We start from the raw sequence: 144,179 nt of genomic DNA, 5'->3' as shown, positions 1-144,179 counted from the left end.
ACAAGGTGGGAATCACTGCAGTATGCCTTGTGTCTGCTCCGCTTATGCAGAGTGGACAGAGCCCGCTTGCCTCTAAGGGCGGTCAGATGTAAATGGACCACCTGTGTTTACACCCAACTGCCATCTAATGCACCAGATGGATAGGGAACAGATTCTCATCCATCTCTTTTTAGCAGACAGAATAAGATGTTAGACATGTCCACTGACGCCCACTGCTCCATAGAAGAGACTGAATCCAGTGTAGATCACATCCAGGTGACTGGTAGATCAGTCCAGCAACCTGTAGATCACGGCCAGGTGACTGGTAGATCAGTCTGGGCTTGCTGACCCACCACTCCAGAGCATCAGAGTGCAATGCAGAGGGAACTACTTGTAAAGTTGAAGCAATAGCCGCATAAGTTGATGTCTCCTCTGTAGTGCTGGCTCCTTTCCCATGCAGAGAAAAAAAAAAAAAAAAAAAAGATAGAATACCCCCTAGGTGGGACTTCAAATTGGCAACACCAAGATGTAAAATGGGTATTTATTGAAAAGTAAAAAGGGGGGGGATGGACACCCCCACACACAAAATGATGGTTGCTAAAACAGACAATTGACAAAAAAACAAAATGCATATTGTCTTGTAGTAGAATATAGGTACATATGTCCGGTAATTGCTCTCCGATGTCCGAGAAAACTTTGGTACCCAACACGTTTCAGGTTCAAAGCCTATTCATCGGGGGCATTTATATAGGAGAATTTGAATTCGATACAAGGTGAATGGTGCAGCACTCAGGTACACAAATATTCAGGCAAGAATAAAGTTATCACTTTCAGTGGATGGCATGTTTGGAGGTCTGGTTCAGCCTTCATGTTAGTCTGTCATGACCCATGGATGATGCCATGTCACTTCCCCCCCCTAAGCAAGGGATGTACAGCTAGGAGCAGGAACTTAAAGGCTCATAAAGAAGTCTCAGTAAGGGCCGAGTCAGGCCTTTCCACAGTACTTCAATAGATGGAAATGGGAGGTGTACTGAGAAGTGTCTCACGCTCCTTATGCAGAGTGTAAATTATCCTATATAAATACCCCTGATGACAGGGCTTTGAACTTGAAACATTGGGTACTGAAAAGTTCTCAGACACTGGAGAGCCATTACCAGACATATGTACCTATATTCTACTGCAATATGCATCTTATTTGTCAATTGTCTGTGTTTTAGCAATCATTTGTGATTAATGATTTTTTTTACCCTTTATTTTTCAATAAATACCAATTATACATACTCCTTAGTGTTGCCAATTTAAAGTCCCACCAGGGGGAATTCTATTTTTTTCTATGCATCTAGGGATGTGGCAAACTCACCATTTGTTCTGTTATGGTAAAAACCATTTCGCCTGTCCAATGTGGAGTGATACTAACTGCACTCCACCTCTTATCCCAGCTAGAGGTCTCCAGAGTGGTGGCAGCCAGAAAAGATCTTCGGGTCAGTGTGAAGGAATACACTGGGCATAATAAAGGGCTGCTTTCACAATGTGCTGTGGTTTACCCACACCACGGGTGCTGTGCACCAGCAGCTTTCCTGCATATTTAGCCGTATACTTCTATTATATCCTGAGATTTTGGTGCACTTTCTGAAAGCAGCTCATGCACAAGTGCAGCAGGCACTACTGCTCCTCTCAAAAAAGTGATCCCAGTGTGTCTGACATGTGGTGAGGAGATATGTTGCCTCCTCATCACCCAATTTAAACCCATGATGGAAAAAAAAAAAAAAGCCTACATGCATGGATTAAGCCTCAGGACCAACAAGAGGGCAAATCCTTTTTGCAGGCAAAACAGATCCTTTAATTTTTTTTTTCCCCAAAAGGTTATTAGTAAATAGCATAGGTATACAAACTGACAAGCTGAAAAAAAAAAAAATACATGTGACATAACTTGGGGCTTAAATCCAAAGTGGAGTGAAAGGCAGACAGTGTGAGTAAATACAATAGGTAATGGCACCTCTCCTTCATGTAAAAATCATTTTTTGCTAGAAAATTACTCAGAACCCCCAAACATGTTTTTTTTAGCAGACACCCTAGGGAATAAAATGGTGGTCATTGCAACTTTTTATCTCGCATGGTATTTGCGCAATAATTTTTCAAACTCCTTTTTTTGGAAAAAAAAAGTTAACCCAATTTTTTTGTATAATGTGAAAGCTGTTACGCCAAGTAAACAGATACCCAACATGTCATGCTTTAAAATTGCGCACTCGTGGAATAGTGCCAAACTTCAGTGCTTAAATCTGCATAAACGAAGCTTTACATTTTTTTTTTTTTTTTTACAGGTTTCCAGTTTCAAGTTAGAGGAGGTCTACTGCTAGAATTGTTGCACACGCTCTAACGCACGTGGCGATGCCTCACATGTGTAGTTTGAACGGTGCTTACATATGTGGGCGGGACTTACATGCGTGTTCGCTTCTGAGCGCGAGCTACTGGGGACAGGGGAGTTTAAAAATAGCTGCATTTTACTGCCGACTCTATGGGCAGCTTTGTGTGAAAGGGCTCTAAAGCTTACTGCTTGATTTCACAGGTTAAAAAACTAAACTGAATCGCAGTAACTGGATACCTCCCAAGTGCCTGCACCCCAATATACTAGCGTTCTACACATCAGAGCACCACAATATTCAAGGATTTTGGGTTGCTCTACAATCAAGATACTTACCAGTGCAACACAACAGCTCAACCAGTGCAGTCTTGTCACATGTTCTAAAAGTAAGCTCCTCCCAAAACATTTTATTTGCATGACACATTAAAAGAAAGTTAAAGCCCTTGGTTACTATTTGCATCCCTCAAGGGCTCCAGCATAATGGGCACAAAAAAAAAAAAAAAAAAAAATCCTCTCCTTAGCCTACCTGCAGCAACTATACTGCATGGACAAAGTACAGGTTCATTTTAAGGGTTAAGCTACAGATTTTTTTAAATCCAAGCAGTTAGTTTACACTACAGTTGGCCCTCTGAAGAGCAATCTGCTAAGGATCAATTTAAAGAGGTTTGACAGGCAGCGAGTGTTAACTCGTCACAGCCCATTTTGACCCACTCAAAACTGCACGCAGATGAATCACCACCCCCAAGTGAATGGGCATTCAGCAGGAATGTGAAGGGGGAGAGGGAATAGTTTTTGCCACAGTATGTGTGCTTCCCAGTCTTGCAACTTAAAACCAACTCCAGGATTCTTGTGTCTTTAAAGTGTTACTAAACCCATGACAGTAAAATCAGTCCTAGATTGTAAGCTCTAACAAGCAGGGCCCTGATTCTTCCCGTATTTTAACTGTACTGTTTGCCCTCATGTTATATAGCACCAACATTTTGTGCAGCGCTTTTCAAATCCTGTACAATATGCGGTAAATGCATGTTATACTTCCTGTGGAACCTAAGGTGTCAATCCACTGCATTGTGTAAAAATGCTGTTTGATCCTTTCTCTTCCCCTTCTTCCAGTTCCCAATATATTTCCTGATAATACAGAGGGTAGGGACAAGCTGCACTTGCTCAGTTTGGTGTGTACTGCTAGTTTTTTTCTTGGGAGGGTGGCATGTGATCAGCACAGGGACAAGCAGCACTGTCCCAACAGAAGGTCAGGGATCCTGCAGCCCGCTAGGACAGTCAGAGCAGAATGAAATCTTCTACAAACTGTAACCAGACACTGATAGAAGACAAAAGATTGCTACTGTGTTTCCCTGAAAATAAGTATAGGTCTTATATTAATTTTGGTGACACAGTAGGGCTTGTTTTCAGGGTAGGTCTTACCATGTAAGGTGCTGTCTTCTCTCTCCCTGCCAGGAATCCCCAGTGCGAACCAAGTTAAAATGCTTGTAAAATGCTATAATCCACTCTATTACAGTAAAATAAAATGTACAATGCGTGTTTCTGTAATATAATTGTGCCAAATACCTGTTATATCGCCGCTCTGCACTGTGACCCGCCGGAGCCCTCTTCCTCGCAATTATATTACAGAAACTCACATGACAATGCGAGTTTCTGTACATTATATACTACTGTAAGAGTGGATTATAGGATTTATAAGGATTTTATAAACTAGGGCTTATACTGCAGCCCTCCTGGAAAAAACGCTAGGTCTTATTTTTGAGCAAACACGGTATATAGTGATGAGAAAAGGCTTTTTAGCTGTTTAGAGTTACAAAAATAATTGCATTTCCATGTACTGTGGGAGACCAGCTCTAGTGAATAATGGGTCCTTGTTTTAAGGACATTTCAAATGTTTTTGTATACCTAAAGTATACAGTAATGTGTAAACATGATAGAGCCTTTATCCCACCCGGGAACAAAATCAAGTCAGGCTGAGCATTGCTCAGTCACTCACAGGAAGCACTGGGTTTAATCAATGAATACAGTGCTTCCGCTGATTGGCTGAGGCGATGAGGATCGTAAAGTCATTGGCTTACTTTAGCCAATCAGAGGAAGCCCTGTATTCACTGATGAAACAGCTTTCCCAGTGGGCACATCAGTTAGTGAAGCACATAGTGAGTTTTATCCAGCTTAGTCAAAATCATGTAAAGTCACATAACCCATTAAGTTTAAAATAGAAATGAAAGGCAAATGGAGCGCTACTCTTACAAACACCCAAGCCATTGCTCTGCCCGATAGGGAGCTAGGCCTGACACCAACTGTAAATTACTACGCCCCTTTCCACCAGCCATTGGGCATGCCGCAACTCCCTGTCCCCCACCATCCGCAGGCATTAGGCCACTCAACACCAACCATGGGGCACTGGTTTAACCCCCACCATCCCCAGGCATTAGGCCACTCACCACCAACCATGGGGCACTGGTTCTCCCATTCCCCCCCCCCACAATCCGCAGGCATTAGACCACTCACCACCAACCATGGGGCACTGGTACCCCCCCCCATCCGCAGGCATTAGGTCACTCGCCACCAACCATGGGGCACCGGTTCCCCCCACCATCCACAGGCATTAGGCCACTCACCACCAACCATGGGGCACTGGTTCTCCCATTTCCCCCCCCTAACCATCCGCAGGCATTAGACCACGCACCACCAACCATGGGGCACTGGTACCCCCCATCCGCAGGCATTAGGTCACTCGCCACCAACCATGGGGCACTGGTTCCCCCCACCATCCACAGGCATTAGGCCACTCACCACAAACCATGGGGCACTGGTTCTCCCATTCCCCCCCCCCCAACCATCCGCAGGCATTAGGCCACCAACCATGGGGCACTAGTTTCCCCCCCACCATCCACAGGCATTAGGCCACCAACCATGGGGCACTAGTTTCCCCCCCACCATCCGCAGGCATTAGGCCACCAACCATGGGGCACTAGTTTCCCCCCCACCATCCGCAGGCATTAGGCCACTAACCATGGGGCACTAGTTTCCCCCCCACCATCCACAGGCATTAGGCCACTAGTTTCCCCCACCAGCTGCAGGTTTTAGGCCACTCACCACCAGCAGACATTGTTACACCCTGGTGCCCCAAACTGTAGCCCAAGGACCACACATAGCACTTTAGTATGGTTTGGGCCCCTCATTCCTTCCATCAGGTCTGCAGTTTCTCACAGTCCTCAATCATTGCACATTATGTGTGGCCCTTGGGTGATGTCAGGGGCCACATTGAGGCCCATCTATAGATCATACCTGGACAACTACTGCCTTCCACCCCTGGCTTTCTCCACGGCAGCCCCACCTAAACCCTGAAGTACAGCGATGTGGCCCTTTGTTTGGAGAGTTGGAGGACCTTGTATTGACATCAAGTACAATACACCAACAAGTAGTGTCTGTAGGTGATAACGGCCGGAGATGGAGATAAGGGAGGTGAACGGCGGTCCTCAGACCGGCTCCAGCACGCCGCCATCTTATAAGAGTAGATAGTACAAGTCCGGGGACAAGGAGCGGATACGGGAATGGCGGGGTCCCTCCCCGGGGAGACACTCAGCTCTCCTCCCCCGGCTAGAAATACCGGGCCCCGGGTACTCACCGAAAGAGTTGAGGTTCTGAATAGAGGACATGCGATTTTATTACGAGCACGGAGTGCAGAGGAAATGTCTGGCGGCGGCCGCTGATGGAGCGGAGAGAGAGCTGTGTCCGGCGGGCTGGACGGAACTGCTGTCCGGGGAAGTTAGAAGCGCACGAGAGAACTTAGCCGGGTCACCTGAGGCGGCAATGCCAAAGCAACGGGACTCCTTCACCAACGTCTCACTAGGCCTGCCTCAGCCTGCTCGCTTACAGAGTAGAATAAGATGGCCGAGTTGCGGCTTTTTAGCTTCTTGTTCAGCCGTCGGTCACGTGACCCCTCCCCCCCTCCGCGCACGGCTCTCTGGGAGTTGTAGGAGGTATCGGTCTCACGCACCTGTAGTAGAATAGGCGAGTAGAAGAGCTGGATAGACTACACTTCCCGTCATGCACAGCGACCCATGAGGGCTTGAAGAGGGCGTGGCGCACGTTACTGGGAGAGGAATCGTAGCTGTAGCGCAGTTTTGTTTTTGTTGCTGGGATTGTTTGGAGGGGGTGTAGTTGGGTGGTGTGGGCGCCATTTTATTTTAGTCTAGTGGGTGGTGAAGAGACCTGCAACAGTATGAATACGGGACATGGTGTTTCATCACATCGCCTATAGCTATATTAATGTTAGGAATGGGAGGAGCTTTTTTTTATATAATGCCGAAAGGGCTGCTGGGTACAGTTAGGAAGGACTGTATGGTAAAGCTGAAGTTTTGGGATATAGCACCGAATACATTGGTTCCCTATGACTGTGCATGCCATGTCCTTCATGTCTCCATATACCACCCAGTGGGCCCATTTGTAGTGCTGCAGGGATTAACCGGAGCGTCTCGGAGCCGGAAGGACTTGGAGTGTTCGCTTCCCTCCACCATTCACACCCATCATACTGTTATTGTCCACAAGGCAATGTGTTCTGTAAATGGAGGACTAGACCCTGTCATTTGTCTGCTCCTCCTCCATTCATAGAACATGTTGCATTGTGAAGCAATATTATTACAAAATCTATGAATGGTGAAGGGGTGGACAGGTGAGCTGTGCAAGTCCTTCAAATCTTAACCACAGTAGCATCAGAAAATCACCACGCTGGGTGGTGTCCAGCAGCATGAAGGCCTGTTTCACAGAGGCTTTACCTTGTATAAGAGCAGTGTGAACAGCAAGCTTTGTTGAAGAGGAGTGGAAAAGTGGAACTTCCGCTCATCTGTCGGAGGGGGCGGGATCGGTTACCTGCATAGGAGGGTTTACGACCCCTTTAACATATACAATCACTACTCACTCATATATTTATTCCAAGCATTGCCAGTTAAGATCCCACCTCAATACTTTAAGCAAATACACTCCATCTTCATCAAATTCATTTGGGCAAAATCAAAACCTAGACTGCGTAGAAACTAACACTACCCAAACATTACGGAGGTCTGGCCTTCCCAGACCTAAAAAATTACAACAGGGCAGTACACTTGGGCAGAATAATAGACTGGATCCGGCATGGCAAAAATAAACTATGGATACACCTGGAACAGACACAGTCCAAAGCCTCACTGAAGGGAGCGGTTTGGTGCTTCAATCAATTGCCTTTAGCATTGAAATCACACCCTGTAATTGGCACATCTCTTCAGGTGGGAGCCTCCATGATACTTGCAAATTCCCTATCCATTAGTAGCTCCCCTCTATACCCGATATTGAGTAATCCAGCTTTCCCCCCTGGTGTGGAACAAACAGGGTTTGAAATACTCAAGTCAACTGGCAGGGATCGAGCCTCACATTTCTTAATAGATAATAACTGGCCCTCCATACAGTCCCTCACGCTAGACAACGGCCAATTCCAACTATCATTTTGGACAGCAATACAATTGCACCACTTTCTACACTCAATCCCCAACCCGGAACAGTTTAACCGTGATCTGAGGACCTTTGAAAACTACTGTAACGATGAGGGGATTTTATCTCAGGTACTATCTAAAACCTATGCCCTGCTTAATTCTCCTCCGGAACAACCGGACCTGACATTCATATGTAAATGGGAAACTGACCTACAACACACATTTACTAGTGCCCAAAAACAAACGATTATCAAATTCTCATTAAAATCATCTATCTACACCAAAATACAGGAGCTTAACTACAAGATCCTGACTAGGTGGTACTACACCCCTAGCAGGCTTCACAAATATTTCCAGGCCACATCAGACAAATGCTGGAGGTGTCAGACAGATAAAGGGACACTCCTCCACATCTTCTGGTCTTGCCCTCTGCTACAGCACTTTTGGATGACAGTCCGAATGATTACGCAAAAGTTCACGGATTACACAATAAGTGATGATCCAGCCTTCATCCTGCTACATGCTACTACAATCCCGACACGAATATATAAAAAGTCGATAGTGGGGCACTTATTGAACACAGCTAAAGCGTGCATCCCACTTTTATGGAAGAAAAGCTTGCCACCGACTATAGGGTTGTGGTTGCGCAGAGTGGAGGAGATCAGAAGATTGGAGGATTTGGTCCAAACGGCACAAAACAGACAAGATCAACATTCCCAGACATGGATGCTGTGGAATATGTTCATACTCTCCGATAAAGGAATTGCCTTGCTTGCCACCTAGAGCAGAGTATCACAACAGGAGACGATACACCTGGGCCTACCATCCTATCCCCCCCTCTTCCACTTAACCCTCCCCATCCCCCTCCTAAAATCCCTTTCTCTTTCTTCCTTTTTTCTCATTTCTTCTTCTATTCTCTACGGAACCTATTTATTCCCACCCTCTTAATCCTGGGATTTTTCCTTGAGGTATTTAATATCAGAAGTATTAAAGCACATCCGGGCTTAGGCTCGTAACGCAAAAAGAGTGTGCTGTTATGTACCATTTATAAAACTTGGTTATCTTTGCTGGAAGTCAACTATTGATACTGAACATTCAAATACAAATAATGATGCTACTGTCGTTACCAGAATATACATTCGCCTATATACATCAAATACTATGATGGGAACTGTATCATATTTTCTTGTTTGATTCTTTGTTCTCTTACTCTTTCTTTGAAATAAAAATTTTTATATTTGAAAAAAAAAATCACTACTCACAAGGATCTTAAATGAAAGCACATATCCAGAGCAGGTTATGGTGGTATGAGACGCAGGTCAGAAACGCGTGACATCAGAGAGCACCTCCTCCCTCGTACGCATTACGTTCACAGAACTTCGTCAGCGGGGTGGAGCCTATGTGCATCACCCATCTTCATAAAAGCATGTCGGTCGTCATAGAAACCATGACGCGCTCAGGAGCCGCGGCTAAAACCACTCCCATGACATGGAAAAAAGACTGTCAAGAAGCACACCTGCAATTTAAATCAAAATCTATGTTTAACCCTTAAGGAGATAGTACCTTAGCCTCAAAAATCCAGAAAGATTCTCTTTGGCTGAGGCGACGGATATAATCACTTCCCTGCCAATGTCTGTCAACCTTCTCTATGCCCCAAAACTTAAGGTCCCTAGGATCCCTATCATGACATACTCTAAAATGTTTAGAAACACTATGGAATCTAAGCCCCTTTTTGATGTTATTCACGTGTTCCCCAATCCGCACACTAAGGGACCTAGAGTTCCTGCCAATATACTGGAGTCCACATTTGCACTCCAGTTTTATGCGTTGCACTTTGTTTTGTACTATGCTTATTTGGATTATGTGATGATCTTTTGTGCATAGCTGCATTCGTTTTTAGTGTTTAGGAATTATTTGCGCTGATTTATCTGATTACTTTATACTTTCTGGTATGTGATTGTGCCTAGGCACTCCTGTGCATACAATCTCATAGCTGTATACAGCATTTTTAGTGAAAGTTCTACATTCTTTTTCCTTTCAGCCAGCAGGCTGAATGGAAGAAAAAAAAACCCTCTCAGATTCATGCATTTACAACAATATGGATGCAGGGATTTCTACTGATGCACTATTGTATTCTGATTGAGGAGACTCCCCCTTCAAAATACACTGTTCAGTGCAGCAGCCATTGGCTGCAAGTGCTGATCAAATGCTGGATTCCAGCAGGATCGTTTGACAGAAGCTGGTTGTTAGACCGGCTTCTGTTGAACAGAGAGGAGTACACAAGTACTAAAAACTGGCCAGTTCCTGCCGTGTGTACCAGATTTTAGGCATTGCTGCCTCTGACACACGATCAGATTTATCACGTACAAAACATCGTACTTTTGTCTGAAGGCGTGTGCCTGGATTTTGTCTTGCATACAAACGGCAAGGAATTGTCGGCCAACAAACACGAACATAGTGACGTACTACATGGTTTTTCAGCTCTTTAGCGCCACCCTTTAGGCTCCTTCTGCTAATTTCCTGTTAGTAGAAGTTTGGTAAAGAAGTGGGAAACTAATGCGCAAACCACAGGGGACCAAATAAATAATCTGAAACCTCACACAGTAGCTGCCAACATAAGGGTGTTCTCACACCAGATAAAAAGCAAATTGGCTAAAAGGTATACGTGGCGCTTACTAAGAATAACCATAAAAATTTATGTAATGAGAGAAACATCTTTGGAGATTCCAAAAGGATAGGTCCAGAGGGATATTGCGTCCTAAAATTAATCTCTCATTAGATTGTATAGCCAGAGCTTAGCAGAACCCATGCTATAATAATAAATGAATAGACAACACAATCCAGAACAATAAATTAATGGCTTGGTAGGCCCTTAATGAAATACTGACTAAAGTCCTGAAAGATGAATGAAATCATAAATCATGATGAGATGAACAGTCAAAATAGATAATAATAAATTCCACAAAATAAAAATTCACAAAAAATAGGTTAAAAATTCCTAAATAAAAAATGTAGCAAATAAATTAAAAAATTAGTCTCCAAGGTGAATCATCTAGACAAATCATAAGACGATGTGCACAAATCACGAGGGTGCAAAATAAAGGAGCATGCAAAGGATGTGCAAAATATGCAATCAGTACAAATGATGCTAAAAGAAATATGGGCAACAAATAAAATGTAATAATTAGCTGACTGTGCAAACAAAAAATGTGCAAAAATGCAAAAAAATGTGCAAACCTTGTTTAAAAAATCAATAATTAATTACCAATGAAGTGTAATTATAGTCCAAGATAGTCCAAAACAAAGTGCTTAATGCTTAAATAGTGAAATCATCAAATACAGAAAAAAGAAATTAAAAGTGCAAAAAAAGTTCCCATACACAATGCAGTCTGATTGTGACAATCTCCATTCAATGTGAATTAGCAGTTCATCTAAAAGATTCCAGTAACACCATATAGCCAATCTCCACTGTGTGTGGAAAGTGGTTTCCCCAGCCTCTCACCTCATAACAGAGCAAAGTAAGCCCTGCTGACAAGTTCACACTAGCCGATCCGCTCCACAGCCCCCTCAGTGGCACCGCTCCTAAGGATCTCCAGTAACTCCACCAGATCCGCTCCCAGGGCGCCCCAGAGTCTCACCCAGATATCATTAGACCAATAAAGAGAAGGGAAGGGGGGCGCCATAGTGCTGTATTTAAAAACAAGTTAATTTGTCGATAGTAATACACTTACATTTAAAGGTGAAAAAAACGAGCGTTTCAATGGTAGTGGTTCCCGATCCTGGCCGTGATCGGAAACAGAACGTCACCCGACTCTCTTCTCTGACGTGTTGTGTCACTGATCACGTGACTTTCTTAAGGGTTCATACCCTTTGAGAAAGTCACGTGATCAGTGACGAAATGCGCCAGGGAAGAGAGTCGGGTGACGTTCTGTTTCCGATCGCAGCCGGGATCGGGAACCACTACCATTGAAACGCTCGTTTTTTCCACTTTTAACTGTAAGTGTATTACTATCAATAAATTAACTTGTTTTTAAATACTGCACTATGGAGTCCCCCCTTCCCTTCTCTTTATTGGTCTAATGATATCTGTCTGAGACTCTGGGGCGCCCTGGGAGCGGATCAGGTGGAGTTACTGGAGATCCTTAGGAGCGGTGCCACTGAGGGGGCTGTGGAGCGGATCGGCTAGTGTGAACTTGTCAGCAGGGCTTACTTTGCTCTGTTATGAGGTGAGAGGCTGGGGAAACCACTTTCCACACACACTGGAGATTGGCTGAACGGTGTTACTGGAATCTTTTGATGAACTGCTAATTCATATTGAATGGAGATTGTCACAATCAGATTGCACTGTGTATGGGAACTTTTTTTGCACTTTTAATTTCTTTTTTCTGTATTTGAAGATTTCAATATTTAAGCATTTGGTGCTTTGTTTTGGACTATCTTGGACTATTATTACACTTCATTGGTATTTAATTATTGATTTTTTAAACAAGGTTTGCACATTTTTTTGCATTTTTGCACATTTTTTGTTTGCACAGTCAGCTAATTATTACATTTTATTTTTCTTTTTGCCCATATTTCTTTCAGCATCATTTGCACAGATTGCATATTTTGCACATCCTTTGCATGCACCTTTATTTTGCACCCTCGTGATTTGTGCACATCGTCTTGTGATTTGTCTAGATGATTCACCTTGGAGACTAATTTTTTAATTTATTTGCTGCATTATTTATTTAGGAATTTTTAATCTATATTTTGTGAATTTTTATTTTTTGAAATTTATTATTATCTATTTTGACTGTTCATCTCATCATGATTTATGATTTCGTTCATCTTGCAGGATTTTAGTCAGTATTTCATTAAGGGCCTACCAAGCCATTCATTTATTGTTCCGGATTGTGTTGTCTATTTATTTATTGTTATAGCATTGGTTCTGCTAAGCTCTGGCTATACAATCTAATGAGAGATTAATTTTAGGACGCAATATCTCTCTGGACCTATCCTTTTGGAATCTCCAAAGATGTTTGTCTCATTACAATAATTTTTATGGTTATTCTTAGTAAGCGCCACGTATACCTTTTTTGCCAAGTAGAAATTTGGTGAGTGTTGATTTGCGCTTTTCATTTCACGCTTTTCATTTCTCGCTTTTCAGTTCGTTTCTGAACAGCCGTTCGTCAACCAGCCATGTTGCGAAATCGGAGGAGATAACGTGTTATTTATTATTGGCCTTGGAGTTATTCCTTTGACCCAAGTCCAGTCCAGGAACAGGAGGAGGAGGATTTCTTGGACCAAAAATTGGTTGCTTTATTAATCGTGAGCAATTATGTCATATGCCTTTGCTGCGGGAGCTCCAGGAGAATAATCCAGATGATTTTCGGAATTATCTCCGGACGACGGACCCCTGCTTTCACCAACTCTTGGCACTGTTGACCCCCTATATTAAAAAGCAGGACATATGCATGAGGCTTTTATTTTTTTGGTTGAATAATAATGATTTGATTTGGTATAGTTTCTATATTTTTGGATGCATAGAATGCACTTTTTGGTTAAGTTCTATTGGCAGATAGCATGTCTAATTTTGTTTGTTTTCTTTTTTAATGCACAATAAAAAAAAATGGGTAGAATAATACTTGGCTATGTGTTTTACTTCAAATGACAGTTTGGGAGTAGGCAGTTACATTTCAAAAATACAATGTAAAATTAACAAGGGACACCAATATAGTTGTATCTTTGATCTTAAAAACTACGGGATAATGGTATTGTGGTAAGTCGCACCAAAAAAAAACAAAAAAAAAAAACAACAAGCATTATAATATTATTCTTGATATCACTAGAAAAAAAAAAGCTAGAAAATTTGTTTGCAATAACTCCATCAGTATCACCAGCAAAACAGCTTCATTATTATCCCAATAAAGAAGAAGAGAGTTGTGCGCTGCATTTAAGATTTCATAACTTGCCACGTCACGAATGTTAATTCTCCATTACAAACGCTAGTTTACAAGACCGACCGCTTCCAGCTTGTCCTTGTTTCCGAGCATGCATGTTTGTACTTTGGACTTTTGTCCGACAGACTTGTGTAGACACGATAGGAAAATCCGACAATAGACCATTGTCTGCGGAAAATTTTAAAGCCTGCTATCCAACATTTGTCCGTGGAAAATCCAACATCAATTGTCCGATGGAGCATACAAATGGTCGGATTTTCCGCCAACAGCCTGTCATCACACATTTCCCATCGGAAAATCCAATCGTGTGTACGAGGCTTAAGGCTGGCCATAGAAGGAGCAAACTTCTTTCCTGCAATCCGAAATAAATTTGATTGATTCTCCCATCAACACAGTCAGTGTTGATAGGGAAAACCTTCCCGTCGAACCATTGTGTTCTCTCGGGGAGGGAGGGTGGCGGGGGAAGCCGCCAGTGATTTATTGCTAGTGGCTACAACATCCACTAGTGATAATTACATGTAAAATCCAGTGGGCTGGTTGTACCCAAGTTGATAGATTGATCAACTTGGGTACATTCAGCCTGCCCATGTATGGTTCGAATCTCAGCAAGAACTGTCCAAAATTTGAACTGTCTATGGCCAGCTTAAAATTTGGTGCAGTCACTGCAGTGCTTCTCACTCTTCTCTTTGTTGGAGGCTCTGATATGAAAAAAATAAACCCTGGCTGCAAGTGCACACAGTGCAGAACAAGGCTTGGTATGTCTGTAACCGGGTAAAGATCAGCCGCAGAGAGAGCACAGACAATACTGCTGATTAGTTCTTTATACTCTGCCTGCTTTTTTGGACACAAATTCCAGAGTTCAGTTCCTCTTTAAAGCAACTGTTTAAAGCGGAACTAAATTTGCCATCTCTCCAGTCTTGCAGAGCCCCAAAGCTCCTTGCTGGCTGTGGACATCCTTGGCCAGTCTGTGTCCGGGTACCAATATCTAGCTGTTTGAATTCGTGGGGCCAAGATGACATCACTCCCGTGCATGCGTGGGGTTCATTCATGTCGGGATTGCCAAAATTGTACACTGAGCTGTGTGTACAGGGTGGAAAGGAAGCTAAGAATGCAGAAGAGACTTAGGCTTCATTCACTTTAACACCCCATTCACACTTGTGTGACTTGTCATGCGACTTTGGACCTCAAACTCGCATGACAAGTCATACTCCATGTTTTAACCACTTCGGCCCCTTCCTGACCAGAGCACTTTTTACAATTTTGAACTGCGTTGCTTTAACTGCTAATTGCGCGGTCATGCAATGCTGTACCCAAACGAAATTTGCGTCCTTTTTTCCCACAAATAGAGCTTTCTTTTGATAGTATTTGATCACCTCTGCGGTTTTTATTTTTTGCGCTATAAAAAAAAAAAATGATATTTTCTACTTTTTGTTATAAAAAAATCCAATAAACTCAATTTTAGTCATACATTTAAGCCAAAATGTATTCAGCCACATGTCTTTGGTAAAAAAAATGTCAATAAGTGTATATTTATTGGTTTGCGCAAAAGTTATAGCGTCCACAAACTAGGGTACATTTTCTGGAATTTACACAGCTTTTAGTTTATGACTGCCTATCTCATTTCTTGAGGTGCTAAAATGGCAGAGCAGTACAACCCCCCCCCCCCAAAATGACCCCATTTTGGAAAGTAGACACCCCAAGAAAATTGCTGAGAGGCATGTTGAGCCATTGAATCTTTAATTTTTTGTCCCAAGTGATTGAATAATGACAAAAAAAAAAATTACAAAAAGTTGTCACTAAATGATATATTGCTCACACATGCCATGGTTACATGTGGAATTGCACCCCAAAATACATTTTGCTGCTTCTCCTGAGTACGGGGATACGAGTAGATGGGACTTTTTGGGAGCCTAGCCGCGTACGGGGCCCCGAAAACCAAGCACCGCCTTCAGGATTTCTAAGGGAGTAAATTTTTGATTTCACTCTTCACTACCTATCACAGTTTTGAAGGCCATAAAATGCAAAGATGGCACAAACCCCCCCAAATGACCCCATTTTGGAAAGTAGACACCCCAAGCTATTTACTGAGAAGCATGTTGAATCCATGGAATATTTTATATTTTGTCACAAGTTGCAGGAAAATGACAAACCTTTTATTTATTTTTTTAAATTTTTTTGCCCAAAGTTGTCACTAAATGATATATTGCTCAAACAGGCCATGGGCATATGTGGAATTACACCCCAAAATACATTCTGCTGCTTCTCCTGAGTACGGGGATACCACTTGTGTGGGACTTTTTGGGAGCCCAGCCGCGTACGGGGCCCCGAAAACCATGCACCGCCTTCAGGATTTCTAAGGGTGTAAATTTTTTATTTCACTCCTCACTACCTATCACGGTTTTGAAGGCCATAAAATGCCCAGATGGCACAACCCCCCCCCCCAAATGACCCCATTTTGGAAAGTAGACACCCCAAGCTATTTGCTGAGAGGCATGGTGAGTATTTTGCAGCTCTCATTTGTTTTTGAAAATGAAGAAAGAAAATAAAAATGTATTTTTTTTTATTTTTTCAATTTTCAAAACTTTGTGACAAAAAGCGAGGTCTGCAAAATACTCTCCATACATCTTTTAGCAAATAGCTTGGGGTGTCTACTTTCCAAAATGGGGTCATTTGGGGGGGGGGGGGGGGGGGGTTATGCCATCTGGTGATTCCATGGCCTCCGAAACTGTGATAGGCAGTGAGGAGTGAAATCAAAAATTTACACCCTTAGAAACCCTGAAGGCGGTTCTTGGTTTTCGGGGTCCCATACGCGGCTAGGCTCCCAAAAAGTCCCACACATGTGGTATCCCCGTACTCAGGAGAAGCAACAGAATGTATTTTGGGGTGTAATTTCACATATGCCCATGGCATGTTTGAGCAATATATCATTTAGTGACAACTTTGTGCAAAAAAAAAAAATGTGTCTTTTTCCTGCAACTTGTGTCACAATATAAAATATTCCATGGACTCGACATGCCTCTCAGCAAATAGCTTGGGGTGTCTACTTTCCAAAATGGGGTCATTTGGGGGGGTTTGAACTGTTCTGGCATTTTATGCATAACATTTAGAAGCTTATGTCACACATCACCCACTCTTCTAACCACTTGACGACAAAGCCCTTTCTGACACTTTTTGTTTACATGAAAAAATAATTTTTCTCGAATCGTCTTCCAGGGCAGCATCCGAGAGATAGGCTCCTCCTCCCTGAAACAGGAAACACTTAACTCCACCATTATAAATTTCACAGTCTTACCTGCGTGCCTCAGTTCTTTGTGTTTCCTCCGAACCCACAGGAGCTGCAAAAGAAGCGTTTGTTATTTTACTTCTGTCTCTGTGCTAGTTGCAGGAGATCCCCTGCCAGCATCCCATCCAGCCCAGCGGGCCTTGGGAGGGCGAGCAGGAGCAGCAAATTTGAGCAGAATTGCTCTGCCTGAGATTTCACCCCTACACAGGGGTCTGCAATCATCCCCCCCAAGCTGCAATAATTCACTGACATTTCCCCCATGCCGCTGATCAAGGGACCTGCCGCAGTTTTTCATCTGGAAACTCCATCTGGAAACTCTGAAAACATACTTCCAGATATCAAGGGTGTACAGAGGTGTGGATGCATGACTGCCTTACCCCCTGACCACAGCCGCCGCCGCGCCGGACGGGTAGGTGTCTCACTGCTTTCATTTTGTTCCTCTTACTCCGGTGATGTTCGCGCCCACCCGATTACCATTATTTTCACCGTGATCGGCGTCCTCCGCACACCGCAGAATAAGCCTCTCCTCGTGGAGGCTCTGCCGGGTGTACCAAGATGGCGCCGGTTCCGGTTTAGCAGCCATTTTCCTAGAGCCTGCTTCCAGGAGATACAGAGCGGAACACCTGCGATTTCATCACTTCCGGGGGCAGGAATTTAAAAAAAAAAAAAAATAATAATATTAAATATATATATATTTTTTTTTTTTTAATTTATATATAAATATACATGTACACTGCAGCAGAGTCCCCCTCCCTATTGGACACCCAGAAAGGAGGACATCAACTGCAGCGGCATGTGCAGGTATATCCACCAACCTGCAGAGGGTCAGCTGGGGGCGGGGCCGGAGCTTAAGCAGGAAGCAGTTAAAAAGGCCCCTCTAAGCAGAGGATCCTGGTGGCTGACCATGTCTGACGCTTCCCAACCCTGCCCTGCAGATCCTGCAAGCCAGGACAGCTCCAAGGTAAGCCAGAATACTCCAGAGTCACCTCTGTCTTAACCCTACTGCAAAACTGCCTACTTTCAGGCAGTTTTTAACCGCCTACCTCACAGGGACCTTTTTTATGCTTGATTTCAGACAAAGACCCCTGAGTAAAGGAAAGTGAAAAGCAACAAAACATGTGCTTCATGCAGCCACCGGTTTTCTCCCAAATGGAAAAAAACCCTATGTCAAAAAATGCATAGACAAAATGGTGGCCAAAGAATCGCAAGGGTATCTGAAAGATCTGCTCAGCTCTTTCAAGAAAGAAATACAGAGCACCATGGCGCCACTACGCTCAGCTATTGAAAAGTTGGAAGAGCCATCTAGTGCCAGTCAGACCAGTACCCCGTCTACCAGCGGGACATACGTTCCTGCGGGTAACAGGGAACAGACAGAACAAGAAGAAGATTCGGATGAATATGAACAACCCGAATCGAAGGATGGACTTTGCTCAGACTCTGATGAGGAAGATGCAGTTTCAGAGGGCAACTTATTTCTCTCAGAGGATACGGATAGCCTTCTAAAAGCCATAGCGGACACGCTAGGTATTAAAAAACAAAAAGCCGCAGAGCTCACAATACATGATAAGATGTATAAAGGGCTACAACCCAGAAAACCTAGAACATTCCCTGTACACCAAACTCTCAAAGATATCGTCAAAAAAGAGTGGGAAGACCCAGAGAAAAAACTCTTCATACCAGCCACAGTCAAACGCAGATACCCGTTTGCAGAGACAGACACCAAAACCTGGGCTAAATGCCCCAAAGTGGATGCCTCTCTGGCAAAAGTCACAAATAAATCTGACTTATTTTTGATGACGCGGGTACCTTAAGCGACCCCATGGACAAGAAAATAGAAGCTCTTTTAAAGAGGGCCTGGGAAGCAGGGGCTGCGAACCTGAATCCGGAAATAGCTTCCACCTGCACAGCCCGGACTTTATAATCTGGTTAACCCAGCTTCAAGAACTACTGGAGAGTGACACACCTAGGGAAGAATTAATAAAAAACATCCCTACACTAACCAGAGCGGTAGCTTTTCTAGCAGATGCCTCAGCCGAAACCATCAGGATATCTTCAAGGGCCACAGCACTACTCAACTCAGCCCGAAGAGCCTGTGGCTGAAGTCTTGGGGAGGTGATATCTCTTCCAAGAACAGACTATGCGGGATTCCATTTACTGGAGACCTACTTTTTGGGCCTGAACTAGAAAAGGTCCTAGACAGAACCGCAGCAAAGAGCAATTGTTTTCCCCAAACCAAAAAGATCAACAAGCCGGGAACAAAAAAGTGCTGGGGACATCAAAACAAAAAAGGCAAGGGTGAATTCATCCTCAAGCCTCCTACCCCAAGGAACAAAAAACAATGACTGTCACCAGGTTGGGGGCAGACTCGCAGCCTTTTCCCACCAATAAATGGAAGCAACAAAAAACAAATTCATCATACGCACCATAACGGATGGCTATATGTAAGCACTGACGCCAGTGCGAAACGTCAGCTCGTTTTTGTCTGCTGTGATTTTTTGAATTTTGATGTGTATTCTTCAATAAACAAGGCTATTCTTTGAGTGCGGCTGTCCAGAATCCATTCATGTCTATTGTGATCAGCATTAAGCCAGCACCTGTGACCACCAATACCGAGATTGTTCTTCTTTTGACCTATTTAAAGTTCCTAGAGCGGTGTTCATTTTTTCCATGACTGTGGCATACCTAAACAGGCAAAGTGGAACAAAGTCCTGAAGCTTGATGAGGCTGACGGAGACAATCCTGCTATGGGCAGAATCAAACATAAAGTCAATATCAGGTATCCATCTGAAAAGAAGACCATAAAACAGACAGAGTGGTCACTGAACCAAACAACTTTCACACAAATCACTCAAAAGTGGGGAGTACCCGAGGTAGATCTATTCGCCTCCAAAGCAAACGCAAAATCGCCAACATTCTTCTCTCTGGACCCCACAGATGGCAACAGCGGAGTAGATGCCTTCAACCAAAGCTGGGGATGGCAACTGTGCTATGCATTCCCTCCAACTGCCATAATACCAAGGGTGATTCAAAAAATAAAGGCAGAGAGAGCAACTGTGATACTAATAGCACCGCACTGGCCCCAAAGGGCATGGTTCAGCCACTTGAAAAACCTCGGCATCCAACCTCAGCTGACACTGATGGACCGGCCAGATCTCTTATCACAGGGCCCAGTCAACCACCCGAACCACAAAATCCTTAAGCTTTCGGCTTGGTTACTGAAAGGGTAAGACTTCAGAACAAAGGACTGTCAGACAAGGTGATCAATACCATCCAGGACAGCAGGAAGCCCGTGACTAGGGCAATCTATGAGAAAGTGAGGAAAAAGTTTGTCTCCTGGAACAGAAACAAACCGATTTCCAACAGAGGAATAATCCCAACAATTCTGGATTTCTTACAAGCTGGAGCAGACAAAAATATCTCCCCAGGCACGCTGAAGGTACAAGTTGCAGCACTCTCCTCATTCATGGACACCAGACTAGCAGAGGACCCGCTGATAAAGCGATTCCTAATGTCACTTAAAAGAGCTAGACCAGTCAAAATGAATAGAACTCCAACTTGAGACATGGCCACAGTACTGAGAGGATTTCTTTCCCCTCCATTTGAACCGATGGAAGATAGCTCAGACAAAAACCTCACCTTAAAGACTGCACTTCTTGTGGCCCTAGTATCAGCCAGAAGAGTGAGCGAAATCCAAGCTCTGTCTATAATGGAACCATACTGCCTAATGCATTTAGACAAAATAGTTCTCTCTCCAGACCCGGCCTTTCTACCCAAGGTCTCTTCAACGTTCCATAGAACCCAAAATATCATCATACCTTCGCTCCCAAAAACTATGAATAGCAAAAAAAGAGACACAACAAACTCGATGTAAGAAACACACTCATAACATACTTCGAAAGAACAAAGAATTGGCGAAGAACGACCTCCCTTTTTGTCCTTAATGCAGGAGTCAACAAAGGGAAACAAGCTTCCAGGAATACCATCAGCAGATGGATAAGAATGGTCATACAGACAACCTATGAGGCACAAAACCTCACTGTGCCAGGCGGGATCAGAGCACACACAACCAGAGCCTGGGCAACCTCGGTCGCAGAGAAAGCAGGGGCAACTCCGGAACAGATATGCAGGGCAGCGACATGGTCGATATTCAGCACCTTCGCAAGGCACTACCATATAGACCAGCTGTCTGACCAAGACCAGGCATTTGGTCGCAAGGTGCTCCAGTCTCTATCCCCATCCTAGTAAATATTGCTTGATACATTCTCTCGGATGCTGCCCTGGAAGATGATTCGAGAAAATAGAGTTAGGAACCTGGTAACTCTTTTTCTAAGAAGTCTTCCAGGGCAGCACTAGTTCCCACCCTTGAAACGACAAATACCAGGTACAACGGGGGAGCTTTTAAACTTACTGAGATTTCCTTCAGTGCTTTAATACAACTGAGGCACGCAGGTAAGACTGTGAAATTTATAATGGTGGGCTAATGTGTTTCCTGTTTCAGGGAGGAGGAGCCTATCTCTCGCATGCTGCCCTTTTTTTTGCAAGAAATTTACTTTGAACCCCCAAACATATATTTTTTTTTAAAGCAAAGGCCCTACAGATTAAAATGGTGGGTGTTTCATCTTTTTATTTTTTTCACAGAGTATTTGCGCAGCGATTTTTCAAACGCATTTTTTTGGGAAAAAACACACTTTTTTTAATTTTAATGCACTAAAACACATTATATTGCCCAAATATTTGATGTAATAAAAAAGATGATCTTAGGCCGAGTACATGGATACCAAACACGACATGCTTTAAAATTGCGCACAAACGTGCAGTGGCGACAAACTACATACATTTTTAAAAGCCTTTACAGGTTACCACTTTAGATTTACAGAGGAGGTCTGACCTTCGTGATTGATACCTCACATGCATGGTGCAATTGCTGTTTATATTTGATGCCAGACCGCCGCTTACGTTCGCCCTTGCGCGAGAGCAGAAGGGGGCAGGGGTGCTTTTTTTTTTTTTTTGCTTTTTTTTTTTTTTTTTTTTGCTTTTTTATGTTATTTTTAAACTGTTCCTTTCATTTTTTTTTTTTTATCATTTTTATTGTTATGTTAGGGAATGTAAATATCCCCTATGATAGCAATAGGTAGTGACGGGTACTCTTTTTTGAAAAAATTGGGGTCTATTAGACCCTAGATCTCTCCTCTACCCTCAAAGCATCTGACCACACCAAGATCGGTGTGATAAAATGCTTTCCCAATTTCCCAATGGCACTGTTTACATCCGGCGAAATCTAAGTCATGAAATGCTCATAGCTTCCGGTTTCTTACGCCATAGAGATGATTGGAGCCATTCTGGTCTCTGATCAGCTCTATGGTCAGCTGGCGGAATCACCGGCTGCATTCTCAGGTTCCCTGTTGGGACAGGAGAGCCAGAGAAAAACATGGAAGACGGTGGGGGGGGGGGGGACATTCCCTCCCACTGCTTGTAAAAGTAGTCTAGAGGCTAATTAGCCACTAGGATTGCTTTTACATGAAAGCCGACCACTGGCTGAAAAGAATGATACCAAGATGATACCTAAACCTGCAGGCATTTCTCTGGTATATTTACTCAAAGTCCAGCAACATACCAGTACGTTGCTGGTCCTTGTTGGGCATATATTGTAATCTTTTTTTTTTTTCATGCAGGCTGAACGAAAAAAAGAGATTGATCGGAGGGTATGCCCACCATTAGAATACCTCCCTTCATCCACCCACTTCTAATGATGGGCATACATGCACCATTTATATATGCCGAAGTTAGAAGCAAATCGCACCTCCGCCCCTGCTGCCCCCATGCTTCGACATATATGCTCTTTTTTTTAACTGTGGTGGTGAAATCACCTCCTACAGCGCCGGAGTCACGGCTTTATGTATCGTGGGAGCAAACGCTGTTGCTGTCAAGATAAATAAATCCGCGCTGCAACTGAATGGCATACCTGCTAAGCAAATGATGGTTAACAATAAAACAAAGTAAACATTACAGTATAACAGTAAGACATACCATACCTGCAAAGCAAATACAAAAAAATAAAACATTTTTTAACTCAACCTGTGCCTAAAATATATATATGCCGAAGCATGGGGGCATCCACCCGCAAAAGGTAGGAGCAAATCGCTCCTCCACCCCTGCTGCCCCATGCTTCAGCATATATGCTCTTCTTTTTAACTGTTGTGGTGAAATCACCTCCGACAGCGCTGGAGTCACGGCTTTATGTATCGTGGGAGCAAACGCTGTTGCTGAATAAATCCGCACTGCAGCTGAATGGCGTACCTGAAAACAAAAAAATGGTTAACAATAAAACACAGTAAACTGTAAAGTATAAAAAATTGCATACCTGAAAAGCAAACATGATAAAACATAATAACAAAAAAATTGCAGAATAGAATACAGTAAAAAAGAGCATAACAATAGAGAGAGAATAGAGAGAGAGAGAACGATAAAACGACAACTATTTTTGGTTGTTTATTTTATATTTTTTTGTGTTTTTTTTTTTTAAACTTTTTTTGTAACTGTAACTTTTGTAACTGTAACCGGTTCCAGGTTCGGGTCTCTCAAAATGCGATGGCATCTTGGGAGACCCTGTGAAAGTGTGTCTAGTCTGTGCAATGCTGTACCCTACGCTAATACTCAACTAGTGTATGGTAGCGTTCAAAACATTCATCAATACAAAGACCAGGATTGTCAGGACAGGAGGGACAATAATAGCGGGTGTCACTCCTATATCCGCGCTTGCTGCAGACACGACATCTTCTTTGGGGGGTTCGTTGGGTAGGGGTACTCGGGAGGACATAAGGAAAATGCCTCTCATGCAGCCGACTTCCTGCATTTGGTTGGGGAAGGCGAGGTGGAGCACCGTCTGGAAACAGAAGGGCTCTGACGATCTCTTTCTGGAATTTAAGGAAGGATCCAGTCCGTCCTGAAGCTCTGTATAGCACATGAGCGTTCAGCAAAGCCGATTGAAATAAATAAACAGACACTTTCTTGTATCAGCATCTGGCCTTACGGGCAACTAGGTACAACGCCAACAACTGGTCATTGAGGTCCACCCCTCCCATATTTTGGTTATATTCGTGGACACAGAGGGGTTTCTCCACAACACCAGTCGCCATAGTAATTTGGACCATCGTATCTGCATGAAGGGAGGTAAGAACAAAAACATTCTTATTATCCCTCCACTTCATAGCGAGCAAGTTATTACACTTCAAGCAGGCTCTCTCCCCCAGCCTAAGACGGGAATCTACAAGCCGCTGGGGAAAGCCCCGGCGATTAGATTGCACGGTGCCACATGCTCCAAGCTGATGATCAAACAAGTGAGTAAAAAGTGGCACGCTTGTGTAATAATTGTCCACGTGCAAGTGGTACCCCTTTCCGAATAAGGGTGACACCAAGTCCCACACAATCTTGCCAGTGCTTCCTATGTAGTCAGGGCAGTTTGTCGGCTCTACGTGACTATCTTTGCCCTCGTAAAGCATAAAACTACACGTATAGCCTGTGGCCCTGTCACAGAGCTTATACATCTTGGCCCCGTATCTGGCACGCTTGCTGGGAAGGTACTGTTTGAATGACAAGACCAGAAAACTTAATCAGGGACTCATCAATGCAGACAACTTGATGGGGAGTAAACAAGTCTGCAAAATGTTGGTTGAAGTGGTTTACGAGGGGCCGAATTTTGTAGAGCTGATTGTATCCAGGGTCTCCACGAGGAGGACAGAGTTCATTGTTGTTGAAATGCATGAACCACAAGATCTGCTCGTATCATGCCCTGGTCATGAAGGCAGAGAACAAGGGCATATGGTGAATTGGGTCAGTGAACCAATATGACCGCAACTCACTCTTTTTAGTTATGTCCATGTTGAGGGAAAGGCCCAGAAAGAGCTTAAATTCGGAAACCGTAATTGGTCCCCAATCTCTGGCAAGGGAGGACTGGGGAATAGTGGCAATGTGTTGACCAGCGTACAAATTGCTTTGGACCACAATAGATCTATAGAGATCTTCGGTGAAAAACAGCGAATAAAAATCAAGTGACTAAAATCAACTGTTTCCACCTGAATGCCGGGTTGGCCAGTAAATGGGGGAAGTACGGGTGCTGCAGAAGTGGTGGGTTTCCAATTAGGATTGACGAATGCAGCAGGAAGGGCACTATGGGCACGACGGGCCTGTGTTTGTCTTTTTCTTGGTGGCCGCGGGACACTACTTGTGCTTGCCACCTCACCAGCTTGAACTGCACTTATGGGACTTGCCACATCAGCACGTGATACTGCAGTGCTGGTTTAACTATGACCAGGGTGTACTAGGCCACTGGTGCTTGCCAGTTCACCAGAAGGGATAGTGGCGCTAGTACTGCTCTGCTCCATACGAGGGACCTGCGGTTCTTGCACCTCAACAACAGCAGAAGAAGTTCGGGGTCTGGTACACCTGACCTTGGCAGGGACCACAACTCCGTCGTCAGAGCTATCTGTCATGGAGCCGCTGTCGTCTACAGGATTGTATTCTGAGCCTGAATCTGATAGATGAGCGACTTCCTCTTCACTATCTGTCATGCTCAGAAACTCTGCGAACGCTGCAGTTATGTGTGTTTAGTGTTTTGTAAGTGACAGTGATCGATTGATCCTGCACTTGGGTGGGCTGGGCTGGGCCGAGCGGAGGGGCAAAACGCAGGTGCTAGCAGGTATCTGGGCTGATCCCGCTAACACTGCATTTTTGGGAACCCTAAACTGCTGGGGACGCTAGTATAGATCTGATCAGATCAGATATCGATCCTTTCAGATACTATACCACTAAGGGAGGTATATGCTGCATGCATGGGTGTTAGCGGTACTGGCACTAACCTGACGCTGCCTGGGGCGACGCAGACTGTATCTGACCCTAAAACCTAACTTGTATCACCCGCCGGGTGATCAGGGGGTTAAACCTTTATTAGGTAATAAACGGTGGGTGCCCTGACATTATAAAAAAACAAACGAACTAACCAGCGTCCCCTGTAACAGTTATACGGTGATCACTGGTGAAAGGGTTAACTAGGGGGCAATCAGGGGATTAAAACCTTTATTAGGTAGTATATGGGGGTACCTGATGCTATAAAAAGCTGACGGCGAACCTAAATACTTACTTGCCTAACTAGCGTCACCTGTGACACTAATACAGCGATCACAAAAACGATCGCTTAGTGACACTGGCGACGGGGGGGGTGATCAAGGGGTTAAACCTTTATTAGAGGGGTTAGGGGGGTACCCTAGACCTAAAGGGGCCTACCACTAACTGCCCTACTACTTATAACAGTCACAAATGACACCAATAATCAGTAAAAGAAAAAAAAAAACTGCTATTGGTGTCACTGTGACAGGAGGTGCAGGGGGGGTGATCGGGGGGTGATTGGGGGGTGAAAAGTGTGCCTGCGTGTTCTACTGTACGTGCAGTGTTGGTCCAAACTTACTTGATGTCTTCTCTCCTTGGCGCCGGAACGAAAAGACCGACACGAGGAGAGATTACATCACTTCCTCTGCCGCTGTTTACATTACAGCAGCAGAGGAAGATTCTCATTCACCGGGAGCGATCACGAGGGGGTGGCCATGAATCAGTCGCCTACCCCTCAGCATGGGTCGCTCCTGGAACAAAGCCGACCGCCTCGGGCACCGGGGGGGGCGCGATGCGCCCCCCGCCCGTGGGAGGCAAGTCACGTACCCATACGTGACTTTGCCTGCCCGTGCCATTCTGCCGCAGTATATCTGCGTGAGGCGGTCGACAAGTGGTTAAAATAATAACCATTCATATATGTGCGACTTAAAGTGGTTGTAAAAGCTGAAGGCTTTTTATCTTAAAGCATTCTATGCATTAAGATAAAAATGCCTTCTGTGTGCAGCAGCCTCCCTAACACTTACCTGAGGTCCCTCTGTCCAGCAATGTCCACGAGTGTCTCAGCCGTCTGAGATTCTCCCTCCTGCTTGGCTGAGACACAGCAGAGGTGCCATTGGCTGCCCCAGCTGTCAATCAAAGTCAGCTAGCCAATCATGGGACAGAGGGGGTGGGGCCGGGTCACGGCTCCGTGTCTAACACGGGGAGCTGAGATTCGACTCAGGTGCCCCCACTTCAAAGTAGTTCATGCACTACTTTGGTGCGACTTTCATGCAACTTGAGGGCCATAGACTTCAATGTTAACCGTCAAAAGTTTAATGAAAGTTGTACCTGAATGTTTACATGCAACAGTGGTTTAGACTTTGGAGAGGGACAACAAGTCACATGCAGGTCACACCCATCCAAAGTTTCATCATAGTTGCACAAGTGTGAATGAAGCCTGAGTTTGACTGGAAAAAAACCCCTTTACTAGCACTTTTAATGATGATGGTAAAAAGGACAAATAGAGAGGGTGAATGTTCCTAAAAATGCAGAGGTAGCAATAAAAACCTGACAGTTGTCCCAATCCCTCTCCACTTTATCCTAAATCAAAATAAAGTTTTGTCTTTAGTTAAATTCTAAAGCCCTGGATGTGGCTTGCATTGCTTTTTGGATTGTAAACCCATATTTTTTTTTAAATAACAAACATGTTATACTTACCTGCTCTGTGTAATGTTTTTGCACAGAGCAGCCCCGATTTTCCTCTTCTTGGGTCCCCCCGCTGGTGCTTCTGGCTCCTCTCCCCCTGCCAAGGGCCTACCATAGCAACCCACTTGCTATAGGGGCACTCGTGTAGGCTTGCTCCCTAGCCACGCTTTGTGTGTCCATTGAAAAACAAATGACATGCAGCCCCATGCCATGACACTCCCACCACCATGCTTGACTGTAGGCAAAACACACTTGTCTTTGTACTCCTCACCTGGTTGCCATCACACATGCTTGACATCATCTGAACCAAATAGTTTATCTTGGTCTCATCAGACCATAGGATATGGTTTTAGTAATCCATGTCCTTAGTCTGCTTGTCTTCAGCAAACTGTTCGCAGGCTTTCTTGTGCATCATCTTTTAGAAGAGGCTTCCTTCTGGGATGACAGCCATGCAGTCCAATTTGATGCAGTGTGCAGCGTATGGTCTGAGCACTGACAGGCTGAACCCCCCACCCCTTCAACCTCTGCAGCAATGCTGGCAGCACTCATATATCTGTTCACTTTACCATTGTACAGTATTTGACCTAGCACCACATTAATATTTTATACACTCATATGTCTATTTCCCAAAAACAACCTCTGGATATGACGCTGAGCATGTGCACTCAACTTCTTTGGTTGTCCATGGTGAGGCCTGTTCTGAGTGGAACCTGTCCTGCTAAACCGCTGTATGGTCTTGGCCACCATGCTGTAGCTCAGTTGCAGGGTCTTGGCAATCTTCTTATAACCTAGGCCATCTTTATATAGAGCAACAATTCTTTTTGTTCAGATCCTTAGAGAGTTCTTTGCTATGAGGTGCCATGTTGAACTTCCAGTGACTAGTATGAGAGAGTGAGAGCGATAACACCCAATTTAAAACACCTGCTCCCCATTTACACCTGAGACCTTGTAACACTAACGAGTCACATGATACCAGGGAGGGAAAATGCCTAATTGGGCCCAATTTGGACATTTTCACTTAGCCCCGGTTCACACAGGGGTGACTTGTCAGGCGACTTAGCCGCCTGACAAGTCGCGTCTTGTTCTGTACAATGCAACGCAAGTCGCTCCGACTTAGAAAAAGGTTCCTGTACTATTTTTGGGGCGACTTCAGGCGACTTGCATTGACTTCTATACAGAAGTCATTTTGCAAGTCGCCGCTGAAGTCATGTGCAGATCGCCTCGGTGAGTCGACCTGCAAGTCGTGTTGCCCCTGTGTGAACCGGCAGTTAGGGTTGTACTCTGGGTTGTACTAGTGTTTAGACATTAATGGCTGTGTGTTGAGTTATTTTGAGGGGACAGCAAATTTACACTGTTATACAAGCTGTACATTTACTACTTTACATTGTATCAAAGTGTCATTTCTTCAGTGTTGTCACATGAAAATATATAATAAAATATTTACAAAAATGTGAAGGGTGTACTCACTTTTGTGAGATACTGTATGTGCAACTTAAAGTAGTTCATGCACTACTTTGGTCCAAACTTTCATGCAACTTGGAGGACCATAGACTTCAATGTTAACCCTCAAAGTCATACCTGAATGTTTTACATGCAGCAGTGGTGAAATAGTGGGTCAGACTTTGCAGAGGGACAAGTCACATCCAAGTCACACCCAAGTCACACCCATCCAAAATTTCATCAAAGTTGCACTCCAAAGTCCTGTGACTTTGGAGTTGTACAAATGTGAATGAAGACTTATTTTGTATGAAAAAGAAAAAAACCTAACATAAACAAGGTGGATGGAGGAATCCTCCCTGCTGGAACATTGTATTCTGACACTACACCAGAATACATTGGTCAACAGCTGGTTGGCTGCAGCCGCTGATCTATGGAAAGTTTTCCAAAATGTCCCTTCAACAGGAGTTGATTAAACAACCAACTTCTGTCAAGCGAGGGAGCCTGCACACAGATTGAAATTCGGCTAGTCCTTTGCTTAACTGGCTTAGTTTCCATCAGTGTGTGGCGGCCAGTGTTTTACAAGGCTTAGGGCTGTCTCTATGCCTCCATTACTGGGCTAACCATCAGCACAATGACATAATCTGAAGTAGGTATTTTCTTTGTTTGCAGTGGGGGAGGGATAGAAAGATGATTATGCAATGCTGCAGAACCAGGCATTAGCTAAAACCCGTTGATTTGACCTGCCGGGCAAAGTACAGGTAGGCTTTAAAGAGCAATTACATGAAAACTACTCATGCTCTCTGTAAAGCAGTTAAAGGAGTTGTAAAACCTCACGATTTCTCACCTGCATCTATTCTATACATTAAGGTGAAAAACCCTCTGTGCTGCAGATGCCCCCCACACCCTCCCTTTTTCTTACCTGAACCCAATCGTTCCAGCGACGGGGACCAGCCCAGCAGCTCGGGTTCTCATTGGATAGATTGATAGCAGCGGGAGCCATTGGCCATACTTCATGGCCATACTTCATACTTCATGGGATTTCAGAGCCCATAAGCACACTTTTTTTCAATAAATCTCCTGAAATACAAGGAGTTAAATGAATTGAACCAACAAACACAAATATCTTTGAAAAATATTAGGCCTTGTCCCTTTATTGGGGTTAAAAGCTCACACATATTTTTTTAATAAACTTCCTTCAAACTTATTTAAATAACCATAAACAAACCAATAATATTTGAAACAAACACCAAAGTTCAGTCACCAAGACTCAAACTGAACATAACAGTCCATTAAAGTCCTGAATCACACTGTCCACCCACATTAGTGGAGACCATACCCCCAACAAAGGATAGCCACCACTAGGGGCAGGTTGGGCGAGACAACTGATCTTAATTGAAGATCTAACTGCTGAAAATCACCTCAGGAGACAGACATTATATACAGTATCTCACAAAAGTGAGTACACCCCTCACATTTTTGCAAATATTTTATTATATCTTTTCATGTGACAGCACAACACTGAAGAAATGACACTTTGCTACAATGTAAAGTAGTGAGTGTACAGCTTGTATAACAGTGTAAATTTGCTGTCCCCTCAAAATAACTCAACACACAGCCATTAATGTCCACCAATATTTTCCAGCACTGCCTTAACCTTCTTGGGCATGGAGTTTACCAGAGTTTCACAGGTTGCCACTGGAGTCCTCTTCCACTCCTCCATGATGACATCATGGAGCTGGTGGATGTTAGACACCTTGCGCTCCTCCACCTTGCCCCACAGATGCTCAATAGGGTTTAGGTCTGGAGACATGCTTGGCCAGTCCATCACCTTTACCCTCAGCTTCTTTAGCAAGGCAGTGGTCGTCTTGGAGGTATGTTTGGGGTCGTTATCATGTTGGAATATTGCCCTGCTGCCCAGTCTCCGAAGGGAGGGGATCATGCTCTACTTCAGTATGTCACAGTACATGTTGGCATTCACAGTTCCCTCAATGAGCTCCGCAGTGCTGGCAGCACTCATGCAGCCCCAGACCATGGCACTCCCACTACTATGCTTGACTGTAGGCAAGACACACTTGTCTTTGTACTCCTCACCTGGTTGCCACCACACATACTTGACACCATCTGAACTAAATACGTTTATCTTGGTCTCATCAGACCACAGGATATGGTTCCAGTAATCCATGTCCTTAGTCTGCTTGTCTTCAGCAAACTGTTTGTGGGCTTTCTTGTGCATCATCTTTAGAAGAGGCTTCCTTCTGGGACAACAGCCATGCAGACCAATTTGATGCAGTGTGCGGTGTATGGTCTGAGCACTGACAGGCTGACCCCCCCACCCCTTCAACCTCTACAGCAATGCTGGCAACACTCATACATTCCCTTTATCTTATATTATTATTAGGGCTGTGAAAATTAAAGATTTATTCGTTAATTATTAATCGTTAATTTTTTTGATCAATCAAAATTTTTTTTATCGGTAGGCTGCCTGCCCTGGGGCCACTTTAGGCCAAGCTGTGGCTGCAGCACAGCGCTCCACTCCCTCCTCCTCCTCCACTATATGTCATACACAGTCTGCGGGCATCTCCCGCTGTGTGTCTCCGAGCGGAGTGTGAAAACTTTGGCCGCTCTGTGAGAAATGTCCCGCCCTCCTCCTAGATCAGCTTGTGTGATAGACGCAGTGTTCTGTCTATCGCACAAGCTGATCTAGGAGGAGGACGGGACTTTTCTCACAGCGCGGCCAAAGTTTGCACACTCAGCTCCGAGACACACAGCGGGAGATGCCGGCAGACTGTGTAATCCAGGCTCAGGCACTGATTACAGTGAGGCTGCGATTATGGGCACCATGAGAATGCATTATGGGCACGGTGAGACTGCATTATGGGCATGGTGAGGCTGCGATTATAGACACGGCGAGGCTGTGATTATGGGCACGGTGAGACAGCATTATGGGCACGGTGAGACAGCATTATGGGCACAGTGAGGCTGCGATTATAGGCACGGCGAGACTGTGATTATGGGCACGGTGAGACAGCATTATGGGCACAGTGAGACTGCGATTATGGGCACGGTGAGGCTGCGATTATGGGCACGGTGAGGCTGCGATTATGGGCACGGTGAGGCTGCATTATGGGAACTGTGAGGCTGCGATTATGGGCATGGTAAGTCTGAGATTATGGGCATGGTAAGACTGCATTATGGGAACGGTAAGGCTGAGATTATGGGCACGGTGAGGCTGAGTTTATGAAGTGTGACGTCCTAGCCATGCCCCGCTATGTCCGGCTTCGGCTGTTGCCATAACAACGGTGCTAAATCAGCTAAAAGTAGTTGGATCTGTATGTGCGTTATAATTAATCGAAATTAGTCGATTAATCGATTTAAAAAAAAAATGATTAATCGAACACGAAAATTTTAATCAGTAACAGCCCTAATTATTATTATTATACAGGTTTTATATAGCGCCAACAGTTTGCGCAGCACTTTACAACATGAGGGCAGACATTACAGTTGCATTACAATTTGGTACAAGAGGAATCAGAGGGCCTGCTCGTTAGGGCTTTCAATCTAAAATTGATACAAAAGGTAGCTGTGGGGGGGTGATACAATTGATACAATGGGTAGCTGTGGGGGGATAAGCTGATGGAGGAAGTAAAACACTGTTAGTTAGAAGCAGGATAGGCTTCTTTGAAGAGAAGGGTTTTCAGGGATCACCTAAAGATGGATAGATTAGGGGACAGTTGGACAGGTTGGGGTAGGGAGTTCCAAAGGATGGGAGAAGCTCTGGAGAAATCCTGGAGGCGAGCATGGGAGGAGGTGACAAGGGAGCTAGAGAGCAGGAGGTCTTGGGATGACCGAAGAGAGCGGCTTGGTTGGTATTTTGGCACTAGGTTAGTGATGTAGCTGGGGGCAGAGTTATGGATGGCTTTGTAAAGTATTGTTAGTACTTTGAATTTTATTCGTTGGGTGAGTGGAAGCCAGTGGAGGGATTGGCAGAGAAGGGTGGAGGACACTGAATGGTTGGTAAGGTGGATGAGTCTTGCAGCGACATTCATTATGGACTGAAGGGGGGATAGTCTATGTAAAGGTAATCCAATGCGGAGGGAATTGCAGTAGTCGAGACGAGAGATGACCAGGGAGTGAATTAGAAGCTTGGTGGTGTCATTAGATAAAAAGGGACGTATTCTGGAAATGTTGTGGAGGCTATGGCGGCATAATTTGGACAGGGATTGTATGTGGGCCTGAAAGAATAGTTCAGAGTCTAAGTTTACCCCTAGCACCCTGGCATGTGGGGACGGACTGATAGATGTGCCATTGATCTTGACAGAGAAGTCAGGGGAGAGGGCACGTGGGGGAGGAAATATTAAGAGCTCGGTTTTAAATATATTAAGTTTGAGGAAGTGGTTTGACATCCAGGCTGATATGTCTGTTAGTAGATCAGTGATGCGTGAGGAGATTGATGGGGTGAGCTGAGGGGCAGAAAGATAGATTTGTGTGTCATCAGCATATAAATGGTAGTGAAAGCCATGGGAGGACGTGTAGATCGAGAATAGCAGAGGTCCAAGGACAGAACCTTGGGGGACCCCAACGGTAAGAGGAGTTGGAGAAGAGGAAATGGAGTTGTAAGTGACACTGAAGGTGCGATGAGATAGGTAAGATTTGAACCAATGGAGAGTGCAGCCATGGAGACCAAGCAAATTGATTCTTGAATGGAGGATAGTGGAGGAGATTAACGAGAATGTATTGTGCACAGTGGGAGAACACTGTATAATTATATCCCCAACCACTGCTTACCTTTGCCTGGTCTGGTGTATTAACCACTTCTGGACCAGCTGCCACAGTTGTACTGCGGCAGGTTGGCTCCCCTGGGTGAACCGCCGTAACTCTACGTCGGCCCTTTAAGACGCTGTAGGAGGCGAGCACGCGCGCTTGCATCGTGTTCCCGGAGCCGATGCGAGTGCCCGGCGAGCGCAATGACCGCCGGGCACCCGCGATCGCTCGTGACAGAGCGAGAACCGGGATCTGTGTGTGTAAACACACAAATCCTGGTTCTCTCAGGGGAGAGGAGAGAGATCGTGTGTTCATACTAAGTACTTCCCTGCCAGTGACATTTATACATTAATCAGTGCATTTTTATAGCACCGATTGCTGTATAATTGTCAGTGGTCTCAAAAATGTGTCAAAAGTGTCCGATTTTTCCACCGAAATATCGCAAGTCCCGCTAAAAATCGCAGATCACTGCCATTACTAGTAAAAAAATAAAAACTTAAAATAATGCCATAAATCTATCCCCTATTTTGTAGACCCTTTAACTTTTGCGCAAACCAATCAATATACGCTTATTGCGATTTTTTTTACCAAAAATATGTAGAAAAATACATATCGGCCTAAACTTGTTTTTTTAAAATTTGGGATATTTATTATAGCAAAAAGTAAAAAATATTGTGTTTTTTTTTTTCAAAATTGTCACTCTTCTTTTGTTTATAGCGCAAAAAATAAGAACCGCAGAGGTGATCAAATACCACCAAAAGAAAGCTCTATTTGTGGAAAAAAAAAGAAGTCAATTTTCTTTAGGTACAGCGTCGCACGACCGCGCAATTGTCAGTTAAACCGACGTAGTGCCGTATCGCAAAAAATAGCCTGGTCATTGAGCAGCCAAATCTTCCGGGGCTGAAGTGGTTAAAGAGAAAAGTGGAGCTGAAATCACCAGCAAGGATCATTACTACCAGAAGCGCTACTAGACCCGTTGGGGTCTTCATTTGGGGTGAGAGGCTGGGGCCCACTTTTGGTGGATTGCAGATGGTGGAAGCAAATGTGACTACACAATTTAAGGATTGATGTTTGTTTCTGCACTGGACTCTTTTCACATCTACTATCAATTTAATTAATATATTTTGGACTACACAAGCACTTTCTTTGAATCTAAGATTAAATAAATATATTTAATTTGCACATGCATATTTTGCACATCTTATGAATTTTTGATTATTTATTCACTGTTTGGATATATTATGGACTTCATTGAATATTGATTTTTTTGTTCACTTTAACACTGTATTTGAGTTAGAGCCACAATAATATTATTTTATACACTCATATGTCTATTTCCCAAAGACAACCCCTGGATATGATGCTGAGCACATGCACTCAACTTCCTTGGTTGTCCATGGCAAGGCCTGTTCTGAGTGGAACCTGTCCTGTTAAACCACTGTATGGACTTGGCCACCGTGCTGCAGCTCAGTTTCAGGTCCTTGGCAATCTTCTTATAGCATAGGCCATCTTTATGTAGAGCAAAAATTCTTTTTTTCAGATCCTCAGAGAGTTCTTTGCCATAAGGTGCCAAGTTGAACTTCCAGTGACCAGTAGGGATGAGCTTCGAGTTCGAGTCGAACTCATGTTCGACTCGAACATTGGCTGTTCGCAAGTTCGCCGAACAGCGAACAATTTGGGGTGTTCGCGGCAAATTCGAATGCCGCGGAACACCCTTTAAAGTCTATGGGAGAAATCAAAAGTGCTAATTTTAAAGGCTAATATGCAAGTTATTGTCATAAAAAGTGTTTGGGGACCTGGGTCCTGCCCCAGGGGACATGGATCAATGCAAAAAAAAGTTTTAAAAACGGCCGTTTTTTCAGGAGCAGTGATTTTAATAATGCTTAAAGTCAAACAATAAAAGTGTAATATCCCTTTAAATTTCGTACCTGGGGGGTGTCTATAGTATGCCTGTAAAGGGGCGCATGTTTCCTGTGTTTAGAATAGTCTGACAGCAAAATGACATTTTGAAGGAAAAAACTCATTTAAAACTACCCGCGGCTATTGCATTGCCGACAATACACATAGAAGTTCATTGATAAAAACGGCATGGGAATTCCCCAAAGGGGAACCCCGAACCAAAATTAAAAAAAAAAAAATGACGTGGGAGTCCCCCTAAATTCCATACCAGGCCCTTCAGGTCTGATATGGATATTAAGGGGAACCCCGGCCAAAATTAAAAAAAAAAAATGACGTGGGGTTCCCCCTAAATTCCATACCAGACCCTTCAGGTCTGGTATGGATTTTAAGGGGAACCCCGCGCCAAAAAAAAAATGGCGTGGGGTCCCCCCAAAAATCCATACCAGACCCTTATCTGAGCACGCAACCTGGCAAGCCGCAGGAAAAGAGGGGGGGACGAGAGTGCGGCCCCCCCTCCCTCCTGAACCGTACCAGGCCACATGCCCTCAACATTGGGAGGGTGCTTTGGGGTAGCCCCCCAAAACATCTTGTCCCCATGTTGATGAGGACAAGGGCCTCATCCCCACAACCCTGGCCGGTGGTTGTGGGGGTCTGCGGGCGGGGGGCTTATCGGAATCTGGAAGCCCCCTTTAACAAGGGGACCCCCAGATCCCGGCCCCCCCCCTGTGTGAAATGGTAAGGGGGTTCTTACCCCTACCATTTCACTAAAAAACTGTCAAAAATGTTAAAAATGACAAGAGACAGTTTTTGACAATTCCTTTATTTAAATGCTTCTTCTTTCTTCTATCTTCCTTCATCTTCTGGTTCTTCTGGTTCTTCTGGCTCTTCTGGTTCTTCCTCCGGCGTTCTCGTCCAGCATCTCCTCCGCGGCATCTTCTATCTTCTTCTCCTCGGGCCGCTCCGCACCCATGGCATTGGGGGGAGGCTCCCGCTCTTCTCTTCTTCTTTTCTTCTCTTCTTCTCTTCTTCATTTTCTTCTCCGGGCCGCTCCGCAATCCATGCTGGCATGGAGGGAGGCTCCCGCTGTGTGACGGCGCTCCTCGTCTGACAGTTCTTAAATAACGGGGGGCGGGGCCACCCGGTGACCCCGCCCCCCTCTGACGCACGGTGACTTGACGGGACTTCCCTGTGACGTCACGGGGAATGCCACAGGGAAGTCCCGTCATGTCCCGTGCGTCAGAAGATAGAAGACGCCGCGGAGGAGATGCTGGACGAGAACGCCGGAGGAAGAACCAGAAGAGCCAGAAGAACCAGAAGATGAAGGAAGATAGAAGAAAGAAGAAGCATTTAAATAAAGGAATTGTCAAAAACTGTCTCTTGTCATTTTTAACATTTTTGACACTTTTTTCGTGAAATGGTAGGGGTACTTATGTACCCCCTTACCATTTCACACAGGGGGGGGGCCGGGATCTGGGGGTCACCTTGTTAAAGGGGGCTTCCAGATTCCGATAAGCCCCCCGCCCGCAGACCCCCACAACCACCGGCCAGGGTTGTGGGGATGAGGCCCTTGTCCTCATCAACATGGGGACAAGGTGTTTTGGGGGGCTACCCCAAAGCACCCTCCCAATGTTGAGGGCATGTGGCCTGGTACGGTTCAGGAGGGAGGGGGGGCCGCACTCTCGTCCCCCCCTCTTTTCCTTCTGCCTGCCAGGTTGCGTGCTCGGATAAGGGTCTGGTATGGATTTTTGGGGGGACCCCACGCCGTTTTTTTTTTTTTTTTGGTGCGGGGTTCCCCTTAAAATCCATACCAGACCTGAAGGGTCTGATATGGAATTTAGGGGGAACCCCACGTCATTTTTTTTTTTTAAATTTTGGCCGGGGTTCCCCTTAATATCCATACCAGACCTGAAGGGCCTGGTATGGAATTTAGGGGGACTCCCACGTCATTTTTTTTTTTTAATTTTGGTTCGGGGTTCCCCTTTGGGGAATTCCCATGCCGTTTTTTATCAATGAACTTCTATGTGTACTGTCGGCAATGCAATAGCCGCGGGTAGTTTTAAATGAGTTTTTTCCTTCAAAATGTCATTTTGCTGTCAGACTGTTCTAAACACAGGAAACATGCGCCCCTTTACAGGCATACTATAGACACCCCCCCAGGTACGAAATTTAAAGGGATATTACACTTTTATTGTTTGACTTTAAGCATTATTAAAATCACTGCTCCTGAAAAAACGGCCGTTTTTAAAACTTTTTTTTGCATTGATCCATGTCCCCTGGGGCAGGACCCGGGTCCCCAAACACTTTTTATGACAAAAACTTGCATATTAGCCTTTAAAATTAGCACTTTTGATTATTCATGTTCGTGTCCCATAGACTTTAACGGTGTTCGCGTGTTCGAACGAACTTTTTTCCTGTTCGCATGTTCTGGTGCGAACCGAACAGGGGGGTGTTCGGCTCATCCCTAGTGACCAGTATGAGAGTGAGAGCGATAACACCAAATTTAACACACCTGCTCCCCATTCACACCTGAGACCTTGTAACACTAATGAGTCACATGACATCAGGGAGGGAAAATGGCTAATTGGGCCCAATTTAGACATTTTCACTTAGGGGTGAGCAGGTTAACTTGGGTTATTTTCAGCGGCCCTGTTGGGAGTAAATGCTACATGAGGCTGTTGGTTTGTTATTGATCAGTTATCAGGAACGTCAATAAGGGGGTACAGCTGGTCCTCCTGTATAGAGCCTGGGCCCCATCAGTTCATCAGTGGGGCCAGAGAGGCAGGGGGAATCCAATCATGAACTGTGTGTTGAGTTATTTTGAGGGGACAGCAAATTTACACTGTTATACAAGCTGTGCACTCACTACTTTACATTGTAGCAAAGTGTAATTTCTTCAGTGTTGTCACATGAAAAGATATAATAAAATATTAACAAAATGCGAGGGGTGTACTCACTTTTGTGAGATACTGTAGGTAGATGAAAGTCCCAATTGATTCCTGTCTATCCCTCCGAAACTCCCTAAACAATCCTAGCTCAATGTGCAACAAGCTGATCTGCTTGGCCACAGCTGCTAGCTGAGAGTCTGCCAGGATACAGCAAAGGGGAACCTGAAATAGATTAAAAGGAGAGCCAAAAAGTGCCCAGTAACAAAAGACCGTGGTAACAGCTAAACAAGCTTTGCTAGGGCTCACAATCTCATGGGGCCATTTCATTATGTCTGTGGCCCTCTGAGTACGGTTTTGGTTCGCTCTGAGTATGGTTTTGGTTTGCTTACACGAGTCCCTTGCTCCTGAACTTTTGCTTAGTTCTCCATCACTCGCATCAGTGCATGGTACATTTGAGTCTGAGTCTGAGCTACCTGAGCCATCAGTTCCATTGGCCCTAGTTCTGCAACTGGTTTATGGGCGTCAGGGGAAGTCGATCCCTTTGGTTCAAGCACTTTGTGTGAAACGCATCTGCTGAACAGTGTGTCATGTTTTTAATCTCTTGATTCTACAATAAACAACAACATTTTTTCATTACTGGATGTGCCGCTTTCTCTCTTCATTTGTATGGCCTGCCATCTCCCTACCAATCATACCAGTCTCTCCATTCCCTTTCCCTCTCCCCCCCCGTATCCTTTTAGTTTGCCCTCCTCGGACTGTATTCATGATTTTTTAACCTCTGTCTATGTTGTTGTACCTAAGATACGATGTTTATTTCTTTTCTAAAATTTTCTCAATAAAAACGAATTGAAACTAAAAGTAGTAGAAAGTTAAAGCCCAGATCGGGGAAATTTTTAAAAACTTGTTTTGTCTAGGGGAGAGAAGAAACAAATTTGCTTACTTGTACCTCCATTCCCCCTGGCAGATGGTGTTTCCTCATGCTCCAGTGGTGGACTGTCATTCACCATGTAAAATGCAGAGCTTTAGACCCTTCCTTGATCTTAAAGATGTCAGGACCAAGGCCTGGGGGAGAAGAAGCTGCGTGGACCAGTCTAGCTGTGGGGATATGAGGAGGATCAGGTACATATACAGTATCTTTTTTTATTGTTCCCTAGGCCAAAAATGTGATTGGTAGTCAGGAGGACATCCCAAAAATGGGATAAGTAGTCAGAAAATTAAACACATAATTTATGTTCCTTGGAAGCCCAAAGATGCTCCTTGGAGTTTGAGCCCCTCTATGTGTCCAGACTGTGAAAAAGTTATACACACATGCTATCCCCATACTCAAAACTGTGATAGGTAGTAAGAAAATAAAGGGAGGGAATTATGCTCTTTGAAAGCCTGAAGGTGGTTATTGGTTTTTGGCCCCTGTACGCGGCTAGGCTCCCAAAAAGTCTCACACACATGGTATTTCCATAGCAGAATGTGTTTTGGGGTGTAATTCCACATATACCCATGTGTGAGAACATAGGTGTGCGCAGCCTGTTGCATTAGGATGTGCACCCCAAAGCTCAAACACACCCGCCTTTATTTGCAACCTCAATTGCACAGGGCAGTGAATGGATGGGAAGTGCTTTGTGCTGAGCTGCTTCCTGTTCATTCACAAGCAGGAGCATAGTAAACAGTTTGCTATACTTCAGTTATGAATGAACACATGAGCGAGTGTGTTCACAGTGTTTATTTAGAAAAAGAAGGAGCTGGTAAATTACATATTTACTAGCCCCTTCCCCCACTTTCCATCCTGAAACATCCCCCCGCAGAAACCGGGGGAGAGGAGGGAAGCCAGCAGCACTACGGGATGGGGGGCCAACACAGGGGGAAATCCAGGCAGCAGGGGAAATCTGCATGTAGTGATTAGGGTGTGCCCAGGCACCCCCTGCGCACGCCTATGTGTGAGAAATATCTCAATAAAGTGACAGCTTTGTGTAGAGAAAAAAAAAACATTTTTTGTCATGTTCTAAAAACATTTGGCAAAAAAATCTTCCATGTACTCAACATGCTTCTCAGCAAACACATTTGCAGTGTCTACTTTCCAAAAAAATGGGTAATTTTGGGGGGATGTTTGTACTATCCTGGCGTTTCAGGGCCTCCCAAACTGTGATAGGTAGTCAGGAAATGAAGTGAGGGAACTATGCCCTTTGAAAGCCTGAAGGTGGTCATTGGTTTTCAGCCCCTGTATGTGGCTAGGCTCCCAAAATGTCTCACACATGTGGCATCCCAATACTCAGGAGGAGTAGCAGAATGTGTTTTGGGATGTAATTGTAAGTTTGTCTATGCTGTGTGCGAGAAATAACTTGTTAAATTCGCAGATTTGTAGAACATTTTATTTTTTATTCAATTTCTTTAATTAACAAAAATTGTGAACATTTAAGATTTTTTTTAATACTTGGCTCCTATTGATTTCAGTGGGGTTCTGATTTGGCACCTGAAATTGCTTGCCAAACCCTACTCGAACCATACCGTGGTACATTTAGCTCATTACCAAACACATACAATGCATGACTTCCCACAATCCAGGGCTTTGCCAAGAAGAGTGAGGAAAAAGTTAAGTATCAGCCCCGGTTCACACTTATGTGCTGCGAATTCTGTGCAAATTTAAAATGGTACATGGTTTGAATTTGCATTGCAATTTCCTGGCACACCGCACGTCAGCACATAATGGTTAACACCTCTTTTGGACCCCCACATGACCACATGTTTCAAGCTGAATAAAAGACAGCCCCTCCCCCAACTAAGATGTCCTTTTTTGGTCATGCTCCAGGCCACATGTTGATTGCAGTTGGTAAGTAAGTAATTTGTTTGCTCCCCCTGCTGAACTTACCCCTCCATCTTCGGCCTCTCATGGAGTTGACATTGTACAGGTGTGGTATTATAAGAGCTCTGCAATATCATCATTGCCTCTCTCTTGGGGGCTTTTTATATGCAGCGCACTGCACTGCTCTCCTGGCTTTATTGTCAGTCTGAGAGCGGCTGTGAATGGTGTCACAGAGTGCGGGGAGATGGGCAGCACAGGATGGAAACCGCCAGTTGCCATACAATGGTGTAAATGATCTTGGAGGTCTGCAGTTGGGAGGGCTTCTCTCCCTCTCTCTCTGCAGTCCTTCCAGGTAAAGGACTTACCTCAGATTCTGACTGAGTCTCCTGTCTGCCTCTGGATGTGCTGTCCTGGCTCCCCTGCTATGCTGTGTACTTCTGTGGGTTTGATAGTCTGACTGGTTTTTGACTCTGACTCTGTCTGCCTTTGGAAGTGCTGCCTGAGCTCACCTGTGGCTGCTTCCAAAGTGAGTGGATGAAAGCAGATGGCTCTTAAGGAGACAGTGTACCTGTTTTTTGGTGAGAGGTAATATGCTTTTTTTTCCATATATTTTGTGCAAATATGAGTTTGCCACACCTGTTAGTGGTACAGAAGATTAGCAAAGGTAGGAGGGGGCAACATGGGACATGGTTTTTAAAAGAGTGCTTTTAAGAGGAAATAATGCAAATTAAGGTGTTTTGCATTATTTTAGGAGCAGAAACCCTGAATGCAAAGGCTCCAAAAAAAAGAAGACCCGCCAACGATCATCCTGACCTGGACAATGACACCTAACAGGTTGTCACGTTCATTAAGTATCTGGTCAATACGCTCTAAAAGAGTTGTTTCCACTTACCCTGTGCAGGAACAAGATCCAGGAAATTGGCACATGCGTTTATGCCAGCATGATAGAAAATGCCTCACAAAGCTCAGGGTGCATTTTGGGCATGCAGTCTGCAGTGGCAGAGAAATGAAATTGCACAGATTGCCTCACAAGGATGTGGTTTGTGCAAAATTCTAAGCCCTATTAAAGCGGCTATAGCCTAAAGTATGCTGCAAATATCCACGCCACAAGCAACACCCATAATGATAGAGCGTAAATTGCTCGTTGATGGAGGGTGGTCTTTTTCAACAGTGATAGAGCATAAAGCGCGCGTTGATGAAGGATGGTCTTTTCCCATAATGATAGAGTGTAAAGCCTTCGTTGATAAAGGATGGTCTTTACCCATAATGATAGCGCGTAAAGCGCTCGTTGATGGAGGATGGTCTTTTCCCACAGTGATAGAGTGTAAATCGCTCTTTGATGGAGGATGGACTTATCCCATAGTGATAGAGCATAAAGCGCTCATTGATGGCAGATGGTCTTTCCCCACAATGATAGAGCATAAAGCGTTCGTTGATGAAGGATGGTCTTTTCCCATAAGTATAGAGCAAAAATCGCTTGTTGATGAAGGATGACAGAGACCTCGTCAGAAGACCAATTTACAGTAACAGGTTCTCCAAGATTTATCCATATAAGATGGCTGATGTATGTTTAGGCACTGCACTTTCAGGGGTGGATGCTGCCTTCTAGTGTCTGGTGCAGCAAGTGTCTTTGCCTTTTTATAACTCGGTTGCTTTCAGAGATCCTATGGATGAGAAAGTGGACTCGTTCACACCAGATGCAGTCCAGTGCTTTTTTATTCTGCATCGAGAACGCATGGACAGTGTTTAACTTTGATTCCAATTACTTAGTTCACACCAGTACAGCGCATTCTAGTGCAGTCAACAAAAATAGAATGTTGCACTGTTTCTGTATGGAACACATCTGGAAAGTGGCAAAACACATTGAGAATGCAGAAACACATCAGGAACACAGAAATTGTGGTGATATGGCCATCAGGCTTGCGCAGAATCTATACAGTGACAGATTATGCCTGCCAACCAGTAACTGAGTTAACTTTGGTAAATAAACTTTAGAAATGGCATTACATTCAACACTGGAAACTGCAAGATTTGGCACAGTTTCTGGAAAGAGTGGAACCTAGCAACTGACTTTTGGTTGATGCTTTTGATAGACCTAGTACAAGGGCTGGCACACTGCTATGAGAGCATTGTGATTACGCCACTGGAGGGCAGGCAGAACTTCTACACAAGCCTTCTACATTACTATAATGGGAGGTTATTGTTTGGCCAAACAGTGAACAATGCAAATAAGCGATTGACAGGAGGAAAAGTCTGCACTGTGGCCACAGACCAGTAAGAGGAAGCCGCCATACTTCACTCAAGCCCACTGAACTTCAGGAGGCCAAACCTTATAGGACAGGCTGCAGATTTAATAGATCACAGTGGAGGTGTCTAAGAGTTACTTTTGACACGAAATCAAGTCCAGAGCAAGCTGCTAAGATGGCTTTTTTTTTTTTTTTTTTGAAGGTGCGCCCAACCAGTCTCTTCCAGTTGGGGCCAGGGGGCCTCGGTGAGGTTGATGATTGTAGCCTCCTTCTGGAGGGTTTGGACGATAATCATCAAAGACCAGTGGGTCCAGAAGACAGGTGGGAGTACAATGGAGAATTCCAAAGCTGACCACTGAATCCATTTAATTTATGTCCAACAATCTCAGAAGAGAAAATGTTTGCAAGATTTTTATACTGCTACAAAGCCATCATGCCAGTGATGTTGAAAACATAGAATCATCTGGGGGCCTTTCTCCCCAGTTTTTCTAGTACCCAAGGCAGGAGCCTTCTGGCCTGTTTCAGTTTGAAGGAATCAAATGTGTTCATATACACCAAGAGGTTCAAGATGGAGTCCATGCAGACAGTCAGAGACAATTCAGCAGGAGGACCAGTTGGTATCAATCGACTGGCCGACTCATACTTCCATGTACCGATCAATGCTGAGCACCAGAGGCGTGTGAGATTTGCGGTGGCCAGATGTCACTTCCAGTTCAAGTGTCTGCCTTTTACAGAATTGGCACAGCCCCAGGAATCTTTTTGAAGAACTTATTGGCAGTGGTGGTACCTTGTGCTAGGTGGCATATGAGGACGTTTTCAATTTTCCTTCTTTAGCCTTCGAGCTTGGCTGTCTATGAATCAGAAAATCTTTGTGCCTATACAAATTCAACAAGAACTTGAATTTTGGACATCGCCACTGTGCTTCTTTCAGAGGCATGCCTCTTAGCCCAGGAGATAGGATGATTCTGAAGCCAGATGCCAGTCTCCGGGGCTGGGGAGTCCACAATCTGAAGAAACAAGTGCAAGGCCATTGGAGAGTGGTGAAGTGCAGACTCCCCAAGTATCTTGAATGGAAAGAAGCCTTATTCTAGCATCACAAGCCTTTCAGGATCTTCAAGGGGGCCTGAGTAAGGTTGACAACAAGACAGTAGTAGCCTAAATTGCCTGACAAGGGGACACCAAAAGTATTTTCTTGTTACATCTTGCAAAGAAACTTTTTTCATGGGACAGAGAATCACTTATGATTACGCGTACACTTGGATGGTTTTTCCGACGGGATTCCGCTCAAGCTTGTCTTGCATACACAGTCACACCAGATTCCGACCTCCAAGAACGCGGTGAGGTACAACACATATGACGGGACTAGAAAAGGGAAGTTCAATACCAAGTGCACCATCCTTTGGGCTCCTTCTGCTAATCTCATGTTTTATCTTGTGTTAGTAGACTCGTGCTTTTCCGATCATTGCTGCTCTTCAGTTTGTGCTTGTGGGTTTGTATCTGTTCTTCAGTGCATGTAGTCAGTTTGCATTTGTTTGTCAGTGCGTGCTATTTATAGTACCGTATTTGATTATCAGTGCGTTCTTGTCCGCTCGTTTCTGATTTTCAGCTCGTTCTTTCAGGCCTTGCTGTTTTACAGTGCTTTCTGTTTAGTTCGTTCTGACCAGCCAAACGTTTTGAAGCCATGTTGCGGGTATGTCTGTTAAGGAAATGATTAAGAGCTCCAATCGAGCCCAAGGTTATCTGCTGCTGTCTCTAATTGGAAAGTGTGGCTATGCATGCATATAAAAGTAAACACTCTGAGACACGCTCAGCACCGTTACTTTTTACACTTCTAATTTATTCAAGGCGGTGCTAATGTTTTATACACAAAAATACGTAATTGCTAAGTTAGTCTAATAGGTACATCTCATTGGTTAAGATAGAAAAGAAGATGGAGAATCTTCATAACGAGGTTTGGCTGTCCTTGGTTTTATCTTCAGTTCCGCGTTCTTCTGATGTGTGGGATGTAGGGGGTACCTGCCATTTTGAGAAAATATAGGAACAGAGCAAACCTGTATACTTATATAATGAGTAAGGAGAAAAATATGTATACACATAAGAAAATAGACATTTTCAGATTATTATTATTATCTACATCACATTCCTTCACAATCCCCCCTAAAATGACTATTTTCTCTTTTCTGTCCCTAATACTAAAGGTCCTACTTTGGCCTGGCCCTTCTCCTCAGCAACTCTTTTAGGCTGTATATAGAATTGGGCAGCAACTGTTCACTTCCCTCCTCGATACAGCTGGAGAGGTGCAGTCAGGCGCTATCTATCCCTATAACCCTATAGGATTGTGAGATTATGGACAGGGAGTGACTGTAGAGGAGTGAAGGGTTTGTCATCTTCCATCATAAGGGGGTCCTCTTCTTCTTGGTGGAGAAATGTAGGTGTGCTATTGTTTACAGCCTTGCTCATTAACTTTTTACGAAAGGTAGAATACAGCATACAATCAGGGCTAAAAGAACCAGGATTATTAATACCGTTACCCGTATCTGGGCGAGCACCTTCTGCCACCCACTCATCCAGCTAAAGTATTGATCCCATGGGTCTGTGATACCTGAGTTCTTCAACTCCAATGACAGATCTTCTAATTTTTTTATAGCTAGAGTAACCTTACCATTTGGGCCAGTATTATCAGGAATGTATGTACAACAGGTTCCCGTTTTTTTCCTATGATTTTACAAAACACCTCCTTTCCCAGCTATCACCATGTCTAAGGCCATCCGGTCCTGGAATGTCATGTAGGAAGTGGGGGATAACTGGTCAGCAATTCCCTGGAGGGCATCTTTAGTGTAATTTACAAATCCCTGTTGGTTATAATATGTGTAGTGTCAGGTCACCTAGAGGCTGGGTGACAGATGCACACCGTTGGGATCAGGAGTGCACCGCAAGGTAGTGGACACTACGGCTGACTGCTGTGGATTGAACCCTGGGAGGTTCAGGAAGCAGGTCTACTGGATCACTGACACAGATCCCACTGGGAGTTAGAGCATAGATTCCCCAGGGCGCGGAGTCTAAGAGCCAGCGGGTGTTCACCAGAGCCTTTAATGATAAGGATGGACTGCGCTGCAGTCTGGCTCCAGGTCGCGGCCCCCAGGGTCTCACAGCTCACGCTCACGGTAGACTACAGGAGAAGAGGAAGGAGGCAGCAGGTTGGAACAACAAGGAAAGTAAGGGGCCACAAGCAGACAAGGACAACAGAGCACACACTAAAGTCGGTAACAGGAATCAGATTTAGGAAACACAGCAAGTACACATAGAGGCTAACACACAATGGTTGATCAGCACTGCTGGCTTGCAGTGCACAGGTTAATATAGGGTTCCCTGATAGGGCCTGGGGTGGGGCCATGCTTAGAGGAGAGGTTACAAAAGCAGTCAGGTGAGGGTCAGCTGGTCTCTAGAGATGAACACATGGAGACAGGTATGCTGTTCGACAAACTCTATTGCATAACCATGACATGTAGTTAATCCAATCTACATTCTTGTTGACAGTTGTTATGGGGATCAAATACTCAAAACCAGCTTTTACCTGGTCCCTGGCTTTAAACTCATCAGGGACCCCCCTTGGAACCCCTATGGCATCTATGTACACATGAGGGTCAAAGCTTCCGGAGAGAGCTGCTCGCTTCCTCCTCTGACTGTGTGCTGGGTCAGTGTATGTATCAGGGGTATCTTCGGTTAGGATATGGGGGGGGGGGCATAATGACCTTTGCAAGGGCACATTCACTGGTCCAGATTCCCTCTAGATCAAACAGAAAAAGGATATGCAGCACCCGAAAACACGCTCTCCTGCAGTGATAAGCGTGCATTCAGGTGTTCTTCCTGGCCAACTTGACTGAGGTGGCTGTAGTCAGCAAAACTTGGAATTGACCATCATATCTTGGCTCAAGGATCTCCAGACAGTAGTTGGTGTATTCCTGTATCTAATTCAGTATCTGGAATGGAAGAAAACACCTGGACATGCATTCAGGTTAATTCTCGTGATAATGTGGTTACATAATTAGTCAACACATCAGACTGCAACTGTAACTGTTGTGGAAAGTAACAACCAAGTCTGGGAGCTGAACCAAACAAAATTTCATAAGGGGATAGGGCATGTTTCCCCTGGGGGTGTGTCTGACACTGAACAGGGCAATGGGCTAACTGTCTGGCCAACTCATGTTAGTCTCTTGGGCCATCTTTAACATCCTGTTTTTTTTTTTTTTAGTGTCCCATTCATCCTTTCTACCTTCCCGCTACTTTGAGGGTGGTATGGGGTGTGTAGTGCCAACTGAACCCCCAGTGCTGCCCAAATCTCTTTTGTAAGGGTTGCTGTTAAGGCTGGTCCCTGATCTCTCAATATCACCTCTGGGACCCCAAATCTACATACTATCTCACTCAGTAGTTTCTTAGCTGTGGTCCTGGCAGTCATGACCACTTCCACTAGGGCGTATTCGAATCTGCCACTTCTTGGCACTTGAGAATGATCAATTTGCATCCTCTGGAATGTGGTATAGGGCTTTTGCCAGGTGCTTCTTCTGTGTTTTTTCTGTGCGTCCTGGGTTACATTTGGTGCAGATAATGCATTATCTGCAGAAGTTGTCGGTCAGTGGAGTAACTCTTGGTGCAACACTTGTTGATAAGAGAGTTCATAAAAGTCTTTGTCAAGTGGGCAGCTCCATGTGCCCATTGCACCACGGTTGAGTACATACTCCTGGGTAGACAAGGCTTCTTGTTGCACTTGAATAGTCCATTTCTGAGAGTTGCTCCTCTCCGTTTCCAGCTTTCCTTCTTATCCGGACTTGCTGTTTCCTGTAGTTTTTTAGATAAACTCTGTCCACTAAGAGAGTCTGTAAGGTAAGCAAAGGATGGTCTTCTTCTACCACCCTGCTGTCCACTTCCCGTGGACCACCAGCTGTCTGTTTGGCAGCTGAATTGGCTAGATGATTGCCTCGAGCTTCCTTTGAGTTCAGTTTGTCGTGTGCTTTTACTCATAATAGTCACTTGGGTTGTGAGAAGCAAGGCATCAATCAAGTTTTCACAGGTGTTCCTGCAGCCGTCAGGAATCCTCTGTCCTAGATAACACCATAATGATGGGCAATGCTGAAAGCATATCTTGAGTCCATATGAATGTTGGCTCTTTTTCCCTCTGCCCATTTACATGCTGTAGTAAGTGCTTACAGCTCTGCCTCCTGTGCAGACATCACCGGTGGTAAGGCTTCAGCTTGTAGAACAGTGTTTTCAGTGGTGACCGCGTGTCCTGTGTGGTCATGGGGTGACAAGTCAAGACTCTACTCCTCCTCCTCCTTTCCCCCCTCGAGAAGTGGAAGAAGGGTGGTAGGGTTCAGTGTTTGACAACTTAATAGAGTAATACTGTCCAGTAGGAGGGAACACAGGAGTCTCAAGTGTCTGATAGTGGACAAATGTTTCGGCTGGATCTTGGTTGAATATGGCAACAACGTCATGGGGAGCAAGCAGAACGAGGCAATGTCCGAGGACCAAGTTCAAAGTTTTGTCAAGCAAGGTTTGTGCAGCAAAGCCAGCTCGCAGACACAATAGGCCTCCTCTTGCTACCGCATCCAGCCGACAGGAATAATATCCTATGGGGCGTAGGCTGATGCCGTGTGATTGGGTGAGTACACTTGCAGCATGTCCCAGACGTTTGGATACAAAGAGCTTGAGCGTTTTGTCGTAGGCTGGGAGCCCTAGCGCCGGAGGTGGCGCACTTAAGGGCCTCAAACGTTAGATATTTCTTCAGGAGACATCTGGAAGGGGTCTGATTGCAGAGCATCAGTAGGAAGGCTTCTGGAGTCCATGCTCCGCACTAGGAAATTAGTCCAAGGAAGGCATGAAGGGATTTCTGGCCTTGTGGCAGTGGGATATCAGAGATTACTTGCACCCTGTCTTCAGTGGGGTGTCTTGTCCCATGAGACAAACAGTGTCCAAGAAAAATGACAGGTGTTGAGCACCACTGCAATTTGGGCTTTGAGGCTTTGCACCCCTGGTTGGCAAGATAGCACAACAGGCTTTTTGAGGTGACTTCAACAGGGGGTAAGTCAGCTGCACAAAGGAGAAGGTCATCAACATGTTGGAAGAGAATCACTTCCTGGTGTTCCTCTTGTCATGTGTCAAGGATGATAGCCATAGCTTTTGCAAACTGGCTTGGAAAGTTCTGTGCCCCTTGCGGCACAACTGTTTAGGTATGTTGCCATTTCTTTCCGTGGATGAATGCAAAAAGGTACCAGCAGGAGGGGTGAGGGTGGACACTGAAGAAAGCGTTTGTAAGGTCCACCACTGTGAGGTATTTTGCAGTCAAAGGCATCCACCGCAGGTACCTGGTTCTCCTTTAGGTTCTCCTTTTAGGGGTTCTCTTCTTGGGGTTATTGTGGTTTCCGGGGCAATGATGCGCCCTCTTTTAGCTTGACTGAAACTGGTGGCACCTTTAAGTGACCGTTGTCTTCCGGTCCTGTGGACCGGAAGGCACGCAGGGATTCTGTCAAGTACTTCCTGCAGTATTGAACTTGAAGTTTTTTCTTCATGAAGTGTCATCGGGAGAGGCAAAAAAACACAAAGCAGATGAGTCTTCTAAAGATAGGGGAGTATGTAACTTCATCCCCCCTTCAGGCATGTCCTGATTGAGGCCTGTAGTCTGGACAACACATCAGCTCCTAGTAGATTCAAGGGACATGTAGAGGACACCATAAATCTGGCAAGCAAATCAGGAAATGTCCCCACTTGGAGTGGCTCAGTAAGTGGACTGGAGCGGGGCACCCCATCCATTCCCACGCAGGAAACGTGTGTGTCTCTTTTCATAGTGGGAGAAACTCAGATCATCAAAGGCCTGTACGAGACTAGCATGATACTTCTTCACAGACTCCCCTTTATCTTGGGTAATATCTTGGATTGTGGTGGTCTGATCCGTCACCTTATCCTTTGCCCAGTCGTGGAGTTGTGCACAGAACTCCACTTCTGAGGTGTAGGAAGTGGCACTTGTCAGGCTGGCATCATTGAAGGCCGTCTGCATGACCAGCCAAAAGACATGTCCTGCTTTGATTTGGCATAGGTTGATCAAGTCTCTCCAGGCAGCTGAGTAAGTTTCTTGTATCTGCACTATCCTGTGGTAGAAGGGAATTGGCTGCTTCTCTGGGTCAGGCAGACTTGTCACTAAGGCCTCTGCTTGTGATGGAGTAAAAGCGACATACATCACTGGTGCCCCTTCTGGTAACCGAGACTGTTGTTGGGGTGGGGGCTAGCAAGGGGCACTACTCCTTAAGGTTGCCAGCATCTGTTTGAGATCCTCTCTGAACTGTGAGTCCGGAGCCGGATTGGGGGTTAAATCAGTGGGTGGCCTTGCTGCCTGTTGGGCTTCCCACTCAGATGCTTCTTCATCATTAACATATCCGGCCTGGGAATGTGATGCTTCCGTATTGGGGAAGACAGATGTGTGGTATGAACCATCCTGGTTTAAAACAGGGAGGGCTGGGTACAGGCTGTGTTTAAGCTTACTGGGTGTACCAAGATGGCCGCCGGCAGGAAGTGCACTGGGCTGGGTAGAAAGTGAAGGCATGGGTGCACTAAGATGGCCACCGGGCTGAGTTGTCACAGTAGGCTGTGCTTGGGTGGTGAGAAAGGAGTGGTTGTTAGACGGAGGGCAGTGCTGTCCCTCCCCTCCTTTTGTTTCAAGTTCCAACATAGCGTATTAATTTCACATATCAACTCTGTGATACACATACATAATACAATTGCCATCTTTCTTAACTTCCTTTATCCAATTTTCTTTATCACACAGGATTTTTCTCCCTGTTTCTTTAGCAACATAACTTTCGCCACTTCGTTCAACTTTGTTAACTATTTCAACATCTTCTCTCCTCTTCACAATATCACATTCTTTTCTCTCTCTGTTTCTCGGCTTGAGAGGAGAATACGTACAACTAATGGATTAATATTCTTCTCACTGCTCCTTATCAACAAATTCCTTGGGTGGGGGCACATAAGGCTGCGCTCCTAGCTGCTACTGTCTGCTATAACCCTGTAATGTATGGTTAATCTCAGAACAAGAACAAACACGTCAGGGGTAATGGGGAGCAACGGCCCGCGACCCAACAGATCCCCCTGGCAGCCCCCCTCCGACCTTAACCAGTCCCCAACCCCTCTCGTGTATAGCAAACAGTAAACCACAAATACACTCACGACAGGACATTACACCTGCCACTCTTCGAACTGCAAAATTTCAGCAGGCTAAGATAACCTCAGGGGCAGACAACTCTCCTTAAACCCAGTTTATAGTCGTCATTACAGTTACTCCCAGAGGCCGACAGCTCGTCTGGGGGTGAGACATCTGTAACACTTTCAGACTGCGGGGGGCTCCAGCAGCTGAAATAACCCTCAAAGGTCCAACAAACCTTGAGTAACCCGTCCTATAACCATCTGCTACAAGGAAAAACCTCATCCCAGAGGCCGACAGCTCATCTGGGGATGAGAACACATATACACTCATGTAGCACTTTTAGACTGCTGAGTTTCGCAGCCCAAAGAATGGCAGACAGTGAACAAATACAGACAGCAGAAACCCATTGGCAGGTTCGTTAAAACAGCCTCAGGCGAGGAAATAACTGCCTCTAAGACAGTCTCAGCATACCGACAGAATCCAGCCGTTAACCAAAAGATAAAGTCGTACAGTGGTAAGAATATAAATCAACTTACCGTACTGTTAGGGCTGCCCCCCTCTTATCTTTCAATTAACGCTCGAATCCTTATCGCGGTCTGGCTTCGACTGTAGCCTGAAGCTCCCGGGTTTCGGCACCAGCTGTTAAGGAAATGATTAAGAGCTCCAATCGAGCCCAAGGTTATCTGCTGCTGTCTCTAATTGGAAAGTGTGGCTATGCATGCATATAAAAGTAAACACTCTGAGACACGCTCAGCACCGTTACTTTTTACACTTCTAATTTATTTAAGGCGGTGCTAATGTTTTATACACAAAAATACGTCATTGCAATGTTAGTCTAATAGGTACATCTCATTGGTTAAGATAGAAAAGAAGATGGAGAATCTTCATAACGAGGTTTGGCTGTCCTTGGTTTTATCTTCAGTTCCGCAATCTTCTGATGTGTGGGATGTAGGGGGTACCCGCCATTTTGAGAAAATATAGGAACAGAGCAAACCTGTATACTTATATAATGAGTAAGGAGAAAAACATGTATACACATAAGAAAATAGACATTTTCAGATTATTATTATTATTATTATCTACATCACATTCCTTCACATGTCCTCGTGGTAGAGTTCGTGCTGTGCGGGGGCTTGGTGTTGGGGCTCTTACTGTGACCCAGGCCCAGTCCATGAACCGGGTGGGGAGGAGTTCATGGACCAAGAATTGGTTGCTCCAGCGTGACCAATTCTCTCACATGCCTTTGTTGCGGGAGATCCAGGAGAATAACCCTGATGATTTCAGGAATGATCTCCGGATGATGGACCCCATTTTTCACCGTTTGTTGGCTTTGCTGTTGCCCTTATATTAGCAGGCAGGATACCTGCATGCGGCAAGCCATCACTCCCGAACAAAGGCTAGTCGCCACTAGGGATGAGCCGAACACCCCCCTGTTCGGTTCGCATCAGAACATGCGAACAGGCAAAAAATTCCTTCGAACACGCGAACACCGTTAAAGTCTATGGGACATGAACATGAATAATCAAAAGTGCTAATTTTAAAGGCTTATATGCAAGTTATTGTCATAAAAATTGTTTGGGGACCTGGGTCCTGCCCCAGGGGACATGGATCAATGCAAAAAAAAAGTTTTAAAAACGGCTGTTTTTTCGGGAGCAGTGATTTTAATAATGCTTAAAGTGAAACAATAAAAGTGTAATATCCCTTTAAATTTCTTACCTGGGGGGTGTCTATAGTATGCCTGTAAAGGGGCGCATGTTTCCCGTGTTTAGAACAGTCTGACAGCAAAATGACATTTCAAAGGAAAAAAAGTCATTTAAAACTATTCGCGGCTATTAATGCATTGCCAGTCCGACAATACACCTAAAAGTTCATTGATAAAAACGGCATGGGAATTCCCCACAGGGGGAAAAAAAAAAAAAAAAATGACGTGGGGGGTCCCCCTCAAAATCTATACCAGACCCTTCAGGTCTGGTATGGATTTTAAGGGGAACCCCGTGCCAAAACAAAAAAAAAGGTGTGGGGTACCCCAAAAATCCATACCAGACCCTTATCCGAGCACACAACCTGGCAGGCCGCAGGAAAAGAGGGGGGGATGAGAGAGCCCCCCCCCTCCTGAACCGTACCAGGCCACATGCCCTCAACATTGGGAGGGTGCTTTGGGGTAACCACCCAAAACACCTTGTCCCCATGTTGATGAGGACAAGGGCCTCATCCCCACAACCCTGGCCGATGGTTGTGGGGGTCTGCGGGCGGGGGGCTTATCGGAATCAGGAAGCCCCCTTTAACAAGGGGACCCCCAGATCCGGCCCTTCCCCCTTGTGTGAAATGGTAAGGGGGTACTTTGTACCCCCTTACCATTTCACAAAAAAACTGTCAAAAATGTTAAAAATGACAAGAGACAGTTTTTGACAATTCCTTTATTTAAATGCTTCTTCTTTCTTCTATCTTCCTTCGTTTTTTTCTGGTTCTTCCTCCGGTGTTCTCGTCCGGCATCTTCCTCCACGGCGTCGGTGTCTTTTTCCCTTCTTCTCCAAGGGCCGCTCCGCATCCATGATGGCATGGAGGGAGGCTCCCGCTCTTCTCTTCATCTTCATCTTCTTTTCGGGCCTCTCCGCATCCATGATGGCATGGAGGGAGGCTCCCGCTCTGTGACGCTTCTCCTCTTCTGACGGTTCTTAAATAACGGGGGGGGTCGCAGGAATGCTACAGGGAAGTCCCGTCAAGTCACTGTGCGTCAGAGGGGGGCGGGGTCACCGGTGGCCCCGCCCCCCATTATTTAAGAACCGTCAGAAGAGAAGTCACACAGCGGGAGCCTCCCTCCATTTTTTTTATTTTTATTTATTTCAGGTACTTGTATAGTGCCGTCAATTTACGCAGCGCTTTACATATATATTGTACATTCACATCAGTCCCTACCCTCAAGGAGCTTACAATCTAAGGTCCCTAACTCACATTCATACATACTAGGGACAATTTAAACAGGATCCAATAACACTACCAGCATGTCTTTGGAGTGTGGGAGGAAACCGGAGTACCCGGAGGAAACCCACGCAGCCACAGGGAGAACATGCAAACTCCAGGCAGGTAGTGTCGTGGTTGGGATTCGAACCAGCGACCCTTCTTACTGCTAGGTGAAAGTGCTACACCACTGTGCTGCCCATGCCATCATGGAAGCGGAGCGGCCCGAAAAGAAGCTGAAGAGAAGAGCGGGAGCCTCCCTCCATGCCATCATGAATGCGGAGCGGCCCGAGGAGAAGGGAAGAAGATGCCGCGGAGGAAGATGCCGGACCAGAACACCGGAGGAACAACCAGAAGATAGAGGAAGAAACCGGAGGAAGATAGAAGATAGAAGAAAGAAGAAGCATTTAAATAAAGGATTAAAGTAAGGTGGATATGTGGATCTATCTTAATGTACCAATCACAATAACGGAAAGGACCCACCAAAGCTGCACTAATCTGTATAACCACAATCTTCCTATTCACGGTGCAAATATGCATCTAAAATATCAATACCCTACGGTCAGTACAACATCCGGTCAACAACCATAGATAGCTACCACAAAATACAATGTAACTTCCTCCTCCCAAGTGCAAAGTGCATGAGTGCTAAAGGTACCACATAAAAACCCATACGTTTCAATACTGACTAATGAATCCTCATGTTCAGAAAATATAACATGTTAACGTGCTTAGTGGTGGTTGCAATTCCTATTGCGCATAATAATACAAGTCATATAAAATGACACAGTGTACAAAATTATCCAAAATTATACGTGCGACTGAAAATACAGCAAAAAGTGTGTATATACTAAAGAATGAATATTCAAATAAAGTTCCTCATACTATAAACATATAAAGTGTAGTAGTTCAATTAAAATTTAATAAGACAAACGTAGCAACTTCAAGAAAAGATAAAACAGCAAGAACAATAAGCTTCCGGGTTCGGCCGTCCCCGGGAAGCGTCAGCACCTGGCTCCTTCTACTCTGACGCGTTGCGTCACACCACGTGACTTTCTCAAAGGGATGAGGAGTCCGGTGCCTGCTAGTCAGTTTATAAACAGCACCGCTGTCATAGCAACGCTTCAAACAATGCTCGGATCCGATCCTCCGTGCGTGTTAAGCATGCTAGATGGATACTACTGACAGTTGATCATAAAATATACTTCATACATGATTGGTACATTAAGATAGATGAGCGCCACATATCCACCTTACTTTAATCACTTATCCACTAGGGTGTTTGAGTACACCTTTTTATGTTGGCAGCTTTTCATCTGGTACTATTGTTTGTTTATGTTATTTTTATTGATGAGATTGTGGTTTTGCGCACTAGTCCTCGCATTTTTATTTAAATAAAGGAATTGTCAAAAACTGTCTCTTGTCATTTTTAACATTTTTGACAGTTTTTTTTAGTGAAATGGTAGGGGTACTTTTGTACCCCCTTACCATTTCACACAGGGGGGAGGGCCGGGATCTGGGGGTCCCCTTGTTAATAAGCCCCCCACCCGCAGACCCCCACAACCACCGGCCAGGTTTGTGGGGATGAGGCCCTTGTCCTCATCAACATGGGGACAAGGTGTTTTGGGGGGCTACCCCAAAGCACCCTCCCAATGTTGAGGGCATGTGGCCTGGTACGGTTCAGGAGGGGGGGCGCTCTCTCGTCCCCCCCCTACCTCTTTTCCTGCGGCCTGCCAGGTTGCGTGCTCAGATAAGGGTCTGGTATGGAATTTAGGGGGACCCCCCACGTCTTTTTTTTTTTTTTTTTTGGTTCGGGGTTCCCCTGTGGGGAATTCCCATGCCGTTTTTATCAATGAACTTTTACGTGTATTGTTGGACCGGCAATTCATTAATAGCCGCAAGTAGTTTAAATGACTTTTTTTTCCTTTTGAAATGTCATTTTGCTGTCAGACTGTTCTAAACACAGGAAACATGCGCCCCTTTACAGGCATACTATAGACAACCCCCCCAGGTAAGAAATTTAAAGGGATATTACACTTTTTTTATTGTTTCACTTTAAGCATTATTAAAATCACTGCTCCCGAAAAAACGTCAGGTTTTTAAAACTTTTTTTTGCATTGATCCATGTCCCCTGGGGCAGGACCCAGGTCCCCAAACACTTATTATGACAATACCATGAATATAAGCCTTTAAAATTAGCACTTTTGATTTCTCCCATAGACTTTTAAAGGGTGTTCCGCGGCATTCGAATTTGCCGCGAACATCCCAAATTGTTCGCTGTTCAGCGAACTTGCGATCAGCCAATGTTCGAGTCGAACATGAGTTCGACTCGAGCTCGAAGCTCATCCCTAGTCGCCACGTTGTTACTTGGTGACTGGGAGAAGTCTGCAGGACCTCAAGTTCTCGACAGGTATCTCCCCCCGGCTCTGGGGATAATTATTCCAGAGACTTGTTCTGCCATCATTCAGGTTCTGCAGAAGGACTATATTAGGGTAAGTTTTCTCCTTTAACATCACATTCTATGTATTTAATGTTTGCTAATGTATTGTATTTCTTTCATCATTCCCCAATTACCATTATTGTAATATGCCGGGAATGTCCCCTTTGTGCTCATGCATGCTGGCAGTTTTTAAACTTCCTTTTTTGTCCTTCATGCATATTTGCCTTCAATAACCTCCCCAGCATGCTATCCTGGGCCCATATCCACCTAGCCTAGTCACTTAATGTATTTTGTCAGCTCCATAGCAGTGCTTTACCCTAAACACCCCCTAAAATGTGTATAAATGTTATTTGTGTCCTAAAATTCAGGCAGAGTGCCAGAGACCCTTTTTTTTTTTTTTTTTTTTTTTTTTTTTTTTGGGGGGGTCCCAAACACATTTGGAACCCTCCCTCCAACCTCTAAGTCAACTGATACCAATCCTCTATCTGCTGACTTTGCCAAACCCATACACATTATACCCACCTCTTTTGTGGTCAGATTTATGGATGAATTCCCCAAAGCATGTAGTGCAAGGGCCTGCCTGAATACTTTCAAATGGTACTGTTTAAAGTTTTGTTCTTCTATTATCTTGCTAGTTAATCGCAGAATGTAAAAATGTGCTTCAATTTGTACAGTGTGTATTTATCTCTTTGTATTATGACACTTCTTACCTGTCCAGTGGGCTGCCAATAGTGTAATTAAGGAGGGTCTGGTCAAAGTAACACACATTATTTATGCATTCAGCTCTCAATGAAGTTGAGAGGGTTACCTGTCCAAAACATCTCCCCCCCCCCCTAAAATTTTTACAATGGGCCATCAGAGGGGGAGAAGAATCTGATAAGTGGACCTTAAGATTTTTGCCTTTTAAATACTCCTTCAAAAAATGTTATACTGGTTTTGGCCAACAATGTTTGTGTCTAATCTGCTTGCAATGTTTATGTGCAAAATGACTAATTTTTATGTTTTTGTTTGACTCCACAGTTTCCTTCAACGCCACAGGAATGGCAGACTGTGGCATCCCACTTTGCTAACCGTTGGGACTTTCCGAACTGTGGAGGGGCAATTGATGGGGAAACACATCCACATCGTACCACCACCCCATTCGGGGTCATACTATTATAACTATAAGGGGTTTCATAGTATTGTGTTGATGGCGGTGGTGTCAGCGACATATGAGTTTCTTTATGTGGACATGGGGAGGAATGGCCGGATGTCGGATGGTGGAGTCTTTGCCCGGACTGAGTTCTAGTGACATCTCCAGAGTGGTGGCTTGGGATTGCCACCTGCGGAAGAGAACGTTGAGGGACTGCCATTTGTGTTCGTCGCAGATGAGGCATTAGGTCTGGGTGATCACGTGATGAGGCCATTCCCCCAGAGGACCCTCGCCCGGAGAAGAGGGTTTTTAATTACCAGCTGGCCAGAGCCAGAAGAGTCGTGGAGAATGCGTTTGGGATAATGGCCAGCCGGTTCCGCCTATTTTTAACTGCCATAAATATGGCGGAGTACAAACTAAACCAGCTTGCTGCATACTGCACAACTTTTAAAAAAATAATAATCCTAGTTATGTTGCCTCAGTTGGGCCTGAGGCTGGACTTCATGAAACACTGACGGCCCTGGAAGCTGGCCGTCCTGGCTTGCACCCCCCCCCATAGCGCCCGTGAAGTGTGGGAAAAATATGTAGAATATTTTATGGGTGGGGGGGCATTGCTTTGCCAGCCAATTTTGAATAAATGTTTTATTTTATCAGATAAAATCTTTTATTTTCATTTACTGCTTGTGTTTCTTTTTTCTGTCTCCTATGTTTTCCTAGTGCACTTGTAGTGCCAAGTGGTTTTTCCATTATTAAATAACACCCATTGTCACTGTAAACACCAACTTAATACAAAAACTGGTATTGAGCATTGAAAGAAGTCACACATTGTTGAGTATGAAACCTTTTACTCTGTGCACATGTGCGTTGTAAAATTTTTTTTGTTTAAAAAACAAAAAATATGTGTTTTTTAAGTCGGGCTTTGCATGCCCCATTTTAGGCATTGATAACCTTTATTGGGTAAGCACTTTTATTAGCTTAATAAACTGCACTTGAACATTGTAACTATAAAACAGTACCTAATATGAATTTATATAATCTAGAGATACCAACAGATGTAAGCGACGCCCTTGAAGAAGCAGGAAATCTGCGAAACATGTTGGCATATCGCATATTCAAGCATCTTTCCAGCAATTTGCGGACTAATAATAATTAATACTAAGTATCTCCAATGGACTGGTTGTAGTTCATGATTTTATTATATTTGTTTATATGTGTTTTTGTATCTAATAAAATGTAAATTTTATCAAATTCCCAAGTTTGTGCTTACCTTATTATACAGATGCTATGGTCCACATAAAAATCCTAATTTTTAGGAGGTAGCCGAGGCTCTCTCCCTTAGTCTTTATTTTCGAATTAATTAGTAGGGATTGTGGACCTATATCTGTATCTGGAATTAGTCCAACATTTATCATTATTTAAAGGGTTTCTTAAAGTTTTTTGCCTTGAATTTTTTTTTTAGGGTACAAAAACAGGCATGTTTCAAAACATAATATACACAACTCAGGAACTTACAAAGTTTAACATTGAAAAACTGAAGGCAATATCAGACATTATAGTGTTCAAAATGTGTTGATATTGCCTTCATCAGATGGGGTGATGTCACCCCTGTAAAAGCCAATATTTGAAGATACACACAAATTGGGAGTCAAACTGGGGATTTTCTTCCTGATCCCATACCTAATGTCAACATGTGCTATCTCCCATCTTGGGGTATCAATGGATGTGTTTTGGGGGTGCAACCACTTCCTCTCATCTACTTGAGTTACGAGGAAGGGGTTGCAGCCACAAAACACGTACATTGATATCCTCTGATGGCAGATAGCACATGTTGACACACTGTGTGCATCTTCAAAATTTGGCTTTTAAAATGCATAAAAAATTGTTCAAAACAAAAGAAAAAAAGTGTAATTTTATGGGTATTTATATTCTTCCTAGTACATCAATCATGTTCTTCAGTTTGACTTCAATCTCATGTGTTTTTTGCTTTGTAAAGTATAAATCCTGACAGCAATACATGATGTCTGGGATAAGCCTTTAGGCACTGTCACTGGTGAAATGAGGAGCTTGTTCTTCAACAACATGCACATCACCTAAAAGAAAAAAAAATACACACTGTGTATTATAAATATGCTGGCATACATCTATTACCTGAATCTGTGGTTTCAGACACTCACCTGTTGTGGTGACAATTTCCACCAACTCTCCTTCCTTCACATCCTCAGCTTGTGGTGTTTCCTGGTCCCCTTCTTCAGGAGGTGGGGGGGGGGGTCCTGGAGTCCACAGACGTCCTGAGTCTTTTCTCCCCTATGAGAATGAAACAAAAGGTATACTTAGCACACATATATTTGAGGCCAGAAATAGTAATATGAAACATTGCTTCGAAGTGGGGTACAATTGTCTGTTTGGGCAGAGTTCCAAGTTGAATACGTGATTTATTCCCTTAACCAAGCTGGAATACTTCCCTTTTTTGGACAAGTTTCACACATGGAGACACCCCAAGTATCCACTAGAGCTCTTGTGTGGGACACCCTAAAAAGTTTGTTCTTGTGTCCCACACTAGTGCTCCTGAGTCCAGATGTGTAAACAGCTGCTGAGTGTCCTCTCCTTACATTACACTGAATCAAGTTTGCAATTCCTTCTAGTTTCAAACACATCTAGACAACAATGTCCTAAAATTATTTTAATACAAATTATCATGACCAAATATAGTTAACCCTGTATCTTGCAAAAACATTGTGTTTATTTGGCAAACGAACAATGTTTACTACGACCGATTACTGTGCCCATGAACATGAAAGTCGCCATTTTAAACTGTCCAATAGTAAAGAAAAGCACATGGAGCAGCATGCAAGTAATAATTGTAATTCCACGTACACACGAGCAGAATTTCCGACAAAGAGTCCGATGGGAGCTTTTCATCGTATATTCTTTTCCTGTCAAATTCAGACGGACTTGGATATAGAACATGTTTTAAATTTTTCCAACGGAACTAATTACTATTGGTAAAACAGCATGTCTGTATGCTGTTTCGACGTACCAAAAACGACGCATGCTCTGAAGCAAGTACGAGACGGAAGCGGTCAGTCTGGTAAAACTTGCGTTCGTAATGGAGATAGCACATTCCTCACGCTGCAAATTCTGTGATCTTTTAATGCAGCGCATTCTTTTGTGCTTTATAATGCTAGAAGAATTAAGTTGTTTTGCTGCTGATATTCACACAAGTTCTCACAAACTTCTTTCTTTCTCGTGATCTCATGAGTAATCTTTTATTATTTTAAAGCCAGATCTCCAGAATGTTTTGAAATTATTTTCTAGTCATTTTTTTGTTTTTTTTTTACTTCATCAAAATCTCCTTTTTTTGGATTATTGCAAAATTAGTTTCTAGTGATCTCTCTAGTGATCTCCATAATATTTTATTTTTTATGGTGTGTCAAGTTACCACAATAACATTATTATCTTGTATTTTGTAACCTCAAGGAGGCTGGTTGGTGTCCCTTGTTAATTTGACATTGTATTTTTGAAATGTACCTGCATACTCACATGTTCTATTTTTTAAAAAACACATAGGCAAGTATTTTCAGAAAATAAAATATCCATTTATTCTGGGCAACAAAATAAAGAGGATGGCAACGCTGGAGAAACTTGTAATTTGCGAAGCCTTTTGGCCCCAGGGCACACATCAAGTCTGTGTTAAAAAAAAATTGTTATCTTGAGGAGTCCATATAATTTTGAGCCCAATCTGGTCCAGAACTTCCATAGATCAGGACCAGCAGCAGATGACATATATGTCCCCAGGCTGTGGTACTACACCAACCTGCGTCTGTCAGACCAGACTGAACCTAGGCCATCACTTTCTTCTCTTCCCTGCAGCCTTCCCTCCTTGCTTCCCTGCAGCCTTTTCTGCAGCCTTCCTTGGAGGCTGTGGCTCTGGTGGTGGACTTGTGGCAGGAGGAGGAGGATGGGTGAGATCATATATGTGGCTGTTCTCTGTCAGCTGGCCCCTCAACCCCTTCTGAAGGGCCTCAGCAATAATTCCCTCAGAGAGGAAGTGTTGGCCCTCTTCCAATTTCAACAATCTTGTGGCTAGATAGCAGCCATAGGCCTCTTCAGTGTCGGGTTGGCTTCTGAGGACATCAGTTGCTTCCCTAATGAGGCCCAGTGCTGCCTCCTCCGTCCTTGTCCCCTTCTTGGGCCTTTTTGTTTGAATGCAGAGGGGAGGCACCTGGGATTGGGTGAGGCTCCTACTGGGCCCAGCCACCTCCTGGCTGACACTGGGCCGCCCGTCTCCTGGCTGTCTCTGGGCACAGCCACCTCCTGGCTGACACTGGGCATGGCCACCTCCTGGCTGCCACTTTCCAGACCCTCCTCCTGGCTGAGCTCATCCTGTGTATAAAAAAGGGACATGGTTTTAGTTTTTACTTCAATCACACACAATTTTTAGCTCGTGACTTGCAAATTGAATGTTAATAAATAGAAAAGACTATCATTCTGACCCCAGCATTTTTTTTTCTTGTCCCAATCATTTTTGGCCACTACTGTCTATTGATATGTAAATCACTTGGTTTTAAATCATTAGTTATCAATTATAACATCTTGTTAACATCATTATTATTAGGACAATAAATATGTAGTAAAATAATATACCTGGCTCCATCTGGGCGCATCCACTTCTTCCAGGATGGAAGGCCCAGGTTGTTCCTCGTCAGCCTCTGCTGGGGTTGAGGAAAGGGTGGAGGGAAGGCTACAGGGAAGGGTAGAAAGTGATTCCCTGGCTTCAGTCTGGTCGTCCAGAAACCGCAGTTTGTTGAAGTACCACAGCCTGTGTACATACACTTGCGCTGCTGATGCTCCTGATCTGAGTGATTTCTGGATCTTTTTATGCTCCTTCTTATACATGTTCCTCAAGATCCCAATTTTACTTTCCAAAAACTGGATGGTTGCATCGGGGACCCGAGTCTTCACAAATTCCAGAAGTTTCTCCAGCGTTGACCTCCTAGCTTGTTTATTATAATATAAGGTGTTTTTCACCTCCCACAAATTCCTCATCTCCCTGTATCTGTTTCTTTATGAAACTGGCCATGAATTCTGGGTCCTTAAAGTGATTCATCTTTGCTGTAAGACAATACACAAGACAAAAACACTAATGTCAGCCTAAACTCTCATTATCATATCCCAATATAGGCCTCAGTCTTGAAGCTGTATAGGCCACTGTGATGGGCCAAGTTCAAATTTTACTTTCGTTTATGATGCTCACCACTTCCGTTCGTTCTTCCTCTGCACACAGATCGTACGTATGACACATGCATGTTAGCTTGATATACACTGCGCATGCGTAAAACTCTGCCCGCGTTGCCCGCCCCTGACATTCTTTCTAGAATATTCCCCACCCCTTCTCTCTTCGGCGCGCAGTAGGAGCAACATGGCGGATAAAGAGCAGGTGTGTGGTAATTCCACTAACGAGGAGGAAAGCCCAGAGCTCGAAACGACACGATCCCAGAGGAGAAGATTTAAGGCCTCCAATATTGCCTTTATAGAGATGGTGGACATCTTGAGGAGGAACAACTATGATGGGAAGCATGGACCGTACACCAACCCTAATTTGAGAAAGGCCAAGATCATGACTAAAGTTGTGAAGAGTCTGCGGCAGAATTTTGGGGTACGGCGCTCCAAGGAGCAATTAAGGAAACGCTGGTCAGACCTGAAACTGTGGGAGCCGGATCAGTATAGAAGAATAAAGACAGTGCTTCTAAAAAGTAAGTACTTGTCGTGTGTTCCTATCATTATTATTACTTGCATGCTGCTTCCATGTGCTTTTCTTTAGTGTTGTACAGTTAAAAATGGCGACTTTCATGTTGGTGGGCACAGTAATCAGTAGGAAACATTGTTTGCTCATTAAATACGATGTTTTGAGCAGATACAGGTTAAATACATTTGGTCAAGCCTTTTTGTATAAAATTAAGTTTTGTACATTGCTGTCTAGATGTATTTGTAACTAGAATGGAATGCAAGCTTGATTCAGTGTAATGTAAGGAAAAGACACTCAGCAGCTGTTTACATATCTGGACTCAGGAGCACTAGTGTGGGACACAAGAACAAACTTTTTAGGGTGTCCCACACAGGTACTCCAGTGGATACTTGGGGTGTCTATATGTGTGAAAATTGTCACAAAAAGGTAATAATTCCAGATTTGGTAAGGTAAAAAATCATGTCTTCAGCTTGGAACTCAAACAGACAATTGTACCCCACTTCCCAGCAATGTTTCATATTCCTATTTCTGGACTCAAATATCTGTGTGCTAAATATACCTTTTGTTTCATTCTCATAGGGGAGAAAAGACTCCGAGGACACCAGTGACCCCACACATCACCAAGAAGGGGAACTCAGATCAACACAACCCCCCCCAAGGATCTGGAGGAAAGAGAGGTGGAGGAAGTGGACGAGATTGTCACCAAAACAGGTGAGTGTCTGACACCCCAGCTTCAGGTAATATATGTATGCCTGCATATTTATAATACATGTTTTTGATCCAATTTTTAGGTGATGTGCTAGTTGTTGAAGAGTAAGCTGAACATTTCACAAGTGACAGTGCCCAAAGGCTCATCCACGACATCATGGTGTGGAATGGTGAAATCGACATTATAAGGAAGAAACTGAATGTTATGGAACAACAAATGAACAACATGATTGATGTGTTGGGGAAAATATAAATTTCTTTCAAATCCCATCCATTTTCACATTTGTTGGACTAAACCAATTTTTTGTACATTTTAAAAGCCAAATTTTGAAGATGCATGCGGTGTGTCAACATGTGCTATCTGCCATCAGGGGATCTCAATGTACGCGTTTTGTGGGTGCAACCCCTTCCTCATAACTCTAGTAGGTGAGAGGAAGGGGTTGCACCCCCAAAACACGTCCATTTATACCCCATGATGGGAGATAGCACATGTTGACATTAGGCATGGGATCAGGAGGGAAATACCCATTTTGACTCCCAAATTGTGTGCATCTTCAAATTTGGCTTTTACAGGGGTGACACCACCCCATCTGGTGAAGGCAATATCAAGACATTTTTGACACTATAATGTCTGATATTGCCTTCAGTTTTTATGCGTTGAATTTTGTAAGTTCCAGAGTTGTGTATGTTATGTTTTGAAACATGCCTGTTTCTAAAAAAAAAAAAAAAAAAAAAAAAACGATTGAGGAAAAAAAAAATATATTTTTCAAAAAAAATTTATAATGCACATGTGAATGTGCACAGAGTAATAAAAAGTTTGCTCATCAGCAATGTGTGGCTTCTTCTTTCAATACCAGTTTTGGAAGTAATTTTGTGTTTACAGTGACAATGGGGCTTATTTACTAAAGAAAAATTCACTTGGCACTACAAGTGCACTAGGAGAACCTAGGAGACAGCCAGAAAGAAACACAAGCAATAAAGGAAATGCAAGATTTTATCAGATCTTATTTTTTTATTTTTAAAAAAATATTTAGACATTGTCTGGCATTGCAATGGCCCACCTACCCGTAAAATAATTTACATATTTATCCCGAACTTCACGGGCGCTTTGGGGTGCCAAGCCAGGGCGGCCAGTATCCTGGCCCGTCAGAAGATTTGAAGGAAGTCCGGCCTCAGGCCCAACTAAGGCTATATAATTGTGGGCATTTTTTCTTAAAAAATAAATGCAGCAGGAAAAAATTATGTATGTTGAGTTTGTATTCCGCTATGTGTGTGGTTGTCAGAAACAGGCAGAACCGACTGGCCATTATCCCGAAGGCATTCTCAACGACTCTTCTGGCTCTGGCCAGCCGGTAGTTAAAAACCCTCCTCTCTGGGGTGAGGGTCCTCTGGGGGAATGGTCTCATCAGGTGCTTGCCCAGACCGAACGCTTCATCAGCAAGAAAGACGAACGGGAGTCCTTCAACGTTGTCCGCATCAGGTGGCAATCCCAGGCCACCACTCTGGAGCCGTTGGTAAAGCTGAAAAGCGCAAAACGTCTCTCACCAAACTTCTACTAACATGAGATAAACACGAGATTAGCAGAAAGAGCCCAAAGGGTGGCGCGCTTGGTATTGCACTTTCTTTTTCTAGTCCCGTCGTACGTGGTGTACGTCACCTCGATCTAGACAGTCCGACTTTGGTGTGACCGTGTGGGCAAGACTGCTTGAGCGGAATTCTGTCAGAGAAACCTTCATCAGAGAAACCTTATTCCAAAGGCAAAACCAGTCGTGTGTACTCAGCATAACACACGACAACTACTTACTTTTTAGAAGCACTTTCTTGATCCTGCTCCTTGGATCTTCGTACCCCAAAATTCCTGTGCAGACACTTCACAACTTTAGTCATAATCTTGGCCTTTCTCTGATTAGGGTTGATGTACGGTCCATACTTCCCATCATGCAAGACCATAGAAAAAAGAATCCCCCTTGGATTGGGACTTTAACAGACCACCAACTCTTGGAATAAAAAATATATGTTTATTAATATGCTTAAAAAAGACATGAAAGCGTCTATAAGGTCTATAACATACAGAATAAAAAATCATTCCATACAAAATTGATACGGAATCAAAACAGAGAAAATATACAAGGTGAAAATGGTAGATGTACTCTCATGGGGGTAGTTATACCCCAATACCCAATGCGTTTCCGGTATTCTGGTACCTTCATCAGGGGTTTGAGAGTTGTAAGTTTTTTTTATACATGTATGGATTCCCATGGAATGACTTTGTGTTCAAGTAGCACCCGTGGCCCCTAAGATCAATAGCGTATTTTCATATGCGCCAGACCAAGATCATATAAGAATAGTATCTGTATTATATTGCCGATATCAAAGAACAGTAAGTGAGCCAACTAGGAAAGAGCGTTCGTTAGAACCTGTAATATGCCGGTGTCTTGCCGAGAATGTTCCCTCGGCGGATAAGTTCCCCCCCTGTACTGCGCAGGCGCAGCGCCTGCGCAGTACATACTATTCTCAGCCGCCGGAGATAGCCGAAGCTCAAATGCTTCAATCAGCTGTACACGGCGCCTGCGCTCTGGGTCCAGGTTCCTTCCCCACCATCCAAGTGGACCTAGAGGGGGAATCTAAAAGTGCCGAGCGCAGCGAGGCCGTGCCCGAAGCGTGGCGAGCGAAGCGAGCCCGCGAGGGGCCCTCTTACAGGCGCCGTGTACAGCTGATTTTCAGCTGTTCTGCTTCGGCTATTTCCGCCGATACCTACTGCGCAGGCGCAGTAGAGGGGGGAACTTATACGCCGAGCGGAACTTTCTCGGCAGAACACCGGCTGCATGCGGAAAGGTTCAATATCCAAAGACAGTCCCATAATGGTTGGCTCCTAAGTGTAACCCTTAGAGTATTCGGGTCCAGTGAGGGCTGCCTTCCCCTAATAGTGCTCACTACCCCCATGAGAGTACATCTACCATTTTCACCTTGTATATATTCTCTGTTTTGATTTTGTATCAATTTTGTATGGAATTATTTTTTATTCTGTATGTTATAGATGCTTTCACGTCTTTTTTTAAGCATATTAATAAAACATATATTTTTTATTCCTAGAGTTGGTGATCTGTCAAAGTCCCAATCCAAGGGGGATTCTTTTTTCTATGGCCTACTATGTCTTTTTTTAAGCATATTAATAAAACATATATTTTTTATTCCTAGAGTTGGTGATCTGTCAAAGTCTGTCAAAGTCCCAATCCAAGGGGGATTCTTTTTTCTATGGCCTACTATGTAAGGGATGGGACCACCATACTCTACACTTGTTATGATGGAAGCCCCCTTCTTGTATACTTCCCATCATGGTCGGCCCTCTTCAATATGTCGACCATCTCCACCATCTCTACAAAGGCCATATTTGAGGCCTTAAATCTCCTCTTCCTGGATCGAGACTTTCTTGCTCCGTGCTGTCCTCCTCGTTACTGCTATTATCACGAACCTGCTGTATCTCCGCCATGTTGTCTCCCACTCCGTGCCGAAAGAGAAGGGGCAGGGAATATTCTAGAAAGAATGTCAGGGGCGGGTGACGCGTGCAGAGTTTCACGCATGCGCGGTGTATATAAAGCTAACACCCGTGTGTCGTACATACATTCTGTGTGCGGAAGAAGGAGGAATGGAAGTGACGAACGTAATAACGAAGGTAACATTTTAACTTGGGACATGAGTGGCCTATACTGATTCTAGATTGAGGCCTATATTGGGATAAGATTAGGAGAGTTTAGCCTGATATTAGTGTTTTTGTATTTTGTTTGGTCTTTTAGCAAAAATGAAACAATTTAAAGACCCGGACTTCATGGGCCAGTTCATTGATAAATACAGGGATATGCGCAATTTGTGGGAGGTAAAAAAACCCTTCTATAGAAATAAACCAGCTAGGAAGGCATCGCTGGAGAAACTGCTGGAATTTGTGAAGATGCAGGTCCCCAACGCAGACATTGACTTTGTGGAGAGGAAAACTGGTAGCTTGAGAAGCATGTATAGGAAGGAGCTTCAGAAGGTCCATAGGTCCATTAGGTCAGGAGCAGCAGCAGAAGATGTGTATGTACCCAAGAAGATGTGTATGTACTACAAGAAGATGCGGTTTCTGGAAGACCAGATGGAAGCCAGGGAATCACTTTCGACTCTTAAGGCCCCCCTTCCATCCACCCTTCCCTCAACCCCAGCTGAGGCTTCCGAGGACCAACCTGGGCCTTCCATCCATGAAGAAATTGAGGAGCCCAGCTGGAGCCAGGTATATTATTTTTAAACATATATATTTTTTTTAAATTAGTGTTAACTAGATGTTATTAGTGCTAACAAATGAATGATTTACCAAAAAGTGTTTTACATATCATTAGACAGTAGGGGCCAAAAATGATTGGGACAAGAATTAAAAATGCTGGGCTCAGAATGATAGTATTTTCTATTTATTAACATTCAATTTGCAACAGTCATGAGCTGAAAATTGTGTGTGATTGATGAACCAAAAACTAAAACTATGTCCCTTTTTTATACACAGGAAGACCTCAGCCAGGACAAGGCTCTGGATAGTGGCACACAGGAGGAGGCGGGGAGAACTGTCAGCCAGGAGGTGAGGGTTAGTGTCAGCCAGGAGGTGGCGGGGCCCAGCCTCACCCAATCCCAGGTCCCTCCCCTCCGCCTTCCAACCAGAAGGCCCAGGAAGAGGAGGAATGTGGAGGAGGCAGCACTTGTCCTCATTAAGGAGGCTAATGATGCCCTGAAAGGCCCCCTCAATGCTGGAGAGGCCATTCACAAGGGGTTGAGGGGGCATATGACCGATGATGTCCACTTATGTATGCTCGTCCATCCTCCTCCTCCTCCTCCTGCCACAAGTCCACCTCCAGAGTCACAGCCTGCAAGGAAGGCTGCAGGGAAAGCTGTAGTGAAGAGAAAAAAGTGATTGCCTGGGTTCAGTCTGGTCTGACAGAAGACGCAGGCTGTTATAATACAACAGCCTGGGGACATACATGTCATCTGCTGCTGTTCCTGATCTCTGGGAGTCCTGGACCAGATTGTGTTCCCTTATATATGGACTTCTCAAGCTACCAATTTTTTTTGCCACAGAGCTGATGTCTGCCCTGGGGGCCAAAGGCTTTGCAAATTCCAGCTGTTTCTCCAGCGTTGCCTTCCCTCTTTATTCTGTTATTCTGAGCCAGAATATGAAAATACTTGCCTATGTGTTTTTCTTCAAATAGAACAGTTTGTGAGTAGGCAGGTACATTTCAAAAATACAATGTCTAAGTAACAAGGGACACCAAGCAACCTCCTTGAGGTTTACAAATTCAAGAAAATAATGTTGTTGTGGAAACGTGACATACAAAATAAAAAAAAATATGGCGATCACTATAAAATAATTTAAAATAAAAAAAACAGGAGATCTTAATTTAAAAAATTAAATAAAAATGACTATAAAAAAAAAATCAAAACATTATTATGGAGATCTGGCTTTAAAAACAAAAAGATTATTCATGAGATCGCGAGAAATAATAAAGAAATCAGTTTGTGAGAACTCTGTGTGAATATGAGCAGCAAAACAACTTTGTTCTTCTAGCATTATAAAGAAGAAGAGAATGTGCTGCATTAAACTATTTAAAACAATTCAGCGTGAAAAATGTGCCATCTCCATTACGAGCAGTAGTTTTACCATACCGAACATTTTCTGACAAAAAGCTCTCATCGGTCTTTTGCTGGCGGCATTTCAGATCGTGTGTACCTGGCATTACAGTCAGTTAAGGTTGGTGGTCTTGCTAGAGAAAAGGAAATCCAATTATTGGTTCGGTTAGGCAGAATATTTTTTCAACAAGTGCCTCATACCAATATTGGCCCTATGGGGTGTTCCAGCAGAACTTCTCAGGGAGACTTCACTGAACATGCAGCTTCTGATATTTGCAACAGGATACCAATGCAAAGACTCCGTCATACAAGATAGGTTCACAGTGCCATGGAATTTTCTGTTTGATCTTTGTCTCTGGTCAAATGAAATCTTTTATGGCAAGGTCAGTAACAGAACTTCAATCCCTTCAATCCAATGAGACTACTTTTAATAGCCTGGCTATAGAATAGGCTACACTAGAAGTGCAGGGATTCTCATCTGAGGTTGTTCAGACCTTGGTGACCAGAAGATCATCCATGAACACTACATAGGAGAGGATATGAAAGAAGTCTGTTTTGTCTGCTCAGCAAAAGCTTCCTCTCCTGTGTTCCCTGCTCTAGCCAATATCCTTGACATTTTACAGTCCGCGCTAGAGGTTGGTCTGGCATACAACTCCATTTAAGGTACAGATCTCTATTTTATCTTTTCACAGGCTGCAGATGGGTGTGAAAGCCAGTAACCAGATGCTTCTTCCAGATGACAATCCATAGGACCTTGAGGGAAATCCTTGTTCGCTCTGTGGGACTTAGGCTTGGATCTGAGAGCACCCTTTGCTCCAATAGGTTTCATTTTCATTGAAGTACCTCACGGTAAAACGAATTCTCCTGATAGCAACTACTTCAGACAGAAGGATATTGAAGATGCAACACATTCCTGCAAGGGTGCAAGGGCCCTTTGGTGTATTATTTTTTTTTTTTTTGGAGATAGATGGTGATAACACGTATATCTCCAAAGTTTAATTTTAAAGTGGTATCCAGTTTCCAAAAAAACTGGGAAGTAGTCCCTTTGAGTTTTCACAAGAGAGGCACTGAGTGCACAACAGGAAGACTTCAGTTTTCTTACACATGGTCGAGTTACTAACAGTGTACTTGGTCAAAGGAGGAAGGTGTACAATGTTTCATTTAGCCATCAGGTCCTCAAGAGTCATCCACTCTTGGGTTACCAGGGTGATTAGATTGACATGAAGGAAGTAGGCCTTTCTGCTCTGAAACAATTGCAAACCTATTTGACTAGAGGGATGGCAGCCTTTGGGGCAGTTATGCCAGGATTGCTTGGAAGATATAGGTAAGGGCTAGCTTGAAGGTGTGGTGCGGCATTCATTCAACCTTACAAACTAAATATGTGACCAGCAAGTTTGGGACAAGAGAGATCAATTCTTTCTGGCTTTAGCAGCTTTTCCTTGATTGTCAGTGTCTCTTTTCATTTGTTCTCTCCCACCCTATATTAGCTTTGGTATATCCCGTTATGTGCTGACGTGAGGTGAGCCAGGAAAATGGAAAATTGTTAGCACTTACCGTAATTTTCCTTTCCTGGCCCATCCTCACGTCAGCACAGGACTCCCTACCTAGTGCCCTCTTGCAGGCTAGGGTATTGAACATCTTAGTTGGGGGAGGGGCTGTCTTTTATTCAGCTTAGAACATGTGGTCATGTGGGGCTCCAAAGGAGGTGTTAATCCATTATGTGCTGATGTGAGGATGGGCCAGGGGAAAATTATGGTAAGTGATAACAATTTTCAGTTTTCTGTTTGCCATTTGCTATTTCCATGCAAATTTAGTGCAAATTTGTGAGTGGTCACATCTGTGATTTTATTTTCTATAAAAACTAGGCAAAAAATGAATTAAAAATTGCAGTGATGTGAACACTGGACTACGATTTCAATCCGACCCATAGAAGTCTACGGAGCTGAAATTCGCACCACACCAACTCGCACAGGACCCTTTTTGGAACCAGATCAAATATATGTTGCTCAGCATAAATGAGTACACTCCACAGATTTGTCAGAAAACCTTTACTTTCCTTTCAGAATCAACAATTTCTATGGGACACTATACTATAAAATACTCCCACAAATAGGGGCCATTGATTGCAACCACGATTTGTTTGCACACACAAAAAAGCATTTTTCCGAACAAATTCATTCAAGACCAAAAATGAATGCAACCCAAGAAAGTCTTAGGAGCACAGCTAAATGTTAGACAAAGTCTTAATTAACAAGAAATCAACTACAGGTGAGTCTAATTATTCATTAAACAGGTGTCCAGCAGACAGTTGATTATAAAAGTGGGTAACTTAACAATGAAAGCCCCTTCCCATTTCATGCTGTCAGCAAAGGCACCACATGGAAGAGAAATGTCACAAGGCCTGAGAAAGAAAAGGATTTTTTCAAACAAAGGTGAAGACTACAAGAAGATCAGTACAGCTTTACATATCAGTCAGAATACTGTAGCAAAAGGGACACAAAAATTGAACAAAGATGCAACTGCAACCATCTCAAAGAGACGTTGAGGCCATCCACAAAAGTTAACACCTTGACAGGAGCGTCTTCTGATGAGAAGGGTTGAAGAAAATCGCCAGGCAAGTTCACTGTAGTTAGCTAAAGAAGTAGAAAGCCAAACTGGGGTGATTGTTACCCATGACACAATACGGCGTAAACTGCAGAGGAATGGCATGCATGGGTGTCGTCCACAAAGGAAGCCTCTCCTAAAGCCCTGCACAATAAAGCCTACCTAGGTCTTGCCAGGACCATGCTGAAAAAGAAAAAGACTACTAGGACTCTGTACTCTTGAGTGAGAAGACCAAGATAAATGTTTTTGGAACTGATGGCTTCAAAACTATATGGCGTCGCAAAGGTGAGTAGTACAAAGAAAAATGCATGGTGCCCACACTGAAACATGGTGGAGACAGTGTCCTTCGGTGGGGGCTGCATGAGTGCTGCTGGTATAGGAGAGCTGCATTTCATTGATGGTATCATGAATTCATAGATGTACTACTCTATATTGAAAGAGAAGATGCTACCATCACTCTGTGCCCTTGGTCGTTGTGCACTTTTCCAACATGACAATGATCCAAAACCCACATCTAAGGCCACTGTTTCATTTCTGAAGAAGAACTGGGTAAAAGTGATTCAGTGGCCAAGTACTGTATGTCTCTTGATTTGAACCCAATCAGGGAACACCTATGGGGAATTCTGAAGATACAAGGTAAGCATCATTCTCCATCCAGCATCAAGGCTCCAAAAGAGGTAGTTCTTGAAGAATCGAAAAAGATAGGTGTTGCAATATGTTGCCAACATGTTAGGGGTTAGAGTGGGAGATGAAGAGCATAAGGTGGCAGTGTATGCAGACGACATGCTTCTATACATGACCAAACCAAGGCTGTCATTACCCAATCTAATAAAAGAACTAAAAGAATATGACAAGCTTACGAATTTCAAAATGAATCCCATAAAGAATGTAATATTAAATCTAGGAGTGGATAAAAAAGAGGAAAAAGCATTACAACAGGAATTCCCCTTCACCTGGGAAAGAGAAGAATTGACATACTTAGGAATTAAAATAACACCTACCCTAGAGAAGCTATACCAGGCCAACTTTATTCCATTACGTAACAAAGTAAAAACAGAGATAAAAAACATATCGAGGAGACCAATTTCATGGATAGGGAGAATAAATATGTTAAAAATGGTGATTTTACCAAAAATAATCTATAAATTTCAAATGCTCTCAATAGAATTACCACAAAGCTTTTTTAAAGTAATAAAATCAATAATTTTGAAATACCTATGGCAAAATAAAAAAGCCAGAGTAAACAATATTCTCTTAACTAGGAAAAAGAAAAGGTGGGTTGGCAGTACCAGACATAAAAAGATACTATAAGGCAACCATATTGGCCAGATTAATAGAATGGGCTAACACAAACACTAGAAAGAGGTGGGTGAAAACGGAAGACACATTAAACATGGCACAATTAAAAAAAACATTTGGATTCCACCTAAACTGAAAACAGGCCGTAAATATACACATGAGTTAACGAAAAACATTTTTAAAGTATGGGATACATTACACCGAAAAGAAGAATGGAAATATAATTAATTCCCCTTTGATTTCATTAACGGGCACAATTTTTTTATCCCAGGAAATGGTACACGGCTGGGGAACCTATTAAGAACTGCACAATTAAAGGATATTTTTACATACGGCAAAATTAAGACAAAGCACAATTTAATTCTGACTCAAGGGTGGCACCAACTTAATGACTGGGAATATTTACAAATGAGACATCTTGTAAACACAATCCCTCAACCAATTAGAGAAGAGAAGGTGTTAACTTCAATTGAAAAGCTCTGTAATACAAAAACACACTTAAAACATGGAATATCTCAAATGTATGAAATATTAACAGAACTAGAAGGACATGGGTCTCTCCCCTTCATAGAAAAATGGGAACAAGAACTGGGCATAAAATTAGATGAAACACAAATGATAGGGGCAGTACATAACTATGCTTCCGACATTACCACGATAGAGGCAAACTATAAGTGTATGGTATGCTGGCACATGACACCGGAAAGAATCAATAAAATTCAGCCAAGCAAGTCCTCTCAATGCTGGAGGAACTGCGGGTGTCTGGGAACGACAATACACATATGGTGGGACTGCCCAAAAATAAAAGAATATTGGCAGGTGGTCTTAGAACTCATTAAGGAGATTACTGGAGAGAAGATCCCACAAATCCTCTGGAACTGTTTATTCCATGGGGCAAACAAAACAATAAAACAGTAAAGCGGGAGGGGAGAAGGGAGAGGAAGAAAGGGAAAAGGAGGATGTATGATAAATTTTAATATATATATAACTTTGTGTAATTTGTATAGGAAAAATTCCTCAATAAAGATTAAATTAAAAAAAAAATGTTGCCAACATGTTCATTCCATACCTAGAAGACTTGGTGCTGTCCTTACAAATCATAGACGTCATACAAAATACTAGATGGAGGAGTTTTTGCATCAACTAATTTGAGTAAAACTGAAGATTTTTTAATCTAAGTTATACTATTAACCTTACTTTCATGTAATGAGCTAAACTAATGTTCCACAAAACTCATTTTTTTCAAAATTTTGGAAATTGTTCTTGTGTTCATTGAGATCTTGATTCAAATCTTACTTTTCAAAAGCAGTGTACTCATTTATGCTGAGCATTGTATGTGAACAGCCCTCAATGGAAATAATTATTTTTTACATGAAATGCGAAATCTATGCTTTTCGGATCGCATCTGATCCACATTGAATTTGCATGTGAACCGGGGCTAAAAAAAAAAATATCTTTGCAGTGGGCCCCCTTTCCAAAATATAAAAAGTCTAGGATAACCTGAGAGCCTCCCATAGATGTGCAACGAGTGCATTAATGCCTAACTTTCACTTTGCCAGCTGAATAACTTTAATAGCATTGCTGCTTATGTTTGCAATTTTTAATAAAGTCTTGGATGATCTTTTCTCCCTATCATAAAGCACTGGGAGAGTATGGAATATTTTTATTCTCTATGATATTGTTTGAATGCAAGACTCCTGTCATTGCTCAATTATGTACTGTATTCGTGAAGTTCTATATGTATCTGACAATGTGTCTCTACAATATATCGGTTGTATAATGTAGAATGTGGCCTGTCCGTGACACTTTTCTTCCTGGGCCATATACACGTCCTTTATACAAAGAATCGTCTATTTCAGTTGTGTGGATATTCTGTCCAAAATGGTCCTAGTATGTGTATGTATAAATGTGAGTTAGGGACCTTAGATTGTAAGCTCCTTGAGGGCAGAGACTGATGTAAATGTACAATAGATATAAGAAGGCCAGTATTATGGCCTGAATTTATGGGAGGTGTCCGGGGGGTATTTAAGCAGCCTACTCACCTGTGGTCTTTGTCGGTTCCGGTGCGCGATTCGTTACATCATTAGGCCTACTCTACCAACTCATTTGGTGTTCGTGAATTACATGTCCAAACTTCCATAGGCTTTCGGTTCTCCGTTCGTGGTTTTCGTAGATCGTGTCTTGCCCAAACTGTCGCAGGTAGGATTCTTATATCATTTCTTCATTTTACGCATCGTTGTTTGCCAGATACCCTGTGTCACCGAAACCCCACTACTGAACTTGCAAGTCATTAGTTAAGTCTCCGTATGCAGCCTTATTTTAGTCTTGTGCAAACCACGAACTTGTAGCTCAATTCGTGAGCACAAACACCGAGCCGTTTTTCATCAGTTTCATTCATACATCCTTGTACCTTGTTGTTTCACACCACATAGTAGGCCCATTTCACTTAAGAAACACACTGTCTATCATTTCAGTTATTTTAGTTTGCATTACCCTCCGGTCCGAATCTAGTCACATCAGCGACTGACCGGTTCATCACAGCTAGTTTTATCATCTCCTTTCATGCCATGCTTCACAGTCAGGTTTATTGTCAGTCGTAAATTGCGGTACACTGATCCGTGCCTGTCATGGCAAGTAATTTCATTTGTTATATTTCGCATACCCTTCATTCCGATTCAAATCCAGTCACATCTGCAACGCACTGATTCGTGTCGGTTTGTTCTAGTTATTTCATCTCATTTTATTCCAAGCTCCTCAGTCCGGTTTGTTGTCAATCGCAATCGCGGCACGCCGATTCATGCCACTGTCATGGCAAACATTTAATTTGTTCATTTCACATACCCTTCTCTATGATTCGAATTCAGTCACATCTGTGACGCACTAGTTCACATGGACTCGTGTTAGCCATTATTTCCTGTTTCATAGACAGGTTCGCTGTCAGTCGCTATCGCGACACACCGATTCGTGCCTCTGTCATGGCAAATCATTTCATTTATTACATTTCGCATACCCTTCACCCAGATTCAAATCCATTAGCATCTGCGACGCACCCATTTGTGTCAGCTCGTTCTAGTCATTCTGTCTCATACAGTTCCATGCTCGACAGTCCGGTTCGTTGTCAGTCGCAACTGCGGCACACCGATTTGTGTTTCTGTTGTGACAATCATTCCATTCGTCTCATATACCCATCACTCCGATTTGAACCCAGTCGCATCTGCGACACACCAATTCATGTCGACTCGTACTAGTCATTCCATCTCATGCATTCCACGCTCCACAGTCCGGTTCGTTATCAGTTGCAAATTGCGATTTTACAGTAAGGACTTCAAGAAAGTGATCTTACAGTAAGTACAAAAAATAAATTTTACCGTTTTCCCAGCCAAAAGAATTTGAAATTATGGCTAGCTGTTGTGTTAAACACATCTTTGCTAGTCAGGAGTAGCACACTGATACTTTTTGGTTTTAAATTACTGCCTTCTGGTTTATATGTTAAAACACCCTTTTATTTAGATTTATGACTTATTGACTAGATGCATTTCCTTCTTGTATAATTATTAGAAGTGTATTATTCTTTGCTTCAGCTTTGGCCACTGCTGCATCAAGACATGAGACCAATGTTTTATCTAGAGAGCTTAAATGAGCCAGATCCATTAAAACCATAGAATTGAACATAAATGCTTTGAAAGAACATCTATCGTATTTTTAATATTGTTTATTTGTGAGAAAAAATACTCTTGAAAAATACACTTGAACATCATCGTAATTCTACTTTGACTGATTCTATATAAGCATATCAAGTGTCTTAAAACAGTAATGATAATTAGGCAAAATATTTTTTCAGCCAGTCCAGCATGTCTTTCCTTGCTTCTAAAATGTAAGGTTTATCTTCAGGACTAATCTCTTCTTTCTTCCTGTGTGCAAATCCATGATTCTGTTTTGGATATACCTTTACTTTATAGTCAACTTTTGAATTCTCTTTTAGCTTTTGATCCAATGATTCCACCTAGAAAAACACATACGCAATTTAAGATAAAAATGCTTTGGATTGCTGTATTTAACCACATTATTTAGGATAATAATTGTGAATTTAACCTTGCTCCCAGACACCTTTAGCTGTATATTTAATACCCTAACGATATATTTAATAGTATATATCTATATAAAAACCTAAAGAAGATCTTTTCAAAGATGGGCATTCGTGTTGATATTGCATTCTGCTTTTATGGAACCTAGAGATTTCCAGAAAGGTCAGTATTGTGCTTATAATACCCTCCCTCTTAGATTGTAAATTTACATAAATCTTTGGAAATTTTGTATTAAATTGTACTGTAACTTAATTTTAATTTTGTCAGGCACTGCTTAAACTGTTGGTGCTAAATAAATCCTGCATAATAATAATAATAATAATAATAATAATAATACAAAACTGCATTGAACAAGGATGCATGCAGAACTGATTATATTACGAAAATGTTTTCACTGTAATGTGGCTGTACAATATACTCTAAGAAATTGTCAAAGTTGCGTGAAATTTTAGTATATCAATATTTGGTTTGTTCATCCATACTATCAATGCTGAACTGAAAGGAAAAGAGAACTGACATATCAGTAAATGTTTCATATCAAATTGCAGTTTGTGTGCTAATCATGTACTATGGTGTTTGTGTGAAAAATGTTCTTTGCAGTAGTTGCTAGTCTGTAGGTGGGCTGCAGCATTGGCAATAATTTACATAGTCAGGTACAGTAGAAAACTTGTATTGAAGTAATGCAGCAACAGTTCACAACAATCTGGTAGAACAGCTACCCAGCTGGGCACACAGGTTCCTGCCGAACCAACAGCATCTGTTGAGAGGGGACAGAATGCGGCCTGGCTGTCTTGTGCCCAATCAGGAAGGTACACAGAAGGGATGCAACCCTTCACCTTCCCTCCTCGTCAGGAACCTTTCCCTACTGATAGTTCTACCCCTAACAGATTGAGAAACTTTCCCTACACCACCCATTTGCAAAAAGTGCACCAAACCCAGGGGCCAGGGTCTTAAATAGACTCTGCCACACCTAAGATGACCACCAGAGTCACATGGGCAGCCAGCGTCCAATCAGATTTCTGCCCCAGTGATTTAGGAAACCATAGAGCTTCCCACTTATCATCTTTATGCAGCCACCAACGTCTAGTGTGTACTTTGTTTTATTCCAGTTTTCTTATGCTGTTGCCTTCCTATTACTAATTTCCAGTACCCAGTCTGGCATTTGTTATTAATTGTTATTTATTGCCAGTGCCTTAGTGTTTTTTGTCAGTTGTTACAACTGGCAGTTGCCTTTTGTTGGTATATCTTATCTCCTTGCACCTTTTTACCTTAAATATTTATTTGTCTGTTTTTTTGTTTTCATTCTCAGTTTGCACCATATCCCATATGTACTCATCTTTCATCAGCTAGGGAATCTCATAAAGCCATGCTATGGGAGTTGTTTGGCTGCCTTAAGTCTTTATCATCATAAGGCCCCTTTCACACGGGCCATCCGATCAGGTCCGCCTGTCAGTTTTTCAGGCGGACCTGATCGGATGGTCTATGCATCCCTATGGGCAGGTGAGTGTAAACAGACTTGTCTCTGTTTACAAGTGCTTACCTCCAGGTCCGATCCAGTTTGCAAAAAAAAAAGACAGGGATCTCTCTAACGTTTAGGCAGATCAGATCGGAGGGTAGTCAGGTGTAAATAGACAGAGGAGTCAGTTTACTCCCGGCTGCCCACAGAACAGAGCGGGCTCTGTCCGTGTGGACATGGATGTGTCATCTGCCCGCTCTGCTCTAATCAGCTTAAGATCTGTGAGCAGATCCCCTGCTGATCGGAATGGGTTCTGCCCCATGTGAAATAGGTCTTAGAGGCTCTGATAAAGACTTTCAGGGCTAGCACCTTGCTGAGGGGTGTCTGCCATCTGCTAGTGACATTATCACTGTTGGTTCCCACTGATCCCTTAACAGCTGGTCCACACTTTAACTTTCATGTACCCATCCATACTCTGCTGAGCCTCAACATTGGGACCTTTGTACCAAACTAGCCAGTATTAGCAGTTCTCTGTTGATTTTGCCTACCAAGGCCTTTAGTTAACAAATAACCAAATCTAAGCCAACATCAAATGGACCCTGAGTTGCTAAAAAATGTAAGATTTACATTGTCTTATGACTCATTCTTGACTGGGCTTCTCTCATTCTAACAATTTCTATATTTTATTGCAACAAATCCAACAGCAGTAAATAGTGTTCTGTCAAAACATAGTTTATATTTAACACCGACAACACTTGCCTGCTGAAGTGGTATAAGTGGATCACATTCTCCAAAAATGAATAAAGTTGGACATTTCAAATCATACTTATCTACTTCTTCGCGGACTAGGCCTGAAAAAAAAAAGAAAAAGGCTTAGATTGTACACAATGCATAGTCTTGGGAAAACATGGGAGACAGTTAATGTTCATTACATTTGTTACCATGCATGGCAGCATAGTCATGCGTGATTTTCATATAATTACACATCTGTTATTTTTTCAGCAATGGCAGTGGCAATGTTCAGTTTCTCATGGGGACATCTCTTTCACTTGCTATAGTAAATTAAGCAAGTGTTTGTAAAAGGCCAGTTGTGTTGTTCTTTTGTGTATATCTTCTGTAAACCATGTCAGGTTTTCAGATGTTCCTATTATTTACAAAAACTTTTATCAAAAGTTATTCCTAACCTGTATTGCAGCTGTGTCAATAAGACTCAACAATAGTTTTCCATAGGTCAACTATGTCCTACTGTGTGGCCATCTAGAGTTTGCAACAGAAATACTTTCTTCATTGAGATTGCTGTATAACCAATTGGAGGGGCTTCAAAATTACCATCCATGTATCCCAAATTTTTCCAAAAATTTTAAGAATTTTGACTTCAGGTATGCATTTGATAGAAATTGCCTAGCATCAGTGCAGCAAGCAAGCTTTTTAGTGGGCATCAAATAGAAAGTAACAAGGCAAGTTTTCACCTGAGAGAGAATAGCCACAAATATTGTACAGTGGCTGGAACAGTATGTAAGGAACTTGGAGAGGCTGCAGTGAAAGAGGGAGAGTCAATGCAGGTTTTATCTTGCAATAGACTTTAGAGTGTATTATCTGAGAAACAAGAACCACAACTATTTGGTCACAGGACAGTAAGTAAGCAGCTTGTTAAGGTCACGGCATAAGAGGGAAAGACAAGGCAGCTTTTATCTTGCAATAAACAGAGTGTATTATTTCAGAGACAATAGCCACAAATTGTGTACAGTGGCTGGACAGTATGTAAGCAGCTTGGTAAGGCTGCAATGTAAATGGAATAAATAAGGCAGGTTTTATCCTAAAATAAATGTTAGAGACAATTCTCATAGAGACCATAGCCACAAATATTGCAGTGACTTGACAGCTTTGTTAAGCTGCAAAATAAGAGGGAGAGATATGGCAGGTTTCATCTTGAAATAAACAGTGTATTATCTGAAGGACAATAATCACAAATATTTTCGAGGTCTAGAATACTGGAATAAGCTGCAAATGTGTAGATACAAAGCAGAACAGTGGTATAGGCCACAAACATGTAGACACATTAGAAAGTGTCAGCTAAGGTCCAGCTGTGGAAACTCTGTGTGGCATTTTTACAGTGCCAAAGCACTGGAATAGGATGCAAATGTGTATACATGTAACTTAGTAACAGAAACATTGTGTGGTACCTTTTATGTTAGAGCACTGGGATAGGCGACAAACTTTTGCAGCTATGGAAATATTATGTGCAGCACCTTTACCATACCAGAACACAGGTATACGCCAGGAGAGCTGACAGGAGCTGGATATGGTGGCAGGCCAGGAGGGTTGACAGTAGCTCATAATTGAGGTAGGCAACATTTTTTTTTGGGGCCAGATGAAACAGAATAATGTTGCCATATGTATTTCTAATCCAGGACTATTGAGCTGGCCCACAATATCAGGGGACAAATAAATTCCCCTCTTAGTAACAAAACATCCTGCCACTCTGATGCCTCTCTCAGACAGCACAGTATGCAAGCTCTGTCCAGTGGTCCAGTCTGGTTAACAATATTCCATAGATTCCTCACTTCTGAGAGTGTCTGCAGAGGCCCTGGATTCGATATTGTCAGAAATCATGTGGTTGAGGTGCTGTTTATGAGAGCTGCCTGCAGCCAGGACTGATCTCTGTAGTGTAAGAAAATCTCCTTAAAATTGTAGATCTCTTAAGGATTAGAGAGTAATAGTCATAATCGCACAAGTAATCATTGATGACCCTCTGCTGCTTGTACAGCCTCAAGTTTTAGCCCAAGGGTGTGTCACAGATTAGGCGATTGGTGGGCAGTTTGCGTTCGCACTGAATTTCTTCCAGGTGAACACTAGCAAGGTATGACTGCCTATAGCTGCCAAAAACTTTTTGGGCCTGATGCAGAGCCTCCTGTAAGCCATGGCAGTTAACCAGGAACCACTGCTCCATCAAGCTGAGGACATGTACCAAGCAAGGTAAATATTAGGGATGGTCCCGATGTTCGAATCGAATGTAAGTTCGACTCGAGCATTGGGTGTTCACTTGTTCGCAAACGAACCAAACACATGGGGCTTTGCAGCAATTTCGAGCGCCCCATAATGCACTGCGAGATCGTAGTGCATTGACGGCTGCTGATTGGCCAAAGCATGCACCTGACCTGCATGCTTTGGCCAATCACAACGCGATCTGCTGTGAGAGCCATGATTGGCCAAAGGCAGGGTGCCCCACATATATATATATATATATCTATAAGGCTGCTTACACGGCGGCCGTATGTAGTGTGATAACATGGAGGAGACAGAGAACTTGAGCTAGATTCGGCAGTTTAGTTAGTGGCGTGCAGGCAGTTTAATATAAATATATATATACAGTGGGGACGGAAAGTATTCAGACCTCCTTAAATTTTTCACTCTTTGTTATATTGCAGCCATTTGCTAAAATCATTTGAGTTCATTTTTTTCCCTCATTAATGTACACACAGCACCCCATATTGACAAAAAAACACAGAATTGTTGACATTTTTGCAGATTTATTAAAAAAGAAAAACTGAAATATCACATGGTCCTAAGTATCTAGACCCTTTGCTGTGACACTCATATATTTAACTCAGGTGCTGTCCATATCTTCTGATCATCCTTGAGACGGTTCTAAACCTTCATTTGAGTCCAGCTGTGTTTGATTATACTGATTGGACTTGATTAGGAAAGCCACACACCTGTCTATATAAGACCTTACAGATCCCAGTGCATGTCAGAGCAAATGAGAATCATGAGGTCAAAGGAACTGCCTGAAGAGCTCAGAGACAGAATTGTGGCAAGGCACAGATCTGGCAAAGGTTATAAAAAAAAATTCTGCTGCACTTAAGGTTCCTAAGAGCACATTGGCCTCCATAATCCTTAAATGGAAGACGTTTGGGACGACTAGAACCCTTCCTAGAGCTGGCCGTCCGGCCAAACTGAGCTATCGGGGCAGAAGAGCCTTGGTGAGAGAGGTAAAGAAGAACCCAAAGATCACTGTGGCTGAGCTCCAGAGATGCAGTCGGGAGATGGGAGAAAGTTGTAGAAAGTCAACCATCACTGCAGCCCTCCACCAGTCGGGGCTTTATGGCAGAGTGGCCCGACGGAAGCCTCTCCTTAGTGCAAGACACATGAAAGACCGCATGGAGTTTGCTAAAAAAAACACCCGAAGGACTCCAAGATGGTGAGAAATAAGATTCTTTGGTCTGATGAGACCAAGATAGAACTTTTTAGCCTTAATTCTAAGCGGTATGTGTGTAGAAAACCAGGCATTGCTCATCACCTGTCCAATACAGTCCCAACGGTGAAGCATGGTGGGGACAGGACGACTGGTTGCAATCAAGGGAAAGATGAATGCGGCCAAGTACAAGGATATCCTGGATGAAAACCTTCTCCAGAGTGCTCAGAACCTCAGACTGGGCCGAAGGTTTACCTTCCAACAAGACAATGACCCTAAGCACACAGCAAAAATAACGAAGGCGTGGCTTCACAACAATTCCGTAACTGTTCTTGAATGGCCCAGCCAGAGCCCTGACTTAAACCCAATTGAGCATCTCTGGAGAGACCTAAAAATGGCTGTCCACCAACGTTTACCATCCAACCTGACAGAAATGGAGATGATCTGCAAGGAGGAATGGCAGAGGATCCCCAAATCCAGGTGTGAAAAACTTGTTGCATCTTTCCCAAAAATACTCATGGCTGTATTAGAACAAGAGGGTGCTTCTACTAAATACTGAGCAAAGGGTCTGAATACTTACAGTGTATATATATATATATATATATATATATATATATATATATATATATATATATATATATATATATATATATTATATACACACACACACACTCAGTGCAGAGTATAAAATAGTGCATTGAAGTGGTTAAGGGGAACCCTATGACAGCATTAAGAAAAAAAACGACATGGGCTCCCCCCCCAAATCATCCATACCAGGCCCTTTGATCTGGTATGGATGATTTGGGGGGGGTTTTAAGGGGAACTCCATGCCAAAAGTTTTTAAAAAATTGGCGTGGGGTCCCCCCAAAATCCATACCAGACCCTTATCTGAGCAAGCAGCCTGGCAGACCAGGAAAGGGGGGGCAAGTGAGCGCCCCCCTTCCTGAAGCATACCAGGCCGCTTGCTGCTTGGTCCCCCCCAAAGCACCTTGTCCCCATGTTGATGGGGACAAGGACCTCTTCCTGACAACCCTGGCCATTGGTTTTCGGAGCCTGCAGGTGGGGGCTTATCGGCACTCAGATCCTGCCCTCCCTATGTGAATGGGTATCGGGTACATTGTACCCCTACCCATTCAAAAAAGTGTCAAAAAATAAAAACCGCAATAGACAGTTTTTGAGAATTTCTTTATTAAAAAAGAAAAGAAAGTGTCCCGCGTTGTCCATCCATCTTCATTCACGCCGCCCAACGGACCTGAAAAATAGAAGAAAAAGAAAAGCTCCCCCTCTATGGGAGGCCTCCCGGCGACTGCTGTCTCTTGGCTGTGACAGCTGTTATATAGGCAAGGGCGGGGCCACCCCGTGACGTAACCGAGTGACCCCCCCCTTCTGATGTTATATGCCATCATGTGATGTCAGAGGAGGGCAGGGTCACTTGGTTAAGTCAGCGGGTGGACCCGCCCTTACCTATATAACAGCTGCCAAAGCCAAAAGACAGCAGTCGTCGGGAGGCCTCCCATCGAAGCTGAGTTTTTTTTTTTTCTATTTTTCGGGTCCGTCGGGCAAAGTGATTTAGGATGGATGTACATCATGGGACACTTTTTTGTTTCTTCAGTTCATATAAATATTTTTTTCAGAACTAATGAAAAATCTTACCATAGAATGCCACTCCAGCTTTCAATTCAGGATAATTGAGAGTAACATAATGGGTAACAATTCCTCCCCAGCAAAAACCAATAATGCCGATTTTCGTGGCATGGCACTTCTCCTTTAGATACCTTAGCACAGCATCGACCTGCCTGTAAATATATAACCATTTAAATAAATCATACATATGTCATATAATGTGTTAGTTTCTCTATTAAGGGAAACCTGTGAAGAGAAAAGAATGAATGTTTCCATTGCTGATCTCTTTCTGTAAATGTTTGTTACCACTGATCTAGAACACTGAATTCAGGACAGAACCTCTGATCTCGATACTTATTCTTATTCATCAACTCAGAATTTTTTGAAGCCAACATGACAGCTAGACATCTAATGCCCTGTACACACGGGCGGACTTTTCAGCAACAAAGGTCCGACAGTCTTTCCGACGGACTTTTGAGGGACTTCCGACGGACTTTCTAACGAACGGACTTGCCTACACACGATTACACAAGTCTGACGGATTCGTACGTGATGACGTACGACCGGACTGAAATAAGGAAGTTGATAGCCAGTAGCCAATAGCTGCCCTAGGGTCGGTTTTCGTCCGTCGGACTAGCATACAGACGAGTGGATTTTTCGAGTGGATTCGAGTCCGTCGGACAAATTTGAAACATGTTCCAAATCTAAAGTCCGTCAGATTTTCGACCGAAAAAGTCCGCTGCGGGTCCAATGGAGCCCACACATGGTCGGATTGTCCGCCAGGTTCGGTCCGTCGGACCAGTCCGGTCGAAAAGTCTGCTCGTGTGTGCGCGGCATAACATGTTCAGCTATAGCCAGCATATTTTTGTCAATGCAGATGTTATTTAAAAGATTTGTATAGTATTATGTTCTTGTTATCTGTTGGGCAAAGTCCAAAATGTTTAGAACATTAAAAAAGAATACACTTTCCTAAAATCTGAACAGAAATTTGTTCAAGGCAGTTATTCATAACACCATGTACAGCTTTAAGGCATCCTCTGTAACAAAGGATTTTTTCAATTTTTGTAGTGATGACCCCTGAAGGAGTGCTGATAATTATCTGGGTCCCCTTTACCTGTTCAGAGGCTGCTTGCCTTATTTCCAATCTTTGAAGCACCATGACAAGCTCAGGATCCAGTCTAGAGGACTTTTTACGATTTATTGCAGTTTTCAGCCAAAAATGCAGGCAGGAAGGTTGATGGTGCATGACCCAAGACACATGAAACTAGGAGAGCTTTCTGAATATTTTATCCCATTAGTATTAGTGGTAGGCCATTTAGCAGCAGCCTCAAGATAATGCTGATAGAGAGGGGACAGCCTGGTAATTCTGTACCCCTATGAGATGAGCCACAGTCCTTCTAAACCACCTACTGGTGTCTCACCCTCAAGGATTACTTCTATTCTAGCAGTTACAGGCGAAAGGTCGTACCTCTCCAGCCAAGCTTTCAGCGGCAAGTTTTCTAAAGTCCTCAGCACAATGCACCTCTGAGGCCTAGCAGTTGCCACCTCCCAGGAGAAGCCCCAGGAATAAGAGAGACTGATCAGCTCCTCCAAAATATTTAACTTCTCCCCAGCTACATCTTCTAGGTCAGCCTCCCAGGGATTGGCTTAGGCAGATAAACATTCTGTCAGGAAATGGATCACCTGCTGGTGGACACCAAAACTACAACCTTCCGCTCTGGGAAGCACAGTACCACTAGCAGGTGATCCAGGTCCTGACACATTCAAAACTCCAGTGTTTGACCCTCCCATACTATTGGAACATTTTTCCAACAGCAGGGAGGAGTAATTAACCACCAGGTTTAGTGAGGACCTGAGAAGTCTTAAAAAATAGATTGCAGCTCAGATGACTGCAGCCCAGCAATAATACTAAATTTAGGCAGCCCAGGACAGGGGCACTATATTTCCATATTGAGTATATATCAAGTTCCACCCCCTTCTGTATTTTTATTTTTTTACATTGTTTATGCAATAGGAAATGTCCCCAATAGCAGTGTCTGAGTGTCCATGCTTTTTGTTTGGCAAAAGCATGCCTAACAGCCCCCCCCAAGAGGCCATACACAGTGCTCTTTCTCCAGTGATGCAACAAAGAGTTCCAGCTTTCATACCAGGATCCTATCATTTAACTGCCTCTCCTCCCCCTTGTCCAGTCAAAGAAGGTTTACATTCTGTGAGAAGACTACAAGGTTTGTTGTGTGTTCTGCCCACATTTATGCATTTTTATGTCTTGTATTGAACTACATGAAGTTATTATTTTTCTGTTGTATGCTGCCATCTAGTGGTGATTTTAGGCCATTGAAATTAGTTTTTTAATAGGATTTAGTTTTTTCCTCCGTGTACCCATCCCTTAGTGCTAGTTAGTTTAGTCATAACTAGACCCTCCCCACTTCTTCCATGTACCCTCAGTCAGTTATTCGCAGAGTTAGGGTTCAGGAAATTTATTGTCTTCTTAGACTTCTTTATCATTCTCTGTACTGCAATTAGCCGAAGTAAAATTGTGTTAAATTTGACTTGTGTCTTTTTGAGCTGCTTAAGCTGCTTGTGGATAGTGACAAGTTAGCATGTGAGCATACTGTCTGGGCAGACTGGGTCTAAAGAGGTATGTGAATGCATAAAGCAACAATTGAATTGTCAATGACTGAGGGGAGGGTTCAATATCCTTCACTGTGTAAGAGCCGAAGCTCTGGAAAGAGCTGTGAGTAGTATCCAGAATAAATACCCAGCAGTAATATGGGCATAGGATAGTCTTCATTAAAAGTTCTTATTTACATTTTGGTCGTTCACAAAAAAAAAGTTTTCCTGGAGTTAAGCTTTAATTTGATTTACCGCACTAGTCACCCAATGCAAATATTTAAACTGATAAGCTAAATCCTTGGCAAAAATTCACTCATCCAAGTGATGATGTACAAAAGGCAAAACGCATTGAAATGGTGCTATATGCAACCATTCTAACCCAATCACAGCCTAAGGCACCTCCTCACCTACTGTCCAGAAATTGTACCAGACATTATTTGAGATTTATCATCCATGGCAGCCATTTATAACAAAACTACAAAAAACACAATAACTATAACCAAAACATGTTGGATCTGTGCTCTTTGAAGCCTGTTAAAGAGACAGAAAACACTGTTCAATTGGCTGCATGATCGCCTGATAATAAGCAAACATAGACACTGCAGAACGGTTTTGCGTTAGCGAGAGCAGACTCAAATGCAAAGACGCCGCCACTGCCAGTCTTCCTCTTGGGACAGATAGATTTGCACTTTGCTCTAATCTTCCTCTGTTTGCAGCTCCTCCTGTTGCAAGACATAAAGTGCTAAATCTTGCCACCTTAACCTCCATAACTTTTCTAGAATTCGCCCCTTTTTTACTAATGACACTACTGTCAGGGCTGGGCTCAGCCCTTCCTTCCTCTGAGCTGGCCGTTCAGCTGTCGGCTAATTGCCAGCTCCTATCTCTCCACAGTGACTCACCTGTTGATGATATCCTGCTCGTCAGTCCTGCCTACTTAAGCCGTCCAGCCCAGATGATCTCTGCCTTCGCCTTGGTCAACATCACAGAGACTATCTCCTGCGTTCCTGTTAAAGACTTGCTTGGCTGACATTCTTTCTGGCTCTAGATCCTGCTTGCTGTTCCACTACGCTGATCTCTGGCTTCCTGACTTTCTGGCTTGTCTGACTATCCATTCCGGTTACCGAATTTTGGCTATGTTTTGACTACATTTGTTATATTTACTTTTATTATTAAACAAGTGTGATTTAACTGTACTTCTGTCTCAGTCTGATTCATGGTTTCTGACAACCACAAAACAACTTATTCACTCCCGGTTTATTTCCTGCTTTGACTACTGCAACTCCATTCTTGCTGGCCTACCTCTACACAGGCTATCCCCCTTTCAGTCTATCAGAAATGCTGCTGCTAGACTTTTACACCTTACTAACCGATCCGTGGCTGCTGCTGCCTCTCTTTGCCAATCCCTCCACTGGCTTCCACTAGACCAGTGGTCTCCAAACTGCACCCCGGGGCCAGATGTAGCCTTTTGCTTGCTTTTATCTGACCCTTGGGGCACCATTTCATCCACTGACACCAATGATGAGGCGCTATTCCTCCCACTGACACCAATAATGGAGCACTATTCCTCCCACTGACACCAACAATAGGGCACAATTTCTCCCAGTGACACCAAAGATGGGGTCTTGTTTTTTCCCACTGACATTTGGAATTTTCCTATTCTTAATGGGCTCTGTCCAGCACCCCTAAAGTCTGAGGGACAGTAAACTTACCCTATGTTTAGAAACTTTGGAGAATAGACCAACATTTAAAATTCAAAATACTAACCACAACACACAAATCCATCCATGACACTGCCCCCAGCTACATTACCAACTTCCTCTAGAGATATCGCCCCCACATCGTCAACGCTGCTCCTTTTCAAGACATCTTGCTCTCTAGCTACCTTGTCACCTCCTCCCATGCTCGAATTTAGGACTTCTCATGAACCTCTCCCATCCTCTGGAACCCCCTACCCCAGTATGTCTTATTAGCAACTACCTTGTTTGTCTTAAGGGGATCCTTAACTAATTATTCAGGGAAGCCTACCCCACCTCCACCTAAAAACAGTACATGGGCCACCTGCATCAGATAATCCCCTGCAGCTATGACCTTTTGTAGCACCTTCCCCACCCTTTAAATTGTAAGCTCCATGAGCAGGACCATTCTATTCCTTCTGTATTGAAGTGTATTGTAATTGTACTCCCTTTATATTGTATTATTGTAATAATGATAATTTTGTTGACACCATTTTACCAGCTTGCAGGGGTATGGTGCTGGCTGAATATTGGCTGCTCTGTGTCAGGTAGGAGGAAGATGATGCTCTGCGTGCTTTGGATGGATTGGTCTGACACTCGGGCCAAGGAAATGCAAGCATGCCTTGCCTCTGCTATGAGTGGCCCAACCAAAGATCTGTCAGGTAGGATCTGCTTGAGGAGTTGATTGTTCCATACTACATCCACATGCAGTACAGGTGACCTTGCTTTAAGGCCTGCCTGCCATTCTGAGTTATTGGTCAGGTCTATACCTAATTTTTGTCTTTATTAAGGGGATGGAGTGCTGTGAATGAGTGATAATGTGAGGTTGTTTTTGCACAAGAAATAATGTACCCAACCACTGCAATTTACAGAAATAAATGATAATTTACTGTAATAACTGTTCAAATGTAATCTCTCCCTATGCAGTTTGTCAGCTCTCTCTATCATCCCCCTACAGCAGTTCAGTACACACTGTTACTATGGCACAAATTCATCAACAAGCAATTCTGAACCTATAATGCCTAAATACCTATTGCAGAGATGTACTGAATATGTTTTTGGGGGCTCAGATATGCTATTTAATCTTTTCTCCTAGAGCAAATAAATTAGATCTACAAATGATGAGCGTGCACTGCAGCATGTCATCAGGGGGCCAGCTGCAAGAACTGGAAAGAAACAACTGGCCTCCTGAGAATGTACAAAGGGAAGATGGCATTGCAGTACAGCACCTGAAGAAGGAGAGTGGCGATGCGATTCGGTGCAGTATATTTTTGAAAAGCAGTGCATGCACTACTTTTTGTGTCATCCAGTGTGATCTCAGATGAATGGGCTGAAAATCAGACCACACTGGATCGCACAGGAACACGGTCTGCATTCCTGTATTATTCAGGTGTGAACCTGCCCTGACACTTACATAGAACAAAATTCAGAATCAGCCATTCTAGAAACAGCCAAACTTTGTTTGTTATTTTAAATTTAGAACTGCAGCATGCACATTCTTGCATCATTTCAATAATTTTTAGTTAAGTGGTCAACCCAACCGAAACCATTGGAAAGTTAAATCACACAATGTTTTATTTCATTCTGGGTATCGGTCTCTGTTTTGGATGTCCTAAATATATATTTATATGTATGTAGACTGAAGCAGGGGGAACTAAAGCATGCAAAATGTGGACTGGAGGAAAAATTCCCAGTAATTACTGCAGAAAGATTTTACTGTTGGAGTTTCTTTGCCATATAAGAAGGCAGAAGCTGACCGCAAGGCTTCAACCAAGCCCTGATCCATTAAATTACTCATCTGAAATTACTAGATGGGAAAAAAAGGGAAATATATAAGCTGCTAATGTTAACCTACTTCTGAAAAAGGGTAGTTGCAATTCTGTTGCTGATCTTTTGACTTCAATCCTTGATCACTCATGAACCCGAAAGAAGTGTGAAGATGTAACGTCAATCTGACTTCACTCGCTGCAAACTTTGATTCAGGTCAGTGACTTGGAAAGCACTGAACCTAAGGTATCTACACAATGCTCAGGGAACTAGAATTTCCTGATAGATAGATATATAGATAGAGAGTCTTACTTGAATGCTTTATCAGCTGGACGAGTCTCAAGCCAGGCGAAGAATGTTGACCTATCATTTGTTGTTTTCCATGGTTCTTGTCCAACAAAAAAATCAGCAAGGACAGCACTGTGAAGATACCCATACATACATGTAATGAATGCATTAAAAGTAGAAAAAAACATTTTAGTTTAAAAGACTTCTATTGATATGGTTTGCAGAAAAAACCCTTGACATTCTTATATGGTATCCACAAGTGCGTTTAATCCTTTTTGGCTAGAACTTTTTTCTTGATGGTTATTATGTGACATACAGCACTACCTATATAAGAAATATTCACTCGTGATTTGCAATTTCTCCTTCTACCAATGAAAACTGATAAACTAGCAAAATAAATTGGTATGGTGTTTCAAGGGTTTTTTTTTGTGGCTAATGTAACCCATACATAAAGTTTTTTCTTGTTCAGCCCCACATACTGTATAAGAGAAATCATCTGATTACTCCATCTACGCTAAACAGTGTGGATGAAGGAATCCCCACTGACAGCTATTGCATTCAGATAGCTGCAACACTCACCGCTGTCTGAATACCTGACCAGTGACTCTATCTGATGGAATGCAATAACTGTTTGGCCAATAAATTTCCATCCAACTTCGTAATTTTTTTTAAATTGAACTTTTGTTGAGCTGGGTTGCGCTGACAGGGCCGCCCACAGCTTGAATGTTGGCCGATTTACCAGGTATCAGCAGAGATTTGAGCCATGTATGGCTAGCTTAATTCTCCTTTTCTATTCCTTAACATTCTGCTTGTTTGTACTTGGAAGCATGGTTAGAAAAAGGTAAATTATAATGATGACATGATGGATGGATGATGAAAGAAAGAGGCCAAAAGTAGAATTGCTAAGCTAAATGTGTGTTTTATTTTGAGATGATTGAAATATTGGGGGATCCTGAATAGCGAGACAGGGCACTTATGGTGATTGATTTACTCAAAACAAATAGGCTGTTCACTTTATAAAGGAATTTTCCATTTGCAATGGAATTTTGAATTGACTTAATAGATGAGGTGACATTTTGTTAAATTCAATTATCCAATTATGTGCAAGTAAAAAAAAAAAAAAAATGTTTCTCTTTATTACCTTATAGCTAAAAGAAAAATAATCTCTGTGCTAACTATGTAAAATATCAAGTGCAGCTGCTTGTGTAAGCCTAAATACAAAAAAGCTCAAAAACATATACTCTAAAAAAAGACAAGCGTGCAACCACAAATTAATTCATATACAGTGAGCTAAATGGCATATATTAATATAACTATACAAAACAGTGATATATTACAGTGAAAAATGGTGATAAATAAAACCGCTACCCAAAAACGCCCATGTGAACAGTGATGTACACCACAAAAATGTTTCACAAAAATATATCAAAAATGTTACAAAAGAATCTATAACAATAGTGCTCTGATGCAAACAAAGTCCATTGTAAGTAATGATGTGAGTATGATATATTATGAACAAAAGTTCATATGAACAAAAGTCCATATAGATAATGTGAGCATGGAAATTCTCAATATTCAGGAGAGATAGGAATAGGATGTTCCTGCAGCCAAAAACTTGTGATATTAATGCCGCTTACCAGATCAGTTGGACCTCAAGTTATAGAGATCATGGCAGCCTGTTGCATCAGCCTGCCGGCATCGATAGTCTCCACCTGTCCTTCAATCCAGGGAATGCGCTTTCAGTCAGCCTCAATGACCAAAGGTAACTCCTCACTCCTTTTTTTTTTTTTTTTTTTTTTTGTTTTTTTTCCTTGTCAAAAGAAGTTTATTGAGTATACAATGTTATAAAGATACATAAAGTAAGTTTACAAGGATCTATAAAGTAAGCTCATTGTTTTACAGTAGGGTTTATATAGGTAAATATCATGAAATTTCAAATATTAAACATTGGGGTCACGTAAACCTAAATTAAAGATATATATCATTTCCTTAGTTACTTTTGTAGGTATTTAAATGATTTATACCTACTATACATATTGTTTACAAGTAGAGTGTATATAGGTCAAATAAATTCTGATAATGAGCTTAAATCGTAAGGTGGAGAAAAGGAAAGAGAAAGAAGAAAAAGGGTTGAAAGGTAGAAGTATGGTCCACAAGGTTGTCCCGCTCGTCAGTTTATTATTCTTTTTAGTTCTCTTTGAAGCCTTAGAATGGGTGTCTCTGTAAGTCATTTAATCTGTTACCATGGCAACAGGACAGAGTCATTGAAGTTTGACAGGAACTGTTGTTTTATCCAAGGATGCCAAAGTTTTTCAAATTTTGGAATTTGATTTTGATCGATGGCTACCATCTTAGCATGGGACATTGTATTATTCATTCTGTGAATTGTTTCTGCTAGTACCAATGTAGGAGATTTCCATGGGTCTATTAAGATTTGCTACTCCATATAATTGATTATAAAGTGATGAAATTGTACCTTTAGCAAATGGATCTTTTGTACAGATTGATTCAAAAATGGATAATTGGGATAATGGTGTATCCCCCTTTAGGAATGGTGTATAGAAATTTTTGATTTGGAGATATCTAAATATCTCAGAGTTTGGTAGATCATATTTTTCTCTAAGCGATGGGAATGAAAGGAATGATTTAGATGCTATGAAGTCATTTAGTGTCTGAATGCCTGATGTTGTCCAAGCTTTAAAAGAATTTGGGTAGATCCATGCCGGATAAAAGGCCGGATTTCTGATAAAAGAAAGGAGAGGATTGTGTGGAGATTGTAACTGATATTTGGTTTTTAGTTTATCCCAGAGAGATAAGAAGTGTTTAGTTATGGGATTATGAATTTTAAAGCGGTCTTTAGGATCAAGCCATAAAAAATTTGATATTAATAGAGGGTCATTTTCTGAAGCCTCTATAAATACCCATAATGGGATTTCCTGTTTTGCATGGTATTTGGACAGACTGGCCAAATGTGCTGCTCTGTAGTAGTTAGTAAAATTAGGGTATCCCAGGCCTCCTTTATTTTTGGGAAGATGTAGTGTGTGTATAGGTATACGTGGTTTAGAAGAGCCCCATATAAACGAAGTTGCTCTTTTTTGTACTATTCTCAAAAAATAGGAAGGAATTGGAATAGGGAGGACTCTGAATAGATAAAGCAATTTGGGTAGAATAGTCATTTTGATTGCATTAATCTTCCCTATCCAGGATAAAGGAAGTTGAGACCATTGTTTTATTAGATTTGTGATCTGTCTTAATACAGGAGGATAATTGGTTGAGAATAAGTCAGAATGAGATGCTGTTAAATGAATTCCAAGATATGGGATTGATTTTTCTGCCCATGTGAATGGGAGTGCAGCCCTAGCCGGGATCAATTCCATGTTTGTGAGTGAAATATTAAGCACTAGGCATTTCTTAGGATTAATCATAAGGCCGGATAGGGCTGCAAATCCATCAAGAGCTGGTATCAAGTTAGGACCAGAGACCTGTGGTGATGATAGAAAAAGTAATATATCGTCTGCAAATATACATAATTTGTGTGTAATACCTCCTACTTCAATGCCAGTTATAGTTTGGTTTGTTCTGATGTATTGGGCCATGGGTTCGAGTATAAGGGCAAATAATAAGGGAGATAATGGGCAACCCTGTCGGGTACCTCTTTCGATATTAAAGGCTTCAGATTTGTATCCAGCATATTTTATATAGGCTTTGGGTTTATTATATAATGCTTTGATCCATGTTAAAAAGTGGGGTCCAAAACCCCATTTTTGTAATGAATATTGCATATATTGCCAGGATACTGTGTCAAATGCCCTCTTAATATCGAGAGATAGAAAACATAAAGGGATTTTCCGTTTTTTAGCAATATGTGCCAATAACACTGCCCTGCGTATATTATCGCCTGCCTGTCTATTTGGCATGAAGCCTACTTGATCTCTATGTATTAATTTTCCTATAATGCTATTGAGGCGTTTTGCTATTATTTTTGCTAATAATTTAATATCGAGGTTTAACAGAGAGATAGGCCGATAATTCACACAGGAAGTATCATCAGAAAGGGGTTTTGGGATCATACAAACAATTGCCATTAGTGTTTCTTGCCGAAAAGAATGTCCATCTAGAAGTTTGTTAAAAGTTTCAGTGAGAATGGGAGAGAGTATTTCTGAGAATGTTTTATAGTATAAAGCCGAGTAGCCGTCTGGGCCTGGTCTTTTGTTAAGTTTTAGGTCTTTTATGGCGTTAGCAACTTCATCTATAGTTATAGGCTCATCCAAACTGCTTTTTTGATTCTGAGATAACTCAGGTAAGGTTATTTTTGAGAAGAAGGATTCAGCCTCTGTAGGATTAAATTCATTGTTTGTCTTGTATAAAGTTGCGAGATGTGAGTGAAATTTATGGACTATTTTAACTGGATTACAAGTGTAAACATTTTTTGATAATTTCAAACGTATTGGTTTGAAAGATTTGTTAGTTGAATTTAATGCCCGAGCCAAATATGTACCTGGTTTGTTTGTATTCATGTAGAAATTGTGTTTGGAGCGTTTGAGGGATTTATCAACTGACTCAGTGAGAAATAGATCGTATTCCAATCTAGATTTTTCCAGATGAGATTTTGTACTCTGAGATGGATTATCTTGAAATGATATGTAGGCTGCATTAAAATTGAGTTCTAGTTTTTTTGCTAGATTTTTGCGTTCCCGTTTAAATAGTGCCATTTGTCTTTGTATTGTACCACGCAAGACAGGCTTATGAGCTTCCCACAGTGTTATTGGGGAGATGTCTGTTGTATTATTAATTGATATGTATTCCTTTAAAGCTTGTTCAATGGCCATCTGATGTAGTGGGTGTTTGAGCATTATGTCCGGTAAGTACCACGTTGGGTCATGCGCTTTTGGTATGGCTGAGGCTATAGTAGTGTATACTGCATTATGGTCAGACAACGGAATCGGAATTATATCTGATGCAATAATTTCTGGTATCATTCCTATTGTTAGAAAAATATGATCTATTCTGGTGAAGGTTTGATGAGGGTGCGAGAAATAAGTGAATTTCTTTTTCATTGGGTTACTTTCTCTCCATGAATCTACCAGATTGTATTTGGAAAGAAGTTGAGAAAAAGGTAATCTAGAGGTTATTTTGGATGGTGTAAAAGGTGATTTATCTAGAAATGGGAGGAGGACCTGGTTCGAATCCCCACACATTATCACTGTTCCTATTTTGTGTGTATTAATCACTTGTAATATATGTGAGAGGAATGGTGTAGGTTGTTTGTTAGGAGCATAGTAGGAAATCACCGTGATTGCTGTATCCATTATATAACCCATGAGTATCAGGTATCTACCTTCTGGGTCTTTAATTTCTGATGATAAGGTGAATGGTGTGGATCGGTGAAATGCAATTAGAGTTCCCCTTTGCTTGGTACAGGCAGAAGCCGTGTAAATTTGTTGATAAAGGGAGAAATATATTTTGGAGTAGAATCTTTGGTGAAGTGTGTTTCTTGGAGGCATACTATGTGAGCCTTCTTGTTATGGAAAGTACGGAAGGCTTTGGTCCTTTTTTGAGGGACATTTATTCCCTGAACATTCAGGGAAAGTATATTCAGTGGTGCAATGGCAATAGATCAAATAGTTTTGACTTACTTTTTGTTATGCAGAGCTGACTGCGCAGATCAACCTGTGTGGACTGAAGAGATGAATAGATAGAAAAGAAACCAGTGAATTCTGGAGTAGAGAGTAAACAAAAAACATATGAGATTAGATGATACATTGTATAAATTATTTTTTGCAAGTAATCACAATTTACCCGTGAAAGAGAATAAATATCTCTCTCAGGGGAATAAGTGCCTTCGTCACACTCCCACATAATATGGTTGGGAGAATGAGGAGGGCTAATGGGGGTACACGGATCTTCCGCTTACAGGAGAGAAGTGCTATGTCAAAAGACATCAAAATGATGTTTCATTAATTGGAGTGCAGAATATAGTTTTTGTTGAAATTATTTATTCCAGGGTGGTTGTATATGGTTAGTCTTGCCCTAGGCTAAATAATTCAGTTAGAAAGGTACTGTTAATAACTTTGGTATTGATGAAGATAGTTTGAATTATTTTGGGATTTTAACCCTTTTAGAGTAAACAATTACATATTTTATTCATATGTAATTGTTTAGATATGTTAACTCATAAAATTGAGGTTGTATTGCTTCAGATTAGAATAAACAAAAACATAATTCTAGGAACTAGTTAGGTAATAATATATTTGTTTAAGAAAAGAAAGAAAAAGCTTCCATTACTTCTGGATTATTATATGTAGAAATTGTATCAGCGCATGTATGCCAAGACCTGAAAGCAGCTGAACACCAGGGTCAAACGATCAAATCCCTCTAAGCAAATAAATAAAATAGGTGCAGCGCTAAAAACACAAACCAAAAAAATATTTATAAAATACAATAATCCAGGGATGAAGAAAATAACACTAGGGTAATGTCTCCTATAAATAATGCAGAGCACAGAGAATGTCCAGATATTAAACATGAATCCACCAGGCAAACGTGATATTCACAGCAATGATGTGTGGCTGATAGAAGGACCCTTCACCAAAAACCGGATGGCCTCTCACCTGGTAACCAGGACCCTTCACAGAAGAGTCAAGCGAGCATTCCCATAGGGATCAACAAAGTGAAGATAAAGATCCAATGGCAGGAGACTCCTCCAGATAACCACGTAGCAGGGGGTCAGCATGATTCCTGTGCTGATGTTTTCCAAGCTTCAGGACCATTGGCATCTTTAATTTTAGTCGGACTTCATGAAAGGAACCTTCTAAGCCTTACTTTCCAGCCATCCTCCACAGTCGACATAATCATTTCAATTTGCCATATAAACTCAGATTGAGTGAGAGAGAAGCTGTGAGGGAGTCCTGACCTTCCCGCCAATTTTTCCTGGCAGATGTGAGGGGGCACCCCAAGTTTCTGTCAGTGCCAGGCTGTAGACATCTGAGGGCAGAGCTCATGTCAGTGCCAGGCTGTGGGTTGTAATGGCCGATCACAGGGAATCACACAGCCATGGCTCCTGAGGGCTCAGCTGAGGTAATCACACTGAGAGTGATTACAGGTGATGAATGATAACTCTCAGTGTGATTACCTCAGCTGAGCCCTCAGGAGCCGTGGCTGTGTGATTCCCTGTGATCGGCCATTACAACCCACAGCCTGGCACTGACATGAGCTCTGCCCTCAGATGTCTACAGCCTGGCACTGACAGAAACTTGGGGTGCCCCCTCACATCTGCCAGGAAAAATTGGCGGGAAGGTCAGGACTCCCTCACAGCTTCTCTCTCACTCAATCTGAGTTTATATGGCAAATTGAAATGATTATGTCGACTGTGGAGGATGGCTGGAAAGTAAGGCTTAGAAGGTTCCTTTCATGAAGTCCGACTAAAATTAAAGATGCCAATGGTCCTGAAGCTTGGAAAACATCAGCACAGGAATCACGCTGACCCCCTGCTACGTGGTTATCTGGAGGAGTCTCCTGCCATTGGATCTTTATCTTCACTTTGTTGATCCCTATGGGAATGCTCGCTTGACTCTTCTGTGAAGGGTCCTGGTTACCAGGTGAGAGGCCATCCGGTTTTTGGTGAAGGGTCCTTCTATCAGCCACACATCATTGCTGTGAATATCACGGTTGCCTGGTGGATTCATGTTTAATATCTGGACATTCTCTGTGCTCTGCATTATTTATAGGAGACATTACCCTAGTGTTATTTTCTTCATCCCTGGATTATTGTATTTTATAAATATTTTTTTGGTTTGTGTTTTTGTTTTTAGCGCTGCACCTATTTTATTTATTTACTTCTGGATTATTGAACATATTTGTCCTAAAAAGTAATAAATCTATTGTTATTACCTGCTAATATATAACTGAACATGAATTTCCTTATTTCACTTATATATTCTAAGGCTATATGAATCAGAAGTAATAAGAAATATAACTGGAATGTAACATGATCCCACACAGTGTGTGACTATCAGAATGCAGTTACATTCAGTTATAAATATAGGTTTTTTATAGAGAACCATCTCTTAGTATAATAAATGAAGAGATATCAGGAATTAGGATGTCAGTCCATTGAATCTTCTTGGTCCATGGATGATGTGGCATAATGGCCTCTTTTGTGAGAATGATGATTCCCATTTTGTTCTGAAATTTTCTGGGTGCTGCCTGAAGGTGAAGATGATGCCATTCTTCTGCGTGTGGGAGTGTTGCTGCTTGTGGGTTCTGTCAGATTTAATTTTAAAAGGGTTTGTTGTAGTTCATCTGCTGATCTGCTTCTGTAAATTGTACCTTGGTAGTTAAATCTGACTGAAAAGGGGAAGCCCCATTGATACATAATGTTGTGGCGTTGCAGTTCCATTAGTTGGGGTTTCATGGATCGTCTTTTAGTAATAGTAAGTTGGGATAGGTCAGCAAAAATTTGATAATTGTGTCCTTGAAAATTAAGTTCCTTTTTTTCTCTTGCAGCAATTAGTATTTGTTCTTTCGTTCTGTAATAATGAAATTTTGTGATTATATCACGTGGGGGTCCATCTTTCTTTTTGGCTGTGAGGGCTCTGTGTACTCTGTCCAGTTCTAAACGTTCAACAGGGATATCTGGCTTTAGTTCTTGTAATAGAGCAGTAATAGTAGATTGCAGGTCTGTCACAGTTTCAGGTATTCCCCTTATGCGCAAGTTTGAACGTCTGGCTCTATTTTCGTAATCTTCGAGCTTAGTTTGAAGTATTAAATTCTCTTTTTTTAATTGTTCCAATTCTGTTATATTTTCTTGGGTTGTAATTTCAATTTCATCCATTTTTATTTCTAAGGCTGCGGTGCGGTTTCCCAGCTCTCTTATTTCTTTGGTTAGGCTTTTTGTTATTTGGTCTGAGGTTTGTTTTAAAGCCTTATGAAGCATCTTTTCAAATTGTAATAATATTACTGGGGATACTGAGGAGGCTTGTGGAGAAGTTTGTGAGAGGATTTGTTCTGTATCTGACTCAAATGGAGAGTCTTGCTGTGACATTTTCTGTCTATGAGAGCGCCCTGATGCTGTATCTTGTGAGGTGACTGGAGCTGCTTCAGCTGCAGTGAGTGCCTGTGAGCTCTTTGTGAGGTGATTATTATTTCTGCCACGGTTTCCTCCCAGTACCATATTTCCTGCCCAAACTTTCACAGTTTGTTCCCTGGGGCAAAAAGGTTCAAATGGATACCTTTTGAGCCTGCAGGCTCCACTTTGTCCTTCTCTTCTCTCCTCAGCGGTGTGGAGCTCTAACAATGCATGTCTGCTCCGCTAGGCTCTGCCTCCTGCCCCCCCTCCTCACTCCTTTTAAGAACTACACTCCAGAAAACGTATAACCACCCTTGATCCAGATCTCTTTGCAATGATGATCCCAGAGGAATTACACTCAATAGGGGATAAAAAAGGAAGGCTTCATAGTGCAGTTAAACTTAAAAAAAGGGGGGTTTATTTCACTAAAACTCCACAGCAATTCCAATAAAACTTCACAGCAAGCATTCACAGCAAGCTAGCAAACATAAAAAATCATAAAAACGGGAACAAAAAAACGGATAAAAACTATTGAAAAAATAGCTCAAGGATCAAACCAAGTAGCTGGAAGCAAAAAAAACGTGATGACATCAGAATCAGCTCACGTCATCACATTTTTTTGCTCCCAGCTACTTGGTTTGATCCTTGAGCTATTTTTTCAATAGTTTTTATCCGTTTTTTTGTTCCCGTTTTTATGATTTTTTTATGTTTGCTAGCTTGCTGTGAATGCTTGCTGTGAAGTTTTATTGGAATTGCTGTGGAGTTTTAGTGAAATAAACCCCCCTTTTTTGAAGTTTAACTGCACTATGAAGCCTTCCTTTTTTATCCCCTATTGAGTGTAATTCCTCTGGGATCATCATTGCAAAGAGATCTGGATCAAGGGTGGTTATATGTTTTCCGGAGTGTAGTTCTTAAAAGGAGTGAGGAGTTACCTTTGGTCATTGAGGCTGACTGAAAGCGCATTCCCTGGATTGAAGGACAGGTGGAGACTATCGATGCCGGCAGGCTGATGCAACAGGCTGCCATGATCTCTATAACTTGAGGTCCAACTGATCTGGTAAGCGGCATTAATATCACAAGTTTTTGGCTGCAGGAACATCCTATTCCTATCTCTCCTGAATATTGAGAATTTTCATGCTCACGTTATCATCTATATGGACTTTTGTTCATAATATAGCACTATAGGTTGTTAAATATTTGGAATTTTCATACTCACATCATTACTTACAATGGACTTTGTTAGCATCAGAGCACTATTGTTATAGATTCTTTTGTAACATTTTTGATACATTTTTGTGAAACATTTTTGTGGTGCACATCACTGTTTTCACATGGGCGTTTTTGGGTAGCGTTTTTATTTTTCACCATTTTTCACTGTAATATATCACTGCTGTTTTGTATACAGTTCTATTATTATATGCCATTTAGGTGTCATATGTTCATAATTATTTAGGCTCACTGTATATGAATTAATTTGTGGTTGCGCGCTTATCTTTTTTTTAAGTATATCTTTATTGCCTTGCACTTGATTGGGTATTTTTTGCAAAGTGATTTTTCATCACAATCACTCAGCTAAGCGAAAGTTCTCTTGCAAAGCAAACAGCCTACTTTCCTTAAGTAAATCAACCCCATAGTGTTGCTGCAAGCTGAAAAATCCAACCTTCTCTGTGAGGAGATTGAAGTGTAATGAAGTGTCATAGCTCAGCTCAGCTGGGCCCTGCACCCGAGAGGTAGAGAATACAGACTTTGTGAGCCAGTCACCTACCTCCTGTGTGTTCTGTGGCTGGACTGGTCAGTCACTTTGTGCAAGGAAAAGCAGCTTTGCCATGCCTCTCACTTTGTGCAAACCTAACACTGCTTTATTTTCCAAGACCAGTTTGCCCCCTACTATCTCCATACGCAGCACCTTTTCCTCCACCTTGTCATGTTTTGTGGAAGAATAGGCCTAATTTTGATATGTATTATGAAAATAGGGGGGGGTAATGTAAGTAGATTTTGGTGCAAACTGCATACATACAGCAAAGCAGTGGTATGCTGCATATAAAATCCTTCTGTGAAAAACTCACAGTGAAAATAGTTTAATATAATCTAAGCGAAGGACTCTCTTGCTAATATAAGGATAGTGTTTGCAGTTTCAGCAGCTGTAACTAGCAATGATTTGCATTCACTTCTTTTCAATATGCATATAAAGTATATACCGACAAAAAACACATGTACACGGTGGGGGTTATTTACTAAAGCTGGAGAGTGCAAAATCTCAAAATCTGGTGCAGTTCTGCATAGAAACCAATCTGCTTCCAGGTTGTATTGCCAAAGCTTAATTGAATAAACTGTTCGAATTGCCGATTGGCTACCAAGCACAGCTTCCCCAGATTCTGAATGCTCCAGTTTTAGTAAATCTCCCCCAGTGTGTGTGTTTATGCTTTATGTACGAAGACAGAAAAATATTACCAAAATTAAAAGAATAAAAAGGAATATATTTTTGTCTTACGTGTATCCGTGTTCAGCAAGCAGATCAACAAAATATCTGGTATTAGTTAGTTCCCATCCGTAGACATCTTGTACAACAATTATGGCCTTATCAGTGGTTGTCTTTGGTTTGGTGACATATGCTTTTATGTGCTCAATTTGTACCTCCTCTCCAAGGCCTTTATAATCAAATTGATCTCCTAATTCACAAGGACAAGGTCTTGCTTCGTTCGCCATTGCAAATCTAAAATAACAAACACAAATATTACTTGTTAGACCCCCCCATTGTGTTTTGCTTACTTGTTTTACTACTGTATAGGATATAATCCACATTTGCAATGCTCAATTTTATGAAGTTTATTAAACTGAGATTCAACATTCTTTAATTACAATTAAGGCATTCTGAGCCTAGTGAGATTTGCAGTTCCAGAAAATTTGGAAAATATGCATAGCATTTTACTATTTTAACCCCTTCACTACCTTAGAACGTACTCGTACGTCCTTGCATGGAAAGGGTGATATCTGGGTAATCGCTGTAGCTGCATTTTTTTAGAGCAGGTTGAACAAAATAAAGGTAATCCAACCGGGTTAAGAGCTGCTTGTTTTCCATTTTGAAGGGGGTCTTGCTGATTTAACGAATCGCGCACTGGAACCGTCAGGTGAGTGGTCTGCTTAAATACCCCCCGGACTCCTCCCATAAATTCAGGCCACCATACTGGCCTTCTTATATACTGCAGACATGATATGGGAGATGGTCAGAGACTGCAGACATGATACAGGAGATGGTCAGAGACTGCATACATGATACAGGAGATGCTCAGAGACTGTGGACATGATACAGGAGATGGTCAGAGACTGCGGACATGATAGCAGAGACAGCAGACCTAATACAAGAGATGGGGTCAGAGATTGTGGTCATGATAGAGATGGTCAGAGACTTAGGACACAGCTGAAAGCAGAGGCTTCTCACACAGGCCATGAATGTGTACAATGTTCTGTGTATGTGGGTAGGGGAGGGATGTCAGTAAGGTAAGAGATGGGGCTGCAGAGAGCCCAAATTGCAGAGTAGAAACATACCTCTGCTTGGATGCACTCCAGCATCACACATGTTGCAGTTGAGCTTAAGGCAGGCTGGCATATTCATCTTCACCTCTCCAAGGCTGGCTACGCCCCATCTCTGAGTCCCACACAATCACTGAGAGCCAAGCGCCACCTGACCTCCTTGCATGCTCAATTCATTGAAGAGGAGGAGACGGGGGGGGGGGTTCTCAGAAAGCTCTGCTATTAACCTGTGTGTTACCCTGGCGCCTCTAAGCAATTTCTTGATATGTCATAACTGGAGTATAAAAGAGAAGAGAGGCGCCTCTAAGTGTAGCAATATGGTTACATTTAATGGAGGTACAACATTTAGCAACATATTGCTACATTTAGAGGCGCCACTCTTCTCTTATATACGCTGTAGCTCCTGCTGGATTTTGCTTCTAATCCCCTTGTGGAGGCTTCCATTTGTGGATGGACATGTTATGGTTACACAACCTGGTCAGATTGCTATAATATTTTTATATGTTTTATAAATGGAAGGACCTATGAATAAATGGTTGTGGAGCAAATCATTTGAGTTTACATTATTTCTTATGGGGGAATTCGCTTTGATATACAAGTGCTTTGGATTACAAGCATGTCTCTGGAACGAATTATGCTCGCAATCCAAGGTTTTACTGTATATAGACACACACACTGTATATTGCATAAGTTTATACATATCATGTACACCCACTAACTGTTCCATACATACTGTACTTTTATGTCACATTTATTTTCTTACCCCATACCTCAGCCAAGATTTAAATACGTTTTTTTTAAGATTTATGCAACTTATTGCCTCATGCTATATTTTATAGAAACTGCACCTGACACGGAGAATCTCTGCGTAAACCATTTTAACTGATTTTGCATATTCCAAATCTTATAAGGTTGTTTCTATTGAAATTTGTGTAACAATACCGGTCTGTGCTGTATTGACTGAATTGTATATGAACTGTATCTTATACTCTTTTAGTGAGGTTTTTTAAGCTTCAATAAGAGTACATTGGGGTAATCATACCTGTTTATGCATATAATTTTATATATATTATTTTTTAACATATTCCAGGAATTTTTAGAGATTCTTTTCGTTTTCTTTACAGTCTTGATTTTAGCCCTGATGAGGGAGGAGTGCCGAGCCTCCTAAACATGTTGAACTATGTTTCAGAATAAAATATTTTATAAACTTGTGTGGTGCTCCCATCTTTTCACATTTTTAAGTATCTCCTCCGAGGATCCAGCAGGGCACCACTGTGGTAATGAGCAACCTCCAGAACTGCATACTACGTATAACGTTACAACAAATCAACCTTGACAGAACTGATTGAGTCACACATTAACTCATATCTTATCATATGGCTTAAACCAGACATCCCAAGTCTCCCACGAGGTGCGGGAGTCTCCCGCATTTCTGCGGTATCTCCCGCACACCCGCAAGCACCTCCCGATCTCTTGAGAATGATCGGTGCGGCGGGGAACAGCTGTGAACACCAATCTCCTTTGTATAGATTTTTAGCTGACAGCCACTTCTCCTTCTCTCCCACCCTTTTAGCTGAGGTTGTCAGCTAAAAAGCTATAAAGGGAGATCAGTGTTCACAGCTGTCCCTCCTGCCGCATCGATCATTCTCAGCTATTTCTTGTGTGCTCCTCTCCCAGCCCCCTCCGTGTCCTTGTCCGCCCCCCCCCTGTTCTCCTCTGCCACTCCTGTCCTCCTCCTCCACCCCCCCTCGTCCCCCGCAGCCGGCTCCCCACCTCTACTGCAGGCTGCGGGGGGGAACAATCAGGAATAGGACACAGTGAGCCCCGGTTCACACAGGGGCGGCACAACTTGCAGGTCGCCTCACCGAGGCGACCTGCACACGACTTCCATGGCGACTTGCAAAACGACTTCTGTATAGAAGTCTATGCAAGTCGCCTCAAGTCAGCCCCAAAGTAGTACAGGAACCTTTTTCTAAGTCGGAGCGACTTGCGTCGCTCCTATTAGAACGGTTCCGTAGTACAGAACGGGAGGCAACTTGTCAGGCGGCTAGGTCGCCTGACAAGTCGCCCCTGTGTGAACCGGCAGTGAGTGCGATCGCTCCTGCGTCCTGTGATAGCTGAGCAGAGTAAACTGTGTTTACTCTGCTCAGTTTATGAATGAACAGGAGCCTCTGTCTCCTGTTCATTTATCTTTAGTGCTGAGAAAGGGACTGGGGAATCTGTGTCCTCAGTCCCTTTGTCTGTCTCAAAGAGGAGATGTCAGGGGTCTGTTTAGACCCCTGACATTTCACCAAAGCCCCCCAAAAAATATCAAAAAATGATTGTAAAAAAAAATTCTAAAAAATGAAAAAGTGTAAAAAAAATAAAATAAAACTACTGATACCACTCTCCCCTGCCCTACCAACACTGTCCACTACCCCAACCCACTCCCCACAAAAAAAATGTGAAAATTTGTTTTAAAACAAATTAAATTGTAAAAAAATACTACTGACACTGTCCTCTGCCACATACCACCCACCCCCCATCCTCTTCCCCAGAAGCACTGTGAAAAAAATATTGAAAAAGCGATTTAAAAAATATTTTTCAGTGGGGGGGGGGGGGTGTGGCTGCGAGCACGAAGCGCCACCTCCCTGAAATGAGTTTGCCACCTCCCTGAAATTAGTTTTTGCAGGTTGGGATGTCTGCTTAAACTGAAGTTTCAGTCAGACCAATCGTGCCTCAAGAAAGGCAACGTTTGGTGCTTGTCTTCTTAGCTAAGATATATTGATCTGAAATGAGCCTGTCATGTATTAAAGTGCCTGTAAAGCCAGACTTCATACACAGTGATAAATACGCTTTTTGTTTTTTTAAGTACTACGTTAAAACACCCTGTGCCGGAAACACATCAAAGAACCACTGCTCTCATACACAACTAGCAGCGTGAGTTCCACACACACACACAAACACACACTGCTCTAATTTATTTATAATTTTTATATAGCACCATCAATTTATGCAGCACTTCACATTTTACATTTTTTAACAGTCCCTGCCCTCATGGAGCTTACAATCTAAGGTCCCTATCTCTCATGCATACATACACATGCAGTACTGGGGCCAATTTGGACAGGAGCCAATTAACCTACCAGCATGTTATTGAAGTGTAGGAGGAAATTTGATCCATGTATAGCCAACTTTAAATCAGAGCAGTGTACACACTGGGTATTTTGGACCTCTGGATTGCCAGGCCACTGCTTTTGAGTCAGAGCAGCAGTCCCACTCTCCAAGTGCTGCGAGCACAGGGTATTTTAACCCTTTCAGCAGCACATCGAAAGATCAGCATGACAAGCATATTTATTACTGTATGTGCATAAACGAAAAACAAAGCTTCTTTAGGTTTCTCAAACCCATGATTTCACTCCAGACTTGCTCCTCTCATCCCACATGGACAGCCTGTCTCCTTTCTCCATCACAAATTAGAAAAAATTGTATGTAATGTATATATCCAGAATGATCCTTCCCTGGGTGATTTATATGGAGGCCAAAGAAACCATTTGTTTGGATGCCATTTTGGGGGGTAAGGTGTGGAGACATTATATCTGGTGAGCAGGCTTAATTTTGCTGGACACTGATTTTCTAATCATTGCAAGCTAAATATCTCAATTCAAGCTTACTTGGACTTTATTCCCAGCTTTGGATGGTTACTTAATGCCTTTATGTATGCTAAAGTTTTAATAAGATTTTACATAACCCTATTTTTGGGGATTACGGCATGCATGAATCATCCCATCTGCACTCCTGTGAGAGATAAGCCTCTCATAGATTTTGGGAAAATGTGCCTAGTCACATGTGTTATTCATGATCAGGCTTGGTTACTATGAGCCTCTTTTGGCCAGATGGGTACACTCTTATACACATATATATATTTTTTCTGTTTAGAGTGCTACATGCTTCTGATGGGCTCCCTATCGGGTCATCTTCTACCCCACAGGCTAGTGGGATATCATTAGATTTGTTCCCCTACCTGCCTTCTTTGTTTCACTGTACTCTGTTGATAGGTGGACTTGACTAAATTTGACGTACACTGAGGGGAAAAAGTATTTGATCCCCTACTGATTTGTTCTGGGCTGATTCCTCACCGTTCTCATGATCACTGAAACTCCATGAGGTGAGATCTTGCATGGAGCCCCAGACCGAGGGAGATTGACAGTTATTTTGTGTTTCTTCTATTTGCGAATAATCGCACCAACTATTATCACCCTCTCACCAAGCTGCTAGGCGATGGTCTTGTAGCCCATTCCAGCCTTGTCCCTGATATTCTTGGACAGCTCTTTGGTCTTGGCCATGGTGGAGAGATTGGAATCTGATTGATTGATTGCTTCTGTGGACAGGTGTCTTTTATACAGGTAACAAGCTGAGATTAGGAGCACTCCCTTTAGGAGAGTGCTCCTAATCTCAGCTCATTACCTGTATAGAAGACACCTGGGAGCCAGAAATCTTGTTGATTGATAGGGGATCAAATACTTATTTCACTCATTAAAATGCAAATCAATTTATAACTTTTTTGAAATGCGTTTTTTTGGATATTTTTGTTGTTATTCTGTCTCTGACTGTTAAAATAACCCTACCATTAAAATTATTGACTGATTATTTCTTTGTCAGTGGGCAAACGTACAAAATCAGCAGGGGATCAAATACTTTTTTTCCCTTTACTGTACGTATGAAGAGAATATCCTTTTTGATTCATATATTTCGGTGTATGTAGAGGCGTATGTGCATGTTAGTATGCACATGTGATAGCTTAGGTGTTTCCTTTTTTTTTTTTTTTTTTGTTACTGTTGCCCCATCTTCAAAACGGGGGATAGATTCATTGTTATTAGCTATATTATGATGTAATATTATAGATGCTGTTCTTCAGCTTTATTGTACTTTCTTGTACAATATGTAATATTTATTACATTTTTTTTGTTACCACTGCAATGACCATTTTACCGGGTGGAAATAGGAGGTCCAGAAGAAGCGGGTTATCCCATGAAATGCATTGACCTACATCTAACAGTCTCTAGGGACCCTACAACTCAAGTCCCCATATAATCTATAACCTAAGTGGCGTGGAATTTATATACTTTTTTATATAAAAAATCTTTTACCTTGTAGAAATAAAGATGTATAATTATTTTTAAATGATGTAAATGTTCTGTGTACAATACCATTGGAGATTTACTTAACCACTTCACTACTGGCGTATTGTCAAATGACGTCCACAGATGGGATCTCCCATCCTGGGTGGACGTCATATGACGTCCTGGGCTTCCCAGCCATCTAGGGGGCCGCCGCGTTGCTCGGGACCCGGTGCGTGTGCCTGGCGGCCGCAATGTCTGCCGGGCACCCGCGATTGCCCGTTAACCGGGCCCAACCGTGGATCTGTGTGTGTATGTCCCCGCCCCCTACAGTTAGAATCATTCCCTAGGAAACATATTTAACCCCTTGTGTCCCCCTAGTGGCCTGTCACATTTATACAGTAATCAATGCAATTTTATAGCATTGATCGCTGTATAAATGTGAATGGTCCCAAAAACGTGTCAAAAGTGTCCGATGTGTCCGCCATAATGTCGCAGTCACGAAAAAAAATTGCGATCGCCGCTATTACTAGTAAAAAAAATAAATAAATTATTTTTTTTTTAAAATGCCATAAATCTATCCCGTATTTTATAGAGGCTATAACTTTTGCGCAAACCAATCAATATACGATTTTTTTTACCAAAAATATGTAGAAGAATACGTATCGGCCAAAACTGAGGAAAATTTTTTTTTTTTAAATTGGGATATTTATTATAGCAAAAAGTAAAAAATATTGTGTTTTTTTTCAAAATTGTCGCTCTTCTTTTGTTTATAGCGCAAAAAATAAAAACCGCAGAGGTGATCAAATACCACCAAAAGAAAGCTCTATTTGTGGGGAAAAAAAGACGTCAATTTTGTTTGGTTACAACATAGCATGACCGCGCAATTGTCTTTTAAAGTGCGACAGCGCTGAAAACTAAAAATTGGTCTGGGAAGGAAGGGGGTGAAAATGCCCTGTATTGAACCGGTTAAAGTCCCTCTTCACACATAAAATATTTTGGTTTTGTACTATATTAGGGATGATATCTTCCAATGGGATTATGTATGAGATCACACCACTCCCCTAATCTATTTAATTGTGCCTGTGCAAATGCAGATGCAGGAAAACCTCAATAGCGTGAACCTAGCCTAATGCTTGGTACACACAATGAGATTATTGGACGTATGAGCATCCGTTTTCTTTTTTTTTTTTTGCATGCTAATCTCATACTGAAAATAAAAAGTTTACTAAAGTTACAAAAATTCTAGTACGAAAGAATAAAAATTGATGTAATGTGTTGTAGTGAATTTGTATTGTATTTTCGAATTACAACTGTATTGATTTAACGAAAATCGTATGATTTGGTATTGTAGAAGAAAATTTTTTGTGCTTGTCTGATCAGATAATATCAGATGAACTGTTGTGATTGGCTCTCGAAAGTTATGTACTAATGATCAAATTATTTTACGATCGCTTTGAAAGCAGTATTTTTCGTACGATTTTCTGATTGTTTGTATGTGATTGTTGTGATTGGTCCTCATGCTGCTCGGATTGTTGTGTATACTGTGCATTTGATGTGAGCCATCTGAGGACTAGGGATGAGCCGAACACCCCCCTGTTCGGTTCGCACCAGAACATGCGAACAGGAAAAAAGTTCGTTCGAACATGCGAACACCGTTAAAGTCTATGGGACACGAACATGAATAATCAAAAGTGCTAATTTTAAAGGCTTATATGCAAGTTATTGTCATAAAAAGTGTTTGGGGACCTGGGTCCTGCCCCAGGGGACATGGATCAATGCAAAAAAAAGTTTTAAAAACGGCCGTTTTTTCAGGAGCAGTGATTTTAATAATGCTTAAAGTCAAACAATAAAAGTGTAATATCCCTTTAAATTTCGTACCTGGGGGGTGTCTATAGTATGCCTGTAAAGGGGCGCATGTTTCCTGTGTTTAGAACAGTCTGACAGCAAAATTACATTTTGAAGGAAAAAACTCATTTAAAACTACCCGCGGCTATTGCATTGCCGACAATACACATAGAAGTTCATTGATAAAAACGGCATGGGAATTCCCCAAAGGGGAACCCCGAACCAAAATTAAAAAAAAAAAATGACGTGGGAGTCCTCCTAAATTCCATACCAGGCCCTTCAGGTCTGGTATGGATATTAAGGGGAACCCCGGCCAAAATTAAAAAAAAAAAATGACGTGGGGTTCCCCCTAAATTCCATACCAGACCCTTCAGGTCTGGTATGGATTTTAAGGGGAACCCCGCGCCAAAAAAAAAAAACAAAACGGCGTGGGGTCCCCCCAAAAATCCATACCAGACCCTTATCCGAGCACGCAACCTGGCAGGCCGCAGGAAAAGAGGGGGGGACGAGAGTGCGGCCCCCCCTCCCTCCTGAACCGTACCAGGCCACATGTCCTCAACATTGGGAGGGTGCTTTGGGGTAGCCCCCCAAAACACCTTGTCCCCATGTTGATGAGGACAAGGGCCTCATCCCCACAACCCTGGCCGGTGGTTGTGGGGGTCTGCGGGCGGGGGGCTTATCGGAATCTGGAAGCCCCCTTTAACAAGGTGACCCCCAGATCCCGGCCCCCCCCCTGTGTGAAATGGTAAGGGGGTACATAAGTACCCCTACCATTTCACGAAAAAAGTGTCAAAAATGTTAAAAATGACAAGAGACAGTTTTTGACAATTCCTTTATTTAAATGCTTCTTCTTTCTTCTATCTTCCTTCATCTTCTGGTTCTTCTGGCTCTTCTGGTTCTTCTGGTTCTTCCTCCGGCGTTCTCGTCCAGCATCTCCTCCGCGGCGTCTTCTGTCTTCTTCTCCTCGGGCCGCTCCGCACCCATGGCATGGGGGGGAGGCTCCCGCTCTTCTCTTCTTCTCTTCTTCTTTTCTTCTTTTCTTCTCTTCTTCTCTTCTTCTCTTCTTCATTTTCTTCTCCGGGCCGCTCCGCAATCCATGCTGGCATGGAGGGAGGCTCCCGCTGTGTGACGGCGCTCCTCGTCTGACAGTTCTTAAATAACGGGGGGCGGGGCCACCCGGTGACCCCGCCCCCCTGTTATTTAAGAACTGTCAGACGAGGAGCGCCGTCACACAGCGGGAGCCTCCCTCCATGCCAGCATGGATTGCGGAGCGGCCCGGAGAAGAAAATGAAGAAGAGAAGAAGAGAAGAAAAGAAGAAGAGAAGAAGAGAAGAGCGGGAGCCTCCCCCCCATGCCATGGGTGCGGAGCGGCCCGAGGAGAAGAAGACGCCGCGGAGGAGATGCTGGACGAGAACGCCGGAGGAAGAACCAGAAGAGCCAGAAGAGCCAGAAGAGCCAGAAGAACCAGAAGATGAAGGAAGATAGAAGAAGCATTTAAATAAAGGAATTGTCAAAAACTGTCTCTTGTCATTTTTAACATTTTTGACACTTTTTTCGTGAAATGGTAGGGGTACTTATGTACCCCCTTACCATTTCACACAGGGGGGGGGCCGAGATCTGGGGGTCACCTTGTTAAAGGGGGCTTCCAGATTCCGATAAGCCCCCCACCTGCAGACCCCCACAACCACCGGCCAGGGTTGTGGGGATGAGGCCCTTGTCCTCATCAACATGGGGACAAGGTGTTTTGGGGGGCTACCCCAAAGCACCCTCCCAATGTTGAGGGCATGTGGCCTGGTACGGTTCAGGAGGGAGGGGGGGCCGCACTCTCGTCCCCCCCTCTTTTCCTGCGGCCTGCCAGGTTGCGTGCTCGGATAAGGGTCTGGTATGGATTTTTGGGGGGACCCCACGGCGTTTTTTTTTTTTTTTTTTGGCGCGGGGTTCCCCTTAATATCCATACCAGACCTGAAGGGTCTGGTATGGAATTTAGGGGGAACCCCACGTCATTTTTTTTTTTAATTTTGGTTCGGGGTTCCCCTTTGGGGAATTCCCATGCCGTTTTTATCAATAAACTTCTATGTGTATTGTCGGCAATGCAATAGCCGCGGGTAGTTTTAAATGAGTTTTTTCCTTCAAAATGTCATTTTGCTGTCAGACTGTTCTAAACACAGGAAACATGCGCCCCTTTACAGGCACACTATAGACACCCCCCAGGTACGAAATTTAAAGGGATATTACACTTTTATTGATTGACTTTAAGCATTATTAAAATCACTGCTCCTGAAAAAACGGCCGTTTTTAAAACTTTTTTTTGCATTGATCCATGTCCCCTGGGGCAGGACCCAGGTCCCCAAACACTTTTTATGACAATAACTTGCATATTAGCCTTTAAAATTAGCACTTTTGATTTCTCCCATAGACTTTTAAAGGGTGTTCCGCGGCATTCGAATTTGCCGCGAACACCCCAAATTGTTCGCTGTTCGGTGAACTTGCGAACAGCCAATGTTGGAGTCGAACATGAGTTCGACTCGAACTCGAAGCTCATCCCTACTGAGGACCAACTAAGTTTAATCACAGCCATTAACAAACATGCTGGCCATACGAAGGTGATTTCTGCAGTGCTTATAAATAGCATTACAGTAAAAGCACCCACCACTTTGCTCTTCATAAACATACAGCGATAGGGAAGTAGTTATGCTCGGTTGGTATGCCAGTTACTTGTCTTTTACACCTATCGAATAATTATGTCTTCATGATTATGAACTAATCATTCTATACTTTTGTGGCTGCATGTTCTCATTTTTTGCCTTTAGTAATTTCTGCATGAATGACTTATTCATAGTGTAGGGGATCTCTGTATACATGTAGTCATGTTTAACTGGGCATCCCTTTAAGAAGTTCTAAACACCAGGGGCAGGATGATCAGCTGATCAAGTGACTACTGTGACTGGCTGTTACAGTGGTCACATGATCAGGAGCTGGTCCCACTGGGTACCGATAAAAAGAGAGGACCAAGAGTTGTGTGTTACTACTCTGTCTCTGTGCTGGGAGTGTGCAGTGAGCAAGCACTCAGCACAGAAACGTTGTCTGTCCAGCGTCACGTATGTGTGTCGGGTGGGTGTTAAAGCCCACGCTTTTGCTGCTGCATAATTATGTTAGGTGGTCATAAATGGGTTAAGAATAATCATGTAACAATATGCATAATCATATTTCTGCATTCTGACCACAGTAACATACTCTCTAAGGTAATCAGTTCTGGTTAATGTAACCATAAAATTAATCATTACAGCAGTCATTTTTGTGTGTTTATTTTATGTTTAGTACTATATATTTTCCGATGGGCTATTTAATTACACATCACATAGTAAGCCCCATGGTGTGCATAAATGCGTGATACTAATGCTGTACTATAAGTAGAATATATGCATTTTTTAAAAGGATCTCTCTCTCTTACCTTCTCAGTTGGCCCTTCGATGTCCTTTAGTGAAAATATCTGTCTTCTTCTGAGAATGAACCACTGCCTGCTTATTTTTATTAGGCTGAACCCGCCTACAATCTATTCAATAAAGTTACGTTGTAGTTAAAAGGCAAATAAAGCAAGAAAAAAAAAAAGTCAGAATGATAACCAAAACAAATATACTTCAGAAATAGTAAAAAGTAAGCGTGAGTGGATATTGCATGTCAGAATGACTTGACAACTTTTCCCCCAGCTCATATTTTCTTTGCAGTGTCATCGAAATACATGGCTTACACATTAAACTCAAGTGTTGCTTTTACACAGACAAGATTTTCAAGTTTTGGTATGTGTTACATAACTTGAATGATTAGTTTTCGTACTGTTTCCTATCAACATACTTTTACACAATTACCACACTTTTATTTATTAGTTTATCAGAATACCTTGGAGTTATGTTTTTATATATATAAACAAACATTATAATAATGTGCAAAATTCACGGTGTGGTTTTTATATACATAGCAGTGCTCACATTTTTTTTCCTATTATATATACTGTATCTCTGCAACCTAGCCATTAGACTCTTGGGTCTGACATACTTAACCACTTGACCACTGGACACCTAAACCCCCTTCCTAACCTGACCAATTTTCAGCTTTCGTTGCTCTCACATTTTTAATGACAATTACTCAGTCATGCAACACTCTACTTATATGAAATTTTTGTCCTTTTTTTCACACAAATAGAGCTTTCTTTTGGTGGTATTTAATCACCTCCTGGGTTTTTTATTTTTTGCGCTATAATAGAAAAAAGACCGAACATTCTGTAAAAAAAATGCATTTTTCTTAGTTTTCGTTATACAATTTTGCTAATTAGTAATTTTTCTTCATAAATTTTGGCCAAAATTTATACTGCTACATATCTTTGGTAAAAATAACCCAAATAGGCGTATATTATTTGGTCTTTGTGAAAGTTATAACAAGCTATGGTGCCAATCTCTGAAAATTGATCACACCTGATGTACTCACGGCCTAACAAGCCAGGATGTACAAATACCCCCCAAATAACCCCTTTTTGGAAAGTAGACATTCCAAGGTATTTAGTAAGAGGCATGGTAAGTTTTTTGAAGTTGTAATTTTTTTCCCACAATTCTTTGCAAAATCAAGATTTTTTTTCACAAAATTGTTATATTTGCAGGTTATTTCTCACACACAGCATATGCATAGCCCAAATTACGCCCCAAAACACATTCTACTACTCCTCCTGAGTATGACGATACCACATGTCTGAGACTTTTACACATCGTGGCCACATACAGAGGCGCAACATGCAGGGAGCACTGTCAAGGGGTTCTTGGAGCATAACTTACACATATAATTTCTTGACTACCTCTTACACTTTTGAAGGCCCTGGAGCATCAGGACAAAGGAAACTCCCCAAAAATGACCCCATTTTGGAAAGAAAACAACCCAACATATAATCTATGAGGCATAGTGAGTCTTTTGAACATGTCATTTTTTTCTACAAGTTTCTGGAAAATGTGTAAAGAAAATGAAAACGCATTTTTTTTACACAAAGTTGTCCATTTATACAATATTTCTTTATACCAAAAATTACACCCCAAAATAGATTCTCCTACTCCTCCCAAGTACGGCGATACCACATGTGTGAGACTTTTACACAGTCTGTCCACATAGAGAGGCCCAACCTGCAAGGAGCACCATCAGGCGTTCTAGGGGTATAAATGTCAAATCTAATTTGACTACTTATTACACTTTTATGAGGCACTCTAGTGGCATGGATGTGGCATGGATGAGAACTCATGTGGCATGGATGAGCATGAATGGGGTTGGATGAGCCGTGGATGGGGATGGCTGAGTATGGATGGGATGACTGAGCATGAATGAGTATGGCTGGGTATGGCAGGGATAGCTGGGTACAGCTGGGTACAGCTGAGTACGGTTGGGTACGGCTGAGTACGGATGGGATGGCTGGGTACGGCTGAGTATGGATTAAATGGCTGGGTACAGGTGAGTATGGCTGGGTATTGCTGAGTATGGATGGGATGGCTGAACATGGATGAAGGATGAGTATTGCTGAGTATGGATGAGTATTGCTGAGTGTGGATGGCTGGCTGAGTATGGATAGATGGATGAGTATTGCTGAGTATGGATGGATGGCTGAGCATGGATGGATGAGTATTGCTGAGTATTGACGGATGGCTGAGCATGGATGATTATTCCTGAGTACGGATGGCTGGCTGAGTATGGATGGCTTGCTGAGCATGGATGGATGGATGGCTGGCTGGCTGAGCATGGATAGATTAATGGATGGCTGGCTGAGCATGGATAGATGGATGGATGGCTGGCTGAGTATGGATGGATGGATGGCTGGCTGGCTCAGTATGGATGGCTGGCTCAGGATGGATGGATGGCTGGTTGAATGGCTGGAGTGGGCACAAATCAGCGCTGTGGGCACTACACATCCAGCCCACAGCGCTGCAGCAGCATCTGATCTCTCCCTTCTCCCCTCTGTCAGCACTTTACTTTGACGAGCATGCATCTTCTATCATCTTGTAAGTGTTTTTAATCTTATCCTATTAAAGTCATCATTTTAATACATACAATTCATTTTAATACTACACTCAGGTCGGCGCCTCCCCCTCCCTGTTTTTTCCCCTCTGTCAGCGGCCATTTACCGTGAGCCGTGATGCGCTGGATCCGGATGTTCCCGGGTGCACGCCCCAGGGGGCGCGTGGGAGCAAGATTCTGGGAGGACATCAATGTATGCCCTCCCAGAGTTATCGAGCCACGCTGTAGCCGTCATTCGGCTATAGCGCGGTCGTTAAGTAGTTAATGTACTGCCATCGATCTCCCTATAACCATTTTACGATTTATTACTACTGTTGTCAAGCATACCTTCCCTTATTGAGTGACATGTTATTGCCTTAACTTTATCCTTTTCCGCCGTAATGGCCTAAATGTTTATCCTGGAGCCACAAAAAGTTGCAGGGTCCAAATATAGACACTAATTTTATTCCCATATGTGTAAACATACTCCCACCCAAATTTCCCCCAACCTTGCTCGGATTAAGATCCAGCAACAGGGTCTCCTCTTCCCCTTATATTGTCCCCCTGCGGCCACAGCCACCTAATATCCCTATATACTACGTCACCTCGCAGCAGACAATAATATATCATGACGTTATTGTGCGTTCTACTACACTTCACTGCTGACCCTCTCTGAATCCCTTAGATTCACCTCTGGACAGGTTAGCAGGTTCTTCGCTGTCTCCAGAATGTTCTATCCTAACATTTATTCCATTACCATCTTCTCTGCTACACCTCCTACTCCTACCCCTCCCTTAGCTCTCTTCTTCTCTAATTGAGCCTCACTTTTAAGGCCATCAGTTGAGACTGAACCAGCTGATATTAATTTGCACTGACAAGGGGCAGGATTGCTTTCTAATTACTGATAGATTTCAGCTAGTGTCTTGGCTTTCCATGCCTTTTTGCACCTCTCTTCATGTGTTCAATACTTTTTCTCTGTGTCATTCCATTTTATTACAAATAACCTAATTTCTGAACTTATTTGTTTTGGTTTCTTTGTATTATGAATTGCATTGATTGTTACCGACATCTGGTGAAAATTTCATGTCAATAGCACCTTTAGAAATAGATTTACCTGGAAAAATGGTGACGTTCTCAATACTTATTTTACCCGCTGTGTATATATTATATTATATTTATGGTCGAAGCCCTTCAACTGGGATGGATGTGAACCACATAAACACGCCACAATTACTTACAACATGAAATGGACCTGAAGTTTGCCCTGGTCTGCTGGTCGGTATACCAAAAAAGGGGGCATACCTAAGATAAGTAATAGATATTTATGGAGATAAATTAATTGAGAAATGCCCTGAAAAAGGAAATGGGAGGGAGGGTATCGCGCACAGGAACCGAAATAGACCACAGATGAGTGGGCTGCTCAAATACCCCCCGGACTCCCCCCCCATAAATTCAGGCCACCATTCTTGCCTTCTTATTTATGGTCGAAGCCCTTCAACCGGGATGGATGTGAACCACATAAACACGCCACAAGACTTACAACATGGCATGGACCTGAAGTGTGCCCTGGTCTGCTGGTCGGTATCCCAAAAAAGGGTCAAAAACATTCAGGTAGGGGTGAAAGCTCTTTATTGGTTTAATGTTATTTACTGAGCAAGTCTGATAAATGCTTGCGACATTTCTACCTGAGGATTCAGGATGTACCAGGCAAAGCAGGTGGATTTCCACCTGCCTAATCTCTTGATGATATGGTCTGGAACCCCGTGCTGGGATGCGGCCGAGGCTACTCCAATTCGGAAGGTGTGTCCAGAGTACCGACTGAGGTTGAGGCCTTGGTTGCACAGGAGTATCCTGACGTGCTTGATGGACGGGCAGCCACTCAAGGGGTTGGTCAGGAAAGGTAGCAGGGGACTAGACTTCAACTGGCTGGGTAGGAGCGACAGTAGTATCGCTACTGGGCACCAGATGTTGTTTGTCTTGAATAAACGGATGTCGACCCCGGGGCCAGATTGCTGAGTTTTGGATACTGCGAGGTGGAGAATGAAATGGTCTTAGAAGCGAGCCAGGTGATGTCTACACAGTACCTTGCCAGCAGGGCTATTACAGGTAAACTTGCTAGGCCTTAAAAAAACTGTATTCGGCTAGGTAGATAGCCGCTTGAATGACCAAGCTGGGAAGAAAGCCAAACGGAGGAACGAGAGAGGATAGTCGACATGTCTCTGAAGATGGTACTCCTGATGGGCAAGCGTTTGGAGTTGGCTATGGGCTGCTGCTTCTGAATGCCATGAAGGATGGCTCGGATCGCATGGGCTGCGAACAAGGACAGCTTTGCGGGATCCTGTAAGGCCAGGAAGTGTTGGATTCCGGCTAAGTATAGTCTGATGGTGTTGTGTGATAGAGCCAATTGTGTGTGGCAATATGAAATGAAAGCTAGTACGTGCTTAGTGACTGGTGATGTTGCCCCGAAACTTGCAGAAGGCGTTCCAAGCTGGGTGACAATATAAACAAAGAAAGAATTTTCTCCTGCGCTCGTGAAGGCGTTGTTGATATAAAATGGTAGTACTTTCAAAAGGAAAAGATAAATTAAAAGATGATCATGCGAGTCCCGCTGCCTAAACTGACCAGGGGTGGTCCGAAGTAAGCCAAGTGTAAGAAAGAGGTGGAAGGCGCGTGATCTGATGCATTGATCAATGTGTTCTGCAGAACACACTCTTGCCTATGTATATATTCTGTGTATATATTATTATGTGCTGTAGATTTTATATGACAATTTAATATCTTTATAAGTGTTCATATATATATGCATTTTTATATATATGTTTTTTTTATATATAGATATATATCTATATATATATATATATATAGATATATATCTATATATATATATATAGATATATATAGATAGATAGATAGATAGATAGATAGATAGATAGATAGATAGATAGATAGATAGATAGATAGATAGATAGTATTATATATATCTATATATCTATATAGATATAGATATATATATATATGTATTTCATATTTGCACAAGGTCTATTTACACTTGCGCTTCATTTGCAATCATGTACAGCATACCCACTCCAGCAAATAGCAATGTCTTTAATTCTCCCCTAGCAATACCATAAGATAATACGTAGTTTGTGGCTTTTCTTTGGCTTTTTAATGTTTTTTAATAATGTTTTTATAATGGTTTTATAATGCTTTAGCAATCCAATCGCTTCAATACCTAAATATATTTTTTTAAATATTTTTATAATTCAAACATTTCATATTTAATTTCAATTTTATTATTAATATTTTTTACACGTCCCTTGGTCTGTATTGTATGGCATACAATTTCATCACCATTTTATATATAAGCTCTGTATTATATATGCTTTTGGTATTTATTCCATCTAGAGCACTGGGATGCGGACAAACTTAGAGCACAGGAGAATTCATCGCTTACCATGTGACACTTCTTCCAACTAGCCACTCCCCTGTATGTGGATCCACAATACTATATAGACCTCTCTTGTCATTCTACAAGGCTCTGATGAAGAGGGTTTTCCTCGAAACACATCAACCAAATTCTAGCACTTGCCCTTGCATGGGCATGTCTATTTTCTTATTTTAATGTGTATACTTGTAACCTGGTTTTATGAACACGTAGATACTTGTATGGATTCATCCCCCTTTTTTTTAATGAATAAACTGTAACATCTTGATCAATGCATCAGATCACACGCCTTCCATCTCTTTCTTACACTTGGTTCCAAACTGTGTGGTAGGCCTTGAGTGTGTTGCGTGCTAAGGATTGATTGATGAGCTGGGTCAAGCTGCTTTAAACCAATGGCAGCTGAGACCAAGGTGGGATAAGAGATGACGTTGGGTCGGCTCTGGGGTTTCTGCTGAAAAAAATTAAATGAAGGTAAAACGAGACAGTGCATCTGCTGCGACATTGCACTTGCCCCGAATGTATGTGCAGTGCACATTGAACTGATGCTGCAGGGATAATTGTACCAGCCTGTGTAGGAAGGACATAATAGGGAGTGACCTGGACCTGCCCTTGTTTATAATATCGGCCCTGGCCTGGTTGTCAGTGGCGAAGGCCACCATTTGTCCGGTCCAGGTTTGGCCCCAGACCTGAGCGGCTGCCACAATCGGGTATAGTTCGAACAACGAGGAAGACTGGATGAAACCGGGGACTATGAGTATCTCTGGAGGCCATGGCCCTGCAAACCAATGATGGCCAAAAATTTCAGCAAAGCCTGTGGAGGATGCAGCATCCATTACTACCTGCAGTAATAGAGGTGATACTGAAGGTATAAACATGGATATGCCATTCCAACTAGTAATGAACTCATCCCACATAGACAAATCCGCTACTGCTGCTGTGTCTAGACTAAGGACTTGATCGGGGTCCTGTGTCTGAGAGAGGAAGACCAAGAGGTACAATAATTCTCATTGCGAAGTTGAGCATCCCTAAGAGGGATTGAAGCTGTTTCTTAGTACACCCCTGTGCACGGGTAAAGTCATGAAGAACCAATCTGATATGGGTTAGTTTGTCGGGGGGCAGTCTGGCCTGCATTGAGCGAGTGTCAAGGTTGACCCCGAGGAAGGTGATAGAGTGTGCTGGGCCTTCCACTTTGTGCTCTGCTATGGGCACATTGAGATTCCCAAACACCACTCTTAACCTATCTAGGTCTACCGGGGGCACGCCAGGCTGTTCGATTAGCAGGAAGTCATCCAGATAATGAATGACCATCTGGGACTGGGCTTGGTGTGACAGGATCCAAGTGACTGTGCAAAGGTGTCAAAGAGCCACGGGTTGCTTTTAGAGCTGAAGGTCAATTTAGTGGAAAAGTAATATGATTCTTTCCATTTAATGCCGTGTCAGCACCAGGGGGATGGTTGGAAGGGTAGAAGCTTAAATACGTCTGATATGTCGGCTTTAGAGAGCCAGGCGCCTGTGCCTATTTTGATAATCACCTGAATCACCTGACATGTCAACTGAAGCATATTTCAGGGAGAATTCTTCTGAAGGAATTAAGGAATTCAAACTCGGAATGTGGGAAGAATAAGGCGCAGACAGGTCGTACACCAAACAAAGTTTATTCGAAAACTTGCCCTTGACAAGCCCAATAGGGCTAACTCTCCAGATGATGAAAGGGGGCTCTGCAAAAGAGCCAATGATGAAGCCTCAGTAAAGTTTGGCCTGTAACAGATGGTATATTGCCTGTTCGTCGATGGCCGCTGAGTGGAGATTCCTGTACTCGTGAGTCGTGTGGGGTAGTGTGATGAGACTGGTATGGAATCCTGCTGTAAATCCTTGGATAAGGAAGGTGGCCAGTGAGGGAGTGGGTTGTGAGGTGAGGTAAAACCCCAGCCATAGAATGTCTACTCGGCCTAGTCAGGACGTTTTCTGCTGCTTGATCTAGCATAGGGTTTTAGGATGTGCCCTATGACATGTGGTACAGATATGGAGCAGCCAGCATTGGCTGTAGTTGCACGATCTAAAAATTAAAGTTATTGCAGATGGATGCTCCCCATACTGACAGAATGGAGCGTCCGCACTTGTCCACCTGGGGCAACTGAGCTGGGGCCGGCAAGCCCTGACATGTACCGGAGGTGGAGGGGAGATTGAGAGGGCATCTAACTGCTATGTTGGCACACCAGTTAGCGGTGTGGGTGGAGGACTGGAAGATAGCACAGAGTGGTGAGCGTAGGCTGGTAAAGTGGCGGCAGAACAACTGTGTCAATGAGGCTCCAATCCGTGCCCACTTGGAACTGCGTAAACCTGGCTGCCACTTTGGCCGAGAATGAACGGTGGTAATCTTTAAATGTGAACCCCCCAGTATTTATAGCCCAGGTCCACCACCGTGTGAGATACAAGTCCAGCTTTTCCCTTTTGCTGGGGCTGGCTGAGCACAGGACATCCCTCACCATCCCAAAGGTCAACACAAACTCTGTAATAGTTTGCGGTTGAGCCTGGGGTCTTTGGCCTTGAGGTCCCCCCAGGCATATGATTTTTTCTCTGCCAGATCGTGAACCAAAAGGAAGAGGGAAGCAAGGTTGACGTCCTTGCCGTCCAAAATGTCCTTCCTGATGCTGGCTGGGACCAGGTGGGCTGGGAAGATAGTAGAACTCTTCCCTGCCGTACCTGCCAGAGACTGCGATTGAGTCAGGGATGGCCGCGGCCGGGCATCTTTCCAAGACTGTCACTCTGGCTTGGATGTCAGTGACTGTGGTGGACAATGATGACACCATGGTGTGAAGCTGAGAAATGGCCGAAGATATGGCCTGAAGAGATGCCTGGTGGGTGCTGGGCCCGTCTTTCACTGGTGGGAAGAGAAGCCCGTAGATCTCAGCTTTCCTGGCTGTAGCAGGGAAGGGCATGCCCCTGTGCCTTAATTCCACTGTTAACTTGGGGATGGTTAATCCCCTAAGGGACTGCACGCTGCCGCTCTCTGAAAGGGTGACAGGGGCAGATGTGAGGTCTTCGCTGCCGGCCTGTAACATGGCTCTGGCTGACTTGTGCCCTAGTGGCGAAGTCCTGGTTTTTGAGGTGGAAAGCTCAGTAGACCGGAACCTGTAGTTGGGGCGACATGGAAGTTTTGTTTTTGTTTTTTTTTAATGTGTCTTGTCTATGTACGCAGGATGGAACTACCTGAACTCAACTGACCTAGAGGAGAAATGACAGATGGACAATGACGAGTGGCTCAATTACATGCCATTTGGAGGTGAATGAGTGGCCGGATTGTGCGACTTTGAGATGCATTAATGGCGACTGCAAGGGAAACCTTGTCGAGAGGCGAACGATGGTTAAATAAACGAATTGAAACAGTTGGTCTGAAGCTATGTGGGCCGATGTGCCATGTTGCGACTGGATTCGAACTGGACTGTAGGGTGAGCTGTACTGTGGGATGTCCGTCGATGACGTGACGAATCATACAGCGTTCTGAATTAAAAGTGAATCATTGAGTCGTCTGACATCGAACAACTGTAGAGCGTATGAGACGGAATGAAAGAAACGAAAAATGCACGAATGAACCGACACGAAGCGACTGCCGTACCTAAGGAGAGCATGACAGACATATACGAAATAGGACCACTGAATGATTGAAGTGATGGTGACACGAATCGGGGTGCCATAACTGTGACTGACAATAAACCGAACTGTGGAATATGGGATGAAGTGGAGACGAAATTAAATGACCGAATAAAGCCGACACAAATCAGAGTGCTGCTAAAGCGACTGGATTCGGATCGGAGTGTGAGGTATATAAAGTGTAATGACCGAAATGATTGCAATGACAGAGGCACGAGTTGGTGTGCCGAAATTACGGCTGACAGTGAGCCGGACTGTGGATCATGAAAGTGAAATGAGATGGAATTACTAAAGGAGCTGACATGAATCAGTGTGTCGTTACTGCGACTGGATTCGAATTGGAGTGTAAGGTATATGAAGTGAGTCAAATGATTTGCCATGACAGAGGCATGAATTGGTGTGTCGCGATAGCGACTGACAGCGAACCTGTCTGTGAAACATGGAATGATAACATGGTGAATTGACTAAAATAAGCTGACATGAATCAGTGCGTTGCTGACGTGACTGGATTCGAATCGAAATGAAGGGTATATGGAATGAATGAAATGATTGCCATGACAGAGGCGCGAGTCGGTGTGCCGCAATTGCGACTGACAACGAACCGGACTGTGGAGCATGGAACGAAATAAGCTAAAAAATGGCTAACACGAGCCGACATAAATTAGTGTGTCACAGATGCGACTGAATTTGAACCGGAGTGAAGGGTATGCGAAATGTAACAAATTAAATGTTTTGCCATGACAGAGGCACAAATCGGTGTGCCGCGATTGCGACTGACAATGAACCGGACTGTGGAGCATGGAATTGCAGGAGACGGAATGACTAGAATGAGCCAACATGAATTGGTGCATCACAGATACAACTGGATTCGAATTGGAGTGAAGGGTATGTGGAATGTAACGAATAAATGATTTGCAATGACCGCGGCACAAATTAGTGTGCCGCAATTGCGACTGACAACGAACCGAACTGTGGAGCATGGAATGGAATGAGAAGGCTAAACCGAGCTGACATGAATCGGTGCATCGCTGAATCGAATTGATTCGAACCGAAGTGAAGGGTATGCAAAATAACAATGGATGCCATGACAGAGACACAAATCAGTGTGCTGCGTTTTGCGACTGACAACAAACCGGACTGTGGAGCATGGAATTGCAAGAGACGGAACGACTAGAACGAACCAACATGAATCGGTGCGTTGCAGATGCAACTGGATTTATATCAGAGTGAAAGGTATGTGAAATGTAACAAATAAAATGTTTTGCCATGACATGAATAGGTGTGCCGCGATTGCGACTGACCATGAACCGGATTGCGCAGCATGGCATGAGATGACATGATAAACTAGCCGGGACAAATCGGTGAGTCACTGATGCGACTGGATTTGGAGTGTAGTGTGGGGTAGCATGCAAACTAGAATAACTAAAGTAATGGACAGAGTTTTGTTTTTTGTGAAAATGGGCCAACTATGTGGCATGTAACAACAAAGTACAAGAATGTACGAATGAAACCGATGAAAAAAACGGCTCGGTGTTTGTGCTCACAAACTGAGCCACGAGTTTGTGGTTTTGCATGAGGCTGAATAAGGCTGTATACGGAGACTTGGCGAACGACTTGTGAGTCCCGTAGTGGGGTTTCGTTGATATGGGGTACCTGGCAAACAACGATGCGTAAAATGAAGAAATGTTATATGAATCCTACCTGCGACAGTTGAGCAAGACTCGATCTACGAAAAACCAACGAACAGAGAACCGAAAGCCCCTGAAAGTTCAGACACGCAACTCACGAACACTGAATGAGTTGGAAGAGTCAGCCTAGTGATGTAACGAATCGTGCACAGGAACCGACAAAGACCACAGATGAGTGGGCTGCGTATATTCCCCCCCTGACTCCTCCCATAAATTCAGGTCACCATACAGGCCTTCCTATATATTATATTCCTAGAAAAATGGTGACATATTCAATATATATATATATTTCTGTGTTGCGTTTGTTAAAATATGATTTTTTTAAAATTAATCAGAGCCAGAACATGCAGAAGAGTTGGTGGAGTGGATAACAAAGCCATCCTCATCCTCATCCTCCGTCACCCAGGCTCAAAATAATTTGCCTTCCAACTCAGCCGCCAAAGCGGCCTATTCCACAGGCTCCTTGTCCACAGTCACTCCTTCCATAGCCCCACCATCATGCATGGAGTCCCCAGAATTATTCATCCACAGTGTTGGGTACATTCTACTGGAGGATGCGCATCGATTTGAAGCCTCCGATGTTGGTTCCCAGGTTGAGGAAGGGAGTAACGTGAGCCTAGAGAGAGGGGGTGCCCAAGAAGGACAAGAAACTGGCAGTCATGTTCCCCCAGCTGCAGCATACTGCCAAGTTTGTTCCAGTGATGAGGATGGACAGGATGATGAGGTCACTGACTGTGGCTACTGATCAAGGATGCATGCACTTTCCTGTCACCATTTGAGGAGGCCACAAGGATGGTGAGCAGCGACAATGCATGCATCAGTGACACTGTCCCTCTAGTCTTCCTGTTGGAGCACACGCTTCGTGGAATCATGGACAGGGCACTTGAGGCAGAACAGCGGGAGGAAGAGGAGGACTTCCTTACTTCTCAAGGGCCCCTTTATCTAGATAGCCTTTTTACGGGTCCGACAAAAACACAGGAAGAAGAGGAGGATTGTGTCAGCATGGATGTAGAGGATAACACTCAGCAGCAGTCTTCAAGGGATGGTTTTCAGCTACCAGAAACCCAATAAGTTGTACATGGCTGGGAGGCGGTAGTTACAGATCATGTGATCCTTAGTGACCCAGAGGACTCAGAACTGAATGCCTGTGCAAACATACGCTGCATGGCCTCCCCGATTCTGCAAAGCCTGCGAAAGGACCCTAGGATTTGTGGTATCAAGGAGAGGGATCATTACTTGCTGGCAACCCTTCTTGATCCACGTTACAAGGGTAAGGTTGCAGAACTCATCCTGCCTTCGCAGAGGGAGCAGGGGATGAAACATCTTCAGGAGGCCTCGAAGAAAGGTTTGTGCAACGCATTTCCAGACCCTGGGAGGTTACAATTTTCTGGTGCTGGACAACATGTTGGTGAGGCTTTGTTCAGTCAGAGGAAGAGCGTTGGAGAAGGTGGCTGGCTGACCGATGCCTTTAAACAATTTTTCAGTCCTCAGTACCAAGGTCTGATCGGTTCAAGCAACCATCACCAGCGTCTGCATTACATGGTGCAGGAAAATCTAGGGGCAAGATCAGACTTGGAGACCTTTCCAACAGAGCATCCACTGGGTTACTGGGTCTTGAGGATGGACCTCTGGCCAGAACTTGCTCACTATGCAATTGAGATAATGGCCTGTCCTGCATCCAGCGTGCTTTCTGAACGCACATTCAGTGCTGCTGGAAAGTTTGTAACGGATCGAAGAGTGTGCCTGTCCACAGACTCCGTTGATAGGCTCACATTCATAAAAATGAATCAGTCTTGGATCAGCAGCTATCAAGCACCTGATGCTGATGTAACTGATTGAATTTGCTATGGATGTGGGATCCCTTGAAGACTGCCTATGCTGACTATCCTATTTCTCCTCAATCTTGATGATGCTAGCTTCCAACAATATTTTTGGTTTAGGGCACCACCACCACCCAAGGCCCAATTTTTCTGCCCCTGTTTAACAGGGGCATGTAATTACAATTTTTGATCTAATATTTCACAGCAGGGCCTGTTCCTGCACCCAACAAGAGTATCTGTGAGGGGTTACAGTGTTGTGTCACTACTACCACCACCCAAGGCCCAATTTTTCTGCCCCTGTTTAACAGGGGCATGTAATTTCAATTCTTGATATACTATTTCACAGCAGGGCCCATTTCTGTGCCCACCAAGAGTAACTGTGAGGGCTTACAGTGTTCTGGTACCACCACCACCACCACCGAAGGCCTAATTTTCCTGCCCCTGTTCAACAGGGGCATGTATTTACAATTTTTGATATAGTATTTCACAGCAGGGCCCATTCCTGCACCCACTAAGATTAACTGTGAGTGATAAAAAACAGACAATGGAAAAAGGGGTGTATGGCGCTACCCAGTGGTAATGAACAAGAGATGTATAAGGGAGAGATAGGAGGACTACACAGTGGGTGTGTGGACCTCACCAGTTCAAAATAAATGCAATCCCAACTTGCAATAGAATATAAGTGACTCGTATATAAATGTACCTGTGGAGTATGTGTGGGTGTGTAAAGAACAACACATATACCCTGTAAACGTGTATGTGAGTTGCCATGCAGGGTGACCCCCTACCGGTAGCCAACAGAGCACGACCCAAAAATGCCTGGTGTATGTGTATACACGGAGCTGTGAGGTGAATGAGTGACAAATAGGTCCCAGTCGTTTGCATACCAAAAACTACATAAAATACATAGGAAGTATTACACACAGTAAAAAAAATGAGTGAATATCTGAATACCAATTACCAAGTTGATACAGTGAAAATTAATACAAATTAAAAGCTAAACATATCTAAAAATATTGTGTCAGAAAATCCCAAACATCAACAGTTCATATAAGATATAAATCTGGAAATGCTCAGGTGTATAGCAGAAAAATGAAGGCGACTTGAGTGCTCCCAGTATCTCCTTATAATCCTCTGGCTCTTTTTTTCCCATGCTGAGTCTGAGATTACTCCACCCAGCATAATGAATGCTGGGTGGAGTAATCTCAGACTCAGCACAGGAAAAAAATAGGGGCTTATTGAGGAATACGCTTAATCTACCTGGAGCCAGAGGATTACAACTACAGCAGATAGCGTGGTGAACTGGTCATACTGAGTGTGGTTACATGCGCATTGCCCCATTGGGGTGGCTGGATCCAGTGAGTGGGAACCCTTGTGGGGGAGCACAAAAGTCACCTGGAGATACTGGGGGCACTCAAGTTACCTTCATTTTTCTGCTATACACCTGAGCATTTCCAGATTCATATCTTATATGAACTGTCATGTATGCACCACATAAACGGATGCACAATTGTTTCTGGAGTTAATTGGAACTTTGGGACTGTATCACTTCCCTTATTGGGAATATTATGTTTGGGATTTTTTGACACAATATTTTTAGATATGTTTAGCTTTTAATTTGATTAATTTTCATTGTATCAACTTGGTAGTTGGGCTTATTACTACCAGATATTCACTCATTTTTTTACTGTGTGTAATACTTCCTATGTATTTTATGTAGTTTTTGGTATGCAAACGGCTGGGACCTATTTGTCACTCATTCACCTCACAGCTCCAGCCCAGGTTGGGTTTAAGCCACCTGCTTGATTTGGCTTGCTATCCGGTAAGCATGCCATTCATCAGTTCGGAATACATTTTGCTTCATCCAATCAAAGAGTGCTATTAATTGGACAGCTGGATTTTTTCTTTTCCTTTTCTCTTTGGACTTTTATTAGTTTCACATTATTAATAATTTCTCACAGAGTTTAATATATATTTATGTATCATACTGATTTTTAAGTGCAGCATTTCTATTTTTGTATTTGTTTGTAGTATTTACCCCACTGATAGCTGCTGCTTTATGTATATAGGTTTCTAGCGCAGTGTTTTTCTTTTCCTATTTCTATTGGTGTATTACTGAAGCTGGTATACAATTTTTAGATTAAGTTCTAAGACAATATGGATATTTTCGAATTTCGAGCCCAGAAGGTAGTTAACACCGATGGGGTTTTTGAGTTATATAAGGAGGATGAAAATGATTTGGGGGGGCTATTCATGAGGTTGAAAAACCTTATGATCTCTGAAACCTTTACCCAATGGGATATAGCCTATCTGGGTACCTATATAAAAAATTCAATGGTCCCGAGAAGTCTAAGATGGGAGATTTCCCCCCAAAAAGGTGAGACCGAATTAGAAGAATGGTTGAAATATTTTAACCAAGCAGGCTTATCACTTTTACAATTTTTGATAGATAGGAAGTCTGCAAAATTGACCAAATTAGATACTGAGATCAAAGCCATTAAAGAAAAGCTTGGTCCCAGTCCCAGTGATGAATATAGGGAAAGATTGCAGAACCTATTAAAGGTTCTTGAGAAAGAGGATAGAGACCAAAAGTACAAGAAAAAGAAAAAGTACAATCGCGATCTGAATGATTATTGTAACAATATTGTTTTTGACTGGCAGAAGAAATTGTTGGAGGATTCAGCTGGTCAGGCCAATATTGAGATGGAGGTGTCTACCCAGCGCTATGGGGAAACCTCAGGTGGAACATCTAGACCACCTCAACAACCCAAAGCTAATAAAAGGGTACTCTTAATAAACCACAGAAAGGGTTGGGCCCTCAGAACTATCAATCCCACCATAGATCATCAGGGGTTATTAAATCCAATAATGCCCTTCCTAACCATCCCCAAAATTTTGGGCCACCTAGGTCAAACTATGTCCAAAGTGGTGGGGGGTCGCGTTTTATACAGCCGCCCCCATGGAGAGGAGGTCATTATTCAGGGGTAAGAGGGCGGGGCCAACAAAACCCCAATAGAGGTCGTGGTCAAAATGGAGGTTATCCTGAATGGTGGAGGCCTAACCAAAATTATGACTCTTTTCAGAAACCACTCTATCAAGACCCCTATGATGTTAGTTGGGAATACAATGTACTCACGCATAACAAATTTTCCCAATAAGTAATAGAAATCCTTTTGATGAAAGTCATGACTTTTCTGGTGCATATGAACACCAACAGAGCGAATATGGCCCCCCTTTATCATACCAACCTCAAGGTGTGATTACACCCAATCATACTGTCCCGATTTCTAGGGGACAGGGCACTTGGGGTTTTTCCAGACCCAGTCAGGGAATAAAAAGGCCGGTAGAAAAAAGCGAGGAACTAGAGGGGGGAGGCGCTTGCGATCAATAAAAAAGAGTCACAGTGTAACCGGTCAGGGCATTTTTAATCTGAGTACACAGATACTATCTGACTCCGAAAAGACAGTTTTAGATAAGGGTCTTAAGTTTGACCCTCCTAGGAGCCTAGATAAGTTCCAAACATATATGGATGTGCACAAGTTTGTGTACAAGTTAAACATTAAAAGATATATGATTGGTAATCTCATCACAAGGAATTGTTCAAATGCTGATGGATTTGTACATTTGGGTTTGGCCAATGCATCCTTATTTAATCCCCCTGGCATCCTTGCCCCCTCATTAAAAGTGTTCAGGGACGTTATTTTAAGGGATCTTGAATCACTGGAAATCAAACGTGCTAGAAATTCCAAAATCATTCAAGAAGGTTTAGATTCCTTCTGTAAAAACAAGGATCTGGTTATCCGTCCTGCAGATAAGGGGGGTGGGATTGTGGTACTTGATCGCAAAGATTACATGGCAGAAATGGACAGGATCCTTAGTGATGTTGAGACCTATACCCCTCTCCCCTCAGACCCTAAGAATAGTTATCTTAAAGATTTGAAAAAAATTATATCAAAAGGTTCTTCAACTGGCATTTTGAATGAAAAGGAAAGTTTATTTTTGGTTCCTAGGGCCCCCAGGACACCAACCATCTACTATTTGCCTAAAGTTCATAAGAATCCTATCTGCCCCCCGGGACGCCCCATTGTGAGTGGCATAGATTCAGTTACATCCCGGGTGGGCAGATATATTGATTTTTACCTTCAGCCTTTAGTTCAAAAGATGCCCTCCTATATAAAAGATACTCGACAGGTGTTAAATCTCCTTTCAGGGATTAATATTAAACCGGGTTTATGGATGGTGACGGCTGACGTCACCTCCTTATATACCATAATTCCTCACAATTTGGGTTTGGAGGCTGTAAAGGGTGCTCTGGTTAGGTATTCAGGACTCCCTAGACGTCAAGTTTCCTTTATTATGGAGCTTCTTGAATATGCAGCTTCCCATAATTATTTTTGGTTTTCTAATAAATTTTATCGCTAAAGTCGGGGAGTTGCTATGGGGGCCAAATATGCCCCCAGCTTGGCCAATCTGTTCATGGCCAAGTGGGAGGAGGATGTCATCTATACCCACAGGTGTCCCCATCTTATCCTGTGGGCTAGGTATATTGATGACATCCTCCTCCTATGGGATAGTGATGGTCAGGAACTTAATGAGTTCATGTTCTCTCTTAATTTAAATGATCAGGGTATTCATCTCAATTTTGAGATGAGTCAGACTCAAATACATTTTTTAGACCTGACTTTGACTATTGAGGGGGTGTTTTGTCCACATCTACTTTTTTTAAAAATACCGATCGCAATTCCTACATCTCATTAGACAGTTGTCACCATTGGCCTTGGCTCAACCCAATACCCAAGAGTCAATACATGAGACTGCGTAGGAATTGCTCAGACTCAAGAGTATTTCTAACACAAAGTAACACTCTCACTGGTAGGTTCCTTGAAAAAGGATATACCATGGACACATTGTTACCTGTGTTTAATGAAGTGCAGGAGATGGACAGGGAACTATTGCTCCGAGATAAACCTCGGATAAGTAACTTAGACCAAGATTTTGGAGTACCCTTCATTACTACATATTCCTTCCAGCATAAAAAGTGAAGCAGATAGTTTCTAAACATTGGCATATTGTCAACAATGATAACATTTTGAGTAAAATTTTTCCACCTTCCTCACTTAGCAATAGAGTGGTCCCTAATGTATTAGACCTTTCAGTGAATAAGACTACTTTTTTTGATCAGTTAACAGGTTTTTATCAATGTAAGAAATGTCGGGTCTGTTCCTTAAACAGTTGTACATATAGGAGAACCCAGACTTTTGTCTCTACAAGTACTGAGAAAATGCACACTATCACCCCACGTATTACTTGTTCCACCTTCGGTGTGGTATATTTGTTGCAATGCCCTTGTGGCTTGCAATATATTGGGTGGACCAAACGCCCTCTTCAAGTCAGGCTCAATGAGCATATTACCAATATTCTATCTGGGTTCAGGAACCATTCGGTTTCCAAACATTATCGTCTAGTACACAATAGAGACCCCTCCAATACTCTTTTTTTAGGGATTGATAGACATATATGCCCTATGGATTGAATGTCGATGTGGACGTTAATGCCTTTATTGATAATTCCTAACATCCTGGTCGTTTTGAGTCCCATTATAAGTTTCTATTGGCCCCTTTGTATTTATCTATTATATTATTATATCAATTTATTAATAGATTAATTTTCTCTCCATTTCATGGAGATATATCCAATATAGTTTTTAAAATGAATACATTTTGAAATTGTATAGATATAATATATTAGTTATTTTTATATTTATATTTTTCTGCACTGGTTTAACATTCAGTGCTAACAGCCATTTATTATCTTGTGTGATTGTTTTAATCACGTCTTCACTATTTTAATGTAAAATTGTATTGATTTTTCAATAAGGGAATCTGGTTTTCTTATTTATATTAATGGCCTGTTATTTTTATAATATTAGAATGGAGAAGCAGTTCCTCTATTCCACTTTCTTAATGGTAGCTAATGGCTGCGTCCACACCTAAGATGGCGCTTTGAAATTCTCTTTGTGGGACTCAAAGCAAGGCTTGGTGTTCACATAAAAGGTGGTTGTTCAGCACGCTGCCCGTTCCCCATTGAAAACATCACCTTATGACGAAACGCGTCTGGAAGGTACGTGCTAACATCACCACGTCGCCCCATTGAGGAGGAACGGGAGTTCGTTTGTTGCCGGCCGGCATCGTTTTATCTTTTCGCTCTCTAACCAAGTTTGTTTGTAAGTGTTATTTCTTTTTTAATAAACCAGTGTATACGATATCACACTATTTTGCCATTTTTCCATCTTTTCCGGGATTTTCCTAATTACACCATGTGAATCATGGAGCCTTCGGTATGGCTGTGGGGATGGATCATCCACAACTTTTATCTATATAGTTGGTCATTCATCCGGTTGATAAGATATTTGCCCTCTGAAGTCTGACATCTCGTAAGCAGGCTTTTCATGCGGTGTCGGTGCACTTATTAACCCCTTCACTGGTAGAAATTCGGTTGATATTTCACATGACTACAGGATTCACTATTTGTTATTGACCATCTGGTAAGCAGGCTCCCCGTGTGGTGTTGGTACACTTACTGTTTTCTTCACTGGCAGAGGATTCACATACCCGCATGATTTGCACTAAATATTTGTTATCTGGTAAGGAGGCCTTTCGTGTGGCATATGCTGCTATCAAAGATATTTTTTTCAAACACTGGGTGTTTAATATATGAAATTTATATTTCTCTCACTATGTGAGTGTCACTCCTTTTTTATTTAATATATTAATTCATATGTCAGTATTACACTATGTTGTCACTTTATTTTTTTTGGGTTAATTTTCCATGGATTCAATGCTATTTCTACGTGAGTGCTTAAGAGGTGGAAACATTTAGTAGGGAAAGCTGTCAGGGTTAGAATCACTACTTATAGTGAAGATAACATCAGCCTAGAGACTTAGAGAAAACAGAACGGACCGCTCCTGTTAGCCCAAAACCAACTCCCAAAACTGCACATGAACCCAAACCCAAATCCCTTTATCCTAGGGAGGAGTTAGAGAGAATCAGGAAAGGGGATTGGGAGGTTCCTTATCCTTTTTAGGGGAAGGTGGGTCTCCTGTAATAGCAGTAAGGACAGTGACAGCAGGAGATCAACGCCCATATGTACCTGTCACTGTATGGTGGGGGAAGTAATCTCCTACACATGTGATGGCTTTAATTGATACTGGAGCTGAAGTTACACTTTTGCAAGGAAATCCTTCCCATCACAAAGGAGAATTGATTTATGTAGAAGGTTTGGGAGGACAAACCACACCAGCAGTTAGGACACAGGTGAAATTGGCTATTGGCAAGGGACCAGGATGTTGGACAAATGTTTTGTATCAGAGTTCCCCGAAAATATTCTTGGGATGGATGTTCTTCAAGGTCAGTCAATTCAGACTGAAAGGGGTACATTCACATTTGGGCATCCTGATAAAGCGTATTTGGTTAGGGCAGTGAAAGCTATGGTCGGAGGTCATGCAAAATGGACCCCTGTCTACATTCCTCCACCAGAGAAGCCAGTCTGTCTCAAGCAGTACAGACTTCCTGGAGGCCACAAAGAAATTGTGGAGACTATTCAAGAATTGTTGAGAGTAGGGATCCTTAGACCCGCTGTAAGTCCTTTCTCTTTTCCGGTGTTCCCAGTAAAGAAACCTGATGGGACATAATTACTGTGGATTACAGAGGTCTAAACAAAGTGGCTCCTCCATTGAAGTCAGCTGTACCTGATATGATCTCGATTGTTGAGAAAATTGCTAAAGAGGCAGGAGAATATCATGCTGTGATAGACCCGGCTAATGCTTTCATTTCAATTTTGATAGACCCAGCGTGTCAAGACCAGTTTGCTATGGTGTGGGACAGCCGCCAGTACACTTTCACCATGCTTCCTGAAGACTATGTTCATTCTCCAATGATTTGTCATGAACTGATTGCCCTATATTTAAGTTCCCTGAATTTGAAAGTTGCTGTGTTTCACTACATTTATGACATCATGATCTCTGGAACAAAAGAAGATGTAACTGAAGCACTGCACCTGCTGATACAGAACATGGAGAACAGAGGGTGGGCCATCAACAACAACAAAGTCCAAGGACCTACCACAGAGGTTAAATTCCTGGGAATGATGTGGACTGGACAGCAGAGGATAATTCCAGAGACAGTTGTGCAAACTATCCAGTCGCTGTTGCCCCCTACTACCAAAGAGGAGGCACAGAAGTTCATTGGAGTTGTGGGATTCTGCAGATCGTTCATCCCACATCTTGGACTGATTCTGAGGCCTATGTACAATGTTACCAGAAAAAAGATTGAGTTCTCATGGGGTTCAGAGAAGCAGACCGCATTCCTTGCTGCTAAAGAAGCCATTTTGCAGCATCAGGGATTGGGAACCCGTGAGACAAGGAGTACCATTTCAGCTGGATGTAGTGGAGCAGCATGGTACCATATCTTGGAGTCTGTGGCAGCCAAAAGAATAGAAAGGACTGAGAGCAATACCCATTGGATTTTGCTCCAAACAACTGACAGGGGCACAGAAGAGATACACGCCCCTAGAAAAGTAACTGTTTGGGGCCTACACAGCACTTCAACATGTAGAGACCATTACAGGAAAGGAAACAGTCACCATACATACTGCATTGCCAATAGCAGGATGGGTGAGAGGTAATGGACTGACCACTAGGGCAGCTGCAGCCCAGAACCAGACACTGATGAAAGGGAAGTGGTACTTTCAAGAAAGAGGGGGTATTGCAGCTGGGTATGTCAGACATTTCAAAACAGTTGGCAGGGCTTGTTACTTTTACCAGCACCCAGCCAGAAGAAGAAATTCCTGTGCTGCAGTCATCCCCCATTTAAAAGCTCCACCCTTTGACTTTCTGTCAGAAGATATGAAGGAGTCAGCGTGGTACACGTATGGTTCAGCCATAGTCGACTCGTCTGGGCATAAATGGACAGCAGCAGCCTACAACCAAAGTACAGACACAGTCCTGCAGAAGACCGGAATTGGAGGGTCCAGTCAGTATGCAGTGGAGTTGCAATGGAGATGAAAGCTGTAGTGATGACTCTTCAGGAGGATCCTTCTTCCCATGCCACTATCTACACTGACAGCTGGGCAGCCCATGTGGAAGTACAATGAATGGATGATTCATGGAAAGGTGGTGTGAGGAGGCAAGGAAGTCTGGGACTACATCTGGAAGAAAGATCACTCCCGCACCATAAAAGTGGGGCATGTGGATGCACATGTGCCCCTAGTCCCAGATTTTGAGAACTATAACAGAGTTGCAGATGAAATCGCCAAAGTGAAGGCAGTTGTGCCAATTGATCCTGTCTTGATGAACTTGGATAAAAGGAATGGGTGTGTCACGTACCTGGTTATTGAGCCCGATATGCAGAGGGAGGCCTCCCTTACGATCCTGACTCGCGGCCCCTGGTAGAGCTGACAGGAGGCACAGGAGTACAGGACAGCATGAGTGCCTGGCAGGATCAACAGCTGATAGGCAGAACTGATTCTCCGGACGCAGCTGAGACACTGGAACAGCTGGTGGGATGCAGCAGACTGGAAGCTGAAGCTGGAAGACACGCACACACAGGATGCAGGTGGATGGTCCCAGGGATGAGACACAGGAAGGTCAGGCAGGCCGGGTCATGCACAGGAGAGCAGTACAGGAACAGATGCAGAAGGCTGAGGGTAGGTCACTGGACAAGCCGGGTCGGTAACAGACTGGTGCAAGTAAGCCAAAGGATTAGACAGAAGTGAGGTCGTGGACAGGCCAAGGTCAGGTGCAGGTGGATGGCAGTGGGTAGTCACAAGGTAAGCCAGTAATTTCAGGAACAGATCAGGAACACAGGGACCTCTCAGGGAATGCTGTAGATCAAGCAGCAAGATTCCTCTGTCATGACAGAGTTTAAATAGCGCTTCTGGCGCCAACAACCGTGCGCTCGCGCGCAGGCGCGCACACGCCTGTGTGAAACTGTTGCTCCCAGCAAGTCTTTCCTGACAGGGTGGCTGCACACCGAGGTAGTGATAAATCTTATTATTGTAAAATCCGTAACATTCAGTATAAATAAGTGCAGCGTCCCTGTGTGAAACACGTCTACCTGTACCTGTTTGTCTGTCCTGCGATGTTATTCATGTTACAGATTTTACAATAAAGAGATTCATCACTAACTCGGTGTGCAGCCATTTATTCCTTTAATCCAAATTGCACAGCCGGCGAGCCGAGCCTAGCACCCCTGGAAGGAGTCCATTCCCCAGCCTACCTGGTTCCACCACTCATCTGGAGTGATATTTTCTTTTCTTATTGCTTGAGACAAACTTGTCCAACTGGGCCCACAAGCAATCTGGACATTTGGGGCAGAAAGCAACATATGAATGGGCACAGCAGAGAGGATTGCCTATATCCATGGACATGATAAAGAATGTATTAGGGAACTGTACAGTGTGTGGAGAAGTGCGACAATGACCATTGCATAAGTACTCCACCGGGTCGATTAAGAGGGGTGAGAGGCCTGCAGAGATCTGGCAGATTGACTTCACCGGTCCCCTGCCCAGGGGAAACAATGGACTGAGATATTGTTGCACTGAAGTGGAACCTATTCAGGAATTGTGCTTGTTCATCCTTGCAAATGTGCAGATCAAGCCTCAACACTTCAACTGCTCCAGAAACTTGTTGTTGCTTATGGTTGTCCTAAGCAAGTCCAAAGTGATAATTGCTCACACTTCACTGCATCAACAGTACAGCAGTGGGCTAAAGATTCTGAAGTGTACTGGTTGTGCCATACCATCCACAAGCAGCTGGTTTGATTGAAGGATACAACAGGCTATTGAAGGACCAAATACGCAAACTTACACAAACACATACACTGGTCTCGGGTCCTCACACAGGCAGTCATGTTGTTAAATTCTAGGCCAATAGCCAAAAGCACATCATATGAGAGGATGTTAGGGGCTGGGGCACAGATTCCACAGCTGTAGTGCAGAGTTCAGTATTTATGTAAGGTTCCTGAAAGAACAGGGCTTAACAGATACCATGTTACTGCTTCCCATAACATAGAAACCAAGAGTGACGTATCTGAAGCTGAAGCCTATCTAGGAATGAGAGGGAATCTGTCAGCAAGGTTTGAAGTTATATTTGCATTGACAGATGAGCTTCAAGACAGTGGTTGGGACTCTGACTGGTAAGTGGATACTTCCCAGCAAGAAATTGAGGCTACATAACATCAAACCTTCCAAAATAAACAGCAGTGATCTTCTGGGAAATATCAGTATATTTCCTCTCCTCCCTATTGATGTCCTTTGGGAGGGTCAGAAGTGGATACAGGCAGGTGGCAAAGTATTGGTCAGATATCCAGGCAAGAGGCCATTTAGAGGAGAGATTGTAGCTGAAGGGCCGGGATCGACTGTTTATGTATTATTAGAAGGAACAGATAATCCGCTTTGTTTTCCACTCCACAGGTTGTCTCTGATTTAATCCATAGGAAGACCATAGAAAAGTGGTTACATGATGGACAGAATGACGAAAGACCGAAAGAGCTGTGGAGAGCCTTTGATGTATTACAAGCCTGGACTTGTTTCTAAAGAACTTTAGAATGGATTTTCTAATGAACTTTTAGCCAAAGACTGAAACCCCTTCTCAATAAAAGAAATATGGGAGGGGTTGCAGTCAAGCAAAATGAAATGTTTAGAATGAGTTTTCTGTATGGAGTCTGAAAGAAAAAAAATTAATGGCGGAATGTGTTGCGTTTGTTAAAATATGATTTTTTAATATTAATCAGAAATAACACAAAGAAATCAGATTACTGTCAGGTTTGGGCTTGAGTAAATATTTCTCAAACAAATGCTGTTGGATACAATGGGAATGTAGATACCATTGTATTCCAAATGACAGTTTGAATAGGCTATTGTCTCTATAGCTATAGTAAACAGGTAAGAGAGGGTCTCTCAAACTGAAAGAATGACTGTTAGTCGGTTGTTATAGAAAACAACCTGAGCTATATAAAGGTTGCCAGGCATAAGCTGGGGGACACTCATCGTGGATTAACACCAGAAAAGGAGGAAGAATCTGTAATAAGCAAAGAAGAAGGTGCCTGGTCTCCAGGAGCAACGGAGATCATGATTACACAGTGACCGGAGTTAAGTAACTTTTAAGACCATTGTTACACTGTTACCACTGTTACAGACCATATGCTGTTTATTTGCAAGACATTTTGCTTGTTATAGATATCTGTCAGTCTAGTATTGTATTCCTAATATTGTAATAGTTTTGTATGTACAGCATCTTTGTATAGTAAAAGTACATTTACACACTGCAGAGGTCTCAGCCTCCTTGCTTATACTACAAAGTAACCTTGCTAGACAGATGCAAGCAAAACAATTTCCATTTCTTTAAATGTAAATTTCCTGACAGACTCCATGGCAGCATACGTGTGGGTTAGCCCCGCCTCCAAAACTACCCTATAGGACCCCTCTCCCATAAATCTTTGCTCTGAGCCAAGGGCCATGTTCCTTTTTTGTCCTCCTGCGTAGGACCGAGTTGATGGTTCTCCTACTTGAAGATATCTCCTCCTACGATCAAGACCGGCCGAACGACCAGAGGAGTTGCCCTAAGCCCTAGTTGTTAACGGGGTATACAGTGTATATTTTTCCTTTCCTGATAGACTCCATGGCAGCAGGAGTTCCCTCCCAATGCCTGGAGTAGGCTAGTTACGGAACACGGCCCTTAGCTCGGAGCAAAGATTTATGGGAGAGGGGTCCTATAGGGTAGTTATGGAGGCGGGGCTAACACACACATATGCTGCCATGGAGTCTGTCAGGAAAGGAAAATTATGGTAAGTATTTGATAGGAAATTTTCCATTATATATATTTTTTTTTTTTTAAGGGTGGAATAATGCTGCACTATGTTGAATGAAGATGGCTGACAATTGGTACTCAGGAGAAGATGCTGGTGCAGGACCATTGGAAAGGTGTGTATTTATCCCTTTAGTTTCGCTAGATTTACTATATTTACTACTAGAGGGATCCAAAAAACGAATACAGTCTGTGCTTCCAGGACCCTGAACGTCAGCTAGATTCCTATAACACAAAATTCATGTAGGTTTGCCTCAAATCACCACTGACACAGAGAAAGTTCTTAAAGTGGACCCCTTCACTAAACATAATATCACATCAGTATGCAGCTCTGCATGCTGCCATGAAATTATCCTACATACATTAAAGGATAAGTCCACCTTTTGGAGCATGTTTTACCCCCCTGATGCCCCCAGGTGACAACAGGCAGGGGTTCTTCTCCCAACACCCATTGTTACATTTTAAAAATGTCTCGGCTGTGCAAGGCTCCACCTGCACAATGGCATCATTCATTCACAGAGATCTGTGAATGAGAAAACTACCAATCCCATCTTCCACTGTGGCAGACAACTTGTAGTTGTCAATTAATTGTGAGGGCACTGATGAGCACCCTTGTAGTTCATTCACAAGCCCTATAGCTTTCAAACGGACAACCAGAGGTATGGGCTGAAAGCTGTAGGACTTGTCTGCAGGAGCCTGACATTGCACACTTGATCAACTGTTGCAGTTACAATGCTTTGCAGACTCCCTGAGGAAAATGAATGCACTTTTTTTCTGTAAAAATATGTACATTTATTATTTTTTCCCAAAATGTAAACTTAGCCTTTAATTAAACAAAGTAAGAGTTGTATGTGATTCCGCGCAAAGGAATGTATAAGATAAGTAAGAAATATAAGAGAGAACTGCTGCCCCTACAAAATACTACCACCTGAGTGGAGTACAGATAAAATTATTGGGAAGGGAGTAGGTGTGGGGCTATTCCTCTTGAAGAAACTTATAGGTATGTAATATTAAAGTGCTTGAAGTGAATAAAGTGCTGAAAAATATCCAAACAACCAGTATGGGGAGCTATATAAATGTGTGTAACAAACTTTACATAAAATTAGAGTGATTTGTGCTTGTGTGTTACACCCTCTGCAGAGTGCAACACTCAAAAAATATAAATGCCTTCAGGTTAGTATGTGCCGATGACGTGTATAATAATAGTAATAAATTATATAAACACGGTGCAATAATAACCAAAAACAAACAAAGTGACTTGTGCTCTTTAAAAGTGTCCAGTGCTTTGCAGAATATGATACTTTTTCTTATCTTCTTAATTAGGTGATAATAGTGTTGGTGATCTTATCCGTGCTCTTATTATGAATGCACTCACCAAATAGCCTTACCCCTCCCGGTGGTACTGCGCAGCCACGGTATATGCCATTGTGTGGCGTTCCACCCGTTTACCATATGGAGAAGAGAAGAATGCCTATAGCATAATACCGTATTGTAAACTATTTATTTGTGGTAAAAAAAGGAAATATACTCACATTTCCTTTAAAAACTACAAGCATGTAATGAAAACACAGGCACAGAGAAAAAAAATCCTGTCTGCGGCCCTGACCGCAAGTGATGCAAGACATTCTGTAACTCCGCCCTACGCGTTTCATCATTCAAAACGTCATCTGGAGCATCCATCTTGCTACACCTCCCGTCATTTTATAGAGTGCGGTGTCCCTAGTGAGCCTGCGCTTAAAATTATGGTGGCCATTTTTGGTAAGATTTTGAAGACCGAAGCCTGTTATAATATGCAAGTGGTGCACCTACGGTCTAGCTATTTGAATGGATAAACATTCAGATTAGACTTTGTAGATACTGTGGTACAAATATAAATGTGATAGTGGGCATCCAAACTCTGTGGATTTTTATCCCAACACAGACTTTATGATATCACGATAAAATATTCGTGTGTTGACCGGAAATTATAAGGCTTGTTCCGACTGGGGCGACAACACATTACTTTGCAATAAGGGTCACTACACACTATAAAAAACAATCCTATTGTACCTTTAGTGGAAAAAACAGGGTCTATATATGTGATTTTTATTTAATGATTAACCTGTCCACTGTTAAATGTATTCCTAAATATACAATTATAATTAAACAAACACTTTTTTACTTTTACTTACAATTACTGGTTTTCCACGTCCTGGTTCAGTGAGGCACTAGTGAGGTAACCCTTGTTTCACAGATGCATCCTGGCAAGTCTACATAAATAGTGCCTTTTCTCCCTCAGATCACTGTCACATGTTTGAGGGAGCAGACCCAGATTTCCAGGAAGTATAGGGAAATGGATTCATCTGCCCTTAGTAAAAATGGCCACCGTGAGAAAAAAAATCTATGCAAAAGAATAAAAGCCCTGCAATTATCTCAAAGTATCCTTTTGACTGCCGTTACTAAGCATTTCTATAGGTGCCTTTGTTGTCATTTTTAAGCTAAGGGAGGGGTTGTAATGTTGGTTTCTTTATCTCCACTCACTGTATAAATACTGTTCCCCATGCAGTCTTAGAGATCCTTCCTGTGAAGTCACGCAAGTAAATTCCACAACAGTACCTTGTGACCAGGGAATCCAATTAATTTTTCACAGGCTCTTCTCTGTCCTGCTCAGCAATATGTCTCCGTCTGTGCACGCTGCTGTCCCTCTGACAGATACAGCATTCCCTGTGGTTTCTCCAGGCTCAGCCTCACTCTCATACCTCCTAGTTCACCCTCCCTGGCCCCATTAACCCTTCTTTTTACAGAATGCATGTAATCCAAATTTCTTAGCACAAAAAACTTAGGCCCAGTTCACACCACATGCAGTCCAGTGTGTTTTTTTTCTGCATCAAAAATGCATGGAAAGTAGGTTATATGGTTTTCAATGGCATAGTTCACACCAGTGCTTGCAGGTCCAGTTACATAAAAAAAGTAAAACATGTTGCATTTTTCCTGCACTGGAGCGCTGTAAAACACACTGAAATGCACTGGAATGCATAAAAAATGCACTGGAACA

General features: G+C 42.9%; 2 protein-coding genes across 4 annotated transcripts in view; both read right to left on the bottom strand.

Moving 5' to 3' along the window:
- The window catches only part of EIF1B (eukaryotic translation initiation factor 1B), an 11,844-nt gene extending 5,540 nt beyond the window's left edge, over nucleotides 1–6,304 (bottom strand). The window contains exon 1 of the mRNA XM_073630383.1: nucleotides 5,970–6,304. Within this exon, the coding sequence (XP_073486484.1) occupies nucleotides 5,970–6,000 (31 nt within the window). The 5' untranslated portion in view covers nucleotides 6,001–6,304. The remainder of the gene's footprint in view (nucleotides 1–5,969) is intronic.
- Nucleotides 6,305–78,046: 71,742 nt separating this feature from the next.
- Nucleotides 78,047–143,895, bottom strand: CMBL (carboxymethylenebutenolidase homolog). 3 transcript variants are annotated; one of them, XM_073630381.1, is made up of 6 exons: nucleotides 143,741–143,895; nucleotides 103,668–103,889; nucleotides 92,134–92,241; nucleotides 85,739–85,881; nucleotides 80,650–80,741; nucleotides 78,047–78,352 (listed from the first exon to the last, which is right to left on the bottom strand). In XM_073630381.1, exons 2-6 carry the CDS (start codon nucleotides 103,880–103,882, stop codon nucleotides 78,170–78,172), a joined length of 741 nt encoding a protein of 246 aa, XP_073486482.1. In that variant the 5' UTR covers nucleotides 103,883–103,889; nucleotides 143,741–143,895; the 3' UTR covers nucleotides 78,047–78,169. The 3 variants fall into 3 exon arrangements, with proteins under 3 accessions (XP_073486482.1, XP_073486483.1, XP_073486481.1); XM_073630382.1 differs by lacking the exon at nucleotides 143,741–143,895 and adding an exon at nucleotides 143,317–143,474; XM_073630380.1 differs by lacking the exon at nucleotides 143,741–143,895 and adding an exon at nucleotides 115,106–115,213.
- Nucleotides 143,896–144,179: the final 284 nt, after the last annotated feature.

This window comes from Aquarana catesbeiana, linkage group LG05 (assembly GCF_042186555.1).
Source record: "Aquarana catesbeiana isolate 2022-GZ linkage group LG05, ASM4218655v1, whole genome shotgun sequence".
NCBI classification, from domain to species: Eukaryota; Metazoa; Chordata; class Amphibia; order Anura; family Ranidae; genus Aquarana; species Aquarana catesbeiana.
This window is presented reverse-complemented; position numbering and strand designations above follow the sequence as displayed.

Coding starts and splice junctions, on each gene's coding strand:
- CMBL (XM_073630381.1), bottom strand. CDS start 103,882: ATGGCGAACGAAGCAAGACCTTGTCCTTGTGAATTAGGAGATCAATTT. Junction 85,882..92,133: donor CCAGCTGATAAAGCATTCAA/GTAAGACTCTCT, acceptor ATATATTTACAG/GCAGGTCGATGCTGTGCTAA. Junction 80,742..85,738: donor AGCTGGAGTGGCATTCTATG/GTAAGATTTTTC, acceptor TTTTTTTTTCAG/GCCTAGTCCGCGAAGAAGTA.